This window comes from Erinaceus europaeus, chromosome 10, assembly GCF_950295315.1.
Source record: "Erinaceus europaeus chromosome 10, mEriEur2.1, whole genome shotgun sequence".
NCBI classification, from domain to species: Eukaryota; Metazoa; Chordata; class Mammalia; order Eulipotyphla; family Erinaceidae; genus Erinaceus; species Erinaceus europaeus.
The window spans coordinates 67,505,153-67,649,331 of NC_080171.1; the positions used below are offsets into that span (position 1 = coordinate 67,505,153).

The 144,179-nt window shown below is 40.6% G+C and overlaps 2 protein-coding genes across 3 annotated transcripts; one reads left to right on the top strand and one right to left on the bottom strand.

The window, feature by feature from the left end:
- Nucleotides 1-297: 297 nt before the first annotated feature.
- ACO1 (aconitase 1) lies at nucleotides 298-79,082 on the top strand. 2 transcript variants are annotated; one of them, XM_060199682.1, is made up of 21 exons: nucleotides 298-448; nucleotides 29,644-29,761; nucleotides 30,757-30,925; nucleotides 32,953-33,090; nucleotides 40,751-40,820; nucleotides 40,949-41,132; nucleotides 41,585-41,724; nucleotides 43,809-43,980; nucleotides 47,181-47,281; nucleotides 50,056-50,172; nucleotides 52,182-52,341; nucleotides 55,291-55,426; nucleotides 56,509-56,593; nucleotides 58,762-58,918; nucleotides 61,869-61,993; nucleotides 66,072-66,176; nucleotides 67,152-67,294; nucleotides 70,036-70,183; nucleotides 71,482-71,604; nucleotides 76,764-76,949; nucleotides 78,073-79,082. In XM_060199682.1, exons 2-21 carry the CDS (start codon nucleotides 29,665-29,667, stop codon nucleotides 78,184-78,186), a joined length of 2,670 nt encoding a protein of 889 aa, XP_060055665.1. In that variant the 5' UTR covers nucleotides 298-448; nucleotides 29,644-29,664; the 3' UTR covers nucleotides 78,187-79,082. The 2 variants fall into 2 exon arrangements, with proteins under 2 accessions (XP_060055665.1, XP_007531304.1); XM_007531242.3 differs by having other exon boundaries at nucleotides 303-598.
- A 4,677-nt stretch (nucleotides 79,083-83,759) lies between these two features.
- On the bottom strand, nucleotides 83,760-130,633 carry RIGI (RNA sensor RIG-I). Its single transcript, XM_016191771.2, has 18 exons — nucleotides 130,356-130,633; nucleotides 124,485-124,619; nucleotides 119,957-120,138; nucleotides 117,575-117,722; nucleotides 117,364-117,486; nucleotides 116,683-116,784; nucleotides 115,403-115,556; nucleotides 114,625-114,883; nucleotides 109,634-109,796; nucleotides 108,750-108,854; nucleotides 104,178-104,335; nucleotides 102,155-102,290; nucleotides 101,180-101,328; nucleotides 96,861-96,951; nucleotides 93,351-93,521; nucleotides 91,039-91,190; nucleotides 87,423-87,566; nucleotides 83,760-84,882 (listed from the first exon to the last, which is right to left on the bottom strand). Exons 1-18 carry the CDS (start codon nucleotides 130,459-130,461, stop codon nucleotides 84,592-84,594), a joined length of 2,769 nt encoding a protein of 922 aa, XP_016047257.1. The 5' UTR covers nucleotides 130,462-130,633; the 3' UTR covers nucleotides 83,760-84,591.
- Between the last annotated feature and the right edge of the window lie 13,546 nt (nucleotides 130,634-144,179).

A 144,179-nucleotide genomic window follows, 5' to 3' on the forward strand; every position in this document is an offset into this window, starting at 1 on the left:
CGCCAGCTTAGCAGCCACACGCTGTGTCCCAGAGTGAGTGAAAGTCAATCTGGCCTCAGACCTGGGTTCCGCAGAATGGGAACTGTGCCCAAGGAGGCGGGCGTCGGCTTCCTAGGCTGACCCACCAGCAAGCCCTCCCCCTCCGGCCCGCCTTGGACAAAGTCTCCCCAGCAGGGATGGGGGCAGGGAGCCGCCACAAGCTCGCTCCGCCCCTCCAGCCTCTGCCCATGCGGGCCCGACCAGCAGCCCCCCGCCCCGCCCCCTCTCCGCCCCTCGTCCGAAGACCCGGGGGCGGAGCGAGCAGGAGCGCGGAGGGGGCGGCCACTAGCACCGCGCAGCGCACGGGAGCGCGCCCCGCAGCTTGGTCTTGACTGCTGATCTCGGGAGCCCAGTGGTGCAATCGGGGTGAGTACCGAGTCGGCCCAACTGACGTTGCCGGGGACAGCGGGTGCGAACCTCTTCCCGGGCATCCGGGGCGGGACCGAGGGGCGCACAACAGCCTGGGGCGCGGGAGAGTTGGGGAAGGGCGAGGGAGAGAATCTGGGACTCCTTCCTGAGACTGACCTCTCCGCCTTGGCCGCAGGCTGTGCCTAGCCGGGTAAGTGTCTGTCTGTCCTCGTCCCTCTCCGCTTGGGCTGTGCGTGGAGGTGCGTGGGCCTCGCTGGGGAGTACTCGTTGGGTGTGTACGGGCCGCACCCGCGGAGCTTCACCGAGAGGTCCTGCGGGCCGGGCCCGCCCGGAGTCCTAACCCCGAAGCTGTGCGGAGGGCAGCGGCGAGTCCTAACCCGGGAGTGAGTGCGCACGCCTATCCCTGAGCCTAACCCGGAGGAGGGTGTGCGGGCCTCTCCGAAGACGTCACGGAGCCTAGGGTGGTCGGTAGAGAAATCCCCTCCGGAGGTGCCCACAGATTAGAGGATCCACACCGAGTAGGAAGGGGGAAATGGCTAAGCGGCTAAGAGGCCCTTAGGTGCAAGTGTTGGACTTAGAGCCTACCTTTTATACATGCAGCTAGAATGGCACCTTTTACAGACTGCAACCCATAAAACTCTCCTTTAAATTAAACTGAATGAGAACCTTAGGGTGGAAGGAGATGGAGATAATTAGGGTGGGGATTAGAGTGGCTTCAAATAAAATATAAAATAGAATTAATTATACAGTAGTTCTCAAAGTGTAGGGTGGACCTCAAGAAACCTTTCACACTTAAAAATTAGCTGTGGAGGAGAGATAGCTTAACATCTCAGAGGCCTAGCATGACTGAAACTTCAGAGTCCTTGGCAGGCAGTTTTCTGATATTCTCTTTCTCACCCTCTTCATTCTTTTTCTTCCTCCTTTTTCCTCCTCCTTTGTTAGTAAAAATACTAACAAATTTATTAATGAGAGAGAGAGAGAGGAGTTAAGAGAGAGAACCGAGGGAGTCGGGCAGTAGTGCAGTGGGTTAAGCGCAGGTGGCGCAAAGCACAAGGACTGGCTTAAGGATCCCGGTTCGAACCCCGGCTCCCCACTTGCAGGGGAGTCACTTCACAGGCAGTGAAGCAGGTCTGCAGGTGTCTATCTTTCTCTCCTCCTCTCTGTCTTCCCCTCCTCTCTCCATTTCTTTCTGTCCTATCCAACAATGACAACAACAATAATAACTACAACAATAAAACAACAAGGGCAACAAAAGGGAATAAATAAATAAAATAAATATTAAAAAAAAATTTAAAGAGAGAGAACCGGTGCATGAGATCTGGTGCATGAGATCCCGAGGATCAGACTTGGGACCTCATGTTTGAAAGTCCAACTTTTTGTTCACTATACCACCTCTCAGTCACTCTTTCTCTTTCATAATAGATAAATAGATAAATCTTTTAAAAATTCATTTACTGTGGAACTTTTGTACATGTGAGTTTTATATTCTGATATATGCGATATGTAAATAAAACTCGAGAAATTTGCACTCTAACCTTTACAAATAATAGTGGACCTACTTTTATGAAACATTTTATTAAAGTAGCTACATTTTCTAAAACGTGGCAATCATTTGTATTTTTGCAAATACCTTTAGGGTCACACAGAAAGCAACTGGATTCTCATATCTTCTTTTTTTCATTTAGTCTTTTGCTATGTCACGTGTCATGTAACTTCTGGAAAACTTCTTTATACTCCTGAAAATGTGACAGTGAAAAAGGCAAATAACATCTTGGTATTATTATGTAAGTAGTTTGAACCTTGTGGATCCCTGGGGTCCTCTCCACCCTACTTTAAAAACCACTGTTGTAAAAAGTGCTTCAGGAGCTGGCAAGATAGCTTACCTGAATACTTTGCCTGCTTAGTCATAAACTGGTAGCCAGGTTCAGTCCAACCACCACACCATTGAAGGGAGCTTTCTGGTATCTTTTTTCTGCCTGAAAAAATTGTCATGGAGGTGTTGAAGCTCCAACAATTGCGTCTCCCACTACAAAAAAAAAAAAAAAAAAAAAAAAAAAAAAAACGCTTTAAAGATTTGTTCACACCACCCCATGCCATGAATAGTATTAACCTTAGGTATATGAGACCAAGATTGACTTCATTTGGAAACCAAGAGCTAGGTCATCACAGGAACAACAGGAAAGACTTCTGGGCTCCTCAAAACTCAATGGAACTTACAGATGGTTTTGGTGGTTTCTTTGCCTGCAGAGCTGTTGTCTTTGTGCATCAGGCTGCAGCAGCGGTGTGGGGCACAGGGCCAGTGAGTTCAGAGACATATGCACAGGTGCCTGTGATAGTGTCTGTATGGCAAAGGGGATATTGAGATTGTGTGAAAGTTACCAAGAGGTCTAGAATTTATTTCCAAAAGAGCAGGGAGGTTTGCTTTTTTGCCTTCCTCCCCTAATGTTCATTTTGATTGTAGTTGTGAAGCATAAATTTTATTGGGTATATTCCCCAATCCTGGTGCTTTTTTCATGTTTCACTTTCAGAAAGGAGTCATCTGAGTGGCCCTTCCTTACCACCTGCCAGAAAGCAATGCCTGCACATGGAGGTCTAGTAATTGGGCCCCCTTGATTCTTTCCTTGACTTCATGCTGTCAGCACAGGTTCCAGATAGAAATTACAGACATGTTTATAGTTGGCCCTTGAAAAATGTGTTTGAATAAGTTGGGTCCTTCTACATGGGTATTTTTTCTTACTGGGTTTATGGATTCAGTCACCCAAAAATGTTGACTGTCAGTCAGATCCCTTGGATTCAGGACTTGCAGGTATGGAGCACCAACTACTAGGAACTTGGGCATCTGTGGCTTTGGGTATATGGGAAGGTCTTGAAACTACTCTGCCAAGAATACCAAGTCATGCCTGTATTTTGTAAAAACAAACAAACAAACAAAAAAACAACTATGTGAGGACCCTAGGAGTTAGTTCAGTAGGTGAAGGACCTGCCTTCTTACCCTGCATGCATCATGACCTGGATTCAGTCCCCAGCACCCCGTGAGGGCACCATAGGTAGCAGCTCCATTGATGGTGTGGTTGTACTTTGTTTTCTTTCCCTATCTTCTTCTTCCCTCTCCTACTTTCTCCCCCTGAAAAAATTATAAAATCAAATATTTTTTACTTTTGACTGTGCTGGGTCTTTGATCCCAACCCCCAGTTATTGAAGGACCGGCTAACTATATGTCAAACAGAAAGAAAATCTCTAACTCTGACCTCTCTTTTCCACTGAGCCTTTTGTGCTCAGATGGAGTCATTTGAACTGTGCAGCCTGTACTTTAGGGAGTTTGTAAGCTTATTCAGTGGGTCACAGCTATTACTATCTGCAGGCCGGAGAAGAGAATGGGATCTCTGAGCACCTGCTTTGCTCTGTCTCTAAAACTCTACTTTGATGGCAGGGTCTCATTCCTATACCCTTCAAGTAGTTATTCACCATCAACACACTAAGTGCCTAGTTCTGTATTAAACAGCAGGGAAAGTAACATGTATGAATGAACGTACGCACTCCCTGTCATTCCAGAGCCTACAGCCTGGTAGCTAAGATTCAGCTGGTGAGTTGAGCAGTGTACTCTTCATGTTCATGTGAAATTGGGTACTGTGTACAAAACAGTACCCTGGGATAGATGTGTGCTTCAGAGTATATGCCGAGTAAGTCAAGAGTCCCACACAATGAAGACAGTGTGGGATATTTATGTCCCTTCCTTTGCTCTTCATTTTACAGAGGAAGGGACTCCTTATGAGGTAGCCAGACTCTGTACTGGGAAATGAACTTCAGCCTCGTGGCAGTCCCTAGGCCAGCCTTGGGCAAGACATCTCTCTCTCTGGGACTCAGTGTCTTCATCTTTAAAGTCAGGGGCTAGTCCATTGATATCCCAGGGAACCAGCAATTTGACAGAACTAGTGCGTACGGGTGGTTGTATGTATCTTTTACCAACTCTATGTTCAGTGATATCATAGCTTGAAGTAAGCCACTATGGGAATTTTCCCACCTTAAAAATCAGCAAATAGTGTAAATTGGCACTTTCCCCTCCTGGAGAGAATATTTACCAGCATGCCACTGCTACCATGGTCATAGCCACAATGCTATTTGTATCTTAATAGAAAATGAACTTTTTAATTTGAACAAAAATACTGGATATAGTGTGTGTGATCTCAGTTCTCCAAAACTTTTGACAGGGAAAGGCAGTCAACTTTCACCATATATTAGAACATGAATTAGCAGACTTTTTTCAGCCAAGGGACAGATAGTGAGTATTTGGCTCTGTGTGCTGTGTAAGTGTTGCAACTATTCACCTCTGTTTTTGTAGGGTCACAGCAACTGCTGACAATATATAAACACATGAGTGTAGCTGAGTTCCAATAAAACTATATGTATTGAAAATATATTTTTAATTTTTTACCATAATTTGTCATCTTTAACCCAAACAATAGGATTTAATTACCAATAATTTAAACACTGGAATTCTGGATAATATAATACGATGACTCTATCTTTGAACTTTTCCTTCTTTAAAGGATGGTTAATTGTCACTTAAAAAAATAATAAGTTAGAAAAACTAACATGGCTTCTAGTGGGCCAATGTGAATTTTTAAAGGAAGTCTTTGCATTATTGCTTTCCTCTGGATCTCATTTCACTGATAATTTCTCCCCATGTTTTCTAATAAATTCCGCCAGGTCTTTAGAATTCTTAGTTTTTTCTTCTAGAAGTTCTTAGTGAAGATTTGAGATGTCCTGTTTAGTTTCCTTCACTTCACTTTCATTCACTTTGGCACTCTCCTTATCTGTCTGGGCTTTTAGTACATATATGTTAATAAGCCTTTTCATTATTTTCTGGTACTTGATTGTTTATTGTCCCCAAGCTTCTTGAAATAAAATTATCTTTATAAAATGATAGACTACATGTATATACACAGTGGAATACTACTCAGCTATGAAAAGGTTGAAATTTCACTTGGATAGAACTTAAAGGAGTCACATTAAGTGTGATAAGCCAGAAGGAGAATGAATATTAGATGACTTCTCTCATAGGTGGTATTTAAGAAGAGAAGGGAAAGAAAGAGGGAGGGAGGAAGGGAAAACAGTGAAACCTAGATTAGCTGTGGTCTATTGCAGCAGAGCTAAGGACTCTAAAGAGGGAAGATGGGAGGGGGGGTGAGAGGGTATTGGGGACCCAGTGCATGATGGTGGAGGAAGATATAAGTTGGTAGTGGGAGTGGTATTCAGACACCTGTTACAGATGTACCTATGTGTCCACAGCTGTCTTATAAATCATTATGTCCTGGAGGAAGTGATTTGGGGAGTGTGTGTGTGTAGGGGGGGGGATCACCAACCGTAGTTTGCTGTTCTAGAATATCAGAATAGGAGCATACTTCAAGGAGGTATTGTCATGGAAAGGAATTTATTCAGAACTGTGTGCATGGATACCAAAATAGAGATAGCTGGAAGTAACATCTACGAAGAATTTGGAATTAGTTGAATGGACAATCCATAGTAGGTTATTTAAAGGGAGACTAAGTATGTTCAAGTTTTGATGATAAAGCCATGTAGTGTGAGTGGAGACCTTTATTCTCAGCCACCTCAGATAGTATGTTGGGATAGATGGATCCACTATCTAAGCCAGTGTGCTAGTTTTGGGTGTCTTTATACAAAATCCAGTAGTGTCTCTAGTAGCTATACTGATTCCAGGGGCAAAGACAAGACATATTCAAAACGGAAGGAAAATCCTCAGTGAATTCGTACATTATGTGCATAAGTACAATGTATCTGTCTGTATATGTTTGTTTTACAACTACATTTGTACTTCAGTTGTATACATGTTATACATTCTATTTATTTGTTTACTTTACCTAAGCACTATTCAGCTCTTGTTTATGGTGTGCTGGGGATTGAACCTGGGACCTTTGGTGCCTGAGGCATGAAAATCATTTTTGCATTACCATCATGCTATCTATGCTATCTCCCCAGCCCACATTCCATATATTTAAAATAGCTTTATAAGTGTTTGGAAGATAGACATATGAAACTGTTAATAGTAACCAATTCTTATAAGTGAAATGGGGTGAAAAAAGGCAGGAAAACTTGCTACTCTGTGTAATGCCTTATTTTTGCCTCTCCTTCAAAGCCTGTGTGTTGCTTTTACAACAAACAAACAAAAACTTTGGTAATAATGCTACCTCTACTCCCTCAATAGAGCAGGTTGTTTTAACTGGGTCAATTCTAAGAGTTGTTAATCCAATTTAATATTGAGGGGGGGGAGCCAACCCCTCTCACAGATGGAAATTGTTTTAAATTGATGATTTGGTAGTTGTTTACAAGATCAGAAGATTTCAAGGTATAGTTCTGCACTGTACCCACTATCAAAATTCTGTGCCCCGACCCTCCCTATGATAACTACTATAGTTCTCTTAAGTCTTAGAAATTGCCTGGCTACTACTGCTGCTGCTGCTTTTCTCCTTCTCCTCTCCCTCCTTGTGTTTCAGTTCTCAAGATTTTATATATGTGTGATACCATCATTTAATTATCTTTTACCTCTTTACTTACTTCACTAAGCACAGTTATCTCCAGTCAGATGGAAATACTTTAAAAAATATTTTATTTATTTATTCCCTTTTGTTGCCTTTGTTGATTTTTATTGTTGTAGTTGTTATTGGATAGGACAGAGAGGAATGGAGAGAGGAGGAAAGACAGGGGGGGGTGAGAAAGATAGACACCTGCAGACCTGCTGCACTGCCTGTGAAGTGACTCCCCTGCAGGTAGGGAGCCGGGGGCTCGAACCGGGATCCTTACTCCAGTCCTTGCGCTTTGCGCCATGTGCACTCAGCCTGCTGTGCTACCGCTCGACTCCCCAGATGGAAATATTTTATTAAGCAGTGTTGTTTGACTTAAGCTACTATCCAAAGTCAGAAGAGCACCAGATCATAGTGTTCTTCAGGAGACTACTATGTAGCCTTCAACCTGGCATTATAAAATATTGTTTCATGAAATGTCATGAACTACACTTTTGTAGCTTTAAAAGTATGATGGTCTTTAACAGTGTTTGTGATCCTATTTTTAAAATTTTTTATTATTATCTTTATTTATTGATTGATTGGATATAGACAGTGAGAATTGAGAGTGAAGGGGGAGGTAGAGGGGAAGAGAGACAGATACCTGCAGCACTTCACCCCTCACAAAGCAGGTGGGGACCATGGGCTCAAACGTGGGTCCTTGTGCACTGTAATAAGTGCAGTCAACCAGGTGAGCCACCACCTGGCCCTGTTATCCTATTTCTTTTTCTTTTTTCTTTTGCACCTCCAGAGTTATTGCTGGAGCTCAGTGCCTGCACTAGGAATCCACTGCCCCTGGAAGCCATTTCTTCCCATTTTTGTTGCTCTTTTTGTTATTATTGTCATTGTTGTTGTTGTTGGATAGGACAGAGAGAAATAGAGATAGGAGGGGAAGACAGAGGGGGGGAGAGAAAGATAGACACCTGCAGACCTGCTTTACTGCTTGTGAAGTAACTCTCCTGCAGGTGGGGGGGGGGATGATGACATTTCAACCAGGATCCTTATGCTGTCTGTGCACTTCGTGCGTGTGTCCTTAACCTGCTGTGCTACCGCCCGGCCCCCTTGTTATCCTATTCTTAATGTAGAAGGAAGCACCTGATAGTGTGTATTTATGGACAAGGAAAAGGATTGCTGAACACTAGATGCTTTTTTCTTGGTGGTAGGGCACAGTTGATTCTAATTTTTTTTCATATTGCTTATAAATACTTTTGAGCAAGAATTAGACAAGTATAAATCTGATAAGACAAGTATGTGGTTTGAACAAATATTACATTTGACATGGTCAACAATAACCTCCTACAATGAGCACATAGTATATCGAGGACAGCAGGGGTAGCTTCATTTTTCTTATTCTGACTTACGACCAACTTGGCTAGTACAGAGTTCTCTGTTCCTTGATTCCTCAATAGGAAATGGAGAGAGAAGGGAGAGGAGGCAAGAGGAGAGGGGAGGAGAGGGGAGGGGAGGGGAGGGCAGAGGAGAGAGGCGCATAGGGAACCAAAAACAATCGTGCTGACAGAACTCAGTCACATTGTGTTGCTACATATATGACCCCCGTGAAGTTGCTGCTGATTTCCACCTTACCTTCTTCAAATTAACAAGAGGTTAGAAAGTTTAGTTATTAATTCCATCATTTGAGTGCCATCAGTTGGTATCTTCCCAGGTCAGCTGACTTTTATTCACTTTTTTGTTGTTGTTATTTTTCATGGGGATATTCAGATATACAAAGAGGTAAGTAAGAAAGAGGGCAAACCCTACCTGCAATATTGTGAATGTGTACAGCTGGCCTATCTTGTTTCTTCACCTGTACCTTTCGTCAGACTCCATTTTTCTCCTCTGAAGGAGCTGTCATTTGCTTCATGAACTTTATACATTTAAGAAAAGCCTTCCCTTTTGTGTCTTTTTAAAGATAAATATGAACTGATTGCTGTAGTGAAAATCTTTACAAACTATTTGGCCATAATGTCAGCCAAACTCAATGACCCTTGAACCCTTTCTGTGTTGTTCTCTCTACTTTTACATCTGCTCCGCTCTCTGCTTTCTAAATCATTCCTCCTTCCTTTCTTCTCCTTCACAAAACTTTCAATTCTTCTAGTTCTAGCTGTCTCTTTCCATTATCATATCATAACTATAACTATCATATTATAAGTATTACGCTTATCTTGGTTTCCTTGTTAGAGTATATGCTTTACATAACAGTGTTTCCTTCCTTTCTCCTGTGGTCACAATGCTCAAGAAACGTATGCTAAATTAATTTGTTCAATAGAAAACATTCTTTATTATCGAAGAAATACATCACATTAAAAAAAAAATCTGCTATTGCCTCCGGAGTTGAGAGGGGCAGGTGCAGAAGCGGAGATGAAACAATCTACCAAGAATTTTGGTCTCATCTGCAAGGACTTTTTTTTGACAGATTTTAAAGAATTTTCAGTTTGAGTCAATATAAAAAGATAGCTTTTTCATAGATATCTGGGACCTTTGGGCCTTTGGGTAGTCTCTGTTTTTAGAATTCTCTGCCCCCTCCTCCATAGACAACTATTTTAGAATAGCCATTGTGTTTTAAAATGTGGACTTTAATCTTTAATAAAAGAGGTATCGCACATTTAGGGTCCAAATGCCCTGTGAAGTTGGTTGATAGCAATTTCAAATAGTGGTAGCTCACAGGTATAAAGTACACAGTGTCCTCTACTTCGATGTCCTGTTTAGTTATCACAACTAATACTAAAGTATTGTTACCATAAATCTATGAAACATAGACTGAGATGTAGGAAATACTGCCAGTGGTAGATTCTCACTGTAACTGAACACTGGAAACTAAAGCACTTTGGGCTAGATATTGCAAAATTGTCAAGACTGGAAGCTTCCTCTCTAAGTAATATCTATCTTTGAGAGATAGGCCAGATTCTTGAGGTAAATCTTTTAATGACAGAGAGGTACTAAAATTACTCTCTGAACCAGTTGTTTCTTGGGTTTTCTTCAAGTCACTTCTCAGTCTTTGTTACCAAAAGTCTATTCACTGTCTAATGAATTAGCAGTATTGACTATGTGGGAGTGCTGGTCTGGGTCCCTGCTGCCTGTTGCACCATGCTGTCTCCCATCTTGGGTGTAAATCCCAGCCTGTCCACATACCTGCCACAAGATCATGACAAGTTGCTTGACCTCTTTCGTCCTCAGTCTTATAATATGGTTCTCACAGAGTTAAGGGACTATATTAGACAACATGAGTAAGGTGCCTGACACCCCACAGGAACTTAGTACCTGCCACTCAGCTACAGCACTTATGGAATGATGCAGCACTCAGCCCAAGGTCCTCTGCCCAAGGAAGTCAGGTTGACATCATGGTAGCATCTGGAACCTGGTGACTGAAAGAGTTAAGATATAATGCAGAACAAATTGTTGATTAATCATGAACCTAAAGGCTGGAATATTGCAGATGAAGATTTGCAAATCTCCATTTTGGAAAAAGCTAGTAAATCTGTTTTAGGTATATTCCAGAGGGCCCATGACTACTAGTTTTTGCCTGAGCCTGACATCAAATATGCGGGTGGACCCAGGTTATTGTCTGGGGAGATGGTGTCATAGTTGCAAAAAGGACTAGAAAGCTGGATCTGGGAAGAGAATAGCTCCCAAACATGGGGAAAGTATATAATTATTGTTAACAGTAAACCCCACTGGTTTGATGTAGGGCCCCTAGTCAGCACAGGAGCCTATGTAATAACCTCTGCATCCCTGTAGGTCTGAGTTCACATTCTGTGGTCACAGCTAGGAACATTCCAGGCTGCACTAATTTCAGCACCAATCTTCCTCAGGTAATAGTTAAAGAGTATGTTGTCCAACCTCCCTTCAGAGAATGGAACATTCCTTAACATTATTGATCCACATTAAGGGAAAGGTCCTAGAGGGGCCCACAAAGGGTTTCATTATGTTCCTGATAGAGATGACCAATAACAGCGGCAAGAGGGATCTGTTAGAGGTCTAGGCCCGCCATGTCTGTGTGGGAACCCCAGGGCTCCCTGAATAGAGCCCCAGGTGATGGGGTGGCCTGGTAGTGACTAAGGAGTCATCATTAAAGTATGCCAGTCTCTTGCCCTTATTCAGCTTTTGTAGTCCTTACTTTGTCTGACAACGTTAGCTTTGGAGTGATTGGGGGATGTGTAATAGGAGGAAGGTGAGGAGGGTATCTAGGTCTAACTAGAAACTGTTTCATTAGGTACTTTAAGGTGTCTTTTTAGGTCTTTCTACTTGCCTGCTTTATTTATTGACTCACTTCAAATTATTGTGTACTTTTGCTTTAAGGTATATATTTTGCCCTAATTTATGGAAACATGTACATATGCCCTATCTCATGGGCCCTGGTCTATATCTAGGTTTTGAGGTTTTGTTAACATGCACCTTCTATTAGTGCTTTGTCCATGTGGAACTGTGTTCTTTATCCAGAATAGTCTTCATTGACTCCCTTCCTCTGTATAGTTCTAGAATGCTAGGTGCTTCTTTGTCACCTCCATCCCCCACTACAGACTCCATAATACTGTCATTACCTCTGATTAATCTGTGTGTGACTGAAGACTATAAGGACATTTATCCTTTTGACATGTAAATGTTAAATACATGTATACATTTGCAAAATCTCCATCTCTAACAGTCCAAAGAGGTCCAAGTCCCAGATGTTCATGGCCTAAGCTGTTCTGTTACTTACCACATTTTTGACCCAGTGAAATGGCAGTTGCATGATAGCTGTTAAGGCATTGGGTGGGCCATGGAGATGGATCTAGAGCATAGTTGCTTAGGGGTTAAGCCTCACAGTCTTAGGGAGTTGGAGTTTTAAGTCTCCCTCTCAACACACTTGCAATCTGGCACCAAACTTCCAGCTCCTGACCACAGCATAGTACTGCAGTGGGATAGATTGCACTGGCCAGAACCCAGGAGCTTCAGGTCCTCTTGGGAATTGTAATTCACTGTAAAATCAATAGGCATGCAGGTTCTTGCATCAAACTTCTGGGAACTTAATGAGCATGAGGTCCTGGTGAGACCTAGTCTATGAGGTGGGTGGAGACAGATGACCTCAGAAACCTGGATTCACAAAAATAAACACTCATCTAAGGAGCTGGGTGGTGGTAAAACCAGTAAAGTGCACAAGTGGCCATGTGCCAGGACCCAGGTTTGACCTGGGTCCCCACCTGTAGGGGGAAGGGGAACTTCATGAGTAGTGGAGCAAGTTGCAGGTATCTTTTTTTCTCCTTCCCCTTTCTTCCTTCCCTTCATTTTTTTTTTTTTTTAAGCCAGAGCACTGCTCAGCTCTGGTTTATGGTGGTATGGGGGACTGAACCTGGTACTTTGAAGCCTCAGGCATAAGAATCTTTTTGCATAACTATTATGCTATCAACCCCCACCCATCCCCTCCCTCTCTTGCTTATTTCTGTCTCTGTCATAATTTTAAAAAGAAAGATGAAAATGGCTGTTGGAAAACGTGGCATGCACAGAACCCCAGCAATAAACTTGGTGGCAAAAACAAACAAGCAAGCAAAAGCAAAAACAAAACATAAAACACTGCTCTGCTTACCTCACTAGGGAAAGATAGAAACATGCAGGAGATATGGATCGGCCTGCCAGTGCCCATGTCCAGCAGAGAAGCAATCACAGAAGTAAGAACTCCCACCTTCTGCACCCCCCAAAAAGAATTTTGGTCCATATTCCCAGAGGGATAAACAATAGGGAAGGTTCCAATGGGAGGGGGTGGGACACAGAACTCTGGTGGTGGGAACTATATGGAATTATACCCCTATTACAATTATACTCTTATAAATCTTGTAGACCAATATTAAGTCACTAATAAAAAAAAAAAAACATTAAAAACTGCTCTACAAGATCAGGCAGCCTGATGCCCAGCCTTTTTTAAAGAATATTTTTATATTTGTTTATTTACTTACTCCCTTTTGTTGCCCTTGTTGTTTTATTGTTGTAGTTATTATTAGTTATCGTTGTTAGATAGGACAGAGAGAAATGGAGAGAGGAGGGGAAGATAGAGAGGGGGAGAGAAAGACACCTGCAGACCTGCTGCACTGCTTGTGAAGTGAATCCCCTGCAGGTGAGGAGCCGGGGACTCGAACCTGGATCCTTAAGCCAGTCCTTGCACTTTATGCCATGTGCACTCAACCCGCTGTGCTACCACCCAACTCCCGATGCCCAGCCTTTTATGAATTTCTAAATTTTGAAAAGTTCATTTCCAAACACCGATGAAATGAGTTTGGGAACTTGAGGAAATACTGCTGCCTTAAATAGATTTCAGTGAGATCTTTTTCTGTAATGCTTTTTTTTTCCTGTATTTTTTAAAATAATTTTTATTTATAAAAAGGAAACACTGGGGGTTGGGCAGTAGTGCAGCGGGTTAAGCGCAGGTGGCACAAAGCGCAAGGACTTCAGTAAGGATCCCAGTTCGAGCCCCTGGTTCCCCACCTGCAGGGGAGTTGCTTCACAAGTGGTGAAGCAGGTCTGCAAGTGTCTGTCTTTCTCTCCCCCTCTGACTTCCTCTCCACTCTCCATTTCTCTCTGTCCTATCCAACAACGACATCAATAGCAATGATAATAATAACCACAACAATGATAAAAACAACCAGGGTAACAAAAGGGAAAAAATGGCTTCCAGGAGCAGTGGATTCGTGGTGCAGGCACCAAGCCCCAGCAATAACCCTGGAGGCAAAAAAAAAAAAAAAAAAACTGACAAAAACCATAGGATAAGAGGGATACAACTCCACACAATTCCCACCACACCACCAGATCCCATCCCCTAATAGCTTTCCTATTCTTTATTCCTCTGGGAGTATGGACCAAGGAACATTATTGGGTAATGCTTTTTAAAAATGCAGTTGCAAAAAAAAAAAAGGCAGTTGCCTATTCCCCTCCATCCCTCCTCATCTCAAGTCTTAGATGCTGTGTCATTTGGTTTGTATGGGGCTGTGGGGAGGGGGTGTCTTTGCAGGTATCATTTGCAAAGTTGGTAACTGTAAAGTCCTTCAGGATAGGCTGAGGACTGATCTTGGTGAGGAGAGGATGAGGTCAGGACTCCTGTTTCTGAGAGGATCTTGCCTTGCTTCTTCCTTTCCTTACTGGTCAAATGTTTCATGACCCCATAATAACTCTTTTTCTTTGTACATTCTGGAATTATAGATTCTGAAGTTCTCCAGGACTTCTTTGTAAAATTCTGCTTGTATTAGCCCAGAGTTAATTAGCCCTAAAAGTAACAAACAAAACCTTTTCAGCTTTAAGTTTGTGCTGCTACATACAGTTGATTTAAATGAGCTTAAAGAGGTCAGGCAGTGGTACACCCAGTTAAGCACGCACGTTACCATGCATTAGGACCTGGGTTTGAGCCCCTGTTCCCCATCTGCAAGAGAGGACACTTCATGAGCAGTGAGGCAGGTCTGTAAGTTTTTAATCTTTCTTTCTCCCTGTTTCTCCCTCCCCTCTCAATTTCTCTCTGTCCTATCAAATTAAATAGAAAAGGAAAAATGGCCACCAGGAGTGGTGCTAACACCAATCCCCAGCAGTAACCCTAGTGCCAATAAAAATTATTAATAAAAATAAAATAAAGTGAGCTTAATGGGTGTGTTGGGTAAGCCTGTCTCCTTTGGGAGTAGCTTCTGGTGTTATACCAGAAACTCAGAACTGGGGCCGGGTGGGGGGGGGGGCCTCTAAAGAGTTAGGGGCTGCTCAGTCAGCTATTACAATGACCAGGCTCCCAGTTCCTGAAATTCTGACCACTGTCTTGGCTGACCATGATTGTCAAGTGAGTCATCCTCATTTTTATGTTACAGACTGAAAATGTCCAGTGTTGAAGTTCAGGACAACAGAAGAGTTAAGAGTTCAGGAAGTAGCCATTTTTTTTTAAGTGCAATGCAATGTTTTTATATTATAAGTTAATTTTGTATTGAGCTTTAACAAATTCTGATGTTGGAAATCTACAGTTTAAGCCAAGTATAACACTTGACTGGCAAGTAATTTGTAGTTTGCTTTTCAGAGTCTGTCTAGCTACTTGTACCTGAAGGTAGTCAGCTTTTCTGCCTTACCTACTCCTTTCCTCTTTTGTCACTCTCCTCATTCTGCTCTGGCCTTTTGCCTTCCTTGGGGACTTTGCACATGATCTTACCCCTTCTCAAGGTTGCATGTAGTTTGTGACTTCACTTCCTTCAGAGTTTGCTCATGTCACTCCATATCAGGATCTTCTTTGATTTCCCACACCCTTCAACACAGGGACACTCCATACTGCCTTCCTCCTGCTTTATTCACAGAACTGGTTACTGTCTGATATTTGTTTGTATGCTAGTTTACATATTTATTTAGTGTATCTCCCTTAACTGAATAGAAGCATCATGAGGGCAGGGACCATAATAGTTTTGTCCCCAAGCAGATCCACAGTTATTTAAATGGTTCTTGTCATATACTAGATAGTTAACATAAATATATATTGAATAAATAAATGGATCATAATATATATATATATATATTTTTTTTTTTTTTACTCAGAAGGGATTCTTTAGATCATTGATTTATCAGGTAATACAGACTGGCATACTGGGGCCCACCCAAAAAGGCTTATTTAAAGTGAAACTGAATCCTTCAAAAACTGTTAGAAACTGTTGGAAAAAATTAGGACTTACATATAAGCATTCTGGTCAGTTGTCCAGAATGAGACAGGAGAATAAGTATAAGTAAATGGATAACTGAAATAATTTAGTAAAGAAGCCAAGTTACCAAGTGATTATTACAAAGCTCCTATTTGGAAAGACCAGCTTACATACATACTTAATGCTCAAGAACAATGTGTTGATAGATTTTGTGATAATATTATGAAGCCATTCATTTCTTCAAGACTGTTCTTCTGCACTACTCTTTTTTTTTAAATTACTTTTATAAACACCTAAGATCAAGGGGGTGATCTGGTATCTGGGAAAATTCAGAAATAATGACTCCAGTTGCATCAAATAAAACAAAGAGCTAATATTGTAAAATAACCAAGCTGACAAGCCTCAGTGGTTTGCTGGCCTGAGTGGTTTGACCTCAATCTTGTTTATGCTTACATAGACATCCTTGGAATCTCACTTTTGACAAAAAGTTGTTTATAAGTAACAGGATATTTAGATACACAGTAGCCAGTTTGGGTTTGGGACCAATTAGTTTTTCTTTTAAACAATAAGAAAAATGAAGAGTGTAGCTAATCTTTATAGTGAACTGAAGTAAGCTTTGGAAATGCAGTGCTCTTGCTTTGACTTTAAAGTTGAAAGCTATAAAGATTCTAAGTTGGGTATATTTAATCTTTAGCCAAGTGTGAGATGAGAAGGAAGTGAGCAAAAGTCACTTGAAATAAAAAAGACATTTAAGCTATAAAAATAATCCATTCTTGTCCATCTTTGAATTCTACATAAACAGAGTATCTGTTGTCTGTACTTTGGTGGTGATTCTCAAGTAATTAGCTGAAAGCTCTTGTAAACTATGAGTTGTCCTGAAAACTGATAAGTTCAAACCCACACCACCCTCACGCCTCAGTCTATCTCTGTTCTCCCCACCCTGTTGTACTAACAGGAGTTCTACTTCTTAACCTTGTTGCCTCCTGGTGTGCAGCTAAAGTCAACAGTGCACCTGAGCCTGGAGTTAAATTCTAGGACTGACTTTCACATAAGAAGAAACCCTGTACACTGCAAACCTCAGGACAAAATGAAGGCCAAAAGTAGTCCTAACCTCTCCAGGGTTACAGAGCTGAATCTCATCCACATTAAATAACCCAGCCAAGTCCCCTCCGAGATGAGAACATTTGGTCATCAGAGGTCATCTTTGTGTCACTCAATTTGGACCACTCAGTAGACAGGCAGTTCATGAAAAAAGAAACTCAGATGTTTAAGCAGGCAGATGGAAAATTATTCATCTTCTGTAGCTACTGAAGAATTGTCTGAAGGGGACACAGGTAGTTGAGTGCACACATTACTGTGTGCAAGGACCCGGATTAAGCCACCTATCTCCACCTTCAGGAAAAAGTTCCAGAAGTGATGAAGCAGAACTACAGATATTTCATCCCCTCCCCTCTCAATTTCTTTCTGTCCTATAAAATAAAAAGAGAACAGCAATGATAATGATAATGATAATGACGATAACAATAATGAGAATGGCAGCCGGGAGGGGTGGGTTCATTAGTACAGACAGTGAGCCCTAGCAATAAACATGGTGGAATTGTCTTTTTCTTTTTAGGTTTCTCTGTTCGACAAAAGGTAAAAATAAATTGTGTTGCTTGGGTTATGCACTTCCATTCATGGCTTCAGAAAAAGGTCTTAAAACTGGTTAGCCTTTCTCAGGCAACTTGGTGACATGTAGCAAAATGAAGATCCTGTTATCTAGTTATAATGCTTCTAGGAATTTAGTTTACTGTGAAGATTTAAATAAATTGTTATGTATGTGCATGATACATTTTTTATGTAGATGTAGTTAAATTTCCCTGTAAAAATGTCTCGTGCTGAGTGGGGAAAAAAGCAATTTATAAAACCGTGTGCAGTCCCATATCTTTTATCAAAAAATCCAAATAAATTTAAAAGTCAGGTTAAATAAAACTCCAAACCATGATGTTATTGATGCCTTTTTATTTCCACTGCCTTTCACTTGACATTTTCTTTTTTTTTTATATATATTTATTTTATTTATATATTCCCATTTGTTGCCCTTGTTGTTTTATTGTTGTAGTTATTATTGTTGTTGTCGTTGTTGTATAGGACAGAGAGAAATGGAGAGAGGAGGGGAAGAGAGAGAGGAGGAGAGAAAGATAGACACCTGCAGACCTGCTTCACCGCCTGTGAAGCGACTCCCCTGCAGGTGGGGAGCCGGGGTTCGAACCGGGATCCTTATGCCGGTCCTTGTGCTTTGCGCCACCTGCGCTTAACCCGCTGCGCTACAGCCCGACTCCCCACTTGACATTTTCAAAGGTTTTGATAATGAGCATCTCTTTCCTGGTGTTATATTTTAAAAGTTATCACCAACCCCTAGCGGAGAACGTGTGATTTCACAATTGGTTGTTACTTTGCTGGACTTGTAGTAGGAGGGAAAGGAGCTGGGAGGAGAGGGTGGAAAATGAGAAGATGAGAAGGAAGGGGGTAGGTGAGGTTGATGTATTTGACCTAAGTGATTTATGGAGCCATTCAATATTCGGTATGAATAATTGAGGTATTGTCTTCAAAACCATTTTACTGCTTTGATGGATAATTAAGCACGTTTGGGGGGAGCATGGTGGGTTCTCTAGAGTAATAGTTATGAATTTGCCTCTGTTCTCTTTAATGACATATATTTGCTTATTTATTTATTGAGATAGGTGCCAGAGCACTATTCCAGGCATATGTGATGCAGGAAGATTGAACTCAGGACTTCATGAATGCAAGTCCTATACTCCACCAGCTGAGCCACCTCCATAGCCACACAAGTTTGTTTTTAAATCCGCATTAGACATTATTAAAGAAAGAACTGTATATTGTGGTTTCAGGAGCTTTATGAATTAGACTATCTTCATTTCAAAAGATATTGCTGAAGGGACTGGGTAATGGCACACCTGATTGAGTCCACACATCTCCATGTCCAAGGAGGTTCAAGTCCCCAGTCCCCACCTAAGAGGAGAAGCAGCTTCATGAGCAGTAATGCAGTGCTGTAGGCATCTCTCTTTCCCTCTCTATTTCTTCCTTTCAGCTCATTTATTTCTGTCTCTATCCAACATATAAATAAGTAAATATTAAAAAAGATATTGCTGAGCATGTCAAATTCTTATTTTATAGAGACACCGTTTCTTCCCTAGTAAAGTAACTCCTATAGATACTTATGTACAAATTGAAAATTACTGCTCATGCAAAGGGCAGATAGCACAAATTTTATGCAAAGAGACTGTCATGCCTGAGGCTCCAAATTCCCAGGTTTAATTCCCCGCACCACCATAAGCCAGAGCTGAATAGGTTAAAAAAAAAAATTACTGCTTCAGATGAAAAAAAAAAAAGGAACAGATGTATATCTATGAAAAATAGAGTTTGGATTCTGTTGAGAAGTATATAAAATAAAATGTTAAAAGCCCCCTCCCTAATCTTATTTACATAATAAATACTTCATCGGTATAATCAATATTAATTTTATATCTTTTTCTTAATTTACTTGGTATGTGTGAAGTTTTTTATTTTACAGTCTTTAACTTTGATTTTAGTCTATGTATTATTCTGTAATCTTTCCTGTTTCACTGATATCATTTAATGAGAGTCTTTGCTCATATTTCTTATGTTGAATATGGGTAAGAAATTTTATGTTTGGCATTTATTTCAATTAAATTGATTTTTCTCTGCTTCTCTGAATAAACTGATCACCAGAGGAAACTGTCAAAAATTTAGCCATAGTTACAAACATTAGCTGCCAGTCAAATCTTTGAAATTCTGAATCACTCAAAAGTTTCAGTAAATTATTACAAAATCCCCAATTCTACTCATGAAGAATTTTAAGCTTTTTTTTCTCTACCAGAATTTTGCATTTCATTAGAGAAGGAATCAACTCTAAATGTCCTTATTAATGCTTTGACACAGTTTAACAATATTATAAGATTACAGGGATATAGTTCCATATCTAGACATGAGTTGTGTGCTGTTTTTCTTAATGGTTACATAGTTAACCAGTCCTGTGCACCCAGACAGTCACTTTTGTTAAGAGCCTATATTTCCTCATCAGGGGAATGCTGTGTGATCTCTTAAGATTCTTTATAGAAGGCGTGTCATTCTCTGATTCTGTGCCATCATCACTTTAGCATCTAAAATCAAGTTGTTCTGCAGAGAGTTGATGAACTAATGCTGTAACTCATATGTTCGAGTGAAGGTGCATTGCCAGGTCACCAGCAAGCCTCCGAAATTGAGGCCAAAGTTCATTTGGCTTCTAGACTGGTTCTGATTGGAGAGGAGCCCCAGCTAGGAACTCCCTCCCCCTTTTTGCCAGGAGTGTAGTTGAATTCTTACATGTCTCAGATCTGCCTGTCTATATATTTAGTGTTTTATAATGATTCCCTATAAAGATGTGGTATTCTACACTCCTTTTTTCCAAAGCTACTCTTCTATACGCAAAATGTACCTGTGGGGACCCTGACAATGCATGTCACACCAGCTGTTTCTGTACTGATTAATTTCCTTGAATTTCAGAATGTGTGCTAGATGTAGTAAAGGGTTTCAGGTAGAGTTCAAGTGTCTCCTTAGGTTTCTTTTATATGAAAATGTGTGTGTCCTGCTCAATTCAGAGGTCTGGAGTGAATGTTCAGCAGTCCTAGCATTCTGAACAAAAGTGCTCAGGAAGGACACTATCCAGTCTTGCTACCTTAAAGTTAGTTTCCACAGCTGGGGGTGGGGGTGCCTTAGCAGGTACCGCACTGTATTTACATGCACGAATCCTGGGGTTCCACCCAGGGCATCATATATGCTAGAGCAGCACTGTGGTTCTCTCTTACAAAGTTAATAAATACAAAATGATATTTTCAGCCTTTCTTTCTTTCTTTTCCCATTTATTTGTTTTGATAGGACAGAGAGAAATCAAGAGGGGAGGGAGAGATACACAGAGACACCTGCAGCCCTGCTGTACCGCTCGTGAAGCTTCCCCCCTGTAGGTGGGGAGCAGGGACTTGAACCCAGGTCTTTGTACATGGTGATGTGTGTGCTCAACCGAGTGCACCACCTCCCATCCCCCTTTCTTTCATATATATATATATATATATATATATATATATATATATATATATATATATATATATATATTTTCTTATTTGGAGTGAAATTCTTCTTTTTTTTTTTTAATTTATTTATTTATAAAATGGAAACACTGACAAAACCATAGGATATCAGAGGGGTACAATTCCCACCACCAGAGCTCCCTATCCCATCCCGTCCCCTGATAGCTTTACTATTCTTTAACCCCGTGGAAGTATGTACCCAGGCTAATTATGAGGTACAGAAGGTGGAAGGTCTGGCTTCTGTAATTCCTTCCCTGCTTTACATGGGTGTTGACAGGTCAATCCACACTCCCAGCCTGTATCTCTCTTTTCCTAGTGGGGCAGAGCTCTAGGGAAGCAGGGCTCCAGGACACATTGGTGGGATCATCTGTCCAGGGAAGTCCAGTTGGCATCATGGTAGCATCTGGAATCTGGTGGCTGAAAAAGAGTTAACGTATAGAGCCAAACGAATTGTTGACTAATCATGAACCTAAAGGCTGGAATATTGCAGATGAAGATTTGGGGTCTCAGTTTTTGGAAATAGCTAGTAGGTCTATTTTAGGTATATTCCAAAGGGCCCATACTTTATTAGTTTTTGCCTGAGCCTGACATCTGATATGCAGGTGGATCCAAGTTATTGTCTGGAGAGATGATGTCATGGCTGGAAAAAGGGCTAGAAAGCTGGATCAGGGAAAAGGGTAGCTCCCAAATATGGGAAAAGTATATAAATACTGTTGACGGTAAACCCCATTGATTTGATCTGGAGATCAAATCAATGATTCAGCTTAGGAGCCTATGTGATCTCTGTATCCCTGTAGGTCCGAACTCACATTCTGTGGTCATCAGTAGGAACATTCTGAGTTGCACCAATTTCAGGACCCATCTTCATCTGGTGGTAGATAGAGTGTGTTATCTAACCCCCCTTCGGAGATGGAACATTCTCTACCATTGTTGATCCACATTGAGGGCAAGGTCCTATGGGGGGCCCACAAAGGGCTGGGTCTGTTATGTTGTTCCTGATGGAGATGACCAGTGACAGTGGAGAGAGGGGTCTATTTGAGGTCTAGGCTCATCGTGTTTGTGTGGGAATCCCAGGACTCCCTGACTAGGGCCCAGCTAGTGTGGTGGCCTGATAGTAACTAAAGAGTCATCATTAAAGTATGCCAGTCTCTTGCCCTTATTCAGCTTTTGTAGTCCTTACTTTGATAAGGTTAGCTTTGGAGTGACTGAGGAAAGTGTAATAGGAAGTAGGTGAGAAGGGTATCTAGGTCTAAGTAGAAACTATTTCATTAGGAACTTTATGGTGTCTTTTTAGGTCTTTCTACTTGCTTGCTTGACTCACTGCAAATTATTGTGCACTCTTGCTTTAAGGCATATATTTTGCCCTAACTTACGGAAACATGTGAACATATGCCCTATCTCATGGGCCCTGGTTTGTATCTAGGTTTTGAGGCTTTGTTAGGAAGTGGACCACCCAAAATGGAATTAAGGAGTCCTATGAAAAAGGAAAGATCTCACCCGACTAATGATGCTGAAGGGTTGACTTTCCATGCCTGACATTCCATCCAGGGCATCATCTAAGCTAGACCAGCACTGTGGTTCTCTCTTACAAAGCTAAAAAATAAAAAATGATATTATTTTCATCCTTTTATTTTTCATTCATTTGTTTATTTGATAGGACAGAGAGAAATCAGACGAGATTGGGCGTGTTCAGGGTGGTATGGCCGTAGACAGGACAGAGAAATCAAGAGGGGGAGGGAGAGATACATAGAGACACCTGCAGCCCTGCTCTACCGCTCGTGAGGCTTTCCCCCCTGCAGGTGGGGAGCAGGGACTTGAAAACAGGTCCTTGCACGTGTTGATGTGTGCGCTCAACTGGGTGCACTACCGCCCAGCCCTCCTTTTTTTCCTTTTTTAAAAAGCTTTTTCTTTACCTCTGTTTTCTTTGTCTCCAGGCAGTACAGAATAGGTAGCAACCTAAACATATTTTCACACATACCAATTCTATTCCCTTCAAAAAAAGAAAAATCAAAACCATTGGCTAACACTCCACCCACTCCTCGAACATCCACGTTAATTCTGTGTTCATTCCCCTCTTTATTAGATTTTAATAGGGGTCAGATGAAACTGGGGAAAAGTGGGAGCAAACCAGAGGAGTAGGGAAATGGGAGATAAAAAAGGAAACTGAAACAATGGGGTTTATGCTATATATAGATAAAGAAGAGTAGTGTGAATTCCCTCACTTATTAGTGAGGTCCTAGACAAACCCCAGATCTTGGGTGTAGTATGAGAATCTATGGGACCAACAGTCATACTCAGGAACTTGGAGATGAGATAGGATTATGGCCAAAGAAAGGCAGACCTAAGAAGCATTCATGATGCTTAGATTGTACTTTGGATCTGGATTATTGCCAATTCCAATCTTTCCCTTCTCACCCTCCTTGGAACATAGTTCAAGGGATTACTAAAGCACCAGGAACTCCTTAAGGGAATCTGAGACTGAAGGGAACAGGATGAGAGGGACCTTTGAGTTGCTCTGATTTCTAGACCCCTCTAGGCTTATATAAAAAAAGCTCTTTCCCAACTTCAAGCAAAACCAGTTTTTGGTTATTCGGACACTGTTGCTGTTGCTTTCCACAAATCCATGACTCTATAGAGTGGCAAGGAACCTGTGACAGTCTACACTTAGCTCAAACCTGGGTGCCAGGTGACTCCTAGAAAAACGAGAAGGCAACTCCTTCATTCCAAATGAAATCTTGCGGGTGGGGGGAAATGTATGGCTGATGAAGTGTAGAACTTGCATGCCTGAGGCTCCTGGTTTGAGCCCTGCAACCACAAGTGCCAGAATAGAGGTGCTCTGGGGTCTTAATGTCTCTCTCTCTCCCACTCTTCCTCCTGACTTATTTTTTATGATTTTAGAATTTTATTTCATGGACAGAAAAATGAGGAGGTGAAGGGGAGGGAGAGGGGTCAGTCAGAGCAGCTCTGTCATGTGTGGTGTCTGGAGTCTGAATCAGGACTTCATGCTTCTCGGTCCACAACTCTACCACGTGCCACTTTGTGGGTCTCTCATATGACTTAAATAATAATAATCACTTTTTAAAAACTGAGTGTTGAGAGAGTTTCTCAAGCCACTTAAGGCTTTTTTTCAGCTTGTAGTATGAGGCTGACTGGTGACTTTTAGGGGGCTGATTGGTGACCTCCAGTCCACTTTGCCTTCAGAACGGGAATTCGACCCCCTAAGAGGCAGTGTTAGGCAGGTAGAAAGAGCCAGAATTCCAGATCTAACTCTGCCTTGTACTTACACCCTTAGGTGATTTTTTTTTTGCATCCCTTTGAACTACAGGTTCCTCAGCTATAAAGTGGTCATAATGATATGTTTTAATTTATTGTTTCCAGACTTGAGATAGTAGTATAAAAGCATGTGACTTATGATGGTACTTAATAAATAGTAACTGCTTCCTCTCTCTCTCCCCCTAACTTCGACAAGGAGAATTTGCTTCATTAATATAGTGAAACTAGGGGCTGGTAGGTAATTCACCCAGTAGAATACACATATTCTCATGTGAGAGGACTTGAGTTCAAGTCCCTGGTCCCCACCTGTAGGAGAGGAAGCTTCATGAGTGATGGAGCAGTGCTGTAGGTGTCTCTCTTATCTCTCTATCAAAAACAGAAAGAAAAAAGAAAAAAAGGATTGCCAGGAATATGAAATTGTGTAGGCACCGAGCCCCAGGGGTAACCATGGTAGGAAAAAAAAATTGTGTGTGTGTGTGTATATATATATATATATATATATATATATATATATATATATATATTCAGGTTTCTAGGGAAAAAGGGAAACACTACAAGCTATTTTCTACCAGAGTCATGTCAGTTACTAAATAACTCTGCCAGCTGACTTTGTAAGATCGTGGAAATAGGAATTGGTGTGAGGCTTCCAAAATACCCCTGTTATCTTACAGTCTTACAGTCTTGTACATCAATGTTAAAACAGATGAGTGGCTGATTGATATATATATCAATCACATATATATACACCACAATCACATATATATATACACCAATACATATATACACCAATCATATATATATATATATATATATATATATATATATATATATATACCACAACACACACACACACACACACACACACACACACACACACACACATATATATATATATATACCACAACTTGCTCAGCCACTCATCTGTTGTTGGACACCTGGGTTGCTTCCAGGTTTTGGCTATTACGAATTGTGCTGCTAAGAACATATGTGTACACAGATCTTTTTGGATGGGTGTGTTGGATTCCTTAGGATATATCCCCAGGAGAGGAATTGCAGCCACTTTATTTTTTTTCCTTAATTTTTTTATTAGCAATTTAATATTGATGTACAAGACTGTAAGATAACAGGGGTATAGTTCCTATCCTTTCTATTGGAAACTTCCATATTCTTTATACCTCCAGGAGTATGGACCAAAATTCTTTTTTGGAGTGCAGAAAGTGGGAGTTCTGACTGCTACAATTGCTTCTCTTCTGGACATGGGTGTTGGCAGGTTGATTCATACCCCCCGCCTGTTTCTGTCTTTCCCTTAATGGGGTAGGACTCTGGAGAGGTGAGGTTCCAGAATTAACAACCATTTTAGACATAGAATTTGGACACCTCATCATTTAAGACTTAATGCAGAGAGAGGGGTGATTCAGAGAGAGCTGTTTTATAGATGTGAATGAGGGAAACCAATTTATCCAATTCTGTGAGGGTTTCCTAACACTTTACCTTCAGGGATTCTGAAATGTACCTCAGTTGCTGCAGAGATATTCTTCTGTTAGTCCATTTTCCAGGTAGGCAAAATAGCAGTTTTACGGTTGCAGTTGCTAGTGTTTTTGTGAGATAATTAAGTCTAGGAGCAGAGGCATGGTTGACAAATCAAAGGAAGGAGAGTATCATTGCCGTTTTAAATGTACAAGTCAGAATTCCAGTCAGTGGAATTATTGGTCATGTTTTCTAAGCCTACAGACTTGTAAATGCTGTTAATGCTTTCTGCAGAAAGCAAGCAGGTTTCTGACTAGATAGTGGTGTGTGTGTGTGTGTGTGTGTGTTGCTGATTTGCTTCTCATTTAACAAGGATGAATAGTAGATCTCCTGGACTTGTGTGGCTCTTACTCTTCAAAGACTAACCTTTTTTTCCCTTTTCCCCGAAGCATTCCTAACCTCCTTCAGCCTCCCACACCTGAAATTCATAGTATTTCTTCTCCACCCTAGTGATTCCCCATCTACTTAGCAGCCATTTTCGCTAAATTTTGCTTCTTCAATTTTTAATCTATTTACCACTTTTTCCCCACATCAGCTGCTTCCAGTCCAGTTGCTTAGCCAGCTACCTTCTCACCTCCACCCTCTCCTTGATGTTTTGTTTTTTTTTCCTGGATTCTCCCTGTCTAGATACTCTACCATTCCTCTAGTCCGAAACATTTTCTGGGGGACTTGGGACATTAGTTACAAACTAGTGGACTCCAATCAAGGTTGGCCCACAGGCATATTCCATTATTCCTAGGGAAATAATTCAGTTGACCCAGATGAAGTCAGGTACCTGCCCATTTCCCCACCAAAGGCAGTTCCTGCAAAAAACATGTGGGGTGTAGGGGAAGGAAGCAGTTCCTGTTACAGAGGCACTGGATAGATGGCCTCACTCTTTCCCTTTCCCCATCACTCTTTCTCTGTTGCCTTTGCAGGTGTCTGGCTTGTCCTTGACCTAGAACCTTCAGCACTGGTAACTCCAGGAAGGCAGGGCTGCTTCTGTACTGACTGTCTCACCCCAGAACTGCCTAGCACTGGGCTTTTTAGGCAGATTGGCAATTACCTTTTCCTTTTTTCTTTTTTCTTTTTCTTTACCAGAGTACTCCTCAGCTCTGGCTTATGGTGGTGCAGGGGATTGAACCTGGGACTTTGGAGCCTCAGGCATGAGTCTGTTTGCTATCTGTAAGCTATCTACCCCTGCCCCAAATATCTTTTTCTTTTAAAGGCTCAACTAAAGAATTTGTATGTGTATATAGTTAATAATGTAAATAATATGAGAAGTGAGTGTTTTGCAGAATATTGAGAAATTTAACCCATATATCAACTGTATTTACTGTAAACAGTAACTCCCCACAATAAAAAAAAATGTAAATAATACTAAGGGATATGCAGTGAAAATCTAAGCCTTCCTCCCAGAACTGACTTTAGGATTCTTGAACTTCCTTAAAGAATCATCCCTTTTAAAGTGTCTTGGTGGAGATATGGGTCTGTCTGTGGAGACAAGGCACATTTGTAATGTTTTATCCCCTTCCATTTCCTATGCTTGGTGAATTTTTTCCCTCCCATTTTATGTCAGTATACTGATAATTCCATATCAGGTATCCCACAAATAGGTTGACTATTTACTTAATAAGAGCCCTTGGGAATTTTTACTGTAGAATTAGAACTGTAAAGTAAGTCTTGGGCAGGGGTAGATAGCATAATGATTATGCAAAAAAAGACTGCTTGAGGCTCCAAAATCTCAGATTCAGTCTGTACCACCATAAGCCAGAGGTGAGTAGAAAGAAGGAAGGGAGGAGGTAAGGGAGAAAGGACTAAGGAAGGACAGTCTTATTACCATCCCTATGTGTTTTGTTCTGATTTGCACAGCTAAGTTCCTTGAAATCACTGTTTATGTTTGTAGAAAGCCAGCGACAATTATCCTCCTTTGCTCAATGCTTGATGTGAGAAGTCCTTCTCTAGGAAGTTTGGGGCATTTTAACACCATATGAATGGTGAATCAAAAGTGAATCAGAATGGGTTTGACTAACATGTTTATTTAAAATGCTGCAGAAAACTGGGTTTGGCATATTGTACCAAAGTAAAAGATTCTGGGGTGAGGAGAGAGGGTTTAGGTCCTGGAACATGATGGCAGAGGGGGACCTAATGGGGGTTGAATTGTTATGTGGAAAACTGAGAAATGTTATACATATATAAACTACTGTAACTTACTGTTGACTGTAAACCATTAATTCCCCCAGTAAAGAAAAAAGAAAAAAAATGCTGCAGAGATTTGTTACAACAGAAAACAGCTGCTGTTTTCAAATCCCTGCTTCCAAAGTTCACACTTTAAACAATTATATAAAGTTACCTGTTCTGAACTTCTTCCTTTCTGCCAAGAATGACCAAGAGTCCAGCTCAGAGGTCTGTCCATGTATTAAAAATTTACAGTGATGAACAACTATTATTTTTCCTTCTTCCTCTATCTTATCAGTCGAAAATGTTAAAAATAAGCCAAAAGAAGTTTGGGGTTTTTATGTTGTCTTGAAAGACTAATGCTGGCTTTCACAGTAGCTTCACAATAGCCCATTTTATTTGCTAAGACTTTCATTCTTGTATTTATGTCCCATCTTCCCTCTTCTTTGAAAACATAAGAGATTTCTTTCAATGAATGTGTATCATAGTTGTTGGAGAATAATCCTAAGAATAAATGAGGTCCCACTTTTTAAAATGTCTTTATTGGGGAATTAATGTTTTACATTCAACAGTAAATACAATAGTTTGTACATGCATAACATTTCCCAGTTTTCCATATAACAATACAACCCCCACTAGGTCCTCTGTCATCCTTCTTGGATCTGTATTCTCCCCACCCACCCACCCCAGAGTCTTTTACTTTTGTGCAATATGCCAATTCCAGTTCAGGTTCTACTTGTGTTTTCTCTTCTGATCTTGTTTTTTAACTTCTGCCTGAGAGTGAGATCATCCCATACTCATCCTTCTATTTCTGACTTATTTCACTTAACATGAATTTTTCAAGGTCCATCCAAGATCGGCTGAAAACAGTGAAGTCATTATGTTTTATAGCTGAGTAGTATTCCATTTTATATATATATACCACAACTTGCTCAGCCACTCCTCTGTTGTTGGACACCTGGATTGCTTCCAGGTTTTGGCTATTATAAATTGTGCTGCTAAGAACATATGTGTACACAGATCTTTTTGGATGGGTGTGTTGGGTTCCTTAGGATATATCCCCAGGAGAGGAATTGCAGGATCATAGGGTAGGTCCATTTCTAGCCTTCTGAGAGTTCTCCAGACTGTTCTCCACAGAGGTTGGATCAATTGACATTCCCACCAGCAGTGGTTGACCTCACAACCTCTCCAGCATTTTCTGCTGTTACCTTTTCTGATGAATGACATTCTCACAGGAGTGAAGTGATATCTCATTGTTGTCTTTATTTGCATTTCTCTGACAATCAGACTTGGAGCATTTTTTCATGTGTTTCTCAGCCTTTTGGATCTCTTCTGTGGTGAATATTCTGTCCATGCCCCCCCCCCCATTTTTGGATGGGGTTATTTGTTGTCTTGTTGTTGAGATTTGCAACAACAAGACAACATATATATATATATGTTTATATATTCTTTATATATTCTAGTTACTAGCCTCTTGTCTGATGTGTGTCATGTAAAGATATTCTCCCATTCTGTGAGGGGTCTCTTGGTTTGGGTAGTAGTTTCTTTAACTGTGCAGAAGCTTTTTAATTTGATGTAGTCCCATAGGTTTATGCTTGTCTTAGTCTTCTTTGTAATTGGATTCGTTTCATTGAATATGTCTTTAAACTTTATGCAGAAAAGAGTTCTGCCAATATTTTCCTCTAAGTATCTGATAGTTTCTGGTCCAAGTCCTTGATCCACTTGGAATTTACTTTTATATTTGGTGAAATATAGTGGTTCAGTTTCATTCTTCTGCATGTTTCAACCCATTTTTTCCAACACCATTTGTTGAAGAGGCTCTACTTTCCCCATTTAATAGTCTGGGCACCTTTGTCAAAGATTAGATGTCCATAGGTGTGGGGTGAGGTCCCACTTTTAATATAAAAATTATTTTTTTCTTTTTTTCTCAAGGATATCTTGTCACCAGGAATCATGAGCAATCCATTTGCACACCTTGCTGAGCCTCTGGATCCTGCAGAACCAGGAAAGAAATTCTTCAATTTGAATAAGTTAGGGGATTCCAGATATGGTAGGTACTCAAGGGTTGAGGCAATTACAAAGCTATTTAATTCATTAGGGTTTAAGATTGTTGCTAGAGGGTAGCAGAGAATGGCTGGTGTAGGATTACACACGTAAGCTCACTCACATAAGCATACCTTTCTTATACTGTTGCTGTTTAAGTTGGTGATGATTATGTACTTGTAATGTTCACATAACACTGTATTATCTAGAGCATTTGTTTCATATGTAGTATCATTTAGTCTGAATAGCATCATATTTATAGAATGTGAGAATTCCTCAGGAAGTTGTAGCTCAGAGAGGGTCAATGACATGATGAAATAACAGCTAGGTAAGCTAAACAGCAAATGATGACAAAAGCACAAGTATTTTCTAAATATTGTGCTTGCTCTGCCTTTGTAGTCGTGCCTTTTCCAGATAGTTTGGTAACATATATATATATATATATATATATATATATATATAGTCAGGATGAAACTTCTACTTTATACACAAAATAATTTTCCTATTGAATTATCACTGTTTTACTGTAGAATTCCAGTTACCATTGGTCATACCACATGGTGTTTGCCATTTGATTTCTCTTAAACAATATGCGTAAACTATACTTTGATCTTCAAGGAAGTTTTCTCACTTCTTAAATCTTAATTTTCATAAGAAATACAAAGTATGTGTAACAAATAAAAATCTAGATGACTTTCATGATGATTTAAGGGAAACTTGTTGTTATTGGAATCTAAAGCAGGGCAACCATTTAATTTGAAAAAGTTAACAATCGTTATTTTATTTTTGCCTGGCCTGAGTATTTTCTACTGCTGAATGTCTCTCAAGATCATTCAATATCTATATATTTTAAACTGCTGAACACTTTAGCCCTTATTCTCTCTTTGTTTGAAGAAGTCTGTTGCCTCATAGCAAGTTTTTACAGAAATTGGTTTTCGAACTCTTATACTAAGATGTCTCATGATTTTATTTGTTTTGTCATGCTTTCTCTTTTACTCCTAGGACGTTTACCATTTTCTATCAGAGTTCTACTGGAGGCAGCCGTTAGGAACTGTGATCAATTTTTGGTGAAGAAAAACGACATTGAAAATATCCTAAATTGGAATGTCATGCAGCATAAGAACATAGAGGTGCCATTTAAGCCTGCACGTGTCATTCTACAGGACTTTACGTGAGCCTAATGTCACTTAATTCTCTTCTGCCTCCCATATTGACCTTTAGATAGCTTTTATAACTCTTTCTCTCATTCTCTCTCTCTCTCTCTCTCTCTCTCTCTCTCTCTCTCTCACACACACACACACACACACACACACACAACGTTGACTGGAGAATTTATCACCCAGTCTCCAGACACTTGTGAAAATGAAAGGGAGCTATTAATCCTGGGAAGCGAAGAATAAACTGGATCCTTTCAAGCAAGTCAGAACGTGCCAGTCATTCCACATTTTCCAGTGACAAGGGTCATGTTGGTCTTAAAGATCCCTGCCCTAAGTAGTCTAGCAAAAGGTGGAAAAAAAGAAAAAAAAAAGCATGGGGTGGAGCTATCGCAAAACTTTTACTCCTCACATCCTATCATTTAGGGAACTAGGTTTTAAACAGTTGTCCTTGGGACAGTTGATGTGCTCTCCAGTAGGGGGGATATATAGTTCACAAGGTCTCACCTATTGCTGCTCAGCTTCAGTTCACATCCTACTATTCTGAGGAGTCAAAGACTGGCCTCTTTGTTGTTGTTTTTGTTTGTGTGTGTGTGTGTGTTATTGTTTTCTAGACATTACCTTTTCATTTTAAAATAATATTGTTTCATTCCTTTTAGAGACCAAGTTTCATTTGTTTAGAAGAGTATTGCTTGTATTTCATGTACTAACAATAAAAGAGAAGGATTCACTTAATATAGATTTGCTTTGGGAGTCGGGCTGTAGCGCAGCGGGTTAAGCGCAGGTGGCGCTAAGCTCAAGGACCGGCGTCAGGATCCCAGTTCGAGCCCCCGGCTCCCCACCTGCAGGGGAGTCACTTCACAGGCGGTGAAGCAGGTCTGCAGGTGTCTGTCTTTCTCTCCCCCTCTCTGTCTTCCCCTCCTCTCTCCATTTCTCTCTGTCCTATCCAACAATAATGACATCAATAATAACTACAACAATAAAACAACAAGGGCAACAAAAGGGAATAAATAAATAAAATAAAATAAAAAATTAAAAAAAAAAGATTTGCTTCACAGCCTTAATGAATCATATCCATTCCTTCAAATCTGATCTGAAATTGAAGGTATGATCAGTATGTCATCTACAGATCTTTGTCACCACACCATGAGCAAGTCATATCAATCAAGTTACAGTGTTTTAAGTGTTAGTTTTCCCATAGTTTCTATATTTAAGATAAATTCATAGTTAGTAGGTTTTTTTCTTTGTGGATTTCTCCAGTGGTTTCTATGAAAGGAAATGTGTTTAAAAACTTTCACTGTTTTTTTTTTTTAATTTTTTATTTATAGATAGAAATGAAGAAGCAGAGAGAGAGAGTGACAAAGACTGAGGTACCGAAGCTTCTTTCAATATGGTGAGGCCTGTGCTAGAACCTGGGACATGTACATAGCAAAGCAGCATACTGCCCAAGTGAGCTTTATTTATTTATTTATTTATTTATTTTTATTTCTTATTGCCACCAGGGTTATTGCTGAGTCTCAGAGCTGGCACTATAAATCCACTGCTCCCTGTGGCTATTTTTTTCCATTTGTTTTCTTTCTATTTTTATTTGATAGGACAGAGAGAAATTGATAGGGGAATGGGAGAGAGAGAGACCTGCAGACCTGCTTCACTGCTCATGAAACGTCATCTTCTCTGCTGACAAGGATTGGGGCTCAAACCCAGGGGTCCTTACACATGGTGGTATGTGAACCCCCCCTCAAGTAAGCTCTTTTAACCAGTCCAGATTTATTTATTTTATGAGGGGAACTTTGGCTGGAAGACAGAGAAATCACAGCCCCACTTCATCATATTTGGTGCATCATCAAGCCTAGCATCTCATGCTTGCACTTTACCTGCTGAGCCACCTCCCAACCACAGAAACCTTCACTTTTTTCATTCATTGGTTACTAGCTTCACCGATGAAACAGTCCTGTTACATATTACTATCAATTGGAGCCAAAGATGAAGAAGCCAGTGATGTAAGAACAGATTTTTTTTTCCCCTGAATTCTCTCTTTTCTTAGGGGTGTGCCAGCTGTTGTTGACTTTGCTGCAATGCGTGATGCTGTGAAAAAGTTAGGAGGAGATCCAGAGAAGATAAACCCCGTCTGTCCTGCTGATCTTGTGATTGATCATTCCATCCAGGTTGATTTCAACAGAAGGTGAGAAATTAAGATAAATACTTAGACCTTCTTTGTGCAAAGGTGTGTGTGTGTGTGTGTGTGTGTGTATGTGTGTGTGTGTGTGTGTGTGTGTGTACACGTATACTTGAAGTAAAGAAGAAAATCTTTGGAGAAATATATTTAGGAAAACCCTATGACTTTCCAATGGAGACCACTTGAGAAGAAGGTACAGTTTTGAAAATCTTTTTCTGGGAAGGAAAGGCAGGAGATAGTTTGCCTGGGAGAGCACTTATCTCATCAAGTATGAAGCCCTGGCTTCAAGCCCTGATACCCCCTGGATGTACCATGAACAAGTACTACGGAAGCTCCATGAGTGGTGGAGCAAGGCTATGGTATCTCTTCTCTGTTTTTCAGCTTGTTTCTCCCTCTCTCTCTCTCATCCTCCTTTTCTCTCAGATAAAGAGTGAGAGAGTTGGTCAGGAAAGGCCACTTGGCAGTGGTATCACACATGCATGAAACTGTAAAAAGAAACAGAACTTTTTCCCTTTATTTTGGGAGAATGTTAAATCCCAATGGAGACCATATGAATTTCTGCTATGAGAGATTATTATACAAGTACGTATTTGACATCCAAAACTGTTTTTTTACTCATTGGATCCTTATTCCATCTTTGATGCTAAATAACTATTTCATATCTGACTAAATCTGCTTCTCCATGTTCAATGTAATTTTTTTTCTCTTTAAACCTAATACTCACCCTTTCCTTTTTCCTTCATTTTTTTCTTATTATTTGGGGTTATCTGCTATTTTCTCTCTCTGCCAAAATCATACCAATCACCCTAAAATCTCAGAAGCAGTCTACATTAATAATTTATATCTTACACATCTACAGACTGATCACTTTCTAAGATAAACATCATGAGGGAGCTCTGCATCCTGCCATAGAGTTGAAGTTGACTGCTCACCGCTGGACAGTAGGACAATTCCATTCCATGTGGGTTTCCTTGGGGACCCAGGCTGAAAGCAAAAACAGCTATTTATTAATCACAGATGCTTAAGAGGGCAACTAGGGATTCACAGTCTTTCTTGAGGCCTAGATCCAGACTGGCATAGAGTCACTTTTTATCCACAGTGTCATTAATCAAAGCAAGTCACACAGTCAAGCCCAAAGTGAAGGTGGATCAGCACTCTCCATCTTATATAGAAGTAAATATAAGATTACCCAGCAATGGTCTGGATACAGGAAGACAGACAGGTACAGGAAGGAGGCCAGTATTTTAACCTGGAAATATAATGAGCTGAAGTTATGATCAACTATCAGAGGAGGAAGAAAGAACTTCTCTGCATAAAGTGATGGGAAAATTGATTATTCAGCAGAGGTAGTTTAATTAAAGCATTAATATAAAATTTTCAAGTTTAGAAGAAATTTTTAAATATATACTTGTTAAGTGATGATTGGAAATGCCTTTTCAGATCAATAAGCAAACTCACGTAGGAAAGGAACTACTGTGCCAGGTTGAGTTCACATGTTATCATGCTCAAGGACAAGGTTGGAGCCCCTGTTCCCCATCTGCAGGGGAGACGCTTCATGAGTAGTGAAACAGGCCTGCAGGTGTCTGCCTTTCTCCATCTTTATCTTGCCCTCCCCTCTCAGTTTCTATCTGTCCTATGTAATAATAATGATAATAATAATAATAATGGAAATGACTGTCTGGAGTGGTGTACTCATAGTGCCGGCACTAAGCTCCAGCAATAACAGGTGGCAAAAAAGGAGAAGAGCCTGCTTTGTCCACACTAGCCTCTGGTGCATCATATGGAAGTACTATGACCCTGGGGGAAACTTTGGTGTTATGGTGGTTCTCGTGCTCTCTGTCTCACTTTCTGTCTGGAAAGTTGACATGAAACGGTGTAACTCTAGCAACAATAAAAAAATAGTAAATTAATTTTTAACAGAAAGACTTTTTAATTGTAGAAGTACCAAATGAAACAAAAAAATAAACCTTAGATTTGTTTGAGCTTGTTGCATAAAAAAAAAAAGGTATGGCAAAGTATCAATATTCCTATTAGATAAAGAACATACTTAATAGATTAGGAAAATAGTAAAACCCAGCAGGTAATAGGCAAAGGAAAGTGAATATTTTGTAATGCAAGAAATAATAAAGAAATGTAAATGGGAAACAGCATATAAAACCTTAACCATACTAGTAATAAAAAAAAGGTAAATCAAATCCTTGAGATATAATTTTCTCTTATCAGTATAATTAAGATTAGAAAATGAACATTAATTATAAAGATATCATGAGGAAGACATATTTATACACTGCTGATAACAAATTAAAAAATTATGAAAGCAATATAAAGAACTCTAGGAATTTCTTTATCTTGTGTAGGAGAAAAATTAAGCACATGCTAAATATCTGAAGATCGGAAAAAGCTTAAAGATTAAACAGCATTCATTAGCACACTATTTATACTAATAAAAACAAGTATTCTAAATGTAAAAGAGTGATATATTGAATGATGGTACCTCTTTAAAGTAAATTACTAGGAACCTTTACAGTTATACTTAATAGTGGGCTTACTAAAACTTAGGACATGCTCATATCACAGCTCAGTGACTAAATGTGAATTTCAGGTATAAAATCATCTCAGCGGGTTAGTGATAGTTTACTCAGTGGGACTCATTCTTTGCCATGCCTGCAGCTTAGTTCTGAGCCTTATAGCACTGCATGGGAGTGTCAGCACTAGGGGAAGCTTTTACTCTTTGTGTCTCTTTGTCTAAAGTAAAAAGAATAAAAAAATTGACCCTTGAATGGTAAACCCATTCATGTGCAAGGCTCCAATACCATATACACAAAAACAAAATAACCTCAACTAAATGAAAACATACAGAAATGAAAATAATTGGGAAGAAAAATGCCAAAAACTAAGTAATTTTCTATGGAACTATAATTATTCTTTAGTTCTATATGAAGAGGCAATTATTTTTAGAATTAAAAATCATTTAGGAATCTGAAGTAAAACCAAAGGAAGGAAAAGAAAGCATTATTTGCTTCTTTAGAGAATTCAAGTGGGTTCTATTATTGTCTCAAAGGAAATGTAGAAACAAGTTATTTTCTCAAATTAATATTGCCTATATCCAAATCAGATGAATTCAGCATAAAGAAAAATCTGTTTTGTCCCCAAATATACAGTTCTTGAACAAACTAGATACAGGCCAGTTCTTCCTTTTATTATAATTATAAACTTATCTTGGGGGCTGGGCTGTCTTTCTTGAAGATTGTTATTGGTATTTATAGATTCATTTTGATTGTTATTGGTATTTATAGATTCATTTTGCTGGTCTGAAAGGCACAAGTATTGATGAAGACAGAAATATAATTGCCCTAAGTCTTTGTGGATTCAGTTCAAAAAGCTCTTGAGGGTGTGGGAAACAGCATAATGGTCATGCAAATAGACTTTCATGCCTGAGGCACCGAAGGTTCTAGGTTCAATTTCCCACACCACCATAAACCAAAGTTGAGCAGTGCTTTGGGAAAAATAAAGTTTTAAAAAACTCTTGATTATTAAGCAGATATCAAATGTGGACATTACCAAGTTCAATGTAATTTTTTTTTCTCTTTAAACCTTGATGTCTGGGCCGGGTATGATAGCTCATTTGGATAGTATACTTGCTTTATCATTTGTATAACCCAGATTTGAGTCCAGTTCCCACATCACTGAGGAAAGCTCCTATGTTGTAATGTCTCTTTCCATCTCTGTCTTTCTATCTGAAGTAGTCTGCCCACAGTGGTGAAACCCTGGTGATTACAAAATAGCTAAAAGAGAATAAACCTCAACATCTGTCGACTCAGGTCTCAGTTGTTTATGAACTGTGTGTGTGTGTGTCCATCCATCCCAAGGACCTTGTGCATGTTCAGTTCAACCACTCCCAGGCTCAATTACTTTTTTTCCATTTTATTTACATAAGCTAAATATGGTGAGAAAGACCACATCACCACTCCACCATCTGTGGGGCTTTCACAATACTCCCATGTTGTACTGGGGCTTGACCCTAGGGCCTTCCATAGGGTGGGGGCCACTGTAAGTAAACTATCTCAAATACCTAAGTCTAGGGAGGCGTTTTGATCCAAATCTAGCAAACACTTTTTCAGTGTGTGTAATTAGCAAACATTTCTCTTAGAAATATTTTCATTGTGGTGGCCAGGAGGTGGCACACCCAGTTAAGTGCATATAGTACTAAACGCAAAGACCCATGCAAGGATCCAGGTTTGTGCCTTGAGATCCTCACGTGAAGGGGGATGCTTCATAAGTAGTGAATCAGGTCTGCAGGTATCTTTCTTTCTCCCTCTCTCTCCCCCTCCTCTCTCAATTTCTCTCTGTCTTATCCAATAAATTGAGAAAAAAAGAAAAAGGTCCCCAGGAGCAGTAGATTCATAGTGCAAGCACCAAGCCCCAGCAATAACCCTAGAGGCCAATAAACAAAAAACAAAAAAAAAAAGAAGGAAAGAAAGGAAGGGAGAAATGTTTTCATTGTGGTACTTTTTATTTTTTTAGTTTGATTTTGCAATTTGACCTCTGTAGCTCTTTCCTAATTTTTGTAAGAAATTAATGTGATATGTGTTAACGTTGGGAAAACTGTGTGCTGTGGACTTATTTCCAGTTTCTTCCAGAAATTAACAATTTTAAAAAAATTGGGTAATGGTTAGTGGGAGAGTAATTTTTAAAAAATATTTTTATTTACTTATTATTGTATAGAGACAGAGAAATTGAGAGGGGAGGGGAGATAAGGTAGGGAAGAGACAGAGGAATACCTGCAGCCCTGCTTCACCACTCATGAAGCTTCCCCTCCAGGCGAGAACCAGGACCTTGAACTTGGGTCCTTGAGCACTGTAATGTGTGCGCTTAACCAGGTGCGCCACCACCTGGCCCTGTGGGAGACTAATTTTTTTTCAGTTGAATTCTAAGCTCTTTGCCAATAATAATAATATCATATTATTCCATGTTTATTGAGTTTATAAAACATTATAATGTTTTATAAAGTTATCTCATAGCCTTTTAAAAAATCCTGATAAGACTGTCATAACAATTTTGACCAGGTTTTATGAGTGTGAAAACTTTTTCATTTGTGGATTTCTGGAATATCATGAAATATAACACTTCGAGGCTTTGAACTATGTCCAACTATGAATTCAAATATAAGAAATTTTTTCTTCAGTCTATAAGGTCATTCACATTCAGAGACCTTATTAAAAGCTCACATAGGAACCAGGTGGTAGGGTATTCGGTTGAGTGTACATGTTATCATACTCAAGAACCCAACTCAAACCCCCAGTCCCCACCTGCAGGGAAGAAAGCTTCACTGTTGAAGCAGTGCTCCAGGTATCTCTCTCTCTTCCTCCCTATCTTTCTTTTCCCTCTCAATTTCTCTCTATTAGTTTCTCTCTGTCTCTATACAAAAGCTCACATAGACTGGATAAATTTAGGAAAGTCTAATGTTGAAAAAAAATCAGAATTCCAGGTCTGTTTATTCATTCCAGTAACTTGAATTAATTGATCCCATGTTGACATAATTAATATTTTATTTTCATGAATTTTCATTTGTTCTCTACCTGGAATTAATGTATTATAGAACAGTTTAAGTATTTCTGGGTTTTGCATGTCCTGTGAATATGTTGTTTTTATTAAATTGATGCTCCTAGCACTCTCTGGGGTACATGTTCCCTTTCCAGTGCTGCTTCTGCTGTAAGAAGCTTTAACATCTTCTGCATTCCCTGTGCAATAGGCGAGAAAACACAGGATAATGACCATAGTTCAAGAGTGCTCCTAACACAACAGAACTAATGAGGATAAGCTAGACTGGTTAAGGTTAAGAAAAATACTTCAAAATACTTTAATTTGTTTTGAAATGCTCATCTATTTGCTGGGTTTTTGCATTTTAATATATTATACATATTCTATATCTATTAAAGATCCTTTGTCACATTTCTTTTTAATTTTTATTTATGAAAAGGAAACACTGACAAAGCCATAGGATAAGAGGGGTACAATTCCCACCACCAGAACTCCACATCCCATCCCCTCCCCTGATAGCTTCCCTATTCTTTATCCTTCTGGGAGTATGGACCCAGGGTCATTATGGGGTGCAGAAGGTGGAAGGTCTAGCTTCTGTAATTGCTTCACCGCTGAACATGGGTGCTCACAGGTCGATCCATACTGTTAGCCTGTCTCTCTCTTTCCCTAGTAGGGCAGGGATCTGGGGAAGCAGGGCTCCAGGACACATTGGTGGGGTCATCTGCCCAGGGAAGTCCAGTTGGCATCATGGTAGCATCTGGAACCTGGTGGCTGAAAAAGAGTTAATATATAGAGCCAAACAAATTGTTGACTAATCATGAATCTAAAGGCTGGAATATTGCAGATGAAGATTTGGGGTCTCAATTTTGGAAATAGCTAGTAGGCCTATTTTAGGTATATTCCAAAGGGCCCATGACTATACTAGTTTTTTCCTGAGCCTTACCTCTGATATTCAGGTAGACCCAAGTTACTGTCTGGGGAGATGATGTCATGGCTGGAAAAATGACTAGAAAGCTGGATCAGGGAAGAGAATAACTCCCAAATATGGGAAAGGTGTATAAATATTGTTGACTATAGACCCCATCGATTTGATCTGAGGCCCATATTCAGTTTAGGAGCCTATGTAACCTCTGCATCCCTGTAGGTCTGAGTTCATATTCTGTGGTCATGAGTAGGAACGTTCCAAGCTGCCCTAATTTCAGGACCCATCTTCCTCAGGTGGTAGATAGAGTATATTATCCAGACTTCCTTTAGAGGATGGAACATTCTCTACGATTATTGATCCACATAGAGGGTAAGGTCCTATGGGGGGCCCACAAAGGGGTCTGTTTTGTTGTTCCTGATGGAGATGACCAGTGACAATGGAGAGAGGGATCTATTCAAGGTCTAGGCCCATCATGTCTATGTGGGAATCCCAGGACTCCCCGACTAGGGCCCCAGATGATGGGGTGGCTTAACCCATGGCATCACTTATGAGGGCCCTTCTATGTCCGGAGCCTGACTGACTTCTTCTACCTTGACTCAGAACAATGCCATTTGATTATACATGTCCTGAAAAAGTTTTTTGTTGCTCTGTGCTGCCAGTGTCATTCCTGATGGGCTGAATGGCTTTTAAGTAACTTCAGCATATAATCTGGATTTATGTACTCTCTTGTGTGCCACCATCCTCCTTATAAACCCCTGTTGAAGACATAGGAGATTGTGATTCTGTTATTATTGTGCCTCCTGTCCTTGCTAGGTCCCCTTTTCATATCACATACAGGTTTAAAAAAAAAAGTCACCCCTGACACAGTTCAGCTCAGAATGGTCAGCTTAGCTCAACAAGATCATGGATGAGAAACAAGTACAAAAGCAAGGCATCTTTAAATGGCAGTTGCCATTGTGACTATAAATGTAGACTTTATAATTAGATTTGTTGCGACTTGAATTCACCTACTGGTTTCTACTCATGTTTAAAAGCATGGAAGGAATCCCTGGAACCAAGTAATTTCTTTCCTGTGTGAATGAATGCAGTGATAACACCCAGAAAGCCTACTGATAAACTGATTTTGTTTATTCATTACCAATCAGTTTGATCAGTTACATTTTAAGACATAAACCTAACTTAGTTTTTCCTCTCTGACAGGGTGGACAGTTTGCAGAAGAACCAAGACCTGGAATTTGAAAGAAATAGAGAACGATTTAAATTTTTAAAGGTATGGACATTTTAGTTACATTGATTCTTTATGGATATGGGATCCCAGGGAGGGATGTGTAAAGAAAGATGGACTCCATAGACATACGTCAGACATTCATGGTGACTCATTCCATTTTTCCATCCTAGTGGGGTTCTCAAGCTTTCCAGAACATGCGGATTATTCCTCCTGGTTCAGGGATCATCCACCAGGTGAACCTGGAGTATCTGGCAAGAGTGGTATTTGACCAGGATGGATATTATTACCCAGACAGCCTTGTGGGCACAGATTCACATACCACCATGATTGATGGTTTGGGAGTTCTTGGTTGGGGTGAGTATTCTTCCAATTCCATGTAATATGCTGGAGGAACATTTTTGTTTGTTTTGTTTACTGCTATTATTTCCAATGTCTAGCAAAATGACTATAGTAGACAGTAATAATGTTTGGAAAAAAATGAACTGGAATAAGAAGTGTATACATTTAAATTACATGAAAGTCACCTGGGTTGTTTCTTAAAAATGGAGACTTTTATCAGGGAGGTTCTTGATAAAAGTATGTGTGTGTGTGTGTGTGTGTGTGTGTGTGTGTGTTACTTTGAGAAATACTTGTAAAAAAATTCTATAGAAGGAACTAGAGAAGAAATAACTTTTTGTATAGAAAGAAACATGACTGAGCTCTGTATTCAGAAAACATTGTAGCTGGGTTATCATCTGTGAAGAACACTGACTTATGCTAGAGAGATACTGTGAGGAATAAGAGATGCATTATTCTGCTCCATGCAGGTGTGGGTGGCATTGAAGCAGAAGCTGTAATGCTGGGCCAGCCAATCAGCATGGTTCTCCCCCAAGTGATTGGCTACAAGCTGATGGGAAATCCTCACCCCCTGGTAACATCCACTGACATTGTGCTCACCATCACCAAGGTAATGATATACTGCCTCTCCCATGGTCTTGGTCAGTGACGGTGACAAGCAGAAAAGAAATACATAATGGAGTCTCATGTGCTCTAATAATAACTCAAACAGAATGCCGATAACTTTAAACAGAAATGAGATAAGAAGATAAACCAGTTGAGTTTTGAATATTCTGTTCCTTTATAAATCATTTTAGGGTTTTTTTTTTTAATTGTGAAATAGTTAAAGTATACGTATTAAAGTTACATACATATGCCCACCATCTAGATAATTCAGATGGTAACATTTTGCCATGTTTGCTTCAGAGTGTCTCTGTATTTTTTTCTTACTTGTGGTAAGAACCAGACTCCCCCTTTCTAAGAATAATCACTATCCTGAAGTTGTACAAATCATTCCTCTTAGATATGTTTATATTTTACTATATTTCCCTACATGTTTTTTCCATTTATGTAACCCATTCCTTCTATAAATTTTATTTGGCTTTTTTTCATTCCCATTTCTGTATTATAATTTATGTTATTAAAACAGTTGTTTCTCCAAATTGCAAAAATAGTACTTTTTAAAAATATTTATTTCATAGGACAGAGAGAGGTTTAAAGAGAATGGAGAATAAGAGACACCTCTGTGAAATTTGGAATTGGATTTATTTGAACACTGTAACTTACAGTTTATCTTTGTTCCATTCTCTAGATGGAGTAATAATAGAACTTGCCTACAAAAATTGGCAGAATCCTGTATGACTAAGACAGTTTAAACTTGTAATTGTCTACAGTTGCAGACAATCAGTCCACAACTATGAACAGATCAGTCACCGAAGCTCTGGCTAATGCTTTATGTTTGAAAAAAATATGTGAATCAGACTGAATTTTACATTGCATTGGACTTGCGCCTGTATTCTAGGATAATGTGCTTATTTATTACTTATTTTTATGAAAGAGTAAACGAGGGACAAAGATTAGAGCACCTCTCAGTGCTGCCATATGAGGGTGCCTAGGACCACTGGAACTTTAAGAAAATACTGTGCTCTAATGCTTAGTATCTCCCTGATCTTTATTTGTAATTACTTTATTTATTTTTAATGCATCATTAGGGAATGAACCAGGACCCTCACATATATGCAAGTCTGCTGAGAAATCTCCTTGGCCCAATATTTTAATTCTATATTTTAAGAGTTGGAGCAAGAATGAAAAAGAGAAAGAGAGGAAGGGGGGCTGGGTGGTGGCGCACCTGGTTAAGTGTACATATAGCCATGCACAAGGACTCTGGTTTGAGCACCCACTTCCCACCTGCAGGGTGGGCCACTTCATGAACAATGAAGCAGGTCTGTAGGTATCCATCTTTCTCTGTCTTCCCTCTCAATTTCTCTCGGTTGTGTCAAATAAAAACAAGGGGGAAAAAAAAGCCAGAAAAAATGTCTGCCAGAAGTGTTGGATTCGTAGTGCTGGCACTGAACCCCAGCAATAACCCTGGTGGCAACTTAAAAAACAGAAAAGAAAAGGAAAGGGGGGGAGGACCAAGTGGTAGTGCAGTTGGTTAAGCTCACATGACACTAAACACAAGAACCAGAGTAAGGGTCCTGGTTCGAGTCCCTGGCTCCCCACCTGCAGGTGGGGTTGCTTCACAAGTGGTGAAGCAAGTCTGCCTTTCTCTCTCCCTCTCTGTCTTCCCCTCCTCTCTGTCCTATCCAGCAATAACGACAGCAACAACAATAACAACAACAACGATAAACAACAAGGGCAACAAAATGGAAAAAATAGCCTCCAGGAACAGTGGATTCATAGTGCAGGCACTGAGCCCCAGCAATAACCCTGTAGACAAAAAAAAAAAAAAAAAGAGGAAGAGAGGGAAACATCACTGCATTGCTTTGTCATCCACGGTGCTCCTATGTGATACCTAGGACCAAGCCCAGGGTCTCATGCCTAATAAGACATAATAGTTTACCAGCTGAGCTATCCCCCTCCAGTTATATTTTTTGAATGCAACCAAAGATATGTTAAACTAATTAATAAACAATGCTGGTTTATAAGAATTTCGAAGTTCTTCATTGTAGATATTGGATATTAAAGCTCAAACTTTTCTGTTACTCTACTTAGCACCTCCGCCAGGTTGGGGTCGTGGGCAAATTTGTTGAGTTCTTTGGGCCTGGAGTAGCCCAGTTGTCCATTGCTGACCGAGCTACTATTGCCAACATGTGTCCAGAGTATGGAGCAACTGCTGCCTTTTTCCCTGTTGATGAAGTTAGTATCAAGTACCTGGTACAGACAGGTAAGTGCAGTGAAGAAAGTAGCAGCCCTTTGTAAAATCTCATAAAATGCTGGGAATTGGGACAGCTACACTGGCCTCTGTTCTCAAATGCTCTAGGTCAGATTTTTTTTTTTTAATTTAAGAAAGGATTAATTAACAAAACCATAGGGTAGGAGGGGTATAACTCCACACAATTCCCACCACCCAATCTCCATATCCCACCCCCTCCCCTGATACCTTTCCCATTCTCTATCCCTCTGGGAGCATGGACCCAGGGTCATTGTGGGTTGCAGAAGGTAGAAGGTCTGGCTTCTGTAATTGCTTCCCCTCTAGGTCAGATTTATAGACTTGTTCTTTCTCTGAAATCAGAATGGTTGTTGGGATATAAGAAGACAGAAATCGATATGGCATGGTCAGTAGAATGAGCTCAGATATTGTGGAAGCCTAGCAATTTGTACTGGTCTACTCCTAGTTATTAACATGATACAGATAATTTTCAAAATGGTAACTCAGTAGCAGTACTTAGTAACAATACTGACTTAATTCAGTAGAGACAGAGAGAAATTGAAAAGGAGGGGGAGATAGAGAGAGAGACACCTGCAGACTTGCTTCACTATTTGTGAAGCTTTCCCCCTGCAGGCAGGGACCTGACACTTGAACCCAGGTCCTTGTACACTGTAGTGTGTGTATTTAACCAGGTGCTCTACTACCTGGCCCCACAATACTGATTCTCGTTCTTCACAAATCTTGGCTTTTGATGAAATTATGATGAGGACATCTGTTTAAAAACTAGTGTTTTTATTAAATACAATGTCCTTGAAGTCGGATCACTGGTACTCCCCTCACCACCCTCCCCCAAAGGATTTGAAGTGAAAAGGGTGTAGAAATAAAAGAACAGAATGGATAGTTGAGGGAATTGATCTAAAGAAAAATAAGGAATGGATAGTGAGAAGGAACAGGGAAATCTCCAAAATATATCCAGAGCTAGGATTAGTTTTTGAGGCACCAGAGGTACCAGTTTAGTGATCTGGTACCAAATTTGTAGTATCAATTAGATTGAAACAGTAAGAGAAGTTTTTCCATGCATGTGGGTGGAGAAGATGGCATAAGATGTACTAGTAAACACATGACACCAGGCCATGATAAGGAAACTTAGTCATCTTGGGGCCGGGTGGTGGCACACTGGGTTGAGCACACATGGCTACAATGCGCAAGGACCCAGGTTCAAGCCCCTGGTCCTCACCTGCAGAGGGAAAGCTTCACAAGTGGTGAAGCAGGGCTGTAGGTGTCTCTCTCTGTCTCTCTTTCCCTTTGTTACCCCCTTCCCTCTCCATTTCTGCCTGTCTCTATCTAATAAAGATTTTTTAAATATTTATTTTATTTATTTATTCCCTTTGTTGCCCTTGTTGTTTTATTGTTGTGGTTATTATTGTTGTTGTCATTGTTGGATAGGACAGAGAGAAATGGAGAGAGGAGGGGAAGACAGAGAGGAGGAGAGAAAGATAGACACCTGCAGACCTGCTTCACCGCCTGTGAAGCGACTCCCCTGCAGGTGGGGAGCCGGGGTTCGAACCGGGATCCTTATGCCAGTCCTTGTGCTTTGCGCCACCTGCGCTTAACCCGCTATGCTACAGCCCGACTCCCCTAATAAAGATTTTTTTTTTTATTTTTTAAAAAAGGAAACTTAGTCATCTTTTATCAGATCTGCACTGGAAACTGATGACCTTTTCAAGTTTAAAAATGAAAACGTATCTCAAATGCAGACTAATTGTAGTTCAGGAATCAGGCTCTCAAACTTTGTCTTCTTCAATTGCCAGAGGAATGGGTACACTGCATGTCGATTGATACTTGATGAGTTCTAATATAATCAGTGTCTAGATAAGAATTAAACAGCAGAGTGTGAAGGTCATCTTCCTGGTGATGCAACCTTGTGAGTTCAGACTTTGAACTTTGGAATCAAACTCATGTTCAGATCCTGGTTCTATGGGACAGTTTCTTTATCTCTTTGAGCCCCCATTTCCTCATTTAGATAATAGAGAATAGTAATGTCTCATAGGGTCAGGACAAAGGATTTGATATTGAGATAATAGATATAAAATGATTAGATATAGAAAGTATTCTAGAACTGGGGGGGGGGGAAGCTGGGGGAATATTACTATTCTAACAAGAATAATGTGTGGAATGTTGAGTGTTTTGACAATTAGCTAAGTCCCAGTTACTCCTAATTAAGGATCATCATCAAAGAGAGAAGGAATACTTAAAGGTAGTACCAGAACCTTCTTCAGAAAATAGTCTCTAACAATCTAAGGGAAAGAGAGAGGCAGGCAGGGAGTATGGATCAACCTATCAATACCCATGTTCAGCGGGGGAGCAATTACAGAAGCCAGACTTCAACCTTCTGCATCCCACAGTGACCTTGGTTCCATACTCCCAGAGGGTTAAAGAATAGAAAAGCTATCAAGGGAGGGGATGGGATACTGAATTCTGTTGGTGGGAATTGTGTGGAGTTGTATCCCTCTTATCCTATGGTTTTGTCAGTGTTTCCTTTTTATAAATAAATAAACAACAAACAAACAAAAATAAAGCTAACAAGATCCACACATTAAAAAAAAAAAAAAAGAAAAGAAAAGAAAAGAAGTCAGGCAGTAGCACAGCCGGTTAAGCACATTGGGCGCAAAGCGCAAGGACCTGCAGAAGGGTCCTGGTTTGAACCCCCCCCCCCCCCCGAGCTCCCCACCTGCAGGGGAGTCGCTTCACAAGCAGTGAAGCAGGTCTGCAGGTATCTATCTTTCTCTCCCCCTCTGTCTTCCCCATCTCTCTCTATTTCTCTCTGTTCTATCCAACAATGACAACAATAATAACTATAACAATAAAACAACAAGGGCAACAAAAGGGGATAAATAAATAATCTAAAAAAAAAAAAAGACTTGAAAAAAAAAGAAAAAATAGTCTCTGGTATGAACAAGTCAGTGACTGAACCTAGTAAAAAGCATCATCCAGGTTTTGTCAGAGTTTCCTTTTACAAAAACAAACAAACAACAACAACAAAAAAGCACCATCCACTAATAAGTCAATTAGCCTGAATGCTGAACTATCAGCAGAACTGTTGGAATGTGTGTACATGAAGTGCTTACTGTGTATATTACTGCTGATAGGGACTTTCATTTAACAAGGAAATATTGGCATCTGTTAATATTCTTCTAAAAATAACATTCATTTAGGTCGTGATGAAAAAAAAGTAAAGTATATTAAGAAGTATCTTCAGACAGTGGGAATGTTCCGAGATTTCAGTGACCCATCTCAAGACCCAGACTTTGCCCAGGTATGGGAGTGTCATGCTTCCTCTTCGTCAAGTTTGTGATTCTGGTTATGTATGCTTTTTTTTTTCTTTTCTTGGGTGTATTTGTAGAAACTCAGCCACAGCTGGGGGCTGGGTGGTGACATACCTGGTTGAGCATATTACCATGCACAAGGACCTGGCTTTAGCCTTTGCTCCCCACCTGCAGGGGGATGCTTCATGAGTGGTGAAGCAGGAATGCAGGTGTCTCTCTCTCTCTCTCTCTCTCTCTCATCCCCTCCCTCTTAATTTCTCTCTGTCCCATCAAATAAACTAGAAAGAAAAACTCCAGTGTTGCAGTTGGTTAGCATGTGGTACTTATAAACTAGAAGGAAATTTTTAAAAAAATGGTTTTTGGGAGCAATAGATTTATAGTTTCAGCACCAAGCCCCAGTGGTAACCCTGGTGGCAGTTAATATATATATGAAGAAAGGAAGGGAAAAGAAAATCAGCCATTGCTAAGTCATTATAGGAAAATATAAGGAGGCCGGGCAGTAGCAGTGGCACACCAGTTAAACACACATATCACCATGTGCCAAGGACCCAAGTTCAAGCCTCTGCTCCCCACCTGCAGGAAGCAGGTGAAGCAGGTCTGCAGGTGTCTGTCTTTCTCTAACCCTATCTCCCCTCCCATTGCAATTAATCTCTGTCCTGTCAAATAAAAAATAAAAAATAGAAAGAAAAAGGAAAATAATGACTGCCAGGAGCAGTGGATTCATAATGCAGGCACTGAACTCCAGCAGTAACCCTGATAGCATAGAGAAGGAAAGAAAAGAAAAGGAATGAAGGAAGGAAGGGAGGGAGGGAGGGAGGGAAAAAAAAACAACAGAGAGCATTTGAAGACTGAAAACTGTCTCAGTTGCATAGTGCATCTGTTTTGCCAATCCAAATTCTAGACTGGCCCCCACTGCATTGGAGATTTTTATGCTGTGATTTCTTTCCCTTTCCCTCTCCTAGTTGAAAGAGTTGGCCTGGAGCAATGAAGCCCCTGTGATCACAATCAACAATTTTTAAAAATTACAGTAATAAAAAGATAAGCAATTATAAACATTGACAAAATAATATGACTTAATTATATTCATTCTTCTCCACCTATCTGTGGCCATTAATTAGGTTGAGTATGCTTTTCCTCCTCTGTGGAGGTCTTTAAGAAAGACTTTACTACAGTGACTGGAGTTATATAAAGACTAAGCTCAGCATATATTATAAAAAGTTGTCGTGCTGCACCATGGAGGAGAGAAAGAGAGAGAGAGAGAGAGGAGATCCAGAGCGGAGAGGGAACACAATTCTTTATTCTCGGGCACCTCAGAGTTGGGTAAAAGTGCAGTGGTTCGGGCCACGTGGAGGTAGCAAAAATGGCCGCCTCCCACGTGCAGCAGCCCTCTGTTCACCAAGGAGAAAAGCGGGCAAGAGAGAGGGGTGGAAGAAGGGCTTTATAGGGCAAAAACCGGGAGTGATGAGCCGGGACAGGATTGGTTGGGAAGGGCACTTCGAGAATATCGTATTAACTCTCGCAGGAACTGGCACTAGCCTGAGGGGACAACATGGCTGAACAAGCGCTCCAAGAATGTCCCAACTTTCGCGGGAACTGGCACTAGCCTGAGGGGACATCTGCACAGCAAAAGGAAAGAAATGGAAGTGTATACACATCGACTTGTTCTGATTTATCATATTTCACTTTCATATTTGAGGCTGAAAACAAATAGTACATTGTTTTCTCAGTAGCGAAGGTAGTTGCAGAACTCTTTATTTACTTATTTTATTTATTTATTCATGTTTTAGATAATGGCAGAAAGAAACTGAGAGGGATGGGGGTATTAGAAAGGATGAGAGAGATACCTACAGCACTGCTTCACCATTCGTGAAACTTTCCAGTGGGAACTAGGGACTTAAACCTAGATCCTTGAGCATTGTGACATGTACACTTTACTAAGTGTGCCACTGCCCAATCCCTGGAAATCTGACTTTTTTCTAAAAATCTCAGTACACTTAGAAAAAATAAATAGTCAGTTAAACTAAGGCCTTTTTCTGGCACAGGTGGCTTATTTGGCAGCATCCTTTCCAAATCATCTTGGAAAAAGTAAAGTGGTTTTCTATTATTTCAGTAGACAGCCTGTCTCAGATGAACCTAAACAATAAAAGAAAGGGGCTTGGGCAGTGGCACATAGAAAACGCACATAGTACTAAGCTCAAGGACACACACTAGAATCCCGGTTCGAGCCCCCGGCTCCCCATCTGCAGGAGGGAATGCTTCACGAATGGTGAGGCAGGTCTGCAGGTGTCTCTTTCTCTTTCCCTCTTTATCTCCCCCTCTCCTCTCAGATTTTCTCTGTCCTATACAATTAAAAAGGAAAAAAGGGCCACCAGGAACAGTGGATTTGTAGCCCCAGCAATAACCTTGGAGCCAAAAATAAATAAATAAATAAATAAATAAATAAATAAATAAAAGAATGCCCAATCTTCTTTGCAAAGAACAAGCAGAAAGTACAGAATAGGAGATGCCATGATCATTCTAATCAGGGCAAGACTTCTTGCCTGTCTCATGATGCTTGAGTGCTCCTTGCAGGTCTTTGAAAATCCATCCTTTAAGTACTAAAGTAACTATCACTTTTGTTATTTTTGATTATGGTATTTCAGGGGTGTGTGTGTGTGTGTGTGTGTGTGTTTTCTCTATCAAATGTTCTGGTATGGCTTTCTGGTTTTATTTTCTCTGTGGGAATAATGTCAGTTCTACAGTTCATTTTCTTTTGTGTGGAAAGGTTGTGGAATTAGACCTGAAAACCGTAGTTCCTTGCTGCAGTGGACCCAAAAGACCTCAGGACAAAGTTGCTGTGTCAGACATGAAAAAGGACTTTGAGAGCTGCCTTGGAGCTAAAGTAAGTACCTAGGAAAGGTAGGTGGAAATCTTTCTAGCCTGCCCCAAGACCTAGTTTCTGGTTTCTTAGTGCTCAGACTTTTTTTTCATTCCACTTGATGATGAATCTTTCTGAAATTTGGTGCTAAGAGTGTTTTCCTTCTGTTTTAACAGCCTTAATGCCTCCTTCATTAGCTAAGAGCCAACTTCCCCTAGAGCATGTGACAGTCTGTAAATATCTTAAAAGCATAACAACTTTTCCATATGATTCTCACCACATTGTCTAACTGCCCAAGCTTTTTCTACTGTTCCATCTCTACTTACCTTTCTGTGTGTTGGAACCTGTTTTCTCCCCATGACATAACCTTACATCTAATAGAAGAAAACTACTTTCGCATTTGAATCATCCTGGCACTTGGTCTGAAACTGATATTCCATATTTTTTAAATTACAGGGTTGGCACTTTATATTATTTTCATGTATGGCTTTTCCCTACTGGATTATAAATTGAGAATAGGCATTTTAGAATCATAAAGTTTCAAACAGTAGATTTTCAATGAACACTTTACATGTGAATGATTAAGATGTGTGATGAATTTATCCTTGGATAAATTATACCAAATATTCAGCTCTAAAGGCACATGTTGGAAATATGGCAGGTTTGGTCTCAAACCACTGCTATTAAGCAAGTCAGGGGAAGCTTTGAGTTTCTCAGTGCATATAAAAGTGATGTGTGATGAGCCAGGAAAGCAGCCTAGCAGACATAAGGGCCTCTGAGGACCCTAGTTCAAGTCCCCCAGCACCACCATATGCTTGAGCAGTGCTCTGTCCTTGCTGTCATTGTCTCTTTCGTGTGTGTGTGTGTGTGTGTGTGTTTGTGTGTGTGTTTTAAAAGAATATCAAAGTGTAAGCTTTTTAAGGATTTATTTATGAGACAGATGTATATAGAGAATCAGCATCACTCTGACATAGCATGCTGGGGATCAGATGATCAGACTTGGGACCTCATGCTTAAGAGTCTAATACTATCTACTGTGCCACCTCCCAGACCACATACATATATTTTGCGTAAATCTTTTTTAAAGTTATGTTCACACTATTCTGTAGAAATGTACAGTAGCATTATGACTATCAGTGTGCATTTCTTAATTTTTTAAATTTTAGCAAAATGTATTTTGGAAAGAGGCATATACTAAAGGTGGCATATGGGCTTGAAAACAGGAAATGAGATACGTTGTTTATTTATTTATTTATTTTTGCCTCCAGGGTCAGCTCGGTTCTGGCACTATGAATCCACTGTTCCTGGTGTACATTTTTTTCTATTTTGTTGGCTAGGACAGAGATAAAATAAGAGAGGAGAGGGAGATAGACAGAGAAAGACACCTGCAGACCTGCTTTGCCACTTGTGAAGCTTCCCCCCTGCAGGTGGGGAGCAGGGCCTCGAACTCAAATCTTTGCGCTGGTCCTTATGCTTAGTACTATGTGCACTAAACGGATGCACACCGCCGAGCCCCCTTAAGAAAGTTTCATAAGGGCCAAGGAAGTGGTTCAGCTGTAGAGTGCCTACCTTGTGTGGGATAGGTCTGGGTTCTACCCTAGGATCATATGAGAGCAAAAAGAACTCCATGAATAGAGGAGTGGTATTTTGTTCTCTCTCTGTCTCTGCATCTCTCTCACTGATTCTTTCATTCTCAAAATAATGAATGTTGGACTGGGGAGGTAGACATGTCCAGTGTGGCTATGTGAGACACTGGCTTGACTTCTAGAACCACATTGGAAACACATACACACCTTTGTAGAAACTCAGTGAGTAAAATATTTGCATTCATGAGACTGTGGGTTTGATTCCTACACAGTTTATGCTGCTTAACTGCATGATACTGTCTGCACTTAAGCAGGTGAACCACCACCCAGCCTCCCTATTATTAAATCACTATTAATAAATAAATAAAAGAATCTGTCTTTAAAATATAGTTACCAATGTATGTCTTCTTGAAATTTTAACTACATTTATTTTTATTTTTCCTATAGCAAGGATTTAAAGGATTCCAGGTTGCTCCAGATCACCATAGCAACCATAAGACTTTTATCTACAATAATAGCGAGTTCACCCTTGCTCATGGTTCTGTGGTAATTGCTGCTATTACTAGCTGCACAAACACCAGTAATCCTTCAGTGATGTTAGGTGCAGGTAAGCATCCATTGAATTTTTCTCCATGGTCAGTTGGGTGACCCAGGGGTACAACTAAATTCTGCATGGTGCTCCCTGAATCTTTCCAATGGTAGAGGCTTACTGAATTGGAAATATGTACACAGGAAATAGTTTTCAAAGCAAAATACTTTCAGTAAGCATAATGGTTTTTAGAATTAATATAGAAAATAAGTAGAAAAAAATAAAGACGAATTTCTGGTAAAAAGTAGAATCTTAGGGAGTTGGGCGGTAGTGCAGGGGGTTAAGTGCAGGTGGCGCAAAGTGCAAGGGCCGGAATAAGGATCCCGGCTTGAGCCCCCAGCTCCCCACCTGCAGAGGAGTCACTTCACAAGCCGTGAAGCAGGTCTGCAGGTGTCTTATCTTTCTCTCCCCCTCTCTGTCTTCCCCTCTTCTCTCCATTTCTCTTTGTCCTATCCAACAACGACGACAATAAGAATAACTACAACAATAAAACAAAAAGGGCAACAAAAGGGAGTAAATAAATATTAAAAAAAAAAAACTAGAATCTTGCATCTCAGGTAGAGTGCAGGACTTGTATGCCTGAGGTTCCCAGTTGGATTCCCTGCACTATGTGTACTGCCATGGTGCTCTGGCTTCACTTTCTCTTTTGGTCTTGTAAAGCTCTTTAAAAAAAAAAAAAGAATTTATTTATTGATTCATGAGAGAGATAGGAGAGAAAGAACCAGAGATCACTCTGGTACATGTGTTGCCAGGGATCGAACTCAGGACCTTAAATTTGAGAATCCAGTGCTTTATCCACTGCGCCACCTCTCAGACCACAATGTAAAGCTCTTTTACATAAAATGAATAACCTTTTTTTAAAACCCTAGGGTAGAAGAGATAGCTAGTTGGATAGGGTACCTGTCTAGCTATGTTTGCTGCCTAGGTTAGAGCAGTGCCACTATAAGGGACTTGCCCGAGAAGTCGAGAATGTTCTTCTCTTTGTGTGTCTATCTTAGGTGGGAAACATCCAGCCCAGTGGCCCTCCATGGCCAGAGAAATCATTTGCCCTGTAAAGGCAACTGCAGTAGAGACTTATAATTCACGAAGTCTAAGAGCTTCTTTCATAGCAACATTACATGCTAATTTTTAAAAAATATTTATTTCATTTTAATGGAAAGATTTTTTATATTTATTTTTTTCCCTTTTGTTGCCCTTGTTATTGTTGTTGTAGTTATTATTGTTGTTGCTATTGATGTCATTGTTGTTAGATAGGACAGAGGGGAATGGAGAGAGGAGAGGAAGACAGGTGGGGAGAGCCAGGGGCTCAAACCAGGATCCTTCCACCAGTCCTTGCGCTTTGCGCCATGTGCGCTTAACCCGCTGTGCTACTGCCCGATTCCCTTACATGCTAATTTTTAAGTTGAAAATTTTGTGTGGCCTACAGTCTTTTATAAATATCCAAGTAGAGTTCACTCCTGCTTTTATTTGAATGACAGTCAGCTGAGAACAATGAAATATCCTATATGTGAGTTCCTGGTTGGTGAAAACAAACAAAAAGAGACATCTAGAACCTTTTGCCATACTTTAGCAGAAAAGCAAAAGCCTGTTCTCTGTAAGTATCCAGTAGGTCTTTTCTGTAGAGTGGAGTTGAATCTGCATACATGCGTTGATGAGTGCATCTGGATCAGGACATCGGGCACTGGTTGAGAAAACTCACCCACATGTTATGCAATTCTGGTTAAGTAGTTAATATTTACAAGTAGAGTTTCCCTAATAAGATCACTTTATTTAAGTCTTCTAAATTTCTATTCATTCCCAGAGTTTGTTTGGTCTATAGACCAAAGAGTATCAACAGTTGTGTGTGGAAGCTTTCTTTGTGTAAGCCTTCTTTGTTGCCACCTAAGCTTTCTTGTCTCTAGCAAACCATGGTTTCCTTAAGTCTCCAAGTTTAACTGTAGCTTTTTGTTTCTTTAAAGCTGGGCCCCACTCTTAGTATCTTTCCTACTTCTGTGATATGTCTAAGACACAGCACCAAATATTCTAATGAACAGATTTTGGCAAATATGCCAGAACTTCAGTGGCCCAGGAACACCTTATCTTCCACTTTCAGAGCTAGCTGAGTAGTAGATTTTTATTTCCAGACTGACTGTATTCCATACCAGTCAGTATATGATTTGTATATTTTAAGGATCGTTCTGATTATAATTTTCATCCAAATGAAAAGATTACTCTCCCTCCAAGGGAAAAAAAAAGCAAACAGGTTTAAGATAGCTCACTAGGTAGGGGGCATGCCTTGCCATGCATAACCCAGATTTGTGTTGCTGGTTGTTGTTTTTTTGTTGTTGTTTGCTTCCAGAGCTATTGCTGGGGCTCAGTACCTCCACTATGAATCCACTGCTCCTGGAGGCTATTTTTTTCCCCTTTTGTTGCCCTTGTTGGGGGAGAGAAAGATAGACACTTGCAGACCCACTTCACCATTTGTGAAGCCACCCCCCCCGCCTGTAGGTAGGGAACCAGGGCTTGAACTGGGATCCTTACACCAGTCCTTGCACTCCGAGCTATGTGTACTTAACCCGCTGCACTACCGCCCAGCCCCTACAACCCAGGTTTTGAACCCTAGCACCACATAGGAATGCCACCGCTCCGGGGGTAACTCCAATACTGTGCTGTCTTCCTCTCTCTGGATAAAATAGTCAGCCTGGGAACAGTGAAATTGCATATGCATAAAGCCCTAACTCTGTTAAAGAAAACTTTTTTTTTTAAGTGCATCTCTTTCTTCATTTCCACAACTCATTTTGAGATTGCTATATACACAACTTTGGGCCAGTGAACTTTTGGTTTCTTTTAGGCAGCAGAAGTTGTAGACAGTGCCACTGTGAACAGGGGTGGCGACAGGAAATGAAGACTACATAGTCTTAATGAGTTGCCTCGGCACTGAGAACAGGTGTCACAATCCCCACGTTGTCTGTGCTTGCCACTTCACAGGCTTGTTAGCAAAGAAAGCTGTGGATGCCGGCCTGAACGTGAAGCCCTACATCAAAACCAGCCTGTCTCCTGGGAGTGGTGTGGTAACCTACTACTTGCGAGAAAGTGGAGTCATGCCTTACCTATCTCAGCTGGGGTGAGGAAGAATTTTCTTTACTATCATTGCTTTTGTTGGATGTTATTCTACATATGTCTTCACCTTGAAGCAGATGGAAGTTTATCTGATGGTATCTAATTGTGCAATTTTTTTTTTTTTTTGGTCAGGTAGTGAACAGATTTTAAACCCTTGTGTTCCTACAGAGTGGGGCCCTCCTCTGTTGTTGTGCTGGTTATCCCATATAAAAGGGTGCCCTTGAAGGGCAGAACAGCCTAGGGGTCTGTCTAGGCTGGTGTGATGCTGCACCATCAAGGAGAGGGGATGACTGGGGATGACACACTTTCATTAGGTGTGCAAAGATAGACTGGAGGCCAGCATTGACTCTGTAACTGGACGTTCCTTTGGGTATGAGAATAACTATTGGGGACTGGGCAATGACCCTGTTGAACACATACATTACCATGCATAAGGAACCTGGTTCAAGCCCCCAGCTCCCACTTGCAGGGGGAAGCTTCATGAGTGATAAAGTAGTGCTAAAGGTGTCTCTCTCTCCCTCTGTATTGCCCCCCTCTGTTTTTCTGTCCTATAAAATAAACATTTGAAGAAGAGAATAATAAAGGTATTTTATTAAGTATTATTTAATAAAATTTATTAAATATTTAAATAAAAAATCAAATAATTAAATAGATATTTAATGAATTAAATATTACTTAATAAAAAGTATTTTAATTACTAATTCCTTGAACTAAATTAGCTATTTGTTGCCAAATGAGAGTTTTCTAATTTGTATGTCAGATTTTTTTTTCTTCATGAAAGTCAAAAAAGTTCTCAGAATTATAAAAGTGTTGAGTAGAGAATAATAGTATATCTGTTTTCATCTTTTACATTACAAAAAATATTCATAAAAGTAAATTATAAAAGGGAGTCTAATTGAATGATCTATAGTAAATAATAAATGAAAATTCTCCCAAGAATGAAAACTTCATAGAAATAGCACTGAACTCCACTTATTTCATACGCTGCTTTTCTCTTTAAGTTAGCCATTTCTAAGAACTGTTACCAGTAGATGGACTTGCTTGAGAGTTTTTACTCTGGCGTGTGTTTTCTTTTGGTCTTTTTAGGTTTGACGTGGTGGGCTATGGCTGCATGACCTGCATTGGCAATAGTGGGCCCTTACCTGAACCTGTGGTAGCAGCCATCACACAGGTAATTACAGAGGGACATGGGGATCTTTAGAACTGTTGTTCTTGTCAAGAGGGCCCAGGGAAGCAAGGAATATGGTAGAGTGTAGACTTTGGAGATGAGTTAAGCAGAATAGCTAGATACCCTTGAGCAAGTTAATTAACTTCTTCTTGTCTCAGTTTCCACAACTGTAAATTAGAAATAGTAGAACCTATTCCACAGAGTTAGGAACGTATGATTATAATGAATTTACAGGGCATAGGTGTGGTACAAAAGTAATTGCTTGATGAATGCTGGTTTTAACTACAAACGGTTCCAGGATTGCTTGTTCCTAGTAAAACTCATTTAAAGTCACACAAGTTTTCACACAAATAAATCTGTAAGTAAATTTTATGGGTTTTTTGATTTTTTTTTTTTTGTCCCATAAATTCTTTGTGTTTAAAAAATACTCTTTCATCTGCCTTACATTTAAGTCTTCCTTCAGCTTTCAACTTTTGCCCTTTTCTACCCTGTTCTTGAAAGCCCTGGCAGAGGAGAGGCAATATATATGCATTTGTTCTTTGGGGTAACCTTGTTTTACAATCTTTTTTTTTTTAAATTTTTTATTTAAGAAAGGATTAATGAACAAAAACATAAGGTAGGAGGGGTACAACTCCACACAATTCCCACCACCCAATCCCCATAACCCACCCCCTCCCATGATAGCTTTCCCATTCTCTAGCCCTCTGGGAGCATGGACCCAGGGTCGTTGAGGGTTGCAGAAAGTAGAAGGTCTGGCTTCTGTAATTGCTTCCCCGCTGAACATGGGCGTTGACTGGTCGGTCCATACTCCCAGTCTGCCTCTCTCTTTCCCTAGTAAGGTGTGTCTCTGGGGAAGCTGAGCTCCAGGACACATTGGTGGGGTCTTCAATCCAGGGAAGCTTGGCCAGCATCCTGGTGGCATCTGGAACCTGGTGATTGAAAAGAGAGTTAACATATGAAGCCAAACAATTTGTTGAGCAATCATGGATCCCAAGCTTGGAATAGTGGAGAGGAAGTGTTAGGGAGGTACTCACTGCAAACTCTAGTGTACTTCTGCTTTCAGGTATATATTTTGCAGTAGTTTATGGATACGTGTGCACATAAGCTCGCTCTCACAGAAACTGATGTATATCTAGGTTATGGGACTTTGTTAGAAAGTGAACCACCTGAGATGAAATTAGAGTGTACTATTAAAGGAAAGGTCTCACCCGAGTAATGAAGCTGAAGGGTTGTCATTCCACACGTGAAGTCTCTGGATACAGTCTGAGGTGAAGCATGTTGAGGTGGCAGTCGTTGCGTTGCTTAGGTTGTGATCGGCGGATGCAATATTATTTGGTTTGGATTGGGAGATGCATATGGGAAAGTGGGCCCTATCCAAGGGTTCCAGGACTGGGGGAAGTAGGGGCTCTATAGTGGAGATGTGAGGTTCCTGCTGTCTTAGGGTTCAAAAAGACAATCGATAGTTAATATTATCATCACATTATTTGTTAATTGGGTTAACTTTGAAAAGTCCCTTTGTTATGGTTTGCTGTACAGTATCCAGTATCTTGTATATAGCTGTGCTATTGGATGCTTCTTACAATCTTATAAGAAGCGCTTTGAAGGGAGTTGGGTGGTAGCACAGCAGATTAAGCGCACGTGGCGCAAAGCGCAAAGAAAGTCATAAGGATCCCGGTTAGAGCCTCTGGCTCCCCACCTGCAAGGGAGTCGCTTCACAAGCAGTGAAGCAGTTCTGCAGGTATCTATCTTTCTCTCCCCCTCTGTCTTCCCCTCCTCTCTCCATTTCTCTCTGTCCTATCAACGACAACATCAAAAAGAACAGTAAAAAAAAAAAAGTGCTTTGAAGTACACTTTTCACCTCCTCAAAATATATTACCTTTCCACCACCACTCATAGAAATAACCAGTATCTCTCCACCAAGGACCACATCTCCCCATACTATATCCCTCATCCCCACCCTCTGACCATTTGCAGGCCTGAGTTCTGCAGATAGGTCCATAGTTTTCTTTGGCCTTTGCTTTTTTTTCCTGGCTTTGCTTTCCATTGATGGGTAAGGTTTTCAGATAAGAAGAACTGCATTCAGGTAAAGGAAAACATTAGTAGATACTCTAGGTTGAGAAACCTACAGAGTTTCTTCTCATTGTGGCCTGATTTTTTTCTTCTCTCCACAGGGAGACCTTGTAGCTGTTGGAGTACTATCTGGGAACAGGAATTTTGAAGGTCGAGTTCACCCTAATACTCGGGCGAACTACTTAGCCTCCCCTCCCTTAGTAATAGCATATGCAATTGCTGGAACCATCAGGATTGACTTTGAGAAAGAGCCACTGGGTAAGATTTTTATTTGTGTGATTTTAAATTTTTCCCAATGAATTAAAAAGTTGGCCTGCAGTTCTTCTAGCGTTTGTCCTTCTTCCATAGCCAGTCAACAGCGTCAGGTTGAGCCTGATGTAAAGTTTCGAGACCTCCTTTGAATCTGGAGAGGTGGCAGTCGTTGACTGTGTGGGTCATAGTCTGTCTGTAGCCGCAGGGGCAGTTAGGGTCGTCTCTGGCTCCCCAGCGATGGACATAGCAGCACACCGGCCATGGCCTGTTCGATAGCGATTGAGGAGGGCCCAATCATAACGTGCTAGGTCAAAGCCGGGTTGACGCTTGCAGGGGTCTGTGATGAGGTGTTTGTTCTTTACCTCAGCTGACTGCCAACTCTGTTTCCAAGAGTCTGGAACAGAGAAGTTCAGTGTAGGCGTAGGGGACCAGATTGGATGACGAGACGTCAAGCGTTGGACAGGGTGGGCGAAGATATCCGCGTATATTGGCAGGTCCAGTCGAGCATAGACATGGGAAATGAACTTAGATGATGCCGCATCCCGATGAATATCTGGCGGGGTGATGTTGCTGAGAACTGGCAGCCATGGAACCGGGGTGGAATGGATGGTTCCAGAAATTATCCTCATGGAGGAATATAATTTGGAATCGACCAAGTAGACATGGGGGCTATGGAACCATACTGGGGCACAGTATTCTGCAGTGGAATAGCATAATGCCAGAGATGATGATCGTAGTGTGGAAGCGCTCGCGCCCCATGAGGAGCTGGCCAGTCTTGCAATGATGTTATTCCTCGCGCCCACCTTTGCTGCAGTTTTTATGAGATGTTCGTGAAATGACAGGGTGCGATCGAGAGTAACGCCAAGATAGACTGGTTGGGCTTTATGCCGGATTCTCGTATCGCCAAGCTGCACATTAAGCTCATGCGAGGCCGAGGCATGGTGTAGATGGAAAACAGATGATACCGTTTTTGCAGTGGAGGGATTAGTCGCCATTTTTTACAGTAATCAGATATCAGAGACATGTCTTTCGTGAGTGTTTCCTCGAGGATGTCAAACTTGGATGCCTGAGTTGCACAGCAGATGTCATCGGCATAGATGAACTTCCTTGAAGAAGTTTCTGGAAGGTCATTGATGTAAATATTACTGCAGTAATAAAGCCCAATTACAATAACAACAAAGATAAATCAATATAAATTACTCAAGTGTAAGAGATAGCCAAAGAGAAGTAAATGCAAAAAGCAATAAAGATCTTCCAGGAGCAACTTCTCCAGCACCTCTTTCCAGCTCTGCTTTAACATAATGATAGACATTATTTTGTTTTTCACTGTTTTTATTATAATAATTACTGTTGTCTTTAGCCAAAACAATGGTGGTGCTAGAGAGTGAACTTGGGAGCCTCAAGCATGAAGGTCTTTTGCATAACCATTTGCTATCTCCCCAGCTCTTATGTACTTTTTGTTGTTGATTTCACTGTTAACAATAGGCCTCCTAGTATAGTGCTGAAGTATTAGGTAGTGCTCTTAAGCCCAAGGAATTTCTGATGTGCTTGGTCTTAGGTGCTTCACTCCAGAAGTGTCATACATTTTTTAGCCATGAGTTCAATGTAGTTGCATCAACAATACATAGTAAGGTATCTTTAATAGGGAAAAAATGCTCCAAGTCACTGGTTGTTAGATAAATGCAAATAAAGTAACAGTGAGATACCACTTCACGCCTGTGAGAATCCCATACATCAGAAAATATAGTTAACAACAAAAGTTGCAGAGGTTGAGGAGTAAAGGAGCCCTTCTACCCTGCTGCTGGAAATGAAAATTAATCCAACCCCTATGGAGAGCAGTCTGGAGAATGCTCACAAGGCTAGAAATGGATCTACCCTTACCCTATGCTACTGTAATTCCTCTCCTGGGGATATATCCTAAGGAATCAAACACTCATCCAAAGAGATCTGTGTATACCTATGCTCACAGCAGCACGATTTGTAATAGCCAAAAAACCTGGAAGCAACCCATGTGTCCAACAGATGAGTGACTAAGAAAGTTGTGGTGTATATATACACAATGGAATACTACTTAACTATGAATGATTAAAAGAAGTTGGGCAGTAGCACAGAGGGATAAGTGCAGGTGGCGCAAAGTGCAAGATCTGGCGTAAGGATCCCGGTTCCAGCCCCCAGCTCCCCACCTGCAAGGGAGTCTCTTCACAGGCGGTGAAGCAGGTCTGCAGGTGTCTTTCTCTCCTCCTGTCTTACCCTCCTCTCTCCATTTCTCTCTGTCCTATTCAACAACAGCGACATCAATAACAACAACAATAACTACAACAATAAAGCAACAAAACGGGATAAATAAATAAATGTTAAAAAAAAAAAAGAATGATTGAAGTCACCTTCATCACCTCATCTTTGATGGAGCTTGAAGGAATCATGTTGAGATAAACTAGAAAGATAAGGATGAATATAGCGTGATCTTACTTATGGACTGAAGTTGAGAATAAGAACAGAAAGAGGCAACACAAAGCAGAACTTGGACTGGGTTTGGTATATTGACCAAGGCAAAGGACTGGGGGTGTGTGTGGTTTGCTTTCAAGTCCTGGTGCATAATAGTGTAGGAAGACATAGACTGGGGGTAAGAGTGTCTTGCAGAAAATTGAGGACTTTTACCCATCTATTAACTGTCTTTATGGTAAACCATTAATCCCCCATTAAAAAATAATAATAAGGTGTCTTTAAACAGAAAAACACACAAAACAAGATTATTAACAGTTAATAATAATTGTTGTGATCAAAGGTTAGGAATCTAACCCCCAAATCCCTAGGGCCAGTGATTCAGAATTTATGAGTTCAGTTCTTGCATAGACTTTATAGAACAACTGCTATGAATATTAAGACTTGATTGTGTATCATAATTAAAAGGAAGTGCTAAGTGAAATTTTTCTCATGAGTCAACATTTTTCCCCAGGGGTGAATGCAAAGGGGCAACAAGTATTTCTGAGAGATATTTGGCCAACTAGAGAAGAGATCCAGGCGGTGGAGCGTCAATATGTCATCCCTGGGATGTTTAAAGAGGTCTATCAGAAAATAGAGGTGAGATCCCTGCCCACCCCACTCCCAAGTACCCTTGCCATCTCTGCAGACCTTGGGCTAATGAGAGTGCAAACTATAGAAAGTAACTTTTGTTTCATTAGAGAATTCAGAAAATGATTCTAGTCATTTTTCTCCTGGGACTCACATTTTTACAAACCCCACATATCCCAAATGTTTCCAGATTTGGGACTAGTGATCAACAGACTCAAGAAAAAAGACCTCAGTTTTTGTATCATTCTTGGCAAGTTCTGTACAGCTGCCCCATTTCCTCAGACACCCTGGGGTGCTACCTGAACTGTGGTTGAGGATCCTGCTATCACTATATTATGTTCTGTGGTGGAGTAGATTGAATATAAAATTAAATATCAATAAAGGGGCTTCACAGTAGCACTCCTGCACAAGGACTTAGGTTCCTGTTCCAAGTCCCTAGCTGCAGAGGGGGGGAGCTTCACAAGTGGTGAACAGTGCTGCTGGTGTCTCTCTTTCTCTAAATCTCTCCATCCCCATCTCAGATTCTCTGTTCTATCAAATAAAAATAAATGTGTTTTAAGAAGAATTTAAAGATGAATAGTAGTAAAAAGTCCAGTAGAAATATTAAACTATCACGCTACTGAAATAAATAAAACTTTGCATACATTTGACAAATAGGGAGAAAAATGTGTGAAACTCTGTCGTTATTTGAGACTGGATTTAATACTTTTCCCTTTTGTTGCCCTTGTTTTTTTATTGTTGTTGTTACTGATATTGTTGTTAGGACAGAGAAAAATGGAGAGAGGAGAGGAAGACCTGGAAATGGAGAGAGAGAAAGATAAACACCTGCAGACCTGCTTTATTGCCTGTGAAGCAACTCCCCTGCAGGTGGGGAGCCAGGGGCTCGAACCGAGATCCTTACACCCGTCCTTGCTCTTTGTGCCACATGCGCTTAACCCACTGCTACCGCCCGACTCCCAGAAACTTCTGATTTGTACTGGTGATTTAAAATAAAGAGAGCAAATTATCTGGAGTAAAAGGTCAAGTAGAGATCGTATGTACACACTGTGCCCTCCCACAAGCTACTTATTAGAAAAGCATTGGAGATTTGGGTAAGCATTGGGTTAAGTGCATTTCTCTAAAGGATGAGTTGATAGATCTCTAGAGAGAATCTAAGCCAGTTTGAAAGTATGGTAGCTGTTGTTTGCTCTCCGATGACCATGTGATTTCAATGTTTAATTCCCCAAAACTTCAGAGAATAAATAATCACCCCTTTGGTACAACCTGGAGTTTTATTTTGAAAGATATATATATATGTCTTTCAGATTAATATGTATCTTTCAGACATATTTATTAGTTATGTATTACTGTGCAACAAGTCACTCCAAAATTTATTGGGTTAAAACAGCAAATATTAGCTCACATTTTTTGTGGGTCAGGAATCTAGGTGTTCCTTACTTGGGATCCTGTGCCCTCATAGACTTCTATCAAGGCACCATTTGCTGCTACATCTCATCTGAAGTATCAAGTAGGGGAAGACCACCTCCAAAGATACTGACATAGTTGTCACAGACTGTTCCTCACAGATTGTTGAAGTGGAACACTTTAATTCTTTGCTTTTACTTAGAGGCATCTCTCAGCACCTTTCTACCTGATTCTCTTCATGGCTCACAGCATGTAACTGATGTCTATCAGAGCAAGCAAATAAGAAAATAAGAGGGGTTGGGCGGTAGCACAGCAGGTTAAGCGCAGGCGGCGCAAAGCTCAAGGACTGGCGTAAGGATACTGGTTTGAGCCCGCGGCTCCCTACCTACAGGGGCGTTGCTTCACAGGTGGTGGAGCAGGTCTGCAGGTGTCTATCTTTCTCTCTCCCTCTCTGTCTTCCATTTCCATGTCTCTCCATTTCTCCTATCCAACGACACAACAACATCAATAACAACTACAACAATAAAACAGGGCGACAAAAGGGAATAAATAAATAAATAAATATTTAAAAAAAGAAAATAAGAGAGTATGAGATAAGCTGAAGGCAGAGTCCCTTTATAACCAAATGATAGAAATGAGTCACTCATTCCAGCCCTCCAGTCAGTAGGAGGAGATATGATGGTATGATGAATCCTAGGAGGCTGGTCACTGAGGCTGTCTAAGAGGTTACATACCACAGTGCATGTATATTTTAATCAATTTAATATTGCTTTACAATGTTTAAAGGGGTTTTTTTTTGGAATATAGTTTTAATCTTGTATAAAATGAATATCTGGGGGGCTGGTTGGTGGCAGACCACTGTGTGTGCACATAGTACTTAGCACAAGGACTGGCATAAGAATCTGGGTTCAAGCCCCTAGCTCCCTTCCTGCAGGAGGGAAGTTTCACAAGCCGTGAAGCAGATCTGCAGGTCTTTCTCTCTCTTCCTCTCTGTCAACCCTTCCACTCTCAATTTCTCTCTGTCCTATCCAATAAAATGGGGGGGGGGGGAGGTCTGCCAGGAGCAGTGGATTCATAGTGTAAGCAATAACCCTACAGGGAAATAAATAAATAAATGTAAATAAATAAATAATAAAATGATTATCTGACTCCTCACACCCAGCACTGGAGTTTCAATGCCATTATACCAAGAGATCTCTGCACCTATCCCCCACTGCCTCTCCCCATTCCTTTTGATAGCTGCCATAACTTTCACAAAGTCTAAGTCAGTTTGATTTTTTTTTGCAATTTTTTGCAAGCATTTATATTCCACATACATCCAGTAGTTGTGTTGCACACTCTGTTACTTATTTCATTTAGAATAATCACTTCCAGTTACATCCATTTAGTCTCAGATGATGCAATGTCATCTTTTTTTAACAGCAAGAATGGTAATCCATTGACTATACACCCCATAGCTTTTTTACCCCATTATGTATCCATTGTCATTTAAGTCACGTCTGTATTTTGGTTATTGTGAACAGTGCATCTGTGTATGTAGGGGTGCATATATCCTTTCAAACTAGTATTTTCTTGTCCTTTAGTTAAGTGTGTAACAGTAGTATTACGGGATCATGTGGTATTTCCATTTTTGTTTTTTTTGTTTTTTAAGGAATCTCCATAATTTTCCATAGGGGCTGCACCTGTTAGTACATGTGTATTTTTTAAATTTTTATTTATAAAATGGAAACACTGACAAAACCATAGGATAAGAGAGGTACAACTCCACACATTTCCTACCACCAGAACTCCGTATCCCATCCTCTCCCCTGATAGCTTACCTATTCTTTATCCCTCTGGGAGTGTGGACCCTTGGTCATTATGGGGTGTAGAAAGTGGAAGGTTTGGCTTCTGTAATTGCTTCCCTGCTGAACGTAGGCATTAGCAGGTTAGTCCATACTCCCAGCCTGTCTCTCTCTTTCCCTAGTGGAGCAGAGTTCTGGGGAAGTGGGGCTCCAGGACACATTGGTGGGGTCGTCTGTCCAGGGAAATCCATGTGGCATCATGGTAGCATCTGAAACCTGGTGGCTGAAAAAAGAATTAACATATAGAGCCAAACAAATTGTTGACTAATCATGAACCTAAAGGCTGGAATAGTTCATATGAAGAGTCGGGGGGTGGGGGTCTCTGTTTTGTAGATAGTTAGTAGTCCTATTTTAGTTATATTCCAAAGAGCCATGACTATACTAGTTTTTTGTTTTTTGTTTTTCCTGAGTCTGACATTTGATATACAGGTGGATCCAAGTTGTTGTCTGGGGAGATGATGTCATGGCTGGAAAAAGGACCAGAAAGCTGGATCTAGGAAGAGAGTAGCTCCTAAATATGGGAAAGGTGTATAAATATTGTTGACTATAAACCCCATCGATTTGATGTAATCTGGGGCCCATATTCAGCTTAGGAGCCTATGTGACCTCTGCATCACTGTAGATCTGAGCTCACATTCTGTGGTCATGAGTAGGAATATGTGTTTGTTTTTTTTTAAGTTATCTGGTATTGTGTTAAGTCTAAAGGAACTCTTTTGTATAACTATTTAGAATAAGAATGATTTTTATTGTATTCATAGATTAAAGGGATGCTTTGTGTTTGCATGTTGACGTTTCTGTATAATACAGTGTGATTAGATCTGCCTTTCTTTCTTTTCAAGACTGTGAATGAAAGTTGGAATTCCTTGGCAGCTCCAACAGATAAGTTATATTGCTGGAATCCCAAATCTACTTATATTAAATCACCACCATTCTTTGAAAACCTGGTATGACTTTATTTATTTTTTTTTTTAACAAAAGAGTATTTTTCAGGCTGGCAAAATAGTTTACTTGGGTAGTGTACTGCTTTGTTATTTGTTCTTCCCAGGTTCTAGCCAGGTCCTATCACATTGAAGGAAGCTTTGGTTCTCATTTACTCTCTGCTTCTCTGACTCACTTAAAAAAGAAAAGTGGGGGGGGGGGGCTCTTTTCATATAAAATCTACTTTATAGGAAATGTAAGGGAGATAGAATCATGCTCGTGAGGCCCTAAAGGCCCAAGTTCCATCCCCAGAATCACCATAAGCTAGAGCTGAGCAGTGCTCTGGTATAAACAAATAAATCAAAGAAAAACATTTATTATATTTAAATCTACCATGTCACTCCATACTTTCTCTTTGATTACCCATTTCTGTAGATCCTTTACAAATCTAGCTAAGTGAGTTTTCAGTTTTTCTGCCCAGAGCTTCTGTAAGACTAGATGTCCTAGTGATCAGGTGCCATTTAGACAGAAAAGCAAGACCTGAGGCACTGTTGTACAAGAACATCCTCAAGACCTGTCATGTCTAAACCTTCTGTCCATAAGAAGAAAGGAAATCTTCCCTGAAACTGATGCTCAAGAAGTCCACCCTTGGAGGGAATTGGTTCCTATGGTAATGAGTAAAAGCAGAGATCCCAGTTTCCCGAACACCTGAGAAATTCTGTGCCTGGGAAGAAAGGGAATGCTGTCTTGTAGTTTTATCCCTGATATTTTTTGAGGGCATGATGCTAGTAATTCATCTTTTCTTCATGGGTAAGAAATGAATGTTTTGAATAAATTCGCCTTTCTAAGAATCTCTGATAAGACAAAATAAAAAACCTAGAATTTTCTCTGCATTGATGTAAGATTGTCATCTGGTCAGGACCCTAACTCACTGTTGAGACTCTCTTAGGGACTTCTTTGAAAGAAAACTTGGACAGACACTGACTTGTATTTTTTGCTAGACTTTAGATCTTCAGCCTCCTAAATCTATAGTGGATGCCTATGTGCTATTAAATTTGGGAGATTCAGTAACAACGGACCACATCTCTCCAGCTGGAAATATTGCAAGAAATAGCCCTGCTGCTCGCTACTTAACCAACAGAGGGTAAGTCTAATAATATGTGAGGTAAAGAAAAACAGAAGTGAAAATGAATGAGGCTAGCATTTCTCTTTTTGTTCAGCCACCTCAAATCAGATTGATTTTTATTGGACTCTAGGCCTTGAAGACCAATTATTCTTTGTGTTTACTGACATACAGCTTCTATCCATGGGAGAATCCTTTGGCACATGAACCCCAACAGGATCAGAGGGAGGGAGAGCTTCTTCTTCATTTTCTTTTCTCTTTTCTTTTCTTTTTTTCTCCCTCCTCCTCCTCTTCCTTCTTTTTCTTTTCTCTCCAAGTGTATTCATTAATCATTAAACAAGATAACCTGAAATGCATTGCCATTTCCTGGTTCAGAGACCTAATATTTAAAGAACAACTTTTCTCTTGCAGATCATGCTTCATTGGCCAACCCTTTAGTCAGATACTGGTTTTATATACCAATATTATCTGTTGCTGCGTAAGATAACCATCTTGATTAAACTCAGTTTCAAATCTGACTTTCTCTGAGAATTAATCTGGGGAGACAAAAATGTCTGGATCCAACTCATTTGTCCTGAAACAACTATTTTTTTTTTATTAATTTATTATTGGATAGAGGCAGAGAAAAATTGAGAGGAGACAGAGACCTGCAGCACCAAAGGCTTGAACCTGGGTCTTTGTGCACTGTAATGTGTGCTCTTATCCAGGTATGCCACCACCTGCCCCCTTCTGAAACAACTTGAGAGCCTGTTTGGAGGTTCTCGCAGGAGATCGCAGCTACTTGTATGCCCTCAACTGAAGACTGGTCCATCTTTATTCGGGGAAGGTCATCCTATTTGATCAAGCGTGCAGCTTCCGGAGGGATGCACGTGAAGTAGTGAGGGAGGAAGGGGACACCTCCCTGCCTAGCCAGTCAGATCAGCTAAATCAAATCTGGTGATCAGTGGAGTGACAGATGTCTCAGCCAGATCACCCTTGACTTTTTTTTTTCCCAGAGCACTGCTCAGCTCTGGCTTATGGGGGTGCAGGGGATTGAACTTGGGACTTCAGAGCCTCAGGCATGAGAGTCTCTTTGCATAAGCATTATACTATCTACCCCTGCCCAAATGACTTTTTTTTTTTAAGGATATCTTTCTTTTTAAAAAAAAATTAATTTTTCTCTTTTTTTAATTTTTTTTAATTTTATTTATTTCTTATTGCATAAAGACAAAGAGAAATTGAGAGGGGATGAGGAGGTAGAGAGCTAAAAGGACAGAGAGATACCTGAAGCCCTGCTTCACCACTTATGAAGCCTTCCCCCTGCAGGAGGGGACCAAGGGCTTGAACCTAGATCCTTGTGCACTGTAGTGTGTGTGCTTAACCAGGTGTGCCACTTCCTGGCCCCCTGAAACAACTTCTTTTTTTTTGTTTGTTTGATATTTTATTTTATTTATTTATTATTGGATAGAGACAGAGAGAGATTGAGAGGGGAGGGGTAGACAGAGCAGGAGAGAGACACCTGCAGACCACCAGCTTCACCACTCATGAAGCTTTGCCCCTGCATGTGGGAACCAGGTACTTTAACCTGGGTCCTTGTGCATTGTAGCATTTGCACTCAACCAGGTGCACCACCACCTGGCCTCCCTGAAACAACTTCTCAAGAGAGGACACCCAATCCCCTTTAGATGAGAAACAAAACCCAAACCGCCTCTTTTGATTGCTGACTACTGACACTGTTTTGAGACATGAATTCTACTGAGAATTAAATGGATTATATTAGTAGTCATATACACTGCCTAACATTTTAAGAATCAGCCCAGTGCAGTGGTTACTGCATTGACTGAAATGTTTCTCATATAATATTTGTTTTACTCTTTTTCAGAATAACTGATATTACCCACATTAATTTTATTAGTGATTTGGCAATAGTTAATAAGGTTTTAAGAGTATGTCTTCATATCTACATATACTTATGCAATTCACCACACACACACACACACACAAGTTCTTTGCCCCTCCAAACACATATAGTTTGTCTTTTCACTGAGCCCACAAACAAGATTTTTCTTTTTTTTTTTTATTTTTAAAACATTTTTATTTATTTATTATTGGATACAGACAGAGAGAAATTGGGAGAGGAGGAGATAGAGACGGAGACACCTGCAGCCCTGCTTCACCACTCATGAAGCTTTCCCCCTGCAGGTGGGGACCCGGGGCTTGAATCTGGGTCCTTGTGCACTGTAATGTGAGCACTCAACCAGGTGCACCACCACCTGGCCCCAGATTTTTCTCTTATTACAGAATCAGAAATAACTGTTTTGCTTTTCTGTCACCACTTTGACTTCTGTTCAGTGAAATATATTGCTAGTTGTTTATTTTCCCTTAGGATTGAGTTCATTATAATTCAAGAACAAATTTGAATCTACTTCTGGTTTACAGAATGTATTTTGTTTCCCCCATTCTTGGCCTATCCTGATTATTCTTTGTTTTCTTCTTCTTCTTACCCATTTTGAGTAAACTTTTAGAGTTCTCCTAATTACTAGAGTCCTAGGTTTTCTACCCAAACCTATATAAGAAGAAGTTGACCTGGGACAATATTGATTTCCACTGTTCTCCACATCCTAAGTTGAAGCTATGGGAATAGCTTTTCTGTCTTGAAGTAAAATGTGTAGTTGACTTAGAGAAATAACAAGGTTTATGGATTTTCTCTTCTCTTGATGTAAACTACATTTAATCTTTGCTTGGCTCACTGAACAAGTTCCTCCCCTCCCTTGTGTTGATAGCCTGACTCCACGAGAATTCAATTCCTATGGTTCTCGCCGAGGGAATGATGCTATCATGGCGCGGGGAACATTTGCCAACATTCGCTTATTAAACAAATTTTTAAATAAGCAGGCACCACAGACTATACATCTGCCATCTGGAGAAGTTGTAAGTATTATCTCTTCTGAAGCTGGTATTTGACAGGCTCTTTCTTAGTGGTTGGAACATAAACATGATCCCTTTCCTTTTGGTCATTGCTGCTGCTGCTGTTTTTATTCACAGTTCCATCCTGGCTCCAACTTCCTATAGTACCTCTTGCCAGGTATTCACATATAGAGTATCTGTCATTGATGGGAATGGTATTTAAAATGTAAGATGGGGGGGGGCAGTGCACCTGATTAAGCACACACATTACATGCACAAGGCTCCAGGTTTAAGATGCTGGTTCTCACCTGCAGGGAGAAAGCTTCATGAGTGATGAAGCAGGGCTGCAGGTATTTCTCTGCCTCTCTCCCTCTCTGTCTCCCCCTTCTCTCTTGATTTCTGGTTGTTTCTATCCCATAAATAAAGAAAATATTTTTTTAATGTAAGACTGGGGAGATGATGCATATGAGATACATCTGTGTGTACTAAAATATTAGTTAATCCCCCCTTTCCCCTTATTGACTTGTGTTTTCATCTCTATTTCTGATCTCTCTACTGTTGACCCCCATAGTAGGATAACTAATAAAAGTTTTCACTTTTATGTACTTCAGGACACACTATCTCCTTCTTCGTGTCTTTTGTCATCCTTCATATCTGACCATCCCTCCATCTGATACTGAGATAAAAGCCAGGTCTATGTAGGGTTCTCTGGTTTTTCAGGTTTTAAAGTTAGTTTAACCAATGAAAGAAAAAACAAACCCGATTGATCTAGTTTCTTTTTTCTCTTGATGCCCTGCTATTGGGATATTTTTCTTAAGTCAAGACAACAGTGAGGCATTTTAGTTAAAAGAATATAAAATTCAGTTTGGTATAGGTAAATAGAAGAGAGTTAACTGGGAAATTGTTCACCAGACAACCACTTAGTTTTCTTTTTTTTTTTTTTTTAATTTTTTTTAATATTTATTTTATTTATTCCCTTTTGTTGCCCTTGTTGTTTTATTGTTGTAGTTATTATTGTTGTTGTTGTTGGATAGGACAGAGAGAAATGGAGAGAGGGAGGGGAAGACAGAGAGGAGGAGAGAAAGACAGACACCTGCAGACCTGCTTCACCGCCTGTGAAGCGACTCCCCTGCAGGTGGGGAGCTGGGGTTCGAACCGGGATCCTTATGCCGGTCCTAACCACTTAGTTTTCTGCTGGCCATTTCTTTGACATGGGCCCTTCTGACCTTACAGTGTTTATCAGGTTTCACTGGCCTGTGTCCTCACTGTTCTCATGCTATACCTTGACTACATCTGTAAAACTATCTTTTTCTTTTCCTCAGCTTGATGTGTTTGATGCTGCTGAGCGATACCAGCAGGCCGGCCTCCCCCTGATTGTTCTAGCTGGGAAAGAGTATGGTTCAGGCAGCTCCCGAGACTGGGCCGCCAAAGGACCTTTCCTACTGGTGAGTATGATAGACGGAGATCCTTGAAGGCTGCTGACCCGTGAGCCGAACGGCAGCTGTAAAGAAATAAAAGGCACCCAGAAATGGATTCTTCTGTTTCTCTTTCCAAAAGGATACTTTGAAAGAGCAAGTTCAGAAATGTATGTGGAATTTATTCATCTTCTGCTTCTTAGAAGATTGGGACTTGGGGCCAGGCATTGGCACACCAGGTTAATTAATTACACATAATACCAAGCAGAGGGACCTGGGTCTGAGCCCCTCTTCCCCACCATAGGGAGAATGCTTCATGAGTGGTGAAGCAGGTCTGCAGGGGTCTCTCTTTTTCTGCCCCTCTGTATCTCCCCCTCTCCTCCTCTCAATTTTTGTCTATCCTATCAAAATTTTTTTTAAAAAAAAAGGAAAAAAAAAGGAAAGAAAAATGGTCACTAGGAGCCGTGGATTCATAGTGCAGGCCCCAGTGATAACCCCTGTGGTAAAAAAAAAAAAAAAGAAAGAAAGAAAGAAAGAAATTGGAATTTATTTCACTCAGTGAAGCATAATCTTGATCTTTATGGGTGTCTGTCTATACAACATTTTTTGGGGAAGGGGGCTATTAAGTCTCTGAAATTATATTCTAAAATGTATATGTATCTCCTTTTATTGATATAGAGACAGAGAAAACAGAATTGACTGCAGCACCAAAGCTTCCTTCAATGCAGTGGGGGCCAGGATTTAACATGGGTCACACACGGCAAAGCAGCACACTATCCAAGTGAGCTATTTCTCAGCTCTCTCTCACTCTCTCTCTCTCTTTTTTCTTTTTTTTTTTTTTTTTTTTTGCCTCCAGGGTTATCTCTGGGGCTTGGTGCCAGCACTAAGAATCCACTGCTCCTGGAGGCCATTTTTCTCATTTTGTTGCCCTTGTTGCACTTGTTGTAGTTGTTATTGTTATCATAGCTGTTGTTGTTGGATAGGACAGAGAGAAATTGAGAGAGGAAGGGAAGACGGAGAGAGAAAGATAGACACCTGCAGACCTGCTTAACTGCTTGCGAAGCAACCCCCTGCAGGTGGGGAGCTGGGGACTCAAACCGGGATCCTTATGCCGGCCCTTGTGCTTTCTGCCATGTGTGCTTAACCCGCTGCTACCACCCAGCTCCTTGGGGAAAAGTTTAATCATTTTCATCATGTTCTCAGAGTTTACAGACCCCCAAAATGTATGCAGTGCCTTGTAAGGAATGTAGCCATTGTTAATGCTATCCTTTCAGGGCCACAAAAAGGAGAAAAATAGGAAGTCTGGGCTTCAGATAAATTTAGGGAAAGAGGGGGTTAGGCGGTAGCGCAGTGGGTTAAGCACACGTGGCGCAAAGAGCGAGGACCGGCGTAAGGATTTCGGTTCGAGTCCCCGGCTCCCCACCCGCAGGGGTCACTTCACAAGTGGTGAAGCAGGTCTGCAGATGTCTATCTTTTTCTCCCCCTCTCTGTCTTCCCCTCCTCTCTCCATTTCTCTCTGTCCTATCCAACAATGAACGACATCAACAATGGCAATAATAACCACAACGAGGCTACAACAAGGGCAACAAAAGGGGGGAAAAATGGCCTCCAGGAGCGGTGGATTCATGGTGCCGGCACTGAGCCCAGCAATAACCCTGGAGGGAAAAAAAAATTTAGGGAAAGTAAGTTTTAAAAGTGCTTTTTACTACCTGTGAAGGTCTGCCTAAATAATTTCATTAGAGGAGGTCCGGCAGTAGCACAGTGGGTTAAGTGCACGTAGCGCAAAGCAGAAGGACCCGGTGTAAGGATCCCGGTTAGAGCCACTATCTTTTCTTCCCGTCTTTGTCTCCCCTCCTCTCTCAATTTCTGTCTGTCCTATCCAACAACAAGAGCAGCAATGACAACAATAATAATAACGACAACAAGGGTAGCCAACAAAATGGGGAAAAATGGCTTCCAGGTGCAGTGAATTCATAGTGCAGACCCCGAGCCCAGCAATAACCTTGGAGGCAAAAAAAAAAAAATTTTTTTTTCATTAAAAAAGGAAAATGGTCTCAGAGATGGGGCACAGTGGGTAAAGCATTGGACTCTCAAGCATGAGGTCCCGAGTTCAATCCCCAGCAGCACATGTACCAGAGTGATGGCTGGTTCTTTCTCTCTCTCCTCCTGTCTTTCTCATTAATAAATAAATAGAATCTTTAAAAGAAAGAAAAGAAAAGGAAGCTCTCTCTGTATGTAGCTTTTTTTTCTCTCTTTGCTAGAAGGTTATTGGTTTAGAGTATAGTTGTTGATACACAGGCACAACCTCTCATGGACCCATTATTGGACTGGGTGTAATGTATTGCACCAAAGCAAAGGATTCTAGGGAAAATTGGAGGTAAGTAGTGTGATGGAGGGGCTTCTGGGGCCCTGGTGTATGATGGTGGAAAAGGACCTAGGTTAGGGGAGAGAGTACCTTGCAAATTGTTCTATACAACTGTAAAAGATTATTTTCTGAGTCTTTGCTTGTTCTGAAAGCAGGGAACAATCTTGCTGCCTGGTTTTAATCATCCGGTAAAGTAAAAAAGAAAATAGTGTAACTGACGTCAGTTTGAGTCATGGGGTAAGCAAATTAATGTACTTGGAGAATCCTAAGTAAGTTGGCATTTGCAAGTACTATAGAATATACATCTGTTAGGCAGCCCTCTAGATGTTTAGCTTTCTGAAAATGTCTTTAAATATCTCATCTATTCTTTTATGAATTATTTTGCTCTGTGGGAAAAAGACGCTCTCTGATTAGTTGACAATGTCAACAACCTTTCTTTCTGAAATTGCTAGAAAAAAATCAGAAAGAATGGAAAGGATTTTAGTAAGAGGACTGAGATCTGCTATCAAAAATGAGACCTGGGGTCAGGTGGTGGTGCACTTGGTTGAATACACATGTTGCACTGGCGCAAGGATCCAGGTTTGAGCCCCCAATCCCCACCTGTAGAGGAAAACTTTGCAAATGGTGAAGCAGTGCTGTTAGGGGTCCCTGTCTCTGTCTTTCTTCTATCTCCTCCTTCCTTCTCTATTTCTGGTTGTCTATCCAAGAAGTAAATAAAGATAATTTAAAAAAAAATTATTTTATATGAGACCCAGGGAACAAGCAGTCAGGGAGGGAAGATAACTAGCCCTCAGAGGGTTCTCACAAGGCTCAGCTTCTCTGCAGAACTGTTCTGTATTCTGACTGCCCAGGCAACCTGTAAAGTTGCCTTCTGCAGCTGCTCAGACCAGGCTGTGCAGCATTCCTGGCCTGCACTCTTGGCAAAGGGCTAGACAGCCATGACCACAGCATCAGAAGCACTGCAAGCCATTTACAGAGCTAGGGATATGAGGAGTATGTTTGCAAAGATTTCCACTTCCCTCAAGTATTTGTGTGTGCGCGCACACACACACACATGCACACACACTGTTGTCCTAAATAATCTGCTCTCTGTTTTGTTTCAATTTAGAAATATCAGTGGAGGGGGCAGGTGGTGGTGCACTTCGTTGAGTGCACATGTTACAATGCGCAAGGACCCGGGTTCAAGCCCCTGGTTCCCCCACACACACCTGCAGGGGAAAACTTTTTAAGTGGTGAAGCAGTGTTGCGGGTGTCTCTCTTTCTCTCTCCCTCTCTATCACCCCCTTCCCTCCCAATTTCTCACTGTCTCTATCCAATAAATAAATAAAAAGAAATGTAAGTGGAATATATATATATATATATATATTTAATCACTGTGCCTCAATCTCACCTTTGGAGATTTTGATTTAGCTAGAAAGGAAAAGGGCCTGGATGTTGGAACTTTAAAGTCTCTACTTTTTTTAACTCTACCAGGCCAACCTGGTTTGAGATTCTGATGCAGTAAAACTAGGATGTTGCCCTGCAGCCGACTTTTTTTTTTTTTCTCCAGGATTATCTCTGGGGCTGACATTACAAAGCCACAGCTCCTGGCGGCCATTTTTCCTTTTTTTTTTTTCCTTTCTCATTTTAATTGAGAGGACAGAGAAATTTAGAAGGTCAGGAGGGAGAAAGAAAGATAGACACCTGCAGACCCACTTCAACATTTGTGAAGCAACCCACCTGTAGGTGGGTGGGGGGAGCTTGACCCTGAATCCTTGCACAGGTCCTTGCACACAATACTGTGTGCTTAACCAGGTGCACCTCTGCCTGGCCCCCCATAGCCTCCATTTTTTAACAAGCCCCTCAAGTGACCATGATGCAGGAAGTTTTTAAAGTGTACCCTAAAAAAGAAAGAAAGAGAAAAAGAAAAACATGCCCTAGTCATCAAGAGAGCTTTTAGGGGTATCTTAGCACTATGTAATACTTAACTAATATTTGAGAATTGGTGTTCTAATTCATTGAGTATACTTTTTTAAAAATTATTTTACATATTACCATTTCTAGGAAACTTAATATATAGTCTATAGTCAATGCTATTTAATCCTTAAACAAGAGGCATAAAAATAAAGTGCAGCGAGTTATTATTTCTTTCTCTTTAGTATCTTCTAGAAGTTGCTTTTTTATTATTTAATCTCTTATCTATCTGCAAACACATCTACAACAATAAAAAAAATTCAAGGAAAAAGATTTTTATGCTATGTGGGGGTATGGATTCCAGATACAGTGGAAATTTACTAAGAGAAGTTTTGTCACAAAGCAATGAAGTACATGGTCAGATAGCAAGGATCCAAATATCAAATACTACTAGTCATCTTGGGTGGGGACAATAATCATGTCTAATTCCCAGGGCTTACCAGAAGGTGAGATGAGAGTAGTCATGGAAGTGCCTACATTGTAGGAGACTATCTACTGAATTATTTGTTACTAGAGGGTGACATTTTAATTAAATGATTAAATGGGACCTACAAAGATTTTTGACTCAAGCCATTTACAGTTTGTCTGGGGGTGTGGTGCTGCCTGGTGGTGCACCTGGCTAAGTGCACATGTTACAATGCACAAGGGCCCAAGTTCGAGCCCCTGGTTCCCACCTGCAAGGTGGAAGCTTTGCAAGTGGTGAAGCAGTGCTGCAGGTGTCTCTCTGTCTCTTCCTCTCCCCCTTCTCTCGATTTCTGACCACCTCTATCCAATAAATAAATAAAGATAATAAAACAAAATTAAAAAATTAAAAGTCTCTTTATATAAAGAAAAAATTGAAATTGTGTCCAAATGACTTTTGGTTCGCCAGGGAATCAAAGCTGTGCTGGCTGAGAGCTATGAGCGCATTCATCGCAGTAACTTGGTTGGAATGGGGGTGATCCCCCTTGAATACCTCCCTGGGGAGAATGCAGACACCCTGGGACTCACAGGGCGGGAACGATACACTGTCATCATTCCAGAAAGCCTCAAACCACAAATGAAAGTCCAGGTCAAGGTAAGCTGGAGCCTCTCCATGCCAGACCCAGTTAACTGAACTCTAGGAAATTCATGAAGTTAAATCCTCTCAATAGATCTGCATTAGACCTAGAAATTCAACTAACATTTTTTTTTAACCTGCTTTCACAACATGAGGATGATAGCTGTTGTGTATTTCTGTTTATTCATAGAGTTATCATTTGTTCCAGTTTTACCTTCCAGTCTCATGGTCTCCTTTGCCACCCAGTTTCACTTAACCTAAAGAACACCATGAAAGCTCAGGGACCAGGTATTTTTATGTGACCTAGACCTAAAAAAAACCAAAAACTAGTTTTATTACAAAACTATGCACAACATTTCATCCTTGATTATCCCCTTGGGTCCTGGGCTTTTGGTCACCTTAGAGATGAAAATGACAGTTTACCTTATGTGAGGTAAGGGCCACCTGCCCAACTCCCAACATCCAGGGTATTTAAACCACTCAGTGAGGGGCAGCATCTGAGTTCATAACCCAGAGTGAGTATCTGGGCCCTCTGTTCGAGGGGCACTTTTGGTGGCTCCAGACACTTCATCTAAAGAGAGTACCAGAGAGATTCTAGAAAATAGCACCTCTGATGTAGGCATTGGTGTATCAATGGAGCAGACAAATCACCATGCATGAGGCCCTGGGTTCAAATCTCCATCCCCACCTTTGGTGGGTGGGGCTGGAGGGGGCCTTTACTAGCCATGGAGGAGTGTTGAAGGTATCTCCCTCCCTCTTCTTTGTTTCTGTCACTATCAGAATGAAGAAAAGAAAAAGACAGAAATAAAATAATCTTCCCAAACATCACTAGTAGCTGCTACTGGGAAACGCCATATGTAATTTGAGGTGTCTCTCAAGTCTGTTTATACTCTGCTGCCTCTTCCCAGTGTAGACAAATCTGCTAGTGGTCTTGTTAAAGTGCAGCCTCTCACTCAGCAAAGCGCTTCAGAACCCTGTGCTTTCAGGAGGGATGGACCAATTGTTTGAACATGCTCCAGGATACTACAAGGACTGAAGCCCATCCCTATGGTATGGTCTCAGTCTGGGCCTCCTCCCTTAGTAATTTCCTCTATTTTTGTTTGTTTGTTTGTGTGTTTGTGTGTTTCTTTTGTCCTTGCAGCTGGATACTGGGAAGACCTTCCAGGCTGTCATGAGGTTTGACACCGATGTGGAGCTCACTTATTTCCACAATGGGGGCATCCTCAACTACATGATCCGCAAGATGGCTAAGTAGACCTTGGTGCTTTAGGAGCCGTGGGGGGCGGTGAAGCTGCGCCTGCTGGAAGCCAGGCAGGTGTCCCTGTGTGAAGTGCCCTTCCCAAACTCCTGGCAATGGCTGGGCCTTGCCACCAAGGCTCTGCAGCCCTGGTGCCATTCCTCCAGACACAAAATCAACAGTGTCTATTTTTGTTAATCTTTTTATCTTTTTCTAGAAATTGGAAGTCACAATAGGGAATGGGGAATGACTATAGGTTGTTAAAGAGAACTCTATCTTTAAGATTACTTCTCACAGGATGTTGATTTTTTACTCTTGATTAACTAATTCTCAGCTTAACAAGTTTTCTCAGAAGATGTCTCCACTCCTTTTTGTCATCATTGTGCCTCTCTCATGTCCTCACTCAAAATCTTCCTCTGAAGGTCATTCTCCTTTATAAAACTATACCAGTGTTAATTTACAGTGGATATACAGGAAGTAGTTTTCATACTTCAGATCATGGTGATTGTCATTCTGTCCCTTCCAGATAACTCCTGGACTGGTCAAACATGACTTTTTTTTCCTTTTTTGATTGTGTACCTTTTGATAGATCAGCATTAAAGAAGTATAAAGTTATCTCTGACTATCTTTAGAAATCTTCCCCAGAAAATTTTTCATTTGTCACAAGGGGAACTTTGCAGATGATTTGGGCAAGAGACATGGAACAGTTCTAATTTGAATATGATTAAATCTATTTTCAAATACAACCTTTTGATTTTTAAATTGAAGTGTGTGTGTGTTTGTGTGTGTACATGTGTGGGGCTATAGTTTCAGGATACAGTTTGTGAATCTCAGACTGTAGAAGCTGAAGCCTGAATGGCCTTTTAGTTCACCTATTTCAACAACTACATCAATAAAATGCAGGTGAAATTGAAGTGTTTTGTAGTTACTGTTTTTTTATTTGTTATCTTTTATTTATTGGATAGAAACAGCTAGAAATAGAGAGGGTGGGGGAGGGATAAAGAGGGAGGCAGAGAGAGAGAGATACCTGCAGACCTGCTTCACCACTCAAAAAACTTTCCCTCTGCTGGTGGGAACTGGGGGCTCAAACCCAGGCCTATGCACATTGTAGCATGTGCGCTCAACCAGGTGTGCCACTGCCCCACCCCTATTTTGGACACAGTATGTTCTCTGTCCTGTTTGGAAGGGAGGCAGTAGGGAGGCAATAATAATGCAAGTAGGGTATTTTTTTTCCTTTATTGGGGGATTAATGTTTTACATTTGACAGTGAATACAATAGTTTATACATGTAAAACATTTCTCAGTTTTCCACATAACAATACAACCCCCACTAGGTCCTCTGTCATCCTTTTCCAGGACCTGTATTTTCTCTGCTTGGTTTCATCACTGAAGTAATTTCAGGGTACATGTTCTTAGTTTGCTTTAACTACATGTAGGATGGACTGGGTAACTCAGAAACCAAGAATTTGATTTCTTCATAATTCAGGAGACTAGAAATCCAGAAGCAAAACCCTAGATATTTATTTTCTGATGAGAGCTCTCTCCTGGCTTGTAGGTGACTGCCTTTTTTACTATGTCCTCACATGACCTTTTCTTGGTGTGTGCTGGAGGAGAAAAAAGAAACTCTGTTGTCTTAGCACTAATCTTGTTGGATACTCAAACTTATGAACTTATTTATTGTTAATTACTTCCGTTGTGGTCCTTTCTTCAAAGAGGCACACAGGGTTAGGATTTCAGTATGCACTGGACAGCAGGGGCCACAGAAACAAGGCACCTTATACCATGACAGCAGGGAAACTCCAGTGTTGTGTCTCCCTTTCTGTCTTTCTCTCTACCTACCTGAATGAAAAAGAGGCCTCAGAAGCAGTGAAATGGTGCATGTATGAGACCATGATTGCCTCTTCCCCTCAAACCTTCACAAAACCTTCCATCTACAAGTTATCCTTGTTTTACAGATAAAGAAAAATAAGTCCAGGAGTCAGGCAGGAGTGCAGTGGATTAAGCGCAAATGGCGCAGAGCTCAAGGACCGCCGGAAGGATCCTGGTTTGAGCCCCGGGCTCCCCACCAGCAGGGGAGTTGCTTCACAAGTGGTGAAGTAGATCTGCAGGTGTCTATCTTTCTCTCCTCCTCTCTGTCTTCCCCTCCTCTCTCCATTTCTCTCTATCCTATCCAACAACGACAACAATAATAATTACAACAATAAGTCCAGGAAGTTATGTAACTGGCAAGTTCTCTGACTCTGGGCCAGCACAACCACTCATTGGATCAAATGAAGAGTAAGGCAGTGGCACACCCGGTTAGCACTATGTGCAAGGACCTGGGTTCAAGCCCCCCGCCCCACCTGTAGTGGGGATACTTTATAAGTGGTGAAGCAGGTCTACAGGTGTTTATCTTTCTCCCTATCTCCCACTCTTCTCTCAATTTTCCTGTCGTATCAAATAAAATGGGGGGGGGGGGCAGGGAATGGCCACCAGGAGCAGTGGATTCGTAGTACCAGCACTGAGCCCCTGTGATAACCCTGGAGGCAAAAAAATAAAGAGTGAGGTGACTATAGCGTATCACCCATTAATTTTCAGGGCTGATTGAGTAGAATCAGTAGTCTCTTGAACATCAGATAGCCTTCATATACAGATAGGTGATGCTTAAAGGGGGTTCTGTGATCATATATGTCAAGCATTATTAACACTTGGTGCTATCTGGAGGACTATTAATACATTGCTGATCCTGGTGAATTCAAAACAACTAATTTGTCTTTTTTAGAAAGGTACTTAAATTACTAGAGTGGCAAACAGTGCCTATGCTGAATTGACCACAAAAATACCTTGGCCTGGTTGGAAACAGAAAAACTCAGGCAGTTGTCTACACATCTGGGGAGTCCTGAACTAAGCACTGTAGTATCAGTATGTGTTATTTGGATACACATTCTAGTTTTTTAATAGTAATAATGATCATATTATGGACACATAATATGATCCAAAAAACAGTGTTGCTGTGGGGCTCCAGACTAACCTTGCTCGCAGACTGGCACTGGGCCCTTGCCAGAGTCAGCCCCTTTCTGTTTTATTGTTTGCTCGTTAAAGTGATTATGAAGACTTCCCTGAGGGAGCATGTGGTATCCTATACTGGACTAGCTTGCTAAGGTCAGCCCTTGTAAGAGAAGAGGAAGGTCACTGACCGAGAGCCCAGAGAGGACTAGACCACAGGCCCTCTCTGCCTGCCATGGGCCCAGCTTTTCTGGCAGCTCTGGATAGTAGCCTGAGCATTGTGCTGCTGTCCGCACAGGGGCCACTGAAGGCAGAACGACTGCTCTCCTGTGTGGCTGAGCAGTGGCTGAGCTCCTTGCCAGGTGTTTCAGTTTCATTATTTTATTGAACCATTATGGAAATCTAAGGCTTCCTTTGGAGGCCCAAGTGGTGTGGCAAGGACGGCAGGCTGTAGGCCTACCTTAGCTTTCTGTGGGATTGTGGGAAAGAAAGGAAGGGACGGTGCTAATGCCATGGACTGAGGACCAGGCCTCCTGGGGCTCCCGCTGCCTGATGCAGAAGGTGTTTCCATTTGATTCAGAAGCAGAGCCCTCTTTTCACAGTTGCACTGTATCTGCTTTCAATCCCTCGTCTTGACTCTCAAGCTCCCCACATCCTGTTCTTCCTTCTCTCCTGACATCCATCGGGATGGGGGAGCTCCCAGTCACTGTGGTAGTGACCAGCACACCTGAGCACCACTGCCCAGGGCAGGAACCCCTCAGTGGGTTTTGGGGGGGTATGGGGAGCCCACTGGTGTCCAGGCTGTAGCTTCACTCCTGCTTGGTGATGTGGGTTCCTATCTCCCTTCTGGCTTTGCGCTGTTTCCAAACTGCTATAGATATTGCTGTTCATGTGTGTGTCCCTCACTGGCTCTGCCCAGTCATGCAGCCCATACTCCAGGGACTGTGGTCAGCCAGAGTACACTGGAGGGCGATGCTGGGCTAGCCCATGGGACTCCAGTCTGTTTTGATACTCCGTCCAGGAGATGCACTGCTTCAGCACCTGGCAGGGAAGGGAGACCACAGTGCAGCCAGAACTGGCCCATAAACCAGTGTTTTGGCACCTTGGGGCTCTTCTGCCCTGCCCGCTCTGGTGCATCTGCTGTAAAAACCATCATGAGCACTGGAAAAAGTGACTGATGTCATTTCTTTCTGTCTGGGTCACATGGCATAGGACCAACCTGCCCATTTGTGTCACTTTGATTGTGCTCACTGACCTGTGGACTTGGCCAATGTTCCCTTTTGACTGTCCTTACAAGCACAGCCGGCATATTCACAGGTGCGGCAGCAGGTGTGTCTGTGTCCTTGCGTGTGTCTGTAGCTCATGCAGCTGGCAGAGAACAAGTACAATAAGCACTAGCTCTCAAACTGCCTCTGGTTTCTTGTTGCGGTGGAGCAGGAACAGGACACAGGAGGAAGGACTCAGCCCACTGTGGACCTGCACTGGATATAGCCTGAGGAGGCTGCTGTGATGGCCTGTCCTTCAGACCATGCCCACCCTGGGGACATTCCGGCACATTCCATGGACTCTCAACTAGACCACAGCCTTGGGGCTGGAGGGCCAGCCTCCAGGAAAGGGGGAGGCCCAGGAAAGCACCTCTAGGGAGACTGTGTCTCCTCCGAAAGTGAGATACTATACCAGCAGTGAGGGTTGACAGTTTACATGGCAGTCTGTCTACACCTATGGTCTAAAAAGATTGGATGCACAAGCATGGGTTCCAGGCACACAATCCTGACTCCCACCCGCCCACCTGAGGGCCAGGCCCAGGCCCAAGGCTGACATGGCAGATGCCACAGTGAACTGAAACTGACCTTCTCCCTTGAAATTTACCTGAAATAAAGATACTGGTGCTAAATAAAGTTTTCACTGCAAAAAAAAAAAAAAAAAAAAAAGCCTGTTTATATTAAACTGCATCTGTATCATCCAAGAATATGGATAAGAAAGTCTTAAGTGTTGACTGTCAACTATTATTGGGAAATGGCTTGAGATAGCCATTCAAATAGAATAAAGGAATAGGGGAGTTAGGCGGTAGCGCAGTGGCTTAAGCGCACGTGGTGCAAAGTGCAAAGACCGGCCTAAGGATCCTGGTTCGAGCCCCTGGCTCCCCACCTGCAGGGGAGTCGCTTCACAGGCGGAAAAGCAGGTCTGCAGGTCTCTCCCCCTCTCTGTCTTCCCCTCTTCTCTCCATTTCTCTGTCCTATCTAACAATGACATCAATAACAACAACAACAATAAATACAACAACAATAAAAAAAGACAACAAGGGCAACAAAAGGGAAAATCAATAAATAAAATTTTTAAAAAAGAATAAAGGAATAGGTTTAAAAAATCATACAAGATGCATAATAAAATTTCTAAAAGAATAGAAATCAGGCCAGAAAATAGCTCACTTGCATAGTGCACTGCTTTGCCACATACACACCCAGGTTCAAACCTGGCCCCTACCGCACTCGGTGGTATGGTCTCTTTCTCTCTCTCTCTGCCTCTCTGTCTCAGAAGAAAAGAAAATGCATTTATTAAATCAACTAAAGACTGTTTACTATAGAATACAAGCCACACACAGAAAATGAGAGTGTATTTATATATTTATTGAAACTTTGGAATCGTTAACATTTTAGAGATCACACAAGAAACAAATAGAAAAGACTGGGATATGTGGTGCGGGAGATGGCACAGTAGGTAAAGCACTGGAATCTCAAGCACGAGGTCACAAGTTCAATCCCCGGCAGCATGTGTACCAGAGTGATGTCTGGTTCTATCTCTCCTATCTTTCTAATTAATAAATAAAATCTTTAAAAAGAAAAGACTGGAATATAGCTAGCAGAAATAGAAAAATGAGTGAGTTCTAAGAAAGGAGTAGCTTAGTAGGATAAAAAGCAACAAGGGAATCGAAAAATTAAGAAGTGTCCAATGGACTTGACAACCAGAGTCACTGGTGACTTTGACAAGAACAGTTTGAGACTGTTAAGTACAAAAGCCAATTTACATTAGACATTAGATTAATGAAAGAAAATAGGGAAAACCTTTCAGCATTCCATGGTTCATACATTGCAATGTGCATTGAGTAGCTAATGAGTGTATGTGAGCTATTGGTTCTAAGATTTTAAGACTTTCTTTTTTAAAAAAACTTATTTATTATTGAATAGAGACAGAAATTGATTGAGAAGATAAGGAAAGAGACAGAGAGACATCTGCAGCCCTGCTACACTACTACAGGTGGGAATCAGGGTGTTGAACCCAGGTCCTAACATACTGTAATGTGTGCACTTAACCAGTTGCGCCACTGCCTGGCCCCAGTTGTTGGTTCTAAGAGGAAGGATAGAAACAGAAGTTAAGGTATTGCAAATTTCCCAACTACTATTAAGCCCTGTTAGCTTACAAAGTATTCAGTGCTTGAGGTCAATTAGACATTTCTGCAGCATCAAATGTTTTCTTATCAAAATCGAAGTCTCTCCATCTTGTGTATGGTGTCTGGATTCCAGTTAAAATATCTTCCACCACAAAACCTTGAATTTTTATAAATGGGATCTCAAATGTCTTATATTTCACATGAATCCCCCAGTCATGGTTGCATTTGACACAGAATATCTTTTCTTTCTTCTCAAAACTCCCACAGTTCTCTGGTTTGCTGTGTGATTTGCGTGCAAAGCACTCCTTGAAAGAATTTCCAATCACAGTGTAATGGCATTGCTACAAATAATCAAATAATAAAATCAGCTGTGAGAACCAGTAAGCTACTGTGATTCTTAAAGAAAACTACACAACAAAGCTTGAGATAAGAATAAGTGGGATCCCACTTGTTTGATAGAAACATGGCTAAGAAGGAAATGCAGATTCAACCTGAGAAGACAGCATAACCACAGTGTACAGAACTTGCATTCCAGAGGTCTCAGGTTTGATCTCTGGCACGACCAACAGCCAGAACTGAGTAGTGCTCTATTAAAAAGAGAGAAGGAATGGGAGTCGGGTGGTAGCACGGTGGGTTAAGTGCACATGGCGCAAAGTGCAAGGACCAGTGTAAGAATCCTGGTTCGAGCCCCCGGCTCCCCACCTGCAGGGGAGTCGCTTCACAAGCAGTGAAGCAGGTCTGTCGGTCTCTTTCTCTCCCCTCTGTCTTGCCCTCCTCTCTCCATTTCTCTCTGTCCTACCCAACAATGATGACATCAATAACAACAACAATAATAACTATAACAACAAGGGCAACAAAAGGGAAAATAAATATAAAAAATTTAAAATAAAAAATATTTTAAAAGGAGAAGAAACAAAATAAGGATTTTATCTGAAAGTCAAGGCAGAATTCATACAGCCTTAATCTCAGTCACATGGATACCAGTCACATGGGTAGAAGTGAGGTGTAAGTCATATGATGAGGATCAAGAGGTTTCCAGATAACATAGCTTCCAATAGGAAGTACCCTTCATTAATTCAGAAATAAAAGGGGAGCTTTTTTAGAGGGTGGGGGTGGTTAATGAAGGTCTGTGAAGCCTCTATGAGTTTAACAGGGGCTCTGCCAGGTGTAATCCAAAGGATACAGACCAAACGAAAAAGTTCAACATGGCTCTAGAAAGAGCCAAGGATGAACATGCTCTACAATAAACTTTAATGTAGTCTGAAAAAAAGGCCAATATATATTAATAGAGCTAAAACAAGTATTGTCTAAAGGGCCTATTTTCCAGTAGAAAAAAAAAAGTAGAGTTTAAAGAGACTTTTTTACAGTTAAAGAAGGAAACTCAGGAACTCAGTCTCACCCCTAACATGTTTCTTCCCATGTTGTTGGACTAAATAGAGATTTCAGCATTTTGAAGACCAAGCAGTCTTATTTAACCCATCCTTTGAACTAGCCCAGCCACTCTATCCTCTCCTCCATCAGCAACAATGACATTAAATCTATTTTTTTCCCTTTGGAGATTTTTGTACCATTAAAATTTTAAGAAAAAATTATAAAAGGTTGATTTGAAGATGTCATAGTTTTAAAATAGGGAGATACTGTTTTCATCATAAAAGTGATTTGTATCCCAAAAGAAAGTGTCTATGTGGAATTATACCCCTACTGAAATGTGATTTTGTAAATCACTAATAATTTTTTTAATTTGGAAAACACAAATTAGAGGAAAGATAGGAAAAAATCATACTATATTTCCTTGTCTTTTTTCTGTACAAAAGTTAGCATTTTACTTATTTTTATTTATAGTAATAATGCTGTTGCTGTTATCTCACACCAATATACCATATTTACAATTTTTATTGTGTGAATTTTTTCCGTCATTAGCTTATAAGTTTTTCATTCATTATATTACTTTAAGCTTCATAATCATTTTGCTTAATAAACTTGACTTTGGGATAATTTTAGGTTTGCAGACATCAGAGAATTCCTATATACCTTTTATACAGTTTCCCCAAATGCTAACATATCCAAGCCATGGCAGATTTATAAAATGGTGGCACTTTATTATTAAATAAACTATAGATTTTAATGCTTTTTTTAATGGTATACTTATCTGTTCTAGGATCTGGTCCAACATTGCAGTTTGCATAATCATTGTTTTTAATGATTACATAATATTAAGTGTAGCAAGATTTCAATTATTTTATTATTTTATTATTGACCATGATAACAACAGAAATAGTATTTTTCCATACATTGAACCAAAGTAAATGACTCTGGGGTGAAAGAGCACAAATTAAACATGGACTGGACATGGCGTATTACACCAAAGCAAAGTACTCTGGGGAGGGAGGATAGGAAGAAAACTTTGGGGGCCTATTATATAATGAAATTGTAGGCATATGTCTAAAGCCCTTCGGTTAAAAAAAAGTTTTAAAGGGGGTCAGGTGGTAGCACAGTGGGTTAGGTGCATGTGGCATGAAGTGCAAGGACGGGCATAAGGATCCCGGTTTGAGCCCCCAGCTCCCCACTTGCAGGGGAGTCGTTTCACAAGCAGTGAAGCAGGTCTGCAGGTGTCTATCTTTCTCTCTCCCTCTCTGTCTTCCCCTCCTCTCTTCATTTCTCTCTGTCCTACCCAACAATGATGACATCAATAACAACAATAATAATAACTACAACAATAAAAAGGGCAACAAAAGGGAGGAAAGCAAATTAAAATATAATAATAAAGTTTTAAAAATAAAGTAAAAGTATTTTTCTATAAATGACTTTACCTGTAGAAAGACAGTACTTTTCATTAGCACTAATAAATGACCCAGTGCTCTTTATTAAGAAGACTACTCACCTCCACTACTCTTACATCAGCTGTGCAACATGCAAAGGCTTTGCACTTTCTACAGAGCAGCTTTTTATTTTTCTTATCAGGTTCAGGCTTTGGTTTTTCTGAATTATCCCTGAGAGATTTTTCTTGAACCTGTATCTGATAAACCTGTAGGGAAGGAAAGGGGAGTGGGGGAAGGGACAGAAAGAAGGAAAAAGAAGGAAAGAACTCATGAATATAAAGTATAATTTACACATACACACATAACCATTTGTTCATAACAAACGTCACTTTCCAAGAACATACAGTCCTTTGCTTTATAAAAATTCCAGTGATGACTTGATGTTCTTTCCTAACAATCTCTAGTGAAGATTAACTATAAGCAGATTGTAGACTATGCAGCAATGGGATAGGAAGAAAGCATGCAACCTCCCTCTGCACTTACTATTTGGATATAGCTCAAGAGCTCTGAAACTCTTCCATCTCTCTGAATAGGTGTGCCACTCCAAAGTGTAAATGATTATCCACACATACACACGGGCATATTCCAACACCTGCACAATGTGCTGGGTGGGAGCTGTTCTCTAAAAATTCCAGTTGTCAAGAAATCTGAGGAAGAGACTCTCTTACATTGTTAAGAGTGTATTCCTCAAAAGTAAATACACTGACCAGTGGAATAGAATTGAGAGCCCAGAAATAAACCCCCACACCTATGGTCATCTAATCTTTGACAAAGGGGTCCAGACTATTTAACAGGCAAAGAAGAATCTCTTCAACAAATGGTGTTGTAAAAATTGGGTTGACCCAGGGTAAATGATCCTGTTCTAAGGAATGTTACTCCTTGGTGTTTTGTTGTTCACATGTCGCTAATGATCTTTGAATTAATTAGCTTAGCATATAATTGCAGGTGATAATTATTTAGTAGTGTGAACAGATGAATTCATTTATGCTGTTGCACCTTCACATGTTTAAGTGGTTCTGTTCCTCATTTACTTCAAAAGTCATTATATGTATTCCTTTTTTTAAAAAAATGGGTCAACTTCTAATGCTTTAGTTTTTTTTAACTTTTTTTAACTTATATAATTTTTATTTATAAAATGGATCATTTACCCTGGGTCAATACTCTTAGAGCGATAAAGAATAGGAAAGCTTCCAATGGAGGGTATGGAATACGAAACTCTGGCAGTAGGAGTTCTGTGGAATTGTACCCCTCTTATTCTACAGTCTTGTCAATCAATATTAAATCAATAATAATAATAAAAATAATTGAATCATTTAAACACACAAAAAAAAATCGGGTTGAAATGTGCAGAAAAATGAAAACATTACATTTCACCAGCCACAAAAATAAATTCCAAATAGATCAAGGACCTGGATGTTAGACCAGAAACTATTAAATACTTAGTGGAAAATATTGGCAGCACTCTTTTCCATCTAAATTTTACAGGCATATTCAGTGATACAAATCCAATTGCAAGGAAGATAAAAACAAAAATAAACCAATTGCACTAAATGAAATTTAAAAACTTCTGCACAACAAAAAAAATCACCACCCAAACAAAAGGACTCCTCACAGAATGAGAGATCTTTGCATGCCATACATCAGACAAAAGGCTAATAACCAAAATATATAAAGAGCTCACCAAAATCAGCAACAAAACAAAGGACTCCATCCCAAAATGGGGAGAGGATATGAACAGAATATTCACAACAGAAGAGATTCAATAATATATCAGACATATGAAAAAAATGCTCTAAATCTTCGGTTGTCAGAGAAATGCAAATAAAGACAGCAATGAGATACCACTTCACTCTTTTGAGGATGTTACACATCAGAAACCATAGCAACAACAAATGCTGGAGAAGTTGTGAGGGCAAAGGTACCTTCCTCCACTGTTGGTGGGAATATAAATTGGCCCAACCCCTATGGAGAGCAGTCTGGAGAACTCACAAGGCTAGATGTGAACCTTCCCTATGACCCTGCAATTCCTCTCCCGGGAATATATCCTAAAGAACCAAACACATGCATCCAAAAACATTTGTGTATATCTATGTTCATAGCATCACACTTTTAAATTTTTTCTTTATTAGGGGATTAATGGCTTACAGTCGACAGTAAAATACAATAGTTTGCACATGCATAACATTTCCCAGTTTTCCACATAACAATTCAACCCCCATCAAAATGTAATACTACTTAGCTATTAAAAATGATGATGTCACCTTCTTTACCTCATCTTGGATAGAGCTTGAAAGAATCATGTTTAGTGAGATAAGCCACAAAGAGAAAGATAAATATGGGATGATCTCACTCAGACAGAAGTTGAAAAATAAGAACAGAAGGGAAAACACAAAGTAGAACTTGGACTGAATTTGGTGTATTATACCAAAGTAAAGGACCTAGGAGTGGGAGGGGGTGTTCAGTTCATGGAGTGTGACGATGAAGGACCTAGGTGAGGGGGGGAGTAGAGTGTTATGCAGAAAACTGAGAAATGTTACACATGTACCAACTGCTGTATTTATTGTCAACTATACACCATTAATCCCCTTGATTAAAAACATTTTTTAAAAAGTAGATTCATAAAGATTGTTGTGACATAGCATGTAAATAGGATTTGGGTGTGTGATTAGCATATGGCTGAAGCCTACAAGTGTAGTATGAACATACGCAAACCCACAAGGGATTGTGGGTGCTAATAACTGATTTAAGCAAGCCCAAGGCAGAAGTCAGTGGTTTTCTTTCCTGTGCTCAGTGCTTCCAGTTCCCTGCTTTCCTGTGCTATCATGGCCACTCCTTCTAGAACTTGTACATGTGTAGCTGAACTAACATGTGTATCTGTAACTAACTTATGGATTCATGGGCCAGGCCTATCCAATCTCAGCCAATATTTGCTCTTTGCAGTACCTAATAATCACTATGTAATTACAGAAGCCAGACCTCCTACCTTCTGCTCCCCTTAAAGATCTTTGGTCCAGACTCCCGGAGGGAAAAAGAATAGGGAAGCTTTCAATGGAGGAGATGGGTTACAGAACTCTGGTGGTGGGAACTGATAGAATTGTACCCCTCTTATCCCACAATCTTGTTGATCATTATTAAATTACTAATACAAAATTAAAATTAAAAAGGTGCACTTTGGGGCTGGACAGTGTCACACTAGAACCTGGGTTCAAGCCCCCAGATTCCACCTGCAGGGGAAGCTTCACAAGTGTTGATGCAGTACTGTAGCTTGCTTAATATATCTCACTCATTAAAAAAAGTAATAATACACAGCAAAATCATAGTCTCTATTTGCTACTTATGGTCAAATTCTCAAAGAGTAACACAGATGAAAAGGCTTACCCGTTTTCATTAACTTTTTATAAGAGAGAACGAGGGAAAGAACCAGGAGCCTCAGGCATACAAATCCTGCACTCTGCCAGCTGAACTATTCCCCTGTTTCTGTTGTTGTCATTATTGGGGCTTCACTGCTCCTGGCAAACTTTTTCATATAGAGATATAGAAATAGATGCCGATATATAAATAGGTGTGGGTGGGAAGGCACCACAGCACCAAAGCTTCCTCCAAAGCAATGGGAGCCAGGCTCGAACCTGGCCAAGCAGGTGCACTATCCAGGTAAGCTATTTCACCGGCACTGCTTACCGTTTCTTTAAATACAGCATCATCCAGTTTCTGAAGGTATAAAATAGCTTCATTCATCATTTTTTCTTTGCATATATTCATGTCTTCCTTTTCAATGACCTCATCATTACTAGTCAAAAGATAGCACTTGCTGCCTTTTGCTCTTCCTCTGCCTATCAGAAAACAAATATTTTACTTAATGTCCTTGACATAAAACACTGGCAAAACTGAAGCTATATTAACAAGGGGATTCAACTTTGGTTCGCTGAATTCCACTTTCAGGGAAGATGAGCTGTTAGAGCACAAATTCAAATGCAAGTGTGCACCGTTAGTCACAAGAATAAATGAGGAGTTACCCTTAGACTGATTTCAAATTTGGATAAGACAGTCACATTGCCAGAAACACTGCTTTAAAAATAATGGGGGAGGCAGGGACAAGTGGTGGCACACCTGGTAGAGTGTACATGTTACAACATCAAGAACCCATGTTCTAGCTCCAGGTCCCCACCTGCAGGAAAGAAGCTTCATGAATGGCAAAACAGCATTGCAAGTGTTTCTCTCCCTATCTTCCTCTTCCCTCTCAGTTTCTCTGTCTCTATCCTAAATATTTAGTATCAATAATAAAATTATCAAAAAAGGTAACATAAGTAGTATAGCTATTTTAAAATATGGGCATTTGTAGCAACAACTGTAATATAAACCACTAATCCCCTCCCAATAAAGTGGGGGGGATAAAAAGAAATATGGGCATTCAAAAAATGATATTGTTGGAAGAAACAGAAACAAACAATATGGAGGCAAAGGGAAGAGGTAAAGTAAAATCACCATCAGTAATAACACACAAGCAACTTGTTCAACAATGAAATTATGATGAAATCATATTGGTTGAAATGAATAATGAAAAAATGATAAAGAGTGCTAGGCCAGGTAATGGTGTACTCAGCTTAATGTACACTTTATAATGTGAGAGGACCAGGGTTTGAACCCCTGCTTCTCACATGCAGATGGTGAAGCAGTCTTCAGGTGTCTCTCTTTCTCTCTCCCTGACTATCCCCTCTCAATTTCTCTCTGTCCTATCAAAAAAAAAAAAAAAGCAAGGAAAATGGTTCCCGGAGTGGTGGATTCATTGTGCAGGCAGCAAGCCCCAGCAATAACCTTGGTGCCCATAAAAAAAATAAAAGCAGGGGCCGGGTGGTGGTGCACCTGGTTGAGCACATGTTACAATGCTCGAGGTCCTAGCTTTAAGCCACTGGTCCCTACCTAATGGAAGTGGTAAAGCAGGGCTGCAGGTGTCTCTCTTATCTCTCTTTCTCCCTGTCTCCCCCTTCTCTCTCAATTTCTGGCTGTTTCTATCTAATAAATAAATAAAGATAATTAAAATTTTTTAAAGAAAAATAATTCATTTAAAAATATACTTAAAAATAAGTGATGAGTGGCAAGTTAAACTTGTAATGATACATGCTGGATTCTGAAAACTTTAGACATCAGGTAATTTAGGGACAGGTGAGGTTCTATAGAGAAAAGTGATATGCTCAGAGATGGTTTTCAGGAAATGCAAAGTAGCATAATGTTATGGAAACTAGTAATAAGGAAAAGAGAATAGGAGACTATTTCAAGTGAAGCAAAAGGACTCCAACAGGTTTCTTTTTAAAATATAGGGGGTAGACCAGAACAGTAAGTACAGCCAGGAAAGGCCCACCCATTAACTGCCAATGCCTCAATCCAAGTTGGAATTCTCCTTCCATAAATATGTCAGTTAATGCAAGTCAAGTAATTAGTATTCATTGTGAATAAGGATCAAAACAGGATTATGTGGGGATCCAGTGGTAGCGAAACAGGTTAAGTGCACATGGTGCAAAGCCCAAGGATCGGTGTAAGGATCCCGGTTCCAGCCCCTGGCTCCCCACCTGCAAGGGGGTAGCCTCACAAGCGGTGAAGCAGGTCTGCAGGTGTCTATCTTTCTCCCCCACTCTCTGTCTTCCCTTCCTCTTTTGGTTTCTCTCTGTCCTACCCAACAATAACAACAACAGCAAAATAGGGGGGGAAATGGCCGCCAGGCACAGTGGTTTCGGAGTGCAGGCATCCGAGCCCCAGCAATAACCCTAGAGGCCAAAAATAAATAAAAAGGATATGTGCCATTGGAGAAAACAGCACCCCCTCCCCATCCTAACCAAGTAAATGGAAGTCATTTTTAGGACTAATGATCCCAGAACTCCCTGTGTTTCTGGTCACACACTCATCAGGTTTGGTAAAGAAAGTAGGTTAGAATTAGAGACACCTTCACAACTCAGACAAATGGAGTCACTGAGAAATGATGTCAAAGATTCTCTCACCTCTAGTTTGGATCATTTTGATGACATTTCCCACATATTCATACAAGATGACTAGATTGCACTGAGCAATATCAATGCCTTCATCAGCAACTGATGTGGCGATCAGAATCTTATTATTGTCATTGGTTCTAAATGTATCCAATGCAGACTTCTGTGCTGGGAGCGTCATCCCTGTGTCAGAATGAGTGGACATTATACAATTAATGGAAGAGGGAATTTCCACCTAAAAGGAAGCTATTAATTGTGAAATGTTTATTATATAATCAGTACTATGATAAGTGCTTTGTACTAATGAATTCATAACAGCCCTAAGCAGTAGAGCCTATTCTCCTTACCTTTGCTTTAGAGAAGTGATTGGAGGTGATGTCTAACAAAGTGGGCTCTGTCACAAGATCATCTGAATTCAAATCCCAGTTGTGGAACTTACTAGCTATGTGGCTTAAATCGTATCACCTCAAAACAAAATACTGTTTTTTGTTTTGTTTTGTTTTGTTTTTGCAAAAAACATCAACAGTGCTAGAAGTGCTAATCATAGCACTTCTGCATATGTATAGGAATTTTAAGCTAGCAAAACATTTTCATATTTATTTATTAACTGTAACTTGACAAAACCCTTTGAGGTTAATGTGACAAATGTTCTAATTACCCTTTACAAATGCAGACTTGAAGTTTTGAAGCTTTGTACTTTCAGTGTAGTCTAGAACTCTAATAGTGTACCATTTTCCTAAATAAAACAACAGAAGTAGAATGGCCTAAATAAGGCATCATAGTTCTCTAATCAGACATTTATTACTTAAGCCTAAACATCCTCCTTTCCTACCCCTTACTTCACTTCCTTCAATCACTCTTATCTACTCAATTAACTATACAAAAGGAAGTAAGAAATATCCTCTCACTTTTTAAAATCTCTTCTGACAGAGCACCTGCATTATTGTTACCCCCTTGATAAACTTCAGAAGAAACACTAGACAACTTATTAGGAGTTATACTGGCAAAACTACATATCAAGCAAAGGACGACTATTGTCCCTATGAGAACCTTTATTTGAATCACCAAACAAGTGAATGCAGAAAAAGACCTCCATTAAAAACCTAGATATATATATCCTAGGTCTATTTTCTCCTAAACTTTAGGCCAGATCCCATAAACCTAGCTCTGGTTTGGATACAACAAAGGACACCCAGTGCTTATACAACTGGGAAAAAGTCTAAGATTGTCAAATAAAGAAGTGATTACAAAAGCTGGATAAGAGCAAGAGACTGGCTCACTTAACGATGGCCATTTTGACCACTATAAGGTCACCACATCATCCAAGGTCTTAGCAGAGAATCCTTGGTTTCCCCTATAGATAATATGGGCCTAGACCTCTGATAGATCCTTCTCTCTACCAGCATTGGTCATACCCATTGGGAAAGTCATTATAAGCCCTTTTGTAGGCTTCTTCAGGACCATATCCTCACTATGAGATATTAATGTTAGGGAATGCCCCACTTGCTGAAGGAAGGCTGGATCATTCTACTCTGCCACTTGAGGAAGATGGGTTCTGAAGTGAATGCAAAATGTTCCCAGCTGTGACTATGGTCTGTGAGCTCAGTCTGACAGGAAGTCGGAGACTGTACAGGCTCCAGTGCTAAATATGAATGGTTATGAGCTCTGGTAAGATCATTGTAGTAAATAGTTAATTGCATTTATATAGCTTCTTCAAGTTTTCAAGTAACTCTGTCTAATCCTGCTTTCTAGTTCTGCTCTCAACTTTGACACAATCTTCCAGACAATATTTCTGGTCCACCCCTATGTTAGCTATCAATCTCAAGTAAAGATTATTAAGACAAGAACTAACAGGAGGTATAGCCATGGGCATACCTCTCTGGACAGACAACCTCACCAATGTTTCCTGTAACCACACATCTCCAGAGCCCCAAAAGGGAAAGACAGAAATAGGCTGGGGGTATAGATCGACCTGCCAACATCCATATTGAGCAGAGAAGAAATTTCAGAAGCCAGACCTTCCACCTTCTGCACCCCATAAAGAATTTTGCAGAAATTTCTTTACCCAGAAGGGTAAAGAATAGGGAAGCTTCCAATGGAGAGGGTGGGACACAGAACTCTGGTGATGGGAACTATGTGGAATTTTATGCCTTTTATCTTACAATCTTGTTAATCATTACTAAATCACTAATAAAAATATTTTTTAAAAGATTATTAAGACATAGGCTCCTAGGAACATAACTTTTTCTTTAACCAGAGCCCTAATCAGCTCTGATTTTTGGTGGTATGGAGGGACTGAACCTAGGACTTCAGTCATGAGAGTCTTTTTGGATAACCATCATGCTATGCACCTGGAACATTTCTAAAATAGACTTCCTGGCTTCCTTCTACCCTAAGGTCCCTAACTTTCATTTGCACTATTCCCACTTTATGGTTGCCACTTATTAAATATTTTGTCCTGCTTTCCATCTTACTGCATTTCAGCCACCAAATTGCAGATGCTGCCATGATTCCATTCTGATTTCCCTGGGCAGACAACCTCACCAATGTGTCTTGGAACCTCACATCTCCAGAGCCCTTCCCCACTAGGGAAAGCTAGAAACAGGCTGGGGGTGTGAATCAACCTCCCAATACCCATGTCCAGCAGAGAAGCCATTGCAGAAGTTAGAAATCCCACCTTCTGTACCCTCAAAAAAATTTGGTCCATACTCCCAGAGGGATAAACAATAGGGAAGTTTCCAATGGAGGGTATGGGAAGAATTCTGGTGGTGGCAACTGTTGAGAATTACACCCCTATTACAATTATACTCTTTACAATCTTGTAAATCATATTAAATCACCAATAAAAAATACAACATTTTAAAAAATAAAACAATTTGAGACTTTTGGACTATAAAGACAATTAGTGGTTACCACAAGGTAAGGGTGAAGGCTTATCACAAGGGATAGGGAGTGGGGTATAAAATATGACAAAACAACACACGTTGACTTCCAATGGCACATAACAAAGACCTATATGTTATAATACAATTATAGTATAAGAAAAAGAAAGAAGTACACAAATCTCAATGAGTAATACACTGAGAGGAGAAAGAATTTTAGTGCTTTCAGGAACTGGGCGGTAGCACAGCAGGTTAAGCACATGTGGCGCAAAGCGCAAGGACCAGCATAAGGATTCTGGTTCGAGCCCCCAGCTCCCCACCTGCAGGGAAGTTCCTTCACAGGTGGTGAAGCAGGTCTGCAGGTGTCTATCTCTCTCTCCCACTCTGTCTTCCCCATCTCTCTCCATTTCTCTTGTCCTATCTAACAATGACATTAATAACACAAGAAAAGTACAACAACAATAAAAAACAAGGGCAACAAAAGGGAAAATAAAGTTTTTAAAAAATTTAAAAAAAAGAATTTTAGTGCTTTCAAAATTGACAGAATTTGTAAAATTTCTATTTTCCCTAGTATATTGATAATCAAAATCTTTTTTTAAAAGGTTTTCATCTGTTATAACAATATAAATGTAACAAATACCTATGGTCTGACTTGTTTTGGAACGACCAGTCAGTATGCCAGGTTTTAGAAAGCTGAGTTGAGAATTTCCTTCAATCCATTTCTTTAAAGCCTGAAAATAAAAGAACAATGATTAAACTACTTATAATCCGTCTGATTAATTCTATATTGAAATATATTTAAAAAAAAGAAAAGTTTAATATTTAAGTTAGTATACAGTATTGAAAAGCCTGAGGGGCAAAGCTTCTTGTAAGTTAATGCAAGGCAATAAAAAGCTACAATGACATAGGTCTTTATGATCAGATGTGATTTAATCACCAAGATATTTATAACTGAAGAAAACAAAGTTCAGAATAGGAGATGTGCAAAATTAATAAGTGAGTTTACCAAGATTTCAGTAGACGAGAGCAATATATAGAAAGTCTTATTTCTATATACCAGCAAAAACTAGGTAAAAAGCACGATTTATAATAACATTTAAAAATTAGTAAGGTGAATCTATATATGCAGAATTGGTATGATGAAAACATCAAAGCACTGCTCAAAAAAACCAAAGAAGATGGAGTAGGTGGCCTTCAAGGTAGCCCTAATGATCTCCACCTAGTGGTATTCAGATTCTTGTATAATTTCCTCCTCCTGAGACTGAATCAGATTCATTGTAACTTGTTTCTAATAAATGAAATATGGTAGGCATGTGGGGCCTCACTTCCAAGTTATAAAATAACTGACCTCTATATTGGGCATTCTCTCTCAGCCTCTCCTAGACTACTTTTTTAGGGGAAGCCAGCTGCCAGATCATAAGGCAATACTGTGCAGAGTCCCACTGACTGAACTTAGAAGCACTTCTTCAGAGGCCTGGCAATGGCCACTTAGGTGAGGCTGTAAATTTGCCCTCCCACATCAAACCTGAGATGACTATAGTCATGGCCAATACCTTAATTGCAGTTTCATGAAAGACCCCCAAGGCAGATACACCCAGTTGTTTCTAGATTCCTAATTCACACATAATATTTGTTTCTCCAGTAGATAAGTTTTGAGGTAAATTTGTTATCAACAACAGAAGACTAACACAGAAGTTCTATATTAATGAAGACATCTCCTTTGGTTATAGATTGGAAAGCCAATATTGCTAGTACATGAATTCTCCTCAATTATTTTATCTTTAGATTAAAACAACCCCCAATAAAATTCCAACAGACTTTTTCATAGCTGTGGACAAGCTGACCCCAATATATATAAATATGGAAAGGCAAAGTAAGATAGCTAAAATAAATCTGAAAACAATTTACAAAGAGGGTTCACTGCATTGATTTTCAGATTTACTATAAAACTACAGCAGTCAACACTGAGTCCATTGGGACAAACTATAGATGAACAGAACTGAACAGAGAATCCAGAAGTAGATTCACATAAATACAGTAAAATGATTTATGAAAAAGGCATCCCAATGGAGAAAGGACAGTATGTTCAACATATAATGATGGAACAAATGAAAGTTCTCATACAAAAAAAAAAACCAAAAACATGCACATCTAAACCCATAGCTCAAAATGGATGACAGACATAAATGGAAAATTTTTAAAAAGTAAAACTATAACATTTCTAGAAAATAGCATAGGATAATCTCTGTGACTTTGGGTAAGCAAAGGGTTCTCATTACAACACCAAAAGCATAATCCACACACACACACAGAGAAAAAGATAAATTGGACTTTGTTAGAGGTTAATATATTCAATCGGTAAGATCCTGCAAAAAGAATGAAAATTCTCTGTGTGTGTCTCTCTCTCTCTTTTTTTTTTTTTTTTGCCTCCAGAGTTATCGCAGAGGCTCAGTTCCTGCACTATGAATCTACTGCTCCTAGAGGCCATTTTTTCCCCATCTTTGTTGCCCTTGTTATTGTTATTATTGTTACTGTTGTTGGATAAGACAGAGAGAAATTGAGAGAGGAAGGGAAGGCAGAGGGGGTAGATAAAGATGGACACCTGCAGACCTGCTTCACCTCTTGTTTAGGGACCGCCTCTGTGGGGAGCTGGGGGCTCAAACTGGGATCCTTATGCCGGTCTGTATGCTTTGCGTCATGTGCACCTAACCCTCTGTGCTACCACCCAGCCCCCGAATGAAAATTCTTGTCAAAAACCAGAGGAACATATCTGCAAATTATGTTCTGAGAGAGTTAGACTATGAAAAAAAAAAATCACAAACTCAATAAGATGATAAAAAAAAAACCTCCAATTAGACACACTTTAAAATAGGCAAAAGGAAAAAGTAGGCAAAAGATTTGAATAGACACTTCACCAAATAAGATATTTGAACATTAGTATTTGAACTAATATTTTGACTAACAAATATATTTCAAAAATGTTTAACCATACTAGTCATAAATGAAATTGTAGTAGAATAGTTTACAGAATGGCAAAAATTGGTATTATTTTTAATGTTCTGGAGCAAACACAGGACCTTATGCATACACAATGCATCTGAGGTTCTTCCCTGGCCCAATTTTTATTTTAAGAGACAAAGATAAAAGGAGAGACAGAAAGTTTCTAAACAATTGGGAGAAAGTCTAAGGTCATCAAACAAAGAGAGGACTACAAAAGTTGGATAAGGGCAAGAGACAGATTCACTTAATAATGACCCTTTTGGTCAATATCACACCACCTCACCATCTGGAGCCATAGTCAGGGTGAGGGAATCCTTGGATTCCCACATAAATATGATGGGCCTAGACCTCCAATGGATCCCTCTCTGCACCACCACTGGTCATTTCTATCAGGAATGTCATCACAAGCCCTTTTGTGGGCCCTTTCAGGACCTTGTCCTCACCACAAAGCAGCTACGGTAGGGACCACCTCAGTCTCTGAACAGAGGCTGAGGTATTCTGCCCTGACACTCCAGGCAAATTGGTCCTGAAAAGGGTGCAACCTGCAGTGTTCCCAGCTGTGACCATTAACTGTGAGCTCAGACCAATAGGGACTTAGAGACTGCACAGGCTCTGGTGCTAAATATAAATATATATAGGTCCTGGATCAGGTGGCTAGAGGTAAACAGTTAATTCTAGCCACTGAATATTTTCAAGAATGGAAGTTATTCTCTTCCCTAATCCAACTCACTAGCCCTTTTCTCTACTCTGACAACATTTTCTTAATGTTTTTATCCAACTTCAAGCTAGCTATCAAACTCAAGTAAAAACTACCTTAGTTGTGGGCCCCTAGAAACATGCTTAAAATGGACTTCTGAGCTTTCTTCCTGCCTAAAATTTCTAATCTCATCTGTTCTATTCCTACTTTCTGATTCCTATTCATTAACCTTTTTGTCTCACTTATGTCCTGCCACCTTCCAGGCACCAAGTTGCAGATGCTACCATGATTCTACCCTGATTTCTCTGAGCAGATGACCTCATCAATGTGTCCTAGAACCTCACCTCTCCATAGCCCTACCCCACAAGGGAAAGATAGAAACAGGCTGGGGGTATGAATTGACCTGCCAATGCCTAAATGCAGCGGAGAAGCAATTACAGAAGCCATAACTCCTATCTTCTTCACCCCATAAATAACATTGATGCATACTCCCAGTGGGGGTGAAGTGATAGAAAGTAGAGGGTAAGAGAGCTCTGTACTTCAGTTCCATCAGGTCCCAGAGAGAGATGACGAAAAGGGGAGAGATATTTGGATGTAGTAAGAGGGTTATTTGTGACTTGGAGGGGAAGAGAGAATTGGACCTAGTAGAAAAAGGGGGCAATTATGTACAAATATAGACAGATAGTTGTAGAGATGACAGCCCATGTCTGCAACCTTGGGAGAACCACAGTGATTTGCTATGGAGGGACATAGGATTCAGAACTCTGGTGGTGGGAACAGGGTGGAATTAGACTCCTGTTGATGTGTAATTTTCTAAATCAATATTGACTCCCTAATAAAAAATGAAAAAGAGATAGCACAGCTCTGTTCCACCATTAATGGAGCTCCATCCCTTTTGGTCCTTAATGCTTTTTACATCAGATCTAGCACCTCAGACATATGTTCTACTGTTGAGCTACCCCTGGCCAAAATGGCAAAAGGTTTTTTTGTTCGTTTGTTTGTTTTTTAGTTGATAAAAAAAAATAAGCACTAAAGCATAAATTCTGAAAGCATTTTCTCTATAGGTATCAGTACTTTCAGACTACGATAATTATGAAAATAATGCATTAGCAAAAGGATAAACAACAGAATTAGAACAACTAGAAGCCAGAAACAGAACCATAAATGTGCAAATGGTTGATTACAGAGTAGTGAGGAAAGGATAATCTTTCCAACAAGAGGTACTGGGTCAATTTGTCATCCACAAGGAAAAGGAAACTTACATTCACAAGTGCTCTGGTTTTCACAAAGAGAATGGTTCTTGTGTCTGGCTTCAAATGGTACTCCTCTAGTAAGATGAAGCAGAGGTCTCTAAGTTTAGGGTTCTCGTTGCTGGGATCCATGGAAACCATTTCTAGTTCAGGCAATTTTTCTGCAAAAGGAGGACATTTTATAAATTATATAAATTCCAGACATATAGAACAAATTGTGATCTTTAACTACAGTTCATACAATTAATATCTAATCTAATCTTTTCTTTTTTTTTTAAGATTTATTAGCAAAAGAAGCAAGAGAACCAGAGAATTTGTTATTCTGGCACAATCCAACTTGGGGCCTCATGATATTATAATTGCAGGTTGTACATTCTACCTACAATGCCACCTCCAGGGACACTTTTTAAAAAACATCTATTATTATTATTATTATTATTATTATTATTAATTATTCCTCTAGGATTACCACTGGGGCTCAGTGCCAGCACTATAAATCCACTGCTCCTGGTGGTCATTTTTTCTATTTTATTAGCTAGGACAGAGAGAAATTGAGAGAGAAGGGGGAGACAGAGAGGGAGAAAGAATAATAGACACCTGCAGACCAGCTTAGAGAGAGACCAGAATACTACTCTAGTACATATTACACTGGGGATCTAGCCAAGAGTCTCAAGCAGCTGAGCTATTTTCTGGTCATCAATCTCTCAAACTCTGACCAGAACTGTATGAGTATTAACCAGTGTTTGAATGTACACATGGGTAAATACACATACCTCTATCCAGAAAGTTGGTTGTTGGCAACGTAACCCACTGCTGTAACTTTGTATATCACTGGGTTACACATATGTATAGTAAAAAATGACCATTAATTACCTTCTGGAAAATGGATTTGAGAAAGAACATTTTATTTAACATTTTCCTGTATTTTTTTTCTTAATAAAACAATGGAAGAGGTATTTATCTTCCTTCTCAGCAAATGCCACTCACCTTCAAATCTCCTTGTGAGATCTTGTTCAATCTCATCAAATCCTGCTGCTCGGACCTCATTGAAGAAATCTGTCAAGTAATCCAGGGCATCCTTTATGCGTGCATCTTCATAGATAATGAGAGCATCATTATATTTCTGTTTAAAATAAAAACTGAACTTCAGTATGTTGCTAATGTCTAACATATTAGCTGCATTTAAGTTCAATTTGCTATACTTAACAAAGAATTAATTTTCAGAATAAGCTTTTCTTAAATCTACTCCAACTTAGTTTTCTTCCCCCCAATGGCAACTTAGTTTTTAATATGAACAGTCTGTAACAGAATTATAGTAAAATCTTTGAACAAAATTTTATTTTTAAAAAATTCTGTTAGCTATAATTTTATTTACTTAGTTATTGTCCATCTCCAGAGCTTCACTGCACCAGACTGACTTTTTCAGATAAAAAGAGTGTAATAGAGGGGCTGGGGGAGCATAGTTCACAGCACAGAAGCTTCCTTCAATACAGTGGGGGCAGGGTTTGAATCTGGGTCACACATAGCAGAGCAGCACACTATCCAAGTGAACTATATTGCTGGCCTGTTAGCTATAATTATTAATTAGGATCAATTTGGATTCTAGAATTCTACTTGGAGAAGTCAGAAGGAAAGTACATACGTAAAGAAGAAGAAGAAGAAGGAGGAAGAGGAGGAGGAGAAGGAGGAGAAGGAGAAGGAGAAAGCGGAGGAGGAAAAGGAGGAGGAGGAGAAGGAGAAGGAGAAGAACACGGAGAAGAACAAGGAGAACAAGGAGAAGCAAATTAGCTATCACATCAATCACTATAATGTCATTACACCATACCTTCATCACTGGGAAATAATGACACCTGTTCTGAATGATGACACTGACCATCTATACTAAATATTCAAGTGGTCTCATTAAGATCCTGTAAATGCACACTGATTCTATGTATTTTAAAATATTTTTGGCCAGGGATGAAGTTTAGTATCTAAGACCACAAGACTTGTGTGCCTGATGCCCCAGATCCCACTGTTTGATCTGGGCACCACCATCAGCTAGAGCTGAGCTTTCTCTCTTTCCCTTTTACTCTGCCTCTCCTAAAAATAAATATGTTAAGTTCAGCTTTAAGAACAAGGGAGATAGCATATAATGTATAAGAAGATCCTCATGCCTGAGGCCCAAAAGTCCCAGGATCAACCTTCCAGTACCACCACAAGCAAGAGTTAAGCAGTGCTCTGGTTAAATAAATAAATACATAAATAAATGTGGCTTTAAAAAATAATTGAAAAATATTTTCAATTGCAAAGCAACAGAAGTTATGTGCATTGTTGCTGATCCTTAACGTTCTTGGTTAGTCAGAGGACAAACACAGGCCCAATTTTTCTAAGCATTTGGCTTTACCAAAAGTTAGGGGGGTGGGGGAACAGACTGTGGTGTACCTGGTTAAATGCACATATTACAGTGTGCAGTTACAGGGGCCAGGTGGTTAAGCTCACACAGTACAGTGTGCAAGGATCAAGGTACAAGCCCCTGGTCCTCATCTGGAGGGGGAAAGCTTCATAAGTGGTGAAGCAGGGCTGTAGGTGTCTCTCTGTCTCCTTCCCTCTCTATTTCCCTCATCCCTTCTCAATTTCTCTCTGTCTCTATCAAATAAATAAATAAATAAATAAATATAAATTTTAAAAGAGAGAGAGAACATGCTACAGGATACGGTAACAGGACTTAACCGAACAAGCTGGCTCTCCCTAGTCAAGTACCTATAACAATGTTCATCATCACTCAGTTTTCCTCAGTCATGGGAATAGTGGGGCACAGCATTGCATCTCACTTGTTTACATCCTTTTACCTCTGCTGCTAAGCTTCAGAAAACAAACAAGATACTGATGAATGAGAGTGGTTCTTAGTCGCTTTAGAACAACCCCCTGGAAAGGTTCAAAGAATTGATGGTTTCGCTGGCACCAGAGCTCAGAGGACCACAGACAGAAGTAGCAGAATAGAAAATGCCTTTCCATAGAAGCAACATACCCGCAAGTGTGACGTGTACAAAAACAGAGCTTTACAAATCCTGCTCTCTTCATCTTTGTCTGACATCTTAAACACTGCGCACATCTTCTGAACTTTCATAATCCATTGTTCATATTTCTGTGTTCCAAAATCTCTACTTTGATACTGAGATAATTTATCTGAAAAAAATTCAGTTTATAAAAAATAATAATAATAATAAGTCACTTAAGGTTCTAAGCATGTCTCCTCATATTTCTGTGTTCCAAAATCTCTACTTTGATACTGAGATAATTTATCTGAAAAAAATTCAGTTTATAAAAAATAATAAGAATAATAAGTCACTTAAAGTTCTAAGCATGTCTCCCTCACAAACTTCTTTTTCCACTCTCTGTAAACAACATGCTCTTTCTAAATAGTCTTGGGTTTTCAACATGTGATTATTTACTGAATATCATGTACCAAGAATCAAAGTGCCTAACATTCATAATTTCATTCCATTTTAATTTTTTAGTTTTATAATAATTGTATGTTTAGCCATTACTTAATAAAAAAATATGAAACATCCTTCTTAATTACATGCTACAACTCTGGCTAAATTCAGTCCCATGTGAGGGATCTGACATGTCTGAATGTATAAATTCTATAGATCACTGCAGGAACTACATAGCATTCAGAATGCTCAGAATATCATTCCATTTGTATAGCCCCATTGATAGATATTGCACTATATGGATAAGGAAACTGAAGCCAAGAAAATTAAGCAATGTACCCAATGCCACAAAGTTAGTACATGGGGAGAGTAGGAACCCAAGTCCAGGTGTGTCCAACACCAAAAGTTTTTTTTTCTTTCTTTCTTGATTAGATAAGACAGGCGGAAATTGAGAGTGAAGGGGGACTTAGAGAGGGAGAGAGATATACCTGCAGCCCTGCTTCAGCACTCAAAAAGCTTTCCCCCTACAAGTGGGGAGCAGGGGCTTGAACCAAGTCCTTGCTTAACAAGTTACACCATTACCCAACCATCCCCTGCCCCAACATCAAAGTTTTACTAGCTTTAGGAGCTGATAACCAAAGCAGGACAGAGGTAAAACAATAAAAGAACTAACTTTGTATTTACAAATGAAGAAGCAGTAAATAGAACAGGTCTTGCAAGTCTTATCAGAAGAGATTCACATTTAAAAACCGAAGAAATATGCAGTGGAATTCAACACCAACTCTTCTGCTTTGCTCTAAAATAAGTAAATCATCTGCTTTCCACAGCACCATTTACAGGACCAAACATAGAACAAGTTTCAAAAAGATGCTCAAAAAGATGGATGTGATGGATGTGTGTGTGTGTGTGTGTAGTGTGTGTGTGTGTGTGTGTGTGTGTGTGTGTGTGTGTGTGTGTATGTGTGTGTGTATGTGTGTGTGTAAAGCTCAATGAAGCCTCAGTTTCTTGCTTCAAAACTTAAACATCTGCTGCACTTTGTGTAGGGCTCTAGGGATAATAGATAAGCAGGCTCCTCCCTGTTCTCAAGTGATAGTCTGGGGTCTCCAGTATCAGCTCACAAGGGTTTCTCCGAAAGAGAACAATGCAGTAAAGTTCATAAGAGCTGCACATTTCGGGGGGGGGGGGGGGGAGAAGGATTTTCTCTCATTTCTTGTTTTTTAGTAGTTTTAAACAATATTTATTTATTTGTGAAAGAGCGAAAGAGGAGGAGAGAGAGAAACTAAGCATCACTCTGGCACATGAGATGGCTCTGGCTCATGATTAGTCAACAATTTGTTTGGCTTTGTATGTTAACTCTTTTTTCAGCCACAGGGTTCCAGATGCTACCATGATGCCAACCGGACTTCTCTGGGCAGAATGTGTCCTGGAGCCCCGCTTCCCCAGAGCCCTGCCTCACTAGGGAAAGAGAGAGACAGGCTAGGAGTATGGATCAACCTGCGAACACCCATGTTCAACAGGGAAGCAATTACAGAAGCCAAACCATCCACCTTCTGCACCCCATAATAAACCTGGGTTCATACTCTCAGAGGGATAAAGAATAGGAAAGCTATCAGGGGAGGGGATGGGATGTGGAATTCTGGTGGTGGGAATTGTGTGGAGTTGTACCCCTCTTATCCTATGGTTTTGCCAGGTTTCCTTTTTGTAAAAAAAAAAAAAAAATTAAAGATAAATAAAGGCTCTGGCTCATGAAGTTCTCTGCATCTGACCTCTGCCTGATGGTGGTTTTCATCTCATCTTCCCCTTCCTGCATTTTACATGACTCATGGAAATCCCCATTGCTGTCTACTCTCCAGGTCTTCATACATGCTGCTCCCTCTACCTGAAACATGACTTATCAGCATTGTCTATGCACTCTTGGCCTCTATTGCTGTATTATTGTTATCTAGCTTTGGCTTCACTGTCTGACTAAAAATGTCATGAGAGCAGGGGCTGTGTTTCAGGACCCATGCTGTATTCCCATCACCCAGCATACTGCCTAGCATTGAATGAATGAACGTGATGATCACCAAGGAAGTGCTAAATCGAAGGATTCATATAGGGAAGGCAAAGAAGGAACAACTGGAAAGCTAAGGAGAACCGATCATACAGGCAGGGCTCCAACAGTCAAGCTCTGGAAAGCAAAGGGAGTCAAGCATGATATTGACATGATAAACTGGTGTCTCAGGAAGACTAACCAATTAACAGGGTGGGAGAGTGGAGGAGGATGAGCCAGGTTCAGAGCTATTAGACTAAGTTCTAAAGTAAGTTCTGAAAGGAGAGAAAAAAGAAAAGAAAAGCAAGCACAAGAGGAAACATGAGATGTCTTGCAGCTATCACAAATTCAGCATCTCCACAACTTGAAATTCAGTTTGCACCAGGCAAATCTGCAACTAGCCCTGGAGCCAGGACTAACCTCTAGCATATATACAAATAGATAACAAGCCAGAAGCTGGGGGTGGGTGAGTGGGTGGGGTGAAGCCCAGGTCCTAACTCAGCAGGTGGAATCTCCAAGTAAGAGGCCCCAAATGTCATACAGGTTCTATGTACACTTCAGTGAGTGCTCTGCCCCAGCTGAACCTGAAGTGTCCAAAACAACTTCACAGGAGCAGGGAAAGCCAAATCCTGTCAGCCATTAAATCCTAACACTTACTGCTTCCAATACTTAGCACAAATCTCTCTTCTCCCAAATCTGTCTCAATTGTTTGTTTGGCACTCTTCATCTATTGGTATCCCTGTGAAATTATTAATTAGTTTTAAGTATCTGATCATTTCCCATCATTTTACCTTATAATTCAAATCTATCCATAGTATGGTCTACTAGGCTTTCACTGTCTGCTCCCTATCCCTCTCTCTAGCCTCATTCATTTCTGCTACTGACACGTTAATATTACCACAAGATCCTTGCAGCTCCTACAACTCACAGTGCTCTATCTTCCCTCTATGTGTGATGCTTTTTCTTCCTCTTCCTCTTCCTCTTCCCCTCCCCCTCTTCTTCTTGTAATTCTTTTTTTTTTTTTTGATAGAGACTGAGGAATATTGAGAAGTGAAAGAATAAGAGAAAAAGAGAGAGAAAAGCTGCCCTGCTTTAGCACTCATGAAACTTTCCCACTGCAGTAGGGGACCAGAGACTTGAATCTGGGTCCTTGTGCACTATAATGTGAGCGCTTAACCAGGTAAGCCATCGCCTGGTCCCAAACCTTTTTTTTTTTTAATATAAGAGAACTGTTCTGCTTGGCTTATGCTGGTGCGAGATTGAACCTGGGACTTCAGACCCTCAGGCATTAGAGTCTCTTTGCCTAACTATTATGTTCTCTACCCCTGCCATTTTCTTTCCTTTTTAACTTGGCTGACCCCCTTCAGATTTGTCTAGGGCATCACCTACTCCAGAAACCTTTCTGTGCAACGCAGTTGAGACCAAAGTTCCTAAGTCCTGCCAACATACTCAGTCATGATTTATTATTTATTTATTTATTATTATTATTTATTATTTGAATTATTTAAATGTGATTCTCACTATTGTTTGAATTCTCTTGAGAATGAGGACTATGTTCATAATCTTGGTATTTTTTTAGCACAACAAATATGTGGAGAATGAATGAATAAGCAAATTAATAAAAGGGAAAACAGACTTGATGGCTTCATGAGAGTCTCAAAAAAAGAAAGAATCAAAGATTACCACTAGGCTTGACTCTGAGTCATGATGAGCATAGAGTTTCATTAACCTAAGTAGGGAAGACAGGAAACAAGAAAGCTGTTTTGAAAGGCCAAGAAAGCAATGGACTGATTATATGGTATTTTGGAGGGAGATAAGAAACTGTGCTTAGGTGACAACAACTGCCTCACAAATCATTACTTCCATAAGAAAGAATAAAAATATGTGTTTTCAGGTATGTGTGTTCAACTGGATTGATTTTGCATTTAAAAAAGACAAGCAAAAGATAATAAAGTAAGATTTACAAGTCAATCAACCTCTGGATATAGTTTTGACACTGTATGAACTGCTAGACATTTTCTTGACATTGTATGAACTAAAAAAAAGTGCAAAAAGACACTAGTGAACAGTATCTTGCTATTCTCAGTGTAGAGGATATAAAATGAGGTTTAACCCACTGAAAGATACCTACCGAATTCTTCAAAGACATTCTTCGCCAGATTCTCTGTCTCCTTCATCAGCTGACATATGATGCTTTTAAATCTGTCAGAAGTGCGTGATTGCACTTTCCTGGAAACTACAGTCAAAAGAAAAGTTCATTCTCAGTAAGAGCACACTAAAGTTCAAAGTAGTTATTTCCATTGTTTTCTCTGCCTTTGTTACTTCCTCAGTAAAATCTAAGGCCCCAAACTCACAAGCAGGGAGACTAATTAACATAACAAATGCTCAAAACTTTACAATACTGCAGAGTGCCTATACACTGTTTCTGTTTTCTATGATTTGGATCTATCTTACCTTCTCACTGGAATTTTCCTGATACCTCAACACCAAAGTCTGTGTTCCAAGGAGGCTGGCATCCTTCATGTCTCTCTGCAAATGCCACATTTCTAGCTGACTCTGTTCTTTGTTCTTCCCCCTTAGAGCCTAGCTCCAATGTGAATTGTTCCTAACATTCACTACTGTGTTCTTTAGCACAGCTGTATGCCTCAGGCTGGCATTATTTTCCTCAGGTAATAATAAAAGCCTGCTTTAGGGGTCAGGCAGGGGCCCACCCGATTATGTGCACATAGTACCAATTGCAAGGACCCATGCAAAGATCTGGGTTCAAGTCCCTACTCCCAACCTGTAAGGAATCTGCTTCATGAGTGGTGAAGCAGGTCTGCAGGTGTCTATCTTTCTCTCTCCATCTATCTTTCTCCCAATCTTTCGCTCACCTCTCAATTTCTCTCTGTTCTATCCGATAAAGATGGAAAAAATGGCCACCAGGAGCAGTGAATTTGTAGTGTGATCACCAAGCCCCAGTGATAACCCTGGAGGAACTAATTAATTAATTAATTAAAATAAAAGCCTGCTTACATTTCTGGGGCTTATAAACAATTTCCTCCAACTCTTTCAAGTTGTCTTTGACCGTTGCTATTGCTGATACATCAAGAGAAGCACACACTTTGAGGATATATTCCATTGCTTCAGTTTTGTTTCTGGCATTCCCAACACCAACTGAGGCAGTCAGTCCAAGGATCTGTGAGAGCACCCCTCATCGTTAGATGTCTGAAAAACAGCAGGCCCCTTCCCACAGCCCCTTAATTAACATTTTCCTGTGAAAAAAAAATTTTTTTTCTTACTATCTTCAGATAAAGTAAGAGCATTTTTTTTTCTGCTATTCTTTATGACATTAAAAATGCAAAGGTCCTGTCAGGCAAACTGCTAGAAAAATTCAGGAGTCACCACTCAAGCTACTGGACACTAATCTGCAGAGAAACCAAGAAAGGAAACCTTCGAAGACAGGACTTTTCTCTTCATTACCCTTGTGTCACCTATAACACAAAGAACAGTGTACTGAAAAGGGAAAGGACTGAAATCAGACACACTTCCATTCCAATCTTGGTCATGGCCAGTGACTAAATATTCTTGGGCAAGAATCCTTAACTGTCTGTAAAGTGGGGAAACAATAGTGATTTAGAGTAACAGGGAAGCGATGTAGCACATGTCTTGAATGTATGAGATCTTCAGATCCCTGGCACATCTCAAAGCAAAAAGGACAAAAGGGATGAAACATCATAAATGGCAAAATGATGTTTTTGGTCTCTGCCTCTCTCTCTCTCACAAATAAAATAGTAGCACTGGGAACTCGAGATAACATTTGTAAAATTTGACTTGGGAAGGGGACGTATGGTGGCGTACCAAGTGAAGCACACATAGTACTATGCACAAAGATGTGCACAAGGATCAGGGTTCAACTTCTCCACCCCATAAAGATCTTTGGTCCATACTCCCAGAGGGATAAAGAACGGAGAAGCTGGGGGCCGGGCGGTAGTGCAGCAGGTTAAATGCACATGGAGCAAAGCACACGGACTGGCGTAAGGATTCCAGTTCAAACGAAAAAAAAAGACATCGGGAACAATGGAGTCGTTGTGTAGGCACTTAGCCCCAGCAAAAACCCTTGTGGTTAAATATATATATATATGGTAAAGTTGAGCTGGTCTGGGTAGCTTGATGTTACTGTACATGTGCAATGTTCTCAGTTCATTCTCTGGCATCACATTAAAAAAATAATTCAGTGGTCACCAAATGAATATTTATTAATATTTCTTCCTCTAATAGGCACTTACAAGTATCAAATAATCAATTCATTAGCAGTGAATCTAGTTTTACTGGAGAAGAATAAAATTTTTTTGACTTTTTTTAAACTTTGTATTTATAAAATGGAAATATTGACAAGACTATCTGATAAGAGGGGTACATTTCTCTACACAGTGCCTATCCCACCCCCCAGAGCTCCATACCCAATCCCCTCCCCTGATAGCTTTCCTATTATTTATCCCTCTGGGAGGATGGACTCTGGATCATCATGGGGTATAGAAGGTAGAAGGTCTGGCTTCTGTAATTGCTTCTCCACTGAACATGGGTGTTCACAGGTTGTCTGTCTTTCTCTTTCCCTAGTGGGGCAGGGATCTGGGGAGGCGGGACCCCATGAAACTTTATTCAGACAAAAAGAGAGATAGAAACAGAAAGACTTTCTGGAAAGATACCACAGCACTGAGACTTCCCAGTATGTTGGGGGTATGACAAAGCAGAGGCCTTCCTAAGTGAGCTGCCTTGCTGGTCTTCTTTGCTGGGACTGAAAACAAACAGAAAGAGAAAAGTACAGGAGATAACTTCATTAGCTATGGTCTCCTGCAGCAGATCTAAGGATGCTAAAGCAGACACACAGGAGAGGACCAGAAAGGAGGGTGGGGCCCAGTGTCCTATGGTGGAGGAAGCAGACAAGTTGGTGATGGGTGTTCTGTGCTGTCATCTGCCACAGGGAGATAGGACACTGTACGCCGGTGGCAGCAGGTTTGTCAATTAACCTTTCCCCATAAATGCTATAGTCAAATTTTACAAAGTAAATAAACACAAAGGTGAGTGACCATGTTGTGCCTCAGTATGTACTACCAGAGCACTGTTCAGCTCTGACTTATAGTAGTGCAGGGGACTCAACCTGGGACTTTGAGCCTCAGGCACGAGAGTCTCTTTGCAGAACCATTATGCTATTTTTTTTAAAATATTTATTTATTTATTCCCTTTTGTTGCCCTTGTTGTTGTATTGTTGTAGTTATTATTGTTGTTGTCGTCATTGTTGGATAGGACAGAGAGAAATGGAGAGAGGAGGGGAAGACAGAGAGGAGGAGAGAAAGATAGACACCTGCAGACCTGCTTCACCGCCTGTGAAGTGACTCCCCTGCAGGTGGGGAGCCGGGGTTCGAACCGGGATTCTTATGCCGGTCCTTGTGCTTTGCGCCACCTACCATTATGCTATTTACCCCAGCCCTTCGTACTGCACTTTGCATACGTGAGGTCCCAAGTTTGATCCTCAGTGTTGCTAGAATGATGCTCAGTTATCTTTCTCTCCCCATCTTTATTTTACTTGTGAATAAATAAATCTTAAAAGTAAGTTCTTCTGAGGAATCAGGCGGTAGCACAGCAGATTAAGCACACATGGTGCGAAGCTCAAGGATCCCCACCTGCAGGGAGGTCGCTTCACAGGCGGTGAAACAGGTCTGCAGGTGTCTCTCTTTCTTTCCCCCTCTCTGTCTTCCCCTCCTCTCTCCATTTCTCTCTGTCCTATCCAACAACGATGACATCAATAACAACAGCAATAATGACTACAACAATAATAAAAAACAACAACAAGGGTAACAAAAAGGGAAAATAAATAAATATTTTTTAAGAGTAAGTTCTTCTGTAAAACATTAATCCCCCAATAAATAATAATAATAATAACGGTACGTTCTAATGGCCAGGCAGTGGTGCACCTGATTGAGTGTACATATTACTATGTATAAGGACCAGGGTTCAAGACTCCCCACCACCACCCACTTTTGGTCCCCACCTATATTCAAAAAGGCTCGCAAGCAGCGAAGCAGTGATGCAGGTGTCTCTCTGTCTTTCTTTCTCTCTCCCCCCATTGCCTCCCTTTCCTCTCAATTTCTCCCTGTCCCATCAAATTAAGTAAATAAAACTTAAAATACCTTTAAAAAAAATTAAGCGAATCCTGTGTTAACAGGGTTTCTGGAAGGTGAAAGCCTTATTATTCGTTTTTAATTATTATTTTTATATTGGTTAGAGACAGAGAGAAATCAAGAGGGGGGAGATAGAGAGGAAGAGATACAGAGAGACATCCACAGCCCTGACTCATCATTCAGGAAGCTTCCCCCCTAAGAAGAATAAGATTTTATTCTTTTACTTTATTCTAGAAGAATAAAATCTTTAAGAAATGTGATTTTGAGATCCTGAAGTAGCATACCTGATTGAGTGCACACATTACCAAATGCAAGGAGCCAGGTTCGAGCCACCCCTGGCCCTGAATACAAGGAGTAAATGTCACCAGTGGTGAAGCAGTGCTGCAGGTCTCTTTTTCTCTCCCTCTCTATCCTTCCCCTCTCAATTTCTCTCTGTCCTACTAAACAAGTAAAACTGTAAAATGTGATTACTACTGAATTTTGTCTGTTGGCACCATTCACTGAGTTTTTCTTAGCCTGAACAGGTAATTATCTTTCCTAAACAGGTAATTATTAAGGATGGAGAATTTGGCATAAATGAGTGATATACTATAAATTCACAGCTTCCAACATCGTTCAGGCCTTAAACATGGCCAAAGCCTTCTTTGATATACTCCTCTCAGCTCTCTCTCTCACCCAAATCCTTTTCATGCCTCACTCTAGATTCCTTACCACACCCCTCACAACCCATTCCTACTTTGATTATTTTCAACAAAAAGATCTTCCTCTTCTACATTTAAGAGAAAGAAAAGGTTATGCACTGGGTATAGCCCATCCTTCCTGTCCTCATTTAAGAACTATCTTTTGTCTTGACTCTTCACTCTGTCCCCTCTGATAACACCAAAAATGGTGTTCCATATATTTGATTCTCCCATGAACTCTATTCTCTTCTGGAAACTTGTGCTAGCAACCAATTCTTCTTGTCCATCCTATCTCATCTACTATTTCTGCTATTCACTGCTACTTCTTCTTCTCCTCCTCCTCCCTCTTTCCCACCCCTTCCCCCTCTTCTACCCCCTCTCCTCCTCCTTTTTTATTTCTCCATTGCCACCACTGTTATTGCTAGAGCTTGGTGAGTATACTACAAATCCACCATTCCCATCACCCACTTATTCTCTTTTCTTGTTTTTTTTTTCTTTTTCAGAAAGAGAGAAATTGAAAGAAGAGTAGGGGAGAGAGAGGGAGAGAGACACCAGCAGCCCTGCTTCACCCTTGCAGGTGGAGACCAGGGGCTTAGACCTGGGTCCTTGTGCATGGTAGCATGTGTGCTTAACTGGGTGTACCACCACCTGGCCCCACTACTTCACATTCTAAACTCAAGACACACTGCAAAGCCTCAAGATATTTAAGCATGCCAGGCTCTTTCACATCTCTGTACCTCTAAATATAGGTAGCCTTTAATGATAAGGGCCCAGTTATCAGCCTACTAAACAAGTGTTAGCTTTTGCTTAACCTAACTTTTGTTAGGTCTTATAAACTCTCATAGCACACTTAGGAACTCTTCCACTCCTGTTCTGTCTACAACTTGTAACTATCTCAGTAGTGTGCCATCCAGATAAATGATGACATAATTCTTATATGTCCGGTTCCTCATGAAATTTAAGCTGCTTGAGGTCAAGAAATATGTTTTCCTGTTTGTATCTCTAGTTAGCCAACTAAGCACAGGACACAACACAGAGAGGCATCTAAGACACATTTGTCAAGTATATAAATGAAGGGACAAATCAGAATTAGCCAATAAATTGTACAATATGGACTCAAGACTCGTAAGCAGGATTTCGGAAGATTATAGGTCTTCTGAGGTACCTGGGGGAGTGGCTCTGAAGATCCTCCAAGTTTTTGGTCTAGGTAATTAAACATGATCATGTTATAAGGATGGAGTTTACTGGTATTGTGGCATTCATCAAAAATCATTAAAGTAAAGACAGAGAGGGATGGAATGGTCCTGTGGTTAAGGCTGTTGACAAGAATCTGTGGAGTTAAAATGATGATGTCATTGTTCTCAACAATCTGCTCCACTGAAATGGATTCAACTGTTGCTCCACAAACGCCAGCAACTTTGTACCTGGGAAACAACAAATACTTTCTGTTACCAATCATTAGATGAGTGAGAAGTCACCAAGGTGTGAAACACTAAATCAGAGACTCAAGTGACTAAGTTTTCCCTAGTTCCAGACTATATCTGGAGATATGTAAATTAAGTGCTCTGAACCTGACAACGTAGCACATGATTAATAAACACAAGTGTGAATAGTGTTTATTCATTCTTTCAAGCTACCAAGAATAAAAAATTAGTATATGTAAAGAAAATGGCCATGTGAAATAAACTATAAAATGTTCAACTGTGCCAGAAAAAAATGTATGGTAAGTCATTTACTCTGTATCCATGAGTTAACCAACATAAACCAGGATTTCAGGTATACTTAATAACTAAGAGTAACTCCATGAGGAACTTACCTCTAGGTTATATAAAACAATCTGTCTAAGTATTTTAAAAGGACAGTTTTCCAGAAACAAAACAAAGCAGGGGACATCAGTTATATGGAGCATGAGAAAAAGAAGCTGGAGCAACTGTTATACCTACCCACGTCTTTCAAAATATTTTGAGAACACGAATTTCTGCTGTTCATACACTGGAAGCTTATTAGCAAAAAAGACAACCTTTCCCTTTTTTCCTTGTGGAAAATTTCCAAGATGATGTTCACATATAAGAACTGAAATGAAGGTTTTTCCACAACCTTTTAACACAAAGAGAAAAAGAAAGCATGTAACCAATATTATACTAAAATATTTCTATAGAAGAGGAATTATTTGGGGGCTCCCAAAAGGAATTATTTGGGGGCTCCACAAGGCTGACTACTACAAAAATAGCACAGATGAGTTAACAAACACAGAATTTGGAGGCTGGGTAATGGTGAACCCAGCAGAGTGTACAGGTTATGTGCAAGAACCCAGGGGCTAAAGGGCTCCCATCCCCATCTTCAGGGAAGAAGCTTCACAAGTGGTGAAGCAGTGCTGCAGACCTCTTTCTCTCTCTGTCACTATCTCCCCAGCTGCATTCAATTTCTCTCTGTCCTATCAAAAAGAGAGATAGAAAAAAAGAAAAAGGGAAAAAATATAAAATGCCACCAGAAGCAGTGAATGTGTGGTGTAGGCACCTAGTCCCAGCAATAACCCTGGTGGTAAATTAAAAAATAAATGCAGAATTTTCGCCATGACTGAAAATCATCAAGATATTTCCTCATTAAAATACATTCAAAGCAAGGTCTAAGAGTCAGAGCTGTAGCTCAGTTGTAGAGATGCTGGGGTGGGGAGATAACACAATGATTATGCAAAAAGACTTTCATGCCTCAGATTCTAAGGTCTCAGGTTCAATCTTCAGCACCACCATAAGCCAGAATTGAGCAGGGCTCTCTCTGGTAAAAAAACAAAACAAAACAAGGGGGTCTGGTAGTAGCACACCAGATTAAGCAAGGACTTAGGTTTAAACTCCCAGTCTCCACCTGCAGAAGTGAAGTTTTGTAAGTAGTAAGACAATGCTGCAGGTGTTTTTCTGCCTCTCTCTCCTCCTCTCTATCCCCTTTCCTCTCAATTTCACTCTGTCCAATCAAATAAAAATAAATTAATTAAAAGAAAGCAAAAGACAAGGTCTAAAGCAAAGCAAACTAAAGTGGGAGGGGCATCTTCCTTTCTCACCTCTGGTTCCTTAAAATACCTTGAGAATACATTTTAAAGGGCTGTTTTTCTTAAAAGATAGGTGAACAATAAAAAACTGAAAATTGTTCATTTCCCCCAGATTTTAGGGAAAAAAATTGATCAAGCATGCAAAAAAAAAAAATCTGTAAGTCATGGCAGATGGCTTACCAGTAGGAGCACATATGATTGTGTTTTTTCCTTCCTGAGCAGGCAAAGCAAGCTCTAGTTGGTAATTTCTTGGTTTGTGTGGGCTGTTAGACTGAGGAACTTCTGTAACACAAAAGGAACACAAATACCAAATAGTTACTACTTTGGAGATTCAAGGTAACAACTATAGTAAAATAGGAAATCAGAGGACAGCAAGAAACACCTCACTGAAGAAAGTTTATAACTCCTTTCTCTTATTAATCTTTCCACTTTTCCACTGATTTGAATGGCAGAATTATCACTCAGTGACAAAGTGTGGATAGGGAATAGTAAAACCAAGTAAAAAACAAAAACAAAACAACTTCATAAATATTTCCTTTTTAAACAGTCATAGATTAGCCTAGTTAGGAAACAGAAGCAAGAATGCTTAACATACAGCAAGACAGATCGCCACTAGTAAAAGGAAATAAATGAAATGTTACATGAAACAAACACCACCAATTACCTCAAGATTTCTGTAAAATATCAAACTATAAATACTGATTTTCCAAAGACAGTATCTTCCTATTGTACAGCCATACTTCAAGATTCTGTAGGCTCTCGTGTAGCATTTTCTCTCAAAGGAACCAGTTTTAAGAAATAATGAGAGGTGTTATCTAGCATACATACATAGATGTGATAAAGAAAAAGCAAGGCTGGTACCTGAAACAGGACATGAATTCTGACTAAGATTCACATATTCTGCTTCTTCCTGGTAGACAATCTGTATGTCAAAAGTTTCTGTTTCATCATCCTTCATATCTTTAGTTTCAACATCTTCTAAACCTTCATAGAACAAAAACAAACAGAAATCTCAGAATCTCACATGATTGAATCCTCCCATCCCTCAGGGCTCTTCTTGGCAATATCCTACCTTTCTCCACAATCCACAGTTCACTGAAATTGCTCTCTTCTTTCTCTAAAGCAATTTTCAACACCTTTGGCCAGTTCTCCTTGTCTGATCTGAGAAGGCATTCAACCATTTTCTCTGCACCTGCCATCATCCCCTTGTTGGAACAAACCTTAAGCAAGAAAACTGCTGTTGACTGCTCAGTTGTATCAAAAGTTTATGTACCTGTATGAACTTTTAGAAAAATCAATACAAACACATCTGGTTTGAAATCATTATATACTATGTCTCAATAGGTCTTACTTTTGACCCATCCAACAGTCTTTTTTAAACCACAGCTCTGCTCAAACAATAATAATAATGACAACAATGATAAAAGCCACAAGGACAGCAAAAAGGAAAATAAATAAAATATTTATATATATATAAATAAAATATTTATTTTATATATATATTGATAGAACCAGAAAGAAACTGAAAAGGGAGAGGGAGGGAGGAAGGGAGAAAGAGAGACACCTACAGACCTCAAGTATTTACTATTAAGACCTAGACATCCTCCTCTCAGACTCCCTACTTCACTTCCCTCAATCACTCAACCAACTACACAAAAGAAATTAAGCTATATCTGCTCATCTCCACTGACAACATCAGCATTATTGTTACCCAATAATTTTAGAAGAAATACTGTATACAACTGACAAAGAGATATACTGGCTATATATATATATATCAACTAAAGGATAATTATTGTCCCTAGACAATCTTTATTAAAATCATCAAACAAGTAAATGCAGTAACACTTAAGGGTAACTTAGACCTCACTAAAATCCTAGTTGTGTTTTCTCCCTAACTTAAGTCCCAACCCCACAAACCTAATGCCAGATTGGACACAACAGATGGCACTCAATACTGAAACAACTGGGAGAAAGTCTAAACCCCTCAGATAAAGAAAGGGCTACAAAAGCTGGATAAGGCCAAGAGACTGGTTCACTTAATGATGACTTTTTGGTCAATACCAAGCCAACCCATCACCTGGGGCCATAGTCAGAGATTTCCAAATAGATATGATGGGCCTAGGCTCTAATAGATCCCTCTCTCCACCATCACTGGTCACCTGCTCAGGAACATCATTATAAGCCTCTTGTGGGCCTCTCCAGGACCTTTCCTCACTATAAAGTATCCAAAGGGAGGTTTGGTCATCCTCCCCCGCCACATGAGGAATATTGGTCCTGAAATGAGTGCAGCCTAGAATGTTCCCAGCTATGGTCATGAACTGTGAGCTCAGATTGACAGGGACTCAGAGGTTACACAGGCTCTTTTGCTAAATATGAATATATATGAGCCCTGGGACAGATCAATGAGGTAAACAGTCAATTTTACTTATGTATTTTCTTCAAGTTTGAGAGCTGCTCTCTCTGCCTTAATCCATCTTTCTAGCCCTATTCTCAATTCTGAGATCATTTACCTAGACAATATTTTTAGTTTACCTGCATGTGAGTTATCAAGCTCAAGCAAAAAATTACTAAAGTCACGGGCCCCTAGGAACATACCTAAAATAAACTTCCAAGCTTCTTTCCCCCACAAGGTCTCTAATCTCATCTGCCCTGTTCCTACTTTTTGGTTCCTGTTTACTAAAATTTTGTGCTGCTTTATATTTTACTGCCTTTCAGCCACCAAGTTAAAGACACTGCTATGATTCCATCCTGACTTCCCTGAGCAGACAATGTCATCAATGTGTCCCAGAAACTCACCTCTCCAGAGCTCTACCCCACTAGGGAAAGATAGAAATAGACTGGGGGTAGAGATTGACCTGCCAATGCCCATGTCCAGCAGAGAAGCAATTAAAGCCAGAATTCTCACGTTCTGCACCCCAAGAAGAATTTTGATCCATACTCCCAGAGAGGGAAATATTAGGGGAAGATGACCAGAGGTCTCTGAACTCCAATTCATCAGGACCCAGAGAGAGAAGGGGGAAAAAAGAAAAGACATTCAGAAGTAATAGTGGGTATGGGTATGACTTAGAAAGGAAGAGAAGGCAGGACCATAGCAAAAATGGGCAAATATATATAAGTATAAATAGTTATAGAAGTTATAGTCTACCCATATCTGTGACCTGGGAGAACTACACCAGTTTCCAATGGAGGGAATAGTATGGAATTATACCCTTTTTATCTCATAATTTTGTAAATAAATTTATTAAATAACTAATGAAAATAAATAAATAAGCAAAGTTTTTTAGAAATTGCTCCATTCACAATTTAAAGTACTACTCTAGGTAACTGTGCCTTATATTGAGGACTCTTATAGAGTTTGAATATCTTAATCAGGATTAAACAATGTAGAAAGGAAAAAATTCCCACATTCTAACTATTCCCCCAACTCATTATTTTATAATAATTAAATTACCTGTAGAATCTCTTCACATTCTTGACTAATTAAGCATCCAGAAATATCAGGAAGGATATCTCTTGGGTTAATTCTGTTTTTAAATTCTGGTTGTAGACGCTTTAAAAGTGATCGATAGTCCTCCAATTGGTCAATTTTTTGAAAATCCCAACTTTCAATGGCCTCACAAAGTCCAGAATAGCCTGAAAAGAAAGAACAAAACAGGACTTCTATAAGAATAACCTTAAAATACTTTGGCAAGTACTACTATGCATCAACACACATACATGTCTGACTGTATAGGGACACAGCTTACAAATCTCTGTTATCAGTTTATTCATTTACATGCAGTAGCAAATGAGACTTTGGATCTCATCTATGCACTCTGTTGCTGAGTCCTACTCAGCAGTAGAAAAGATGATATTGTGTCCTTTGGGATAAAATGGATGGAACTAGAGAAGATTAGGCTCAGTGGAGTAAGGAGGTAAAGAACCAACTACAGGACTCTTTCGCTCATATGCAGAATTTGAAGAACTGAACTTGAAAACTAACAAACAAAAAAGTCAACCCATATCCAAGACTATGGAAAACTATAGTGGTTATCTGGGGTGGGGGTGGGGGTAGGGGTGCCGGAGTCGGTGATGGGGGACACACAGATCTTTGGTGGTGGGAAAGGTGTGATATTATAACTCTATTAACTCATAATCTCAAAAATTAATTTAATTTAATTAATTTTAATTTAATTTAACATGTAGTTGGGGGCATATTTAATACTTCAAGTTCTCTGTCTAGACCATAGTTCTGAGTATACATATTTTCTTTAGCCTATGTATTTAATGTTTCAGATTTATAAGATGATCAAATTCTTAAATTTGAGCTTAAATTGTTAAGGAGCTCTAAATATATATTTGTATATATAGTTTTTAAATGTCTAAGTTATCTACAACTTTTGACCAGATAGGTCAAAATCATTTGGCCCTGTCAGTATCTAAGATAGGTGATTAATAGATAGCCCCTAGAGGGCACAAAGCATAGTGAGGTCAAGTATATTCCAGTAGGTCCCCACCACTGGGTTTTCATAGAAAAACAAAACCCCATCTAACTTGGTTATAATAATAATTAACTATTACTATTTTACTCTTTCTTTTTTTAAAAAAATACTTATTTATTTTCCCTTTTGTTGCCCTTGTTATTTTTCATTATTGTTGTAGTTATTGATGTCATTGTTGTTAGATAGGACAGAGAGAAATGAAGAGAGGAGGGGAAGACAGAGAGTGGGAGTGAAAGACAGACACCTGCAGACCTGCTTCACCACCTGTGAAGAGACTCCCCTGCAGGTGGGGAGCCGGGGGCTCGAACCAGGATCCTTATGTCGGTCCTTGCGCTTTGTGCCACGTGCGCTTAATCTACTGCACTACCACCCGACTCCCTATTTGACTCTTGCTAAGACTGTAAGGAACCCTTCCCATTCTTTAAGATCCTTATTTCTCCTAGTTCTGGAATATCTAAGAAAAAATAATTTCTAACTGCAAAACCCAAGACTGCTAAGATTCTCCAACAAAAATTACTAGGCTTGTCCCTACTCTTTGTTGGACTAACAAGAGCATAGCATTACAATGAACATATAGAAATGTACTACCAAGGATCCAGGCTCAAGCCCCTAGTCCCTACCTGCAGGGGAAAAGCTTCAAAAATGGCAAAGCAGGGCTGCAGGTGTCTTTCTCCCTCTTTCCCTCTCTATCTACCAGCCCCTCTCAATTTCTCTCTGTTTCTATCAAATAAACAAGTAAATAAAAACAAAAAAGATTTGAAAAAAGTGTAGGCAAACAGTTTTATTCTACTATAGAATTTGCTATAAATGTAAGGTAAGTTTTTAAGATTAATTGTGCCTTTTTAAAACAAGAACACTGTTTTATTATTATTTTTATTTTATTTTATTTATTTTTGCCTCCAGGGTTATTGCTGGGGCTCAGTGCCTGCACTACAAATCCATTGCTCCTGGAGGCTATTTTTTCCCATTTTGTTGCTGTCATTATCGTTATTGCTGCCACTGATGTTCTTGGATAGGATAGAGAGAAATCAAGAGAGGAGGGGAGACAGAGAGGAGGAGAGGACAGATATCTGCAGACCTGCTTCACCGCCTGTGAAGCGGCCTCCCTGCAGGTGGGGAGCTGCGAGCTTGAACCAGGATACTTATGCTGGTCCTTGAGCTTTGCACCACATGCATTTAACCCGTTGCGATACAGTCAGACCCCCGTAAAAAAAAAAAAAAAAAAGAAATGTACTACCAAACTTAAAAACTAGGATATTCTAATACTTTTGTTGGTATGTACATCCTCTTTCCCATCCTTCTATTTTCCTACAAAGATTTAATTTAATGTATACCACTCCCTGGATTTTTTTTTATTAGCTGAATGGCATTTGCTTGATTCTCTAAACAATACATGCTTAATTTTGCCTGTTTGAAACTTTATAAATACAGTCTACTAAATATAATTTTCTCTGATTTACTAAAACATTTAATATTATATTTCTAATCTTTGCCTGTGTTGCTATCTATGGATGTGTTCATACATTTTCATTGCAATGTAATGGACCACCATATGAATATTATAAAATTCATTTTAGGCTGGGGAGATAGTGCAATGGTCTTACCTGAGGCTCCAAGGTCCTAGGTTCAGTCCTCAGTCAATACCATAAGCCAGTGATGAGTAATGGTCTGGGGTTCTCTCTCTTTCTCTGTCTCTCTCTCTCCCCCCCATATATAGTTAGTTATAGTAATCTTTCACCTCTTTTTTTATCTTTCACCTCTTATTTCTCATAGCAGTATCACTTCCAATTCCATCCAATTTGTCCCAAACAATACAATGTCATCTTTTTAATTGCAGAGTAGTATTCCATTGAATATATGTCCATAACATTTTTTTTGCCTCCAGGCTTATCGCTGGGGCTCAGTGCCTGCACTATGAATCCACTGCTCCTGGAGGCCATTTTTTCCCCTTTTGTTGCCCTTGTTGTTTATTATTGTTGTTATTGTTGTTGTTGCTGTTGTTATTGGATAGGACAGAGATAAATGGAGAGAGGAGGGGAAGACAGAGAGAGGGAGAAAAAGATGGACACCTGCAGACCTGCTTCACTGCCTGTGAAGCGGCCCCCTGCAGGTGGGAAGGCACAAGTCCCAGGTACAATCCCCGGCACCACCATAAACCAGAGCTGAGTAGTACTCTAGTTAAAACAAAAAACAACAACAAAAAAAACATGCATTCTAAACAGCTGAAGAGACAGCTCACTGAGTAGGATGCCTGCATTACCAGGCAGATAACCCAGGTTCACACTCCAGTACCACACAGGAGGTGTCAAGACTATGGCAGAAGCTTCAGTGTAGTGGTGGTATTCCTTGCTCAGTGATCTTTAAATATACTGTTTCCAAAAATATGTGAATCTACTTGAGGGCTCAGTATTCTATTTCATTTGTCACATGACTGATACCAAGACCAAGATTACACTGTCTCCGTGCTTAAGATTTTCTCTTTTTTTTTTAACTTTAATTATATGAAAGAGAATGAGAGAGAGAGAGAATAAGAACGTGGATAATTAATCTTGGCCTTGGCTTATGGTGGTGATAGGGACTGAACCTGGGACCTCAGGGCCTCAGGCATTTAAGTCTTTTGCTATTATGCTATCTCCCAAGCATCACTCCCCATTATTTTCTAATACAGCAAATTTTTATACCTAGAAAGTGTAACCACAATCTACTTAAGTCTTCTTTAGGGGTATCTTGACTATTCTCAGGTCATAATTATTCCATATATATATGAATCAGTTTGCCAAGCTCATGAAAAGGCATGTTGGATATTTATTAGAACTGTATTGAACATACAAATCACTGTAGGAAGAAGTTACACCTTGCTTTCATATGTATTTTTTCAAATGTATATTTTTGTATGTATTTTTTATGGTAGATGTTTCCACTTGGGATTTTCAAAATAACTTTCCATAGCATTTCATCATTTTCTCCATGAACTCCAAATCCATTACAACTTTTATGATCATTACAAATGGCATTTCATTTTGGATTACATTTTCTATTTGCTTCTAGTGGGTGAAAATACTTTTGATGAGCTGGGTATGCACAATCTCACTGCTCCCCAGTATCTTTTTTCATTCAGACAAAGAGACAGAGGAGAGATGTCACAGCATCAGAGCTGCCCCTGGCTGCTGGGTACTTCCATGTGGAGACAGGACCTGAACCATGTAAATAGCAAGGTAGGTGTCCTACCAAATAAACTATTCCTCTAACCACAAAACTCATTTTTATATGTTGATCTTATATCATATTAACTTGTTAAACATTCCCATAGATATGATAATTTCTCTGCAGATTCCTTTGACTATTTCATAAAAGCAATTTATCATCTGTTTGAAAATAACCTTTACATTATCTCAGATAAAGAGAAGTACCTCAAAATCAATCACATTTTACTTTTCCAACATTCTGGAACAGTCAAGTAACAGAATCTCAACTGTGAGTAAGAAGACTTAAACAAACCTGCGTGGCCAAGGGCATCCAAAAAGGCCTGGAACCATCCATCCTCCTGAAGCTCCAACAGGCACCTGAGAAAAAGTGAAGCTGCCTCCATTGCACCCTTGTTGTTTTTCTCAGCTTGAATACACTGCACTTTATCTACAAAGAGAAACAGAGTTGACTATTCAGACTGTAGAACTCACTGAAAGAAAAATCTGAAAAGGGTTGTCAGATCTTCTCAGATCTTCTCAGATGACAAAGAAATCTGTAATAAATCATAGTAATGGAGGAACTGCAGGCAAAAAGAATCTCTGCTCACTCCCCACGCCCCATCTGTGGAAGTGTTTCCTAGGTTTGGAACAAGCTTAAGGACAGTCTTTTTAAAAGGCCTATCATGGGGGCTGGGTGGTGGTACAGCGAATTAAGCGCACATGGCATGGGTCTGCAGGTGTCAGTCTTTCTCTCCCCCTCTCTGTCTTTCCCTCCTCTCTCCATTTCTCTCTGTCCTATCCAACAATGACAGCAATAACAACAACAATGGGCAACAAAAGGGAAAAAATAGCCTCCAGGAGCAGTGGATTCATAGTGCAGGCACTGACTCCCAGCGATAACCCTGGAGGCAAGAAAAAAAAAAAGGCCTTTCTGGGGGTCAGGTTATTACACATAAGGATCTAGGTGAAGCAAGTCGGTAGGTGTCTATCTTTCTCTCTCCCTCTCTGACTCTCCCTCCCCTCTCAATTTCTCTCTGTCCTACCAAATAAAAGGAATAAAAGCTGCCAGGAGCGGTGGATTCAAAGTGCTGGCACCAAGTCCCAGCGATAACACAATTAAACTTGGACTGGACTTGGTGTATTGCACCAAAGCAAAAGACTCTGGGGAGGTGGAGTCAGGTGGTGGTGCAACTGGTTAGATGCACATGTTACAATGTGCCCCTGTTCCCCACCAGCAGGGGCAAAGCTTTGCTAGTGGTGAAGCAGTGTTTCAGGTGTCTGTCTCTTTCCCTCTTTATCACCACTTCCCTTTGACTTCTGTCTCTATCCAGTAAATAAATAAATATAATAAAAAATTAAAAGGCTCTGAGGAAGGAGGGGAAAGGAGGAATGGGGCAGTGCGGGAAGCGCTTGGGTCCTGGTGCATGATCGTGGAAAAGGACCCATGTTAAGGGTGTTTTTTATTGCTACCAGGGTTATCATCAGGGCTTGGTGCCTACACGAATCCACAGCTCCCAGAGACGATTTTTTTTCCTTTTCTTTCTTTCTTCTTCTACTTGACAGGACAGATTGAAATTGGAAGGGGTAGTCCGGGAGGTGGTGCAATGGATAAAGTGTTGGACTCTCAAGCATGAGGTCCTAAGTTCAGTCCTCCGGAGCACATGTACCAGAGTAATGTCTGGTTCTTTCTCTCTCCTCCTAGCCCTCTCATTAATAAATAAAATTTAAAAAAAGAAAGGAATTGGAAGGGGAGGGCAGGGTAGAGAAAAAGCAAAAGAGATACTTGCAGCCCTTCTTCACTACTTATGGAGTTTCCACCACCCTACCCCACCCCACCCCTCGAGGTGTGGAGCTGGGGCTGGAAATTGAGTTTTTAACAGGGTGTGACACCACCCGGCCTGTCCCCAGTATGTGTTTTGCAGACAACTATCACAGACAGGTGAAGGGGTCGACTGGTGGAGCACCTAGTTGGGAACACGTTACAGGGAGCTGAGAAATAGTATCCATGTGTCAATAACTGTGCTGTAGATCATTACCTTTCCAATAAAATGATAGTAAAAAATAAACTATGGCAGAAAAGAGGAAGCAAGAGTTGCTAAAGAGAAAGAAGCACAGTGAGGTCAGGTAGCAGGAAGCTGTCCCCCAAGATACCAGTGGTCTGCATATACTGACTTGCTCCACCATCTCCACCTGTCTGGGGTGGGCATTTAATAATTTCCATTTTCGGGAGTCGGGCGGTAGCTCAGTGGGCTAAGCGCAGGTGGCGCAAAGCACAGGGACCGGTGGAAGGATCCCGGTTCGAGGCTCCGGTTCCCACCTGCAGGGGAGTTGCTTCACAGGTGGTGAAGCAGGTCTGCAGGTGTCTTTCTCTCCCCCTCTCTGTCTTCCCCTCCTCTCTCCATTTCTCTCTGTCTTATCCAACAACAATGACATCAATAACTGCAACAATAAAACAACAAGGACAACAAAAGGGAATAAATAAATAAATATAAATTTTTTTAAAAAAAGAAATCATTAAACTGTTAAACAGAATTGACAGTTGTCAAGAGACCGCACCATTTTACACTCCGACCACTGATTTATGATGGCTCCAATTTCTACACATCTTCATCAACACATTATATTGTCTTTTTAATTTTAGCCATCTATATTAGTTTCCTGGGACTACAATTACAAATCACAAATTGAGCTGAGGAAATTACTTAGCAGTAAAGCAAACATCTCACATGTAAGGTGCTGGGTATGATCCATTTTAAAAAAAGAAAGTCAAAAGAAGCAAACAGATTGCTACAAAACTTAATGGCTTACAATAATAAAACTCAGGTCTGAGGTGCTAGCACAATGATTTTGCACCGGTTCTGCAGGTGTCTATCTTTCTTTCCCCCTCTCTGTCTTCTCCTTCCTCTCTCAATTTCTCTCTGTCCTATCCAACAGCAACAACAATGGCAACAAAAATGGGGAAAATGGACTCCAGGAGCAGTGGATTAGTAGTGCAGGCACAGAGTCCCAGTGACAACCCTGGAGGCAAAAAACAAAAAGCTTCTGTCCACCTGCACAGCACCATTTATTCACCCACACCCCATCTCCTCCCAGTCTAGAGAATCCATCCACTTCTCCCACTCCTCTAGATTCCTCTTTGTCCTGTCTCTAGTTTTACCAACCCCTCAACTGTCTTGAAATCTTTGCATCTGCTAATCCCTCTCTTGCATCTATTTAATTTTTTAAAAGTTAGTTTTCTACAACACAAATCCAATCTTGTACTTCTTCAGTATGAATTTTCAGGGAATAGGTGGGGATAAATAGCATAATAGTTATGCAAAGAGACTCTCAGGCCCAAGACTCCAAAGTTCCAAATTTAATCCCTCACACCACCATAAACCAGGGCTGAGCAGTTTTGGTTAAAAAAAAAGAAGAAGAAGAATTTTCAGGGAATACGGTCCAAAACTGCTCATGTCCCCAGTTCCACCTGCTTCTCAAGTTTCATTTCTCTCAACTCCTCTCTCCTTCTCCATGCTTTAACCACATTAATATTCATTGGATTGTTCGAACACACTATTATCTCTCACCTTGGACCTTTGCACAAGAAAGGGACTTTTTACCTGCAACCTATTTTGTCTCTTTGTAGCTAATTCTCACTCCTTTAGATTTCAGTTCAAATACTATACATCTGGAAAGCTTTAAGTATTCTTTGTTTTGAACCTTTAATAAGAATATATATATATATAGATATAGATATATAGATATATAGATATATAGATATATATAGATATAGATAATACCGAGCTCAAGAACAGTGTGGTCACTGGGTCAAGGCTTAGGAATACAGCGACAGAGCTAGTCAACAAGAAAAACACAACAAAGACACGGGGAACTGGTGGCTGGCATGGTCAAGTCTCAGTCTCCTCATCATTAAGCAGCATGCTGGGGATCCCGCGCCGGACTCCGGACACTGCAAGGGTGCCCTCCAAGACCTCCACCTAGCACCTGATGCATCGCCCTGAGAAACTTCTTGTTCATAGCCCTCAATCGGGACTCTGAGCGCCTCTGCTAGTTGCAAGTTGTCAGCCGCCTCTAGCAGCGCCGCCCACTCCACCTTGGAGATCGTGCATCACAAACTCTGGGTTGAATTCTAGCGGGTTAATGCGGACCTAGCCGTTCTGGAGGCTCAGGGTGAAGGGGGGGATGGGCAATCCCTCACACGTGCGCTGTATTCTCTAGCTCTAAGTATTCTAATAGCACAAACCATCAAATAATTTATCTTCCTGTACTCTTAATTCAGTCATCTATTTGCATTCATAAGTACTTCATCTCTATTAGGGTGGTAGGGTGGCTCCATTTCTCCCTTTTTTTTAAAGATTTTATTTATTCATGAAGAAGATAGGAAGAGAGAGAGAAATAACCAGTTATCACTCTGGTACATGTGCTGCCGGGGATTGAACACAGGACCTCATGCTGGAGAGTCAAAAGCTTTATCCACTGCACTATCTCCCAGACCACATGGGTGGAACTATTTCTATCATACTCACCACTGGTTTCTCAGTTCCTGACAAACTGCTTCCTGTCTGATAACATTTGTAGTACTGTGTGTTAATTACTCCCATGTGTGTGCTCTTATCCTCAGAGCTTTAAATTCTTATTTTAATAAACGTCCAACTTGAGTTGTCAGGCATTATGCATTGGACGTTTATTAAAATAAGAATGTAAAGCTCTGAGGATAAGAGCACACACATGAGAGGTTATCTCCACAGTTTTATTTGTTCCAAGAATTTGTACAAGGGAAATTTTCTGTGGGCTTCTTCCTTAAAATCCCAAGCTACGTTGGTCACTTGGATATTATTAGTATTATTCTTCTTCTTCTAGCGTTTGCCCTTCTTCCGTAGCCAGTCAACAGCGTCAGGTTGAAAGCTGTCAGGAGCTGCTTGTTGCTGGCTTTGAAAGTGACTGGGATCCATGTGGATTCAGTCGGCTAGGAAGGATCCTCAGTTTCCCCAATGAATGGGTACTCACGGGATGCATCACGAGGAGGTCGATCCAATTATAATGTTATTTATTAATTTTTGCCACCAGAGTTAATACTGGGGCATGATGCCTGAAGATGTCATTCCCAGTGACTCCTCCCCCTCCCACTTCTCCCATTCCTTTTATTTGATAAGACAGATAAATTGAAAAGGAAGTAGGAGATAGAGAAAGATTTGCAGCATTGCATTACTGCTCTTGAAGCTCCCCCCTCTCTAAGAGGGGACTTAAGGGCTTGAACCCCGGTCCTTGTGCATTGTATTGAATAATGTGTACTGAACGGGTTGCACCACCACCCAACCTCCGGATTATTATTCTGTCACTATTCTCTGAAAACAAGTAGAATGAGAAAGCCCACTGTCCTTGGCATTATTATTTCATCACTCTGTCGACAACTTGTGGCTGGCTTGTGCAAAGCAATTAACAAACACTCCAGTTACCCATCTGCTTCAGTGCACTTTCCAGAAACTGTCCTAACTCAACTCACTGTTTGCATACAACCCTCCTCCTCTTTCCCCCAATTCATTTCCAGCACCAAGCGATTCAAAATAAATTTGCAAGATGGTCCTTTCTCTATCAAGCTGTATCTCATCAGATATGTGGCAATACCTGTAAAAGCCCCAAGCCATTCAGCCCTGGGAATCCTGTTTCTCCTTTAAATTCTGGTTATTTGTTTTAAAAGTCAGGGGACTTTATGCCTTCAGTTATTTGGAAATCCACAATTATCTCAATTTCTGTGGCACTCTGACAGCATTTTGTAATTATTTGTGTACCAGGATCCTTGCTAGCCCCTCGCACTCCTGAAGGCTCAGGTAGTAAAGCCTTTAAAAGAAAAGTTTGTATCTTACATCTGAATTTCTGATTAGCATTCATTGCAAAGCCAAACACAGCAGCAGCAGTCACTACAGGTGAAAACACAGGAAATGGACTGTGATTTGTTTCCCCAGCTTTTTACCCACCTAGATTTGCACCCCTAAGGGAGTCTGCAGAACCTCTCAGGAATTCGGTTTCCCATTTAGGTCCTCCACAGGGTTCCTCACACTCTGACACCCTTGCTTTAGAAGGCTACGGAAATCTAATCAAACCTGGGGTTTCCCAGCAGGTTACCTGCACTGGTTAAAAGTAAAGAAGGGGGGAAGGTTGCTGGGGTAGGGAGAGGGCCACTCACCCTCGCTAAGCCAGGGCGCCATGTAGCTGAGGATGCAGGTGGGGTCCAGCATCTTTCTGAGATAGTCGCCGAAGGCCTGAAGATTCCTCCGCTGCTCGGCCGTCATCCCTGCAGCCCGGCACCCGGCGATGAGCCTTCAGCCCCGCTCCCAGGCCCTTTAAAGCCAAAGCGAGAGCCGGAAGGGAGTTTCCGAGAAACTGGCCTCATTGGGGAGGCGACACAGCCTAGGAAACAAAACTTTAAAGTGAAATCGAAACTGCAAACCAGCAGCGAGCAGAGGGCGGGGTGGGGGCGGGGCCGCGGAAGGGGTGGGGTCTCGGGTGCAGGAGGGCAGGGCGGCATGGGTGAGGGGTGCCCCCCCCCAGCAAGGTGAACACAAACCAGGGTCCTGCACCTGTCACTGGTTTTCCTTCCTTTCTGGCTGGAGGGGAGCTCATCTAGGGGGCTCTGGCTAAGTCAAGAGGGACAGAAACTACCCATGGGGCTGTCTTTCTGATTTCCATTGTACTTTTAATTTATGTTTATTAGCACAGATTAATCCTTTATTTACTTTTTTTTGCCCCTTAATCAGAGCACTGCTCATCTCTGGTTTATGGTGTTGCTAGGGATTAAACCTGGGACCTTTGAGCATCAGATATGGAAGTCTTTTGCAGAACCATTATCCTATCTCCCCCACGCACCGCACCGTATTATTTTTCTTCCTTCTGTGTTTTGCATTTGCAGTGATACAGTTGAGAGACAATGAAGGGCATAGCTTTTTTTTTTTTCCTCAAGGGTTATTGCTGGGGTTCGATACCGGCACTACAAAGCCACTGCTCCTGGAGGCTATTTTTTTCCCTTTTGTTGTCCTTGTATATCGTTGTTGTTATTGCTGTCATTGTTGTAGAATAGGACAGAGGTAAATCGAGAGGGGAAGACAGAGGGGGAGAGAAATATAGACACCTGCAGACCTGCTTCACGGCTTGTGAAGCGTTCCCCCAGCATTTCCGGAGCTGGGGGCTCCAACCAGGATCCTTAGGCTGGTCCTTGCCCTTCATGCACCATGTGCTCTTTTTTTCTTTTATTTTTTTATTTTTTATTTATTTAAAAAAGGAGACATTAACAAAACCATAGGATAAGAGGGGTACAACTTCACACAATTCCCACCATCAGATCTCCATATCCCATCCCTTCCCCTCCCCTGATAGCTTTCCTATTCTTTATTCCTCTGGGAGTATGGACCCAAGGTCATTAAGGGATGCAGAAAGTGGAAGGTCTGACTTCAGTAATTGCTTCCCCACTGAACACGGGCATTGATTGGTCTGTCCATACTCCTGGACTGCCTCTCTCTTCCCCTAGTAGGGTGGGGCTCTGGGGAAGCAGAGCTCCAGGACACAATGGTGGGGTCTTCTGTCCAGGAAAGTCTGGTCAACATCATGCTGGCATCTGGAACCTGGTGGCTGAAAAGAGAGTTAACATACAAAGCCAAACAAATTGTTGAACAATCATGGACCTAAAGGCTGAAATAGTGCAGATGAAGTGTTGGGGGGTGGTACTCACTGCAGACTATTGTGTATTTTTGCTTTCAGATATATATTTTGCCCTAGTTTATGGATACATGTGAACATATGCTCTATCTCACAAGACCTAGTCTATATCTAGGTTTTGGGACTTTGCTGAAGGGTTGTCATTCCACAGCTGAAGTCTCTGGACACAGTCTGAAGTGAAGCATGCTGGGGTGGCACTCCCTGTGTTGATTAGGTTGGGATCAGTGGATGCAATATTATTTGGTATGACTTGAGAGAAGCATGCAGGAAAGTGTGCCCCACCCTAAGTTTCCAGGACTGGAGGAAATATAGGCTCTATAGTGGAAATGTGGGGTTCCTGCTGTCTTAAAGTTCAAGAAGACAATAGATAGTTATTGTTATAATCACATTGTTTGATAATTGGGTTAACTTTGAAAAATCCTTTTGTTAGGATTTGCTGTATAATACCCAACATGACCATATTTTATGTCCTTTGACATTATTTGTATATAGCTGTGCCACCGGTTACTTCTGTTCTCCCTGGTCTAGGCTTTTGAGAGAGTCAACATATCAAACACTTAGCCTATGTATTAAAAAGACTCAGTCTGGCCTTTTAAAAGTTTGAGACATATAATTTCCCCCTCTCATATTAATTAAATAGTGATTTCTATGACTACAAATTAATAGGAGTGTACATAAAAGCCATTCCCACCACCAAAAGGCTGTATCCCACCCCCAACCCCCACCCCCGCCACCCCGGAAAAGCCGAATATCCACCCTCACCCTCACCCCAGGGTTTTTACTTTGGTGCCCTACTTCATATTTAGTCAAATCCTGCTTTTAGTTTCCCTTTCTGTTCTTCTTTCTCAACTTCTGTTAATGAGTGAGATCATCCCATACTCATCTTTATCTTTCTGACTTAACTCACTTAACATAGTTCCTTCTAGTTCTGTCCAAGATGGGTCAGAGAAGGTGGGTTCATTGTTCTTAATAGCTGCATAGTTTTCCATTGTCTATATATACCACAGTTTTCTCAGCCCCTCATCTGTTGTTGGGCACCTGGGTTGCTTCCAGGTTTTAGCTATTACAAATTGTGCTGCTGTGAACATAGCTGTACAAATATCTTTTTGGTACGGTGTTATGGAGTCCTTGGGGTATATCCCCAAGAGAGGAATTACTGGGTCATATGGAAGGTCCATGTCTAGCCTTGTGAGAGTTCTCTAGACTGCTCTCCACAGAGATTGGACCAGTTTACATTCCCACCAGCAGTGCAGAAAGGTTCCTCTGTCTCCACAGCCTCTCCAGCATTTGTTGCTGCTGTCCTTTTTGATGTATACCATTCTCACAGGGATGAGGTGGTATCTCAATGTTGTCTTTATTTGCATTTCTCTGACAATCAGTGACCTGGAACAATTTTTCATGTGTTTGTTAGCCTTTTGGATCTCTTCTGTAGTGAATGTTCTGTTCATATCCTCTGCCCATTTATGGATGGGGTCATTTGCTTTTTTGGTGCTAAGTTTGCTGAGCTCTTTGTATATTTTGGTTGTTAATCTCTTGTCTGATGTATGGCATGTGAAGATCTTCTCCCATTCTGTGAGGGGTCTCCTTGTTTGTGTGATAGTTTCTTTGGATGTGCAGAAGCTTTTAATTTTGATGTAGTCCCATTGATTTGTTTCTGCTTTAGTCTTCCTTGCAATTGGGTTTGTGTCATCAAAGATGTCCTTGAGGTTTAGGTGGAAAAATGTTCCACCAGTGTTTTCCTCTACGTGTTTGATTGTTTCTGGTCTAACATCCAGGTCCTTGATCCATTTGGAGTTGATTTTTTTTTCTGGTGAGATAAGGTGGTTCAGTTTCATTCTTCTGCATGTTTCAACCGAGTTTTCCCAGCACCATTTATTCAAGAGAGCCTCCTTCCTCTATTTAATACTTTGGGCCTCCTTATCAAAGATTAGATGTCCATAGGTGTAGGGGTTAGTTCTGGACTTTCAATTCTGTTCCACTGGACTGTGTGCCTACTTTTGTTCCAATACCAGGCTGTTTTGATGATGATGGCCTTATAATATAGTTTGAGATCTGGGTGTGAGATACCTCCATTTCTGTTTCTTTTCCTCAAGATTGTTTCGGCAATTCTGGGTATTTTCTGGTTCCAGATAAATGATTGCAGTTTATGTTCTATACTCTTAAAGACACCTGGTGGAATTTGAATGGGTATTGCCTTAAATTTGTATATGGCTCTGGGGAGAATATTCATTTTGATGATATTAATTCTCTAATCCATGAGCATGGGATGTCTTTCCATTTCTTGGTATCAGCTTCTATTTCCTTGAATAGTGACTCATAGCTTTCAGTATACAAGTCTTTCACTTCTTTGGTCAGCATTATTCCTAGGTATTTTATTGATTTTACTGTAACAGTGAATGAGAGTGATTTCTGGATGTCTTCTTCTTCAGATTTAGTGTTTGCATAAAGAAATGCCACTAATTTTTGTACATTGATTTTGTAGCCTGACACCTTCCTATACTGACTGCCTAATAACTTATCATGTTTCTTTGTTGATTCTCTGCTTCGTTTATCTAAGTGTGAGAGTGGGGTGTTGAAGTCTCCCACTATTATTGTATTACTATTGATATATTTTTGTAGTTCTTTCAGTAGGTGTTTGATGTATTTAGATGGTCCCTCATTGGGTGCATGGATGTTAATAATTGTTAAATCTTCTTGATTGATCCTCTAATCATTATGTACTGGCCTTACCTATCTTTTATTACTTTATTTAAAGTCTATGGTGTCAGATGATAATGGCTGTTCCTTGTACCACTGCCTGGCCCCAAAATATATTTTTAAGTAGGGGCCAGGTGGTGGCACACCTGGTTAAACACACACATTACAGTGCACAAGGACCCAGGGCAAACACTCTCAAAGAAAAATGTCCAACTAACCCAGGAAAAAATGAAGGCTTAACAGACACTCGGGATTTTGGTGTTATTTCTCCACCTTGTGAACATAATGTAGAATGCAGCTTAGGACAGAAGACTTGAAATCCAAGTTTAATACAGTTTGCTCTTTATATATGTTTAAATGCACTGAAAAGCAATTAAACAACAGAGCATCTGGGTCTTGGGTGATGGCATAGTGGTTCATGAAAGGACACCTTTTCCTGGGGTTCATACATTCTTGCCTGAGGTTCAATCCCTGGCACCAGCATAAACAAGAGATGATCAATACTCTGGTGAAAAGTAATAATATTAAGCCAAGGTAGATATCATAATGGTTATGCAAAAGATTTCTATACCCAAGCCTCCAAAATCCCAGGTGCAATCCCCAGTACCACATAAGCCTATGTTGTGCAGTGCTATTGTAGAAAATAAAAGGAAAAGAAAAATAGTAGCAGTGGCAAAAGATCATAACCTAGTTGTGCAGTTTTTGACTGATCAGAGACAGACAGAAACAGATAAAATGTGTCAGATAGGGAGTAACCAACCAGAGCAGGACAGCAACACCTGCCCACAGAGGCTCAGGCATTCAAGTCATGCACTCTACTGGGAAGCTCTTTCCTTGATAATCTCTAGTTTTTGAAAGAAAGAAAATGAGAAAAAGTGGAAGTCAATTTCTGTCAGGCCCTAGGAGAAAAAAAAAAAAAGTTCAAATAAGCCCAAAAAGAATTTGGACGCTTCGGTTGAGAGGGATTACAAACACACTGGAATTTGGTGCTATGTCGTCCCCTTGTGGACAAGGAGTAAAATGCACCTCAGGGCGGAATATTTGAAATTCAATTATAATGCATGTGTAAATTCACTGAAAAGCAAAACAGACAAACAAACAAAAAAACAGATCAGCCGGGGCTGGGGTGAAAGCATAATGGTTAATGCAAAAGGTATTTTCACTCAGTCTTAGAAGGTTTAATCCCTGGCACTAGATTAAGCCAGGAATGAGCCAAGTCCTGGTTAAAAATAATAAAAATAAACAAAATAAAAACATATATAATCATAATAACAATAATAGTAATAAAACTATGACTAAGGATAAACCACTACCGGTGAAGTCAGAGCAGGACTGCAGCACCTGTAGCAGGATCCGAGGCTCAGGCATATAAACCTGCACTCTACCAGTTGCACTGTTTCCTTGACATTTTCTAGGTCAGGAAAGAAAGGAAAGTTCTAGAAAAGGTGAAAGTAAATTTCCGCTATGCCTTGGAGAAAATGTCCAACTGACCCCCCAAAAAGCATGTGGCTCTAGGAAGGAAAGGAATACAGACACCCTGAATTTTTTGTTATGTCGCCGCCTTGTGGACACGGAGTAACATACAGCTCAGAACAAACACATTTTATGCATGTGTCTTCTTCTAGCGTTTGCCCTTCTTCCATAGCCAGTCAACAGCGTCAGGTTGAGCCTGATGTAAAGTTTTGAGACCTCCTTTGAATCTGGAGAGGTGGCAGTCGTTGACTATGTGGGTCATAGTCTGTCTGTAGCCGCAGGGGCAGTTCGGGTCGTCTCTGGCTCCCCAGCGATGGAACATAGCGGCGCACCGGCCATGGCCTGTTCGATAGCGATTGAGGAGGGCCCAATCATAACGTGCTAGGTCAAAGCCGGGTTGACGCTTGCAGGGGTCTGTGATGAGGTGTTTGTTCTTTACCTCAGCTGACTGCCAACTCTGTTTCCAAGAGTCTGGAACAGAGAAGTTCAGTGTAGGCGTAGGAGACCAGATTGGATGACGAGACGTCAAGCGTTGGACAGGGTGGGCGAAGATATCCGCGTATATTGGCAGGTCCGGTCGAGCGTAGACGTGGGAAATGAACTTAGATGATGCCGCATCCCGACGAATATCTGGAGGGGCGATGTTGCTGAGAACTGGCAGCCATGGAACCGGGGTGGAACGGATGGTTCCAGAAATTATCCTCATGGAGGAATATAATTTGGAATCGACCAAGTGGACATGGGGGCTATGGAACCATACTGGGGCACAGTATTCTGCAGTGGAATAGCATAATGCCAGAGATGATGATCGTAGTGTGGAAGCGCTCGCACCCCATGAGGAGCTGGCCAGTCTTGCAATGATGTTATTCCTCGCACACACCTTTGCTGCAGTATTTATGAGATGTTCGTGAAATGACAGGGTGCAATCGAGAGTAACGCCAAGATAGAGTGGCTGGGCTTCATGTTGGATTCTCGTATCCTCAAGCTGCACATTAAGCTCACGCGAGGCCGAGGCATGGTATAGATGGAAAACAGATGATACCGTTTTTTGCAGTGCTAGGGCTTAGTCGCCATTTTTTTTACAGTAATCAGATATCAGAGACATGTCTTTCGTGAGTATTTCCTCAGGGATGTCAAACTTGGATGCCTGAGTTGCACAGCAGATGTCATCGGCATAGGTGAACTTCCTTGAAGAAGTTTCTGGAAGGTCATTGATGTAAATATTAAATAGCGTAGGAGCCAGAACAGAGCCCTGGGGGAGGCCACTTGAGACAAGTCTCCATCTGCTAGACTTGTCACCCAGATGCACCCGGAATCTTCTGTTTTGGAGAAGAAACGATATAGTGTTGGCCACCCATGGAGGCAGGCATCTTGAGATCTTGACTAGGAGACCACAGTGCCAGACCGTGTCATAGGCTGCTGTGAGATCAACAAAGACAGCACCCGTCTTTAAATTCTTCTGGAATCCATTTTCAATGTAAGTTGAGAGGGCCAGGACTTGTTCGCAGGTAGATCTTCCTGGGCGGAAACCAGCTTGGGCAGGTGATAGGAATTTCTCTGTAAGAGGAGAAATACGTGACAGAAGCAGCCTCTCAAGGAGTTTGTAACACACGGAGAGGAGAGAAATTGGTCTATAGCTGGCGGCCAGTGTTGGGTCTTTCTTTGGTTTCAAAACTGCTATTATCTTGGCATGACGCCAAATTTTGGGCATAGATTCAGATTCCAAGATGTGGGACAGGAATGTAGTGAGCCACTTCTTTGCCGCGGGGCCCAAGTTAAGAATGAGTTCTGGGGTGATGTTATCATAGCCAGCAGCCGTTCCCGGTTTAACCCTCTTCAAAGCATCTTCCAGTTCAGACAGTGTAAAGAGAGAGTTTTGGAGATGGACAAGATAACCGGAAGTGGGATGACCACTCATGGGAAATTTCTCTTTTCCAGACTGGGTCGATCTTAGCACGTCCAACTTGAGTTAGGTGACTGGCCACTGAGTTTGGAGATACGGGAGGATGGGAGAGGGTTGGCTACCGGCACCCAGGCTATGAAGAAGCTTCCAGGCCTTCCTACTTGAGTGGGTGAAGTTCAGACTTTCCGTGAGTTGTTGCCAGCGGGCTTGGCGTGCTGCATCCAGGGAGGCAATGAGATGGTCAGCCACATCTGGGTCGCCCGACTCATCATACTGCTTTAGTAGTTGCTCGCATCAAGACAAGGCATATAGTTAGCACGTCTCCCACGAGGAATAGCTTGGGAAGCTGCTTTGAAGATGGCTTGGCAGAAGCGCCTGTAGGAATCTTCAGAGGGGATAGAGTTAATTGGAATTGCAGGAATAGATTTGTTGGTAAGATCACTGAACAGTCGCCAGTTTGCTTTCTGAAAGTTCCATCTTAGTTTCTCCGAGCACAGAATCAGTGGGAGCTGGAGACCAATGTGGATGATAGCCGGGCGGTGATGACTGTGCGGGAAGATCTTGAGAACTTGTCTCGTAGCGGGAAAGGCTTGGCCGTTGGCTGTGCTAATCCAGCACAGGTTGGGTGATGAGTCTTTATTCCATCTAGCACTGTGAAAAGAGCCTGGCTGTTTGGGATCGTATAATAGGGAGAGGTCATTTGCTGAAGCCCAGTCGGCTAAGATAGAGCCGTCAGCACGAGTGGAGGAATATCCCCAGTCTTGGTGATGACTATTAAAGTCTCCAACATAAACGGCTGGGTGATTCGGGCTAGGCAGGACCTCATTATCCCATGAGGCACTGGGAGGCTTATATACGCTGACGAGCTGAATAGTTCCAATAGTAATGGAGTCGTAGAAGGTCGAAGAGGCCGTATGGTAAATGTCCGCAAGATATGATTTAGCGTAGATGGCTCGGCCGTGTTTAGGATGGAGATTATAGCATATTAAATCGAATCCACTGATGGTGAATCGAGCAGCTTCATCGACTGCTATATGTGTTTCTTGTAGGTAAATTAACATCTGCCTGATGCTGTATCGCCAATTGACCAATAAGAACGCATTTGGCAAAGGACAGCCCCTCAACATTAAGTTGGAGGACTCGAAGAGCAGGACCAACAGCTTGAAAGCTGTCAGGAGCTGCTTGTTGCTGGCTTTGAAAGTGACTGGGATCCATGTGGATTCAGTCGGCTAGGAAGGATCGTCAGTTTCCCCAATGAATGGGTACTCATGGGATGCACCATGGGAAGGTCGATCCAATGCATGTGTCAATTAACTGAAAACCAATTCATAATAGAGAAGCTAGGAGTGGGGAGATAGCAAAGTAGCTTATGCAAAGGGCATTTTTTCTTCCCCTTCAGGGTTATCTCTGGGGTTCTGTGCTGGCATTACGAATCCACTGCTCTTGGCGGCCTTTTTAACTAGACAGAAATTGAGAGGGAAGGGGAGATAAAGAGGGAGAGAGGAAGGGAGACATCTGCAGACCTGCTTCACTGCCTGTGAAGCGTCCCCCCTGCGGGTAGGAAGCAGGGGCTTAGACCCAGATCCTTGCATGGGTCCAAGCGTTTAGTTACTCTATATGCGCTTAACCAGGTGCGACACTGCCCAGCCCCCCAAAGTGCATTCTTGCTTAAAGGTCCCAAGGGTTTAGGTTCAATCCCTAGCACTAGCATAAACCACAGGCTGTCAGTGCTACGGTGAAAACAACAACAACAACAATGATAATAGACACTGGCAAAAGAGTACTGCTATTTGTATACTTACTCTCTGAGGAGACAGAGTCACACTGGGAAAAACCAGGGCAGGACTGCCCACCTGAGGCAGCATACCAGAGGCTCAGACATACAATTCCTGTTTCCTTGTCACTCTCTAGTTCTAGTAAGGATGAAAGCTCTAGAAAGATGAAGGTCAAATGCGACTATGCCTCAGAGAAAAAAATCCAAGCAGACCCAGAATAGAGCGAGGCTCCTTGGGAAACAAACACCCTGGAATTTGGTGTTATATAGCCCCTTGTGGACACAGAGTAAAATGCACCTCAGGACTGAGGATATCTTGATTAACAAGTGTAATACAACTTACTCTTAACATATATATGTACCTCCATTGAAAACCAATAATAAAAAAATAAATAAAAATAAATAAATAAATAAAAAGAAAACCAATAATAGTAATAAAACAGGGGGCTCAGGTGGTGGCGCACGGGGTTGAGCACACACATTACAATGGGCAAGGGCCACAGTTCAAGCCCCTGCTCCCCACCTGAAGGGGGCATGTTTCACTATTAGTAAATCACCAGGTCTGCAGATGTCTATCATTCTCTCTCCCTCTCTGCCTTCCCCATTCCTCCTCACTTTATCTCAATTCTATCTATTTAAAAAAAAAATAGGGGAAGAAAAAGTCATTGGGAGTAGTGGATTCATAGTACTGGCATCAAGTCCCAAAGATAAACCCTGTGGTGTGGGGTTAAGGGGAGGGGGGAGGGAAACAACAGAGAAATGTGGGCTGGTAATTTTGTAATGGCTGATGCAAAATCATTCAGACCTGGATAACTGGGCCTATGTTCAATTCCTGGCACCAGCATAAGCCAGAAATGAACAGTGTTTAAATGGAAAATGCACGAAGGCTAACTTAGGACGAAGCACCTCTGCAGGCCTGAAGTCATTCAGTGTGGCTAGAACACAAATGTGAGAACAAAGCTAAAGATGACCTGGCATCTGAGACACTCATAATCCATATTCTGTCCAGTGTTTTATTTGCTTCTGAGAACTTCTAATAATAGGAAGCTAGGGAAGGATTTTAAGGGAAAGTAAAAACCTTATACATTTTGAATGCTGCATCATGAATGGATGGAGGCAAAACAATATGTATAAAGTGGCAGTGGATGCAGGTTATTGTGCTGTTGGAGAATGGGCCCACTGTCCCGGAAAGTCCAGGTCACTGTTTCCATGAAACCCGAGCGGGTTGACCCCCAACTCTCCCTTGTGCTAGTGTAAATGTACTGAGTTTTTACTGCCAACAGAGTGAATCTTCAGCTTTTTTGTTTTTGTTGTTACTTTTTAAATGAGAAAGATACAGAGAAGGGCTGGTTCCTCTGGTCTCTGGAATTTATGAAGGCTGGACCCTCTGACATGGATGCCATTCTACTCATGCCACCTCTCCCCCTTTGCTTCTTTAATTCAAAGCCATGGATTACTGTGTTAACTTTAAAACTCCAGCAAACATTGCTCAACTTTTCCCCTCTCTCTTACTGCTCTAAAGTGCCTGCAATTTACCTCCAGAAAAATGTACATTGTAAAGCTTATGATCAAACAGTCTGCTGGTAAAAATGTAACTATGGATTATCTTGCTCTGTTCTTGGGTTAATGGATACCTCAAACCTTCCCTGCCCCCCCCCCCCCGAGTTATGGCCTATATATGTCTACTTTTCCTTTCAATAAACGAATTGCCCTCCGAGGCTTTTCCCAGGGCTGACTGCTTGTCTCCCTGCACACTTCACCCTTGGCACGCTGAGCTGCCCTGGGACACATGGGGGCTGATTTTGACCTCTGTCTCTCAATGGCCAGGCAGATGGGCAGACCCAAGAGTGAGCCAGCATTGTGCTAGTGTAAATGTACTGAGTTTTTACTGCCGACAGAGTGAATCTTCAGCTTTTTTGTTTTTGTTGTTACTTTTTAATGAGAAAGATACAGAGAAAGACAAGAACACTGCTCAGCTGAATTATGATGGTGCTGGGGATTGAACCTGGGACTCAGAGCCTCAGACTAGAAGGTCTTTTACATAACAATTGTGCTGTTTCCCTAGCCCTCACCAGTGTTTTTTAACTGAAAATTGCTGGAGAGTGGGACCCACTGTCCCAGAAAGTCCAGGCCATTGTTTCCATGAGGTTCGAGCAGGTTGACCCCAACTCTCCCTTTAGGTCAAGACAAAGGCAGGTTCCCCTGGTCTCTGGGATTTATGATGGCTGGACCTCCGTACCTGGGCGCCTTTCTACATGCTACCTCCTCCCTTCCTTCTTTAATTAAAAGCCATGGATTACTGTGTTAACCTTAAAACCACCAGCAAACATCCTGATTGCTCAGCTACCCCCTTTACCTCTCCCCTGCTGCTCCAAAGTGCCTGCAGTTTACCTCTGGAAAAATGCACATTGTAAAGCTTATGATCAGTCTGTTGGTCAAAATATAACTATGCATTGTGTTGCTCTGTGTTTGGGTTAATGGAGATACCCCAAACTTTCCCCCTGAATTATGGCCTATATTTACCTGCTTTTTCTTTCAAAAACCAATTGTCCCACTGAGGCTTTCCCAGAGCTGACTGCCCTGTCTCTCTGCACACCTTGCCCTCAGCACGCGGAGCTACCCTGGGACTCCCAGGGGGCCACCCTGACTCTCTCCTCAGCTGGCCAGGGCTGGGGGGACCCAGAGTGAGCCCACAGAAAATAGGATGGTTAAGTCAACATGGATTATAGCACTGTTAAGCTTTTAAATTTTAGGAAACGTATTGTAGCAAGTCATTTTATAATTTCAAGATATCTTTCTCGATTAGCTGTAGTCGTCCTACAATTTCTCAATGTCTGATCTTATTAAGAACTGCCAAAGTCTGGGAGTCGAGTGGTAGCACAGCAGGTAAAGCGCAGGTGGCGCAAAGTGCAAGGACCAGCATAAGGATCCCGGTTCAAGCCCCCGGCTCCCCACCTGTAGGGGAGTCGCTTCTCTGGCGGTGAAGCAGGTCTGCAGGTGTGTGTCTTTCTCTCTCCCTCTCTGTCTTCCCCTCCTCTCTACATTTCTCTCTGTCCTATACAACAACAACAACATTAATAACAACAACAATAATAACTACAACAACAATGAAAAAAAACAAGGCCAACAAAAGGGAAAAATAAATAAATAAATTTAAAAAATAAAAAAAAGAATTACCAAAGTCATTTTTAGGTCACTTAAAGCCAGTTTTCAACTATCTCAGAAACAAACTCCACATATGGCCTACAAAGTTGGGTTCCAGTCTTTGTCCTTTAGCTAACTGCCTGCTTCTAATTCTTGGAATATGTAAGTTTCCCCCCTTGAATTTGGACCTTTGCACAGCTTTTCCTTTAGCTACTGTTTCTCATTTTTGAATTTCAATTTAATTATCACTTCCACCTGACATAAAGTCCCTATAATATGTATTTATTTAGCACAGATAGGAGCTTCAGACAAACACAGTTTCACTGCTGCAGGCTGCTATTTTTTTTTTTTCAATTCAGATCAAGACCAAAGGAAATGATTCTACAGCAAGGGAGTCTCCTCCAGTGCCATGGCCCATCTTAAAGCTGGATTATGTGTATGGCAAGAAGCCTCAACTAGTAAGCAAACTGAAAGATAAATTTTTAAAAAAATATTTATTTATGTATTTATTTCCTTTTGTTGCCCTTGTTTTATTGTTGTAGTTATTATTGTTGTTATTGATGTCATTGTTGTTGGATAGGACAGAGAGAAATGGAGAGAGGAGACAGAGAGGGGGAGAGAAAGATAGATACCTGCAGACCTGCTTCACCGCCTATGAAGCGACTCCCATGTAGGTGGGGAGCCGGGGGCTTGAACAGGGATCCTTGCACCGGTCCTTGTGCTTTGAACCACCTGTGCTTAACCCATTGCACTACTGCCAGACTCCCGAAAGACAAATTTACTTCTTAATTCAAGTTCTGCTTTTCGCTAGAACTCCTACATCAGGCTAGAACAAGAGCAATTATAAATCTCTAAAGCTGGATTAAATATAAACAGATATTTTAATTACAAATGTAAAAGAATACTGACAAAGTCTTATAGAAAATAAATTCTGTATAACTTCATCTTAATGAAGATTAAGAAAATAATATACTTCTAGTAATCAGATTAAAGAACTAAGAACCTGTGTGAGTCGGGTGGTAGCGCAGCGGGTTAAGAGCATGTGGTACAAAGCACAAGAACCAGTGTAAGGATCCCAGTTTGAGCCCCCGGCTCCCCACCTGTAGGGGAGTCACTTCACAGGCAGTGAAGCAGGTCTGCAGGTGTCTGTCTTTCTCTCCCCCTCTCTGTCTTCCCCTCCTCTCTCCATTTCTCTCTGTCCTATGCAACAATGATGACATCAGTAACAACAACAATAATAACTACAACAATAAAACAAGGGCAACAAAAGGGAAAATAAATAAATAAATATTTTTAAATAAAAGAAC

Coding starts and splice junctions, on each gene's coding strand:
- ACO1 (XM_060199682.1), top strand. CDS start 29,665: ATGAGCAATCCATTTGCACACCTTGCTGAGCCTCTGGATCCTGCAGAA. Junction 40,821..40,948: donor AACGATTTAAATTTTTAAAG/GTATGGACATTT, acceptor TTTCCATCCTAG/TGGGGTTCTCAAGCTTTCCA. Junction 71,605..76,763: donor CCAAAGGACCTTTCCTACTG/GTGAGTATGATA, acceptor TTGGTTCGCCAG/GGAATCAAAGCTGTGCTGGC.
- RIGI (XM_016191771.2), bottom strand. CDS start 130,461: ATGACGGCCGAGCAGCGGAGGAATCTTCAGGCCTTCGGCGACTATCTC. Junction 114,884..115,402: donor AAATATTTTGAAAGACGTGG/GTAGGTATAACA, acceptor GTTGTTTCCCAG/GTACAAAGTTGCTGGCGTTT. Junction 108,855..109,633: donor TGTTTATAAGCCCCAGAAAT/GTAAGCAGGCTT, acceptor TTTTGACTGTAG/TTTCCAGGAAAGTGCAATCA.